Below are 124,687 nucleotides of genomic sequence, written 5' to 3' on the forward strand. Positions count from 1 at the left end.
TCTATTGTTAAAAGTGCTCCACAAATTAAATCGAATTCAATTGCAGGACACATTCTGGATAGTATAGTATTAAATAGGCAGTGACCCTGAAGAAATTCAAGTTAATTACCTTTCTGCAGTCAGGAATTGGGTATAACTCAACAGACAATGCAGAGTGACGAATAAATGGATCTGGATTGCAATGAATAGATTGTAACATTTATAAATCCGACAGAAGAGCTGATTAGAAAGCTATTTCTCATGTAAGGGCCATCTCGCCCTAACAAAGAATTGATGAGTGCTTGATAGCAAGTGTATTGACACATTTTTCAGATGCACTCATGTTTCTGTGCCCTCACCAAACAGAGATGAAGGACCATCATAAAAGTCAACACCATTATCTAATCACATAAATCAGATGCGGGCGAAAGGCGGGGTACACCCTGGACAAGTCGCCAGGTCATCACAGGGCTGACACATACACAGACAACCATCCACACTCACATTCACACCTACGGTCAATTTAGAGTCACCAGTTAACCTAACCTGCATGTCTTTGGACTGGGGAAACCGGAGCACCCGGAGGAAACCCACACGGACACGGGGAGAACATGCAAACTCCGCACAGAAAGGCCCTCACTGGCCACGGGGCTCGAACCCAGACCTTCTTGCTGTGAGGCAACAGTGCTAACCACTACACCACCGTGTCGCCCAGATGCATTCCATTCAAGTTTATTTGTATAGCACGGTTAGCAGTAGATATTTTTAAAAGCAGCTTTACAGACATGCAGATGGAGATTTAGTTCCCTAATAAGTAAAGCAGAGGCAACAGTGGCAGGTAAAAACTCACTGAGATGACATCAGTGCAACAAGACTCAAAAGGTCAGAAATGCCACTCTTGTAAATAACTGTATTCTATGGTCTGTCAACACGTGTTTAAGCTCATTCCATTTCTAGAAGGCAGCTCCAATCCTGGCATACAGGAAATGAGAGGCATCTATTTCATCGTTTGTAATTTCCCAAAACCCTCTTAACCCTAAGAGTGTCTTAACTAAGAGAGAGAGTGTTCATTGTGCTGCTCGCTCCACCATTTAATGATGATCTATGTGCTGCGATGCTTCTGGAAAACCCACCCAGTTTTGTTTAACATATGCTAACAACTATGTGCACTCCGTCTTTCCGGCTGTCACATCATAGTTTCTGGTGGAAAGAGCAGGTCCAGTCAACTCACCAAAACTTTGTAAAACCTGAATGAGTTGCACTTGAGTTAACTTATTTTCCCTATGAACAATCACTGAATGCCATTACTCCCAACAATCAGTCCCTGTTCAGCACTGTTCCCAATGACCAATCACCATTCATCATTGTTTGTCCCACCCGTGCACTATTTGTTCTTTATTTTAAACTCTCTTCTTGGCGATATTTACACACTGTAAACAGTTGCCATGGTGCCATGACCAAAGGCTTCTTCTTTCTATTCTATTCTGTCTTCAGAAAATCCTCCCTTTGATTTACAAATGATCATAATGATCAAATTAATATGGAAATTCGTCCATGACATCATGTGGAAGATTCTAGCCATATTTCAAGATGCTTTGGCTGCTTTCCACTGTTGGCAACACTGTCCACAAAGTATAGTCTTGTTCAGTGGTGGGGGAAAATGAGGTAAAAACAGTTTCTTCTGAAAAAGACTGAAAGAACATCCAGCTCACAATATGATGAGTCAAAAAATTAAACCTCCTAACTTTGTCACTATGTTGCCATATTTTATATTTGATTGCCAAGTCTGAGTTTGGATGGCACAAGGCCTGCAGCTAGCCTTAAAGCGCAATGGATTTGGGGCTGCCCAAGACAACACTTAATCTAAATGATGTATGGCTTAATGAAAAGCTTTGTGAGCAATCTTGCTTCAGGAAGCTGACGCACATTTAAACTGCTCTGATTTACACCAGAGGCCCTATGCCTTGAGCAGAGAAAACTGATGAGCTGAGTACAATCCTATGCAGTGTATATCTTTCAAGGTACTTTGTTTTGCTCTCTTTGTGGGGACCACATACCAAGTGAACATGGTTTCTGAACATCCTGGATCGCTATTGTCCTGTTGTGCCTCAAGCAATATTCTTTTTAATAGATCATTGCCCTCTAATTTTGTTTGTATGTACTTCTGAGTATTTCCACTACTGCGCTGTTTAAATTATTCAATTAAATGAAATAATTTAAATTTCGCTGAAATTATTGGCTTCAGACACACAGGTCAACTTTTAGACCATTCCAGAACAATTTTAAAATGTCCTCCAATATTTACGAGAACTTACATTGCATTAAATTACAGGCATTCAGCAGATTCTCTTATCCAGAGTGACATACAACATACCCAGTGCAGCCTGGGTTAGGTACTTTGCTCAGGGCCGTTTCAATCATTCCTGCTGGTCTAGGGAAATGAACCAGTGACCTTTTGATCTCAAAGCTGATTCTCTGACCATTAGGCCATCCATGACTTCCTCCTTGACTGTTCATTAAATCTAAACACAATCCTGAATTCATTAAAAATATTGACATAGCGGGCGGCATGGTGGTGTAGTGGTTAGCGCTGTCGCCTCACAGCAAGAAGGTCCAGGTTCGAGCCCCATGGCCGGCGAGGGCCTTTCTGTGTGGAGTTTGCATGTTCTCCCCGTGTCCATGTGGGTTTCCTCCGGGTGCTCCGGTTTCACCCACAGTCCAAAGACATGCAGGTTAGGTTAACTGGTGACTCTAAATTGACTGTAGGTGTGAATGGTTGTCTGTGTCTATGTGTCAGCCCTGTGATAACCTGGCCGCCTTTCGCCTGTAGTCAGCTGGGATAGGCTCCAGCTTGCCTGTGACCCTGTAGAACAGGATAAAGTGGCTAGAGATAATGAGAGAATGAGATGAGATATTCTTAATATTTTGTAGCCTTTTAATGGGGTGTAACACAAAGCCACAATATGTATCTGTAACTGTATCTGTATTTGGATTTGGGTGTAGCCAGGGGTGGCGCCAAATATTTTCTTTTGCTGGTGCTCTGGAGTTACTTGACTTTTCAATGATGGTGCTCTGAAATTTAGGGTTTCCCATTAATGTGGCTGTTGCCACAGTTTAATTAGCTCTGCCAAGGAGGTTATGCTTTCAGTTTGTTTGTTTGCCTGACTTTAAGCAGGATTACGCAAAAACTACTGGCCTGATTTTCATGAAACTTGGTGAAAAAGTGTAGCATGGGCCAAGGAAGAACCCACTGCAATTTTGAAGTGGCCCTGACTCACAGGGCGGCTTGACAAATTTACTTTTACTTTCACTAACATTGTGGCATTTGGCCCTGGCAGAGGTCTGCACTCTCCGAGTGCCCTTCTAATTTCTATTGCAACACCCCCAACCCACACACTCATGCGCACAAGTGCAGTACCTGCTCCATGACAGTTACAATGCCATTCTGTGTTAAACACAAGTCAAGATATTCAGCTCACAGGATATAGCTGTAAGGTTCACAATCCAGCCTCTGTAAACACACTTCTGAATGTAAAATTTTACACAATTATGCCATGGCCAGAGCTTACACACAAGCAGCAAGCACCAGACACAAGTCTGTGCACATTTCAGCCTCAAATTCAGATTCTCAGATTCTGAAATCACAAATTCATGCTGCCAGGTACCAACACCTCAATTAATAAATCAACAGTTTTCCATTCTCTAGACCTAATGTTATATGAATGAGCATCACATAGAGATAACTATAAGGACTCAAACCATCAAATATAACCTGTCTTTACTAAGTGAAAAATACAGGTAGTTTTGTACAACATTAGACTACATTCACTACCCATCAATGTTTTTGACCTGATCAAAGAGATACCTCACGGTCTCATCTTATGACGGCTCCAAAAGGAAATCCCTGGAGGGATTCCTGTGAAGAGTAGAGGTGCAGAGTTCTCCTCACCCTCTGTGTCCACCTGATGCAGAGCTGATGACCAGAATTAGTAGATGGGTGAGGCAAGGACTACCCACCACCTCTACTCTATGCTTTTGTCCCTGGAATTGAATCATGACAGGCACTAGGTACCTGTGCACATCCCCATACACACACCACACCTTCATCCAGCATGCTGTATCCGGTGCCTCCACTTGAACCAGGCTTTAGTGAATTGAGGTCTGGCTGCAACCTCAAACCTCTGGTTGCAAGAAAAACGCAAAAATTTTCAACCATTCTCGAAAAAACCTTGGTTAAGTAGTGGAATATTAAAATCAATACGCACAAAAAACAAACTTTATGCTAAGTATGTCAAGAACCCTACACCCCTTAACCACAGTGTCTACAAAAAGTACCGAAATCAGCTAAATCTGTGCCTTAGAACTGCAAAGAAAGAATACTATCACAGAAAGTTTGCTGAAGCCGCTTCTAATATAAAACAAACATGGAGAATGATAAATGACGTCTTAAATCGTGACAAAATAAAAACACCCGGTCCAAATAAAATTCAAATTGGAAATAAAACTATCGAAAATAAAGAACTATGTGATGAATTCAATTATTTTTTGTCAATATTGGGCCTTCACTAGAAAGCAAAATACAAAAAGGACCACAGGACCCTCTGAACTACATTACCTTACAAGTAGAATCTAATTTATCAACCTTTATACCACCAACTAATGCCGAAATCACAGACGTCGTCAAAAACCTAAAAGATTCAGCTGCTGGGCATGATGAAATAAGCGCTAAAGTTCTAAAACTTTCCCTGCCCTTTATCATTGCCCCTCTTACACACATTCTTACTCTTTCCTTGCAAAATGGAGTTGTTCCTCACTCACTAAAAGTTGCAAAGGTAACTCCCATCTTTAAAAGTAGTGATCCACTTAATATCAACAATTATCAACCCATATCTGTCCTCCCCTGTATATCTAAAGTTCTCGAAAAACTAATATATAACCGTCTTCTGAAACATTTAGATCATAATAATATCTTATACAAACACCAATATGGCTTCAGAAAGGGCTATTCCACCTCTATGGCACTGATTCAGTTAATGGACAAAATTTCCTCAGCTATAAACAACAAAGAGTACACCATTGGGATTTTTCTCGATTTATCTAAAGCATTCGACACAGTAAATCATTCTATTCTACGAAGCAAACTAAAACGATATGGCATAAATGACTCTGCATTAAAATGGTTCTCTTCTTATCTATCTGACAGACAACAATATGTAACAATTAACAACACTAAATCTACACTTAAAACAGTACAATGCGGAGTACCACAGGGATCAATTTTAGGACCTTTACTATTTCTAATTTACATCAATGGCCTTGCACAAGCTTCCACAATCATCTTCTTTATCTTATTTGCAGATGACTCCAATCTTTTCCTTTCACACTCAAACTTTAATACTCTAATAAAACTAACTAATCAAAAATTAGAAAAAGTTGTTATCTGGTTCGGGGCTAACAAATTATCTATCAATGCCAAAAAAACATACTTCCTTATGTTCTGTAATAAAAATAAAACCTACAATAGAAATAACGCAAAAATCTTACTAACAAGTATGCCCCTTTCTCAAGAGTGTCAAGCTAAATTCTTAGGCGTAATAATAGATGACAAACTGACCTGGAAACCACATATAGCCATGTTATGTAATAAAATATCTAAAACTATTGGACTTATGGGAAAAATCAAACATCTCACTCAACAAACCATTATCACCATATATAATAGCTTAATATACCCATATCTGACCTACGGAAATATTGTATGGGGATGTGCCTACAAAACTACACTACAGCCCCTAATACTACTATAAAAAAGATTTGTTCGTATGGCCACCGGATGCAGTTTTTATGCCCATTCTTTACGTCTATTTACAAAGCTTAAGATTTTAAATAATACTGATATCAATAGACTTCAGCTAAATATCTTCACTTTCCAATTTCTTAGAAATTCTCTTCCAGACACGTTTGATAGTTTTTTAAATCTTAATTCCCAATTTCATGCTTACCAAACTCGACAAAGCGACCAACTACATATCCCCCTAGTGCGAACATCCCTAGGTCAAAAGAGTGTTCAATACAAATGTGCAATTGAATGGAATAACCTCCCCCTCCACCTTAAAAGTTTTACATCCATGATTAGTTTTAAACGTAATCTCAAAAGCCACCTATTTTCATTCCCCAGCCACACTTGACCTTTATCTTTAAATATAGTTCAGTCTTGGCTCAAATTGTAAAATATTACACTACACCATGCACCAGGCTTCTGTTATTAGTACAATATTTATTCACCATTCGAAATCAATTATGTATTGATCCTAGGTTACATTTTATTCGTTTCTTATTTTCACTCGTTAGCTTATATTTTGTTATTTGCAATTGACATTGTTTATATTTATTTCAGTTATGATACCAGTTACAGTTTAATGTATAATTTTGTTACCAATTATTATATTATTATCTTTGTTATTATTTATTATTGCTAATATAGTTATTCTCTAATTTGTTAAATTTGTATTACTTGTTAATTTAAATGGGGGAAGACTTAGAACAAGCCATTGTGCTTTTTTCTTCCCCCAGCACGTTTTCTGTTTTTGTTCCATTTGTGTTTTCTTGTAAATCTATTTTATCATGTGCAAATAAATAAATAAAATAAAATAAATAAACCTGAATCCATCAATGCATGGTATGTATACCCTTGGATACTCACCAGTATACACTATGTTCCAGTTCAATCAGGGGTGGCCAGTGGCACCTTAGGGTCTGGACCAACCAGGTTTAATAGTGTGAATGAAAACTAAGACTAAAACTAAAACTAGCAGTGAAATAATTATTTAATTAACTGAAACTAAATAAAAACTACAACCCCAATTCCAAAAAGGTTGGGACACTGTGTAAAACATAAATAAAAACAGAATGTGATGATTTGCAAATCATGGAAACCCTATATTTCATTGAAAATATACAAAGACAACATACCAAATATTGAAACTGAGAAATTTTATTGTTTTTTGAAAAATATATGCTTGTTTTGAATTTGATATCAACAACACATTTCAGAAAAGTTGGGACGGGGCAACACAAGACAAAAAAAATGTTGTGTAATGTGAAAAAACTACTTTGGTTAATTGGCAACAGGTCAGTAACATGATTGGGTATAAAAAGAGCATCCCAGAGAGGCGGAGTCTCTCAGAAGTAAAGATGGGGAGGGGTTCACTGCTCTGCGAAAAACTGTGTGGGCAAACAGTTCAACAATTTAAGAGTAACAGTCCTCAATGTAAAATTGCAAAGAATTTGGGGATCACATTATCTATGGTACATAATATCATTAAAAGATTCAGAAAATCTGGAGAAATCTCTGTATGCAAGAGACAAGGCTGAACACTGACACTGGATGCCTGTGATCTTCAGGCCCTCAGGAGATACTGCATTAAAAGCAGACAGGTGTCTGTAGTGGAAATCACTGTATGGAATCAGGAACACTTCAGAAAACCATCTTCTGTGAAAACAGTTCATTACTGCATCCACAAATGCAAGTTAAAACCAGATATAAACAATATCCAGAAACACCGTGCCTTCTATGGGCCCGAGCTCTTTTACAATGGACTGAGGTGAAGTGGAAAATTGTCCAGAGGTCTGATGAATCAAAAGTAGAAATTCTTTTAGAAATCTTAGACATTAGGTCCTCCAGGCTAAAGAGGAGAGGGATCATCCAGCTTGTTATCAGTGCACAGTTCAAAAGCCAGCATCTATGATGGTATGAGGGTGCATTAGTGCACATGACATGGGTAGCTTGTACATCTGGGAAGGCATCATTAATGCTGAATGATATCTACACATTTCAGAGCAATATGCTGCCATCCAGACAACATATTTTTCAGGGAAGGCCTTCGTTCTTTCACCAAGACAATGCCAAACCGCTTTCTGCACATACAACCCCGATTCCAAAAAAGTTGGGACAAAGTACAAATTGTAAATAAAAACGGAATGCAATAATTTACAAATCTCAAAAACTGATATTGTATTCACAATAGAACATAGACAACATATGAAATGTCGAAAGTGACACATTTTGAAATTTCATGCCAAATATTGGCTCATTTGAAATTTCATGACAGCAACACATCTCAAAACAGTTGGGACAGGGGCAATAAGAGGCTGGAAAAGTTAAAGGTACAAAAAAGGAACAGCTGGAGGACGAAATTGCAACTCATTAGGTCAATTGGCAATAGGTCATTAACATGACTGGGCATAAATAGAGCATCTTGGAGTGGCAGCGGCTTTCAGAAGTAAAGATGGGAAGAGGATCACCAATCCCCCTAATTCTGCGCCGACAAATAGTGGAGCAATATCAGAAAGGAGTTCGACAGTGTAAAATTGCAAAGAGTTTGAACATATCATCTACAGTGCATAATATCATCAAAAGATTCAGAGAATCTGGAAGAATCTCTGTGCGTAAGGGTCAAGGCCGGAAAACCATACTGGGTGCCCGTGATCTTCGGGCCCTTAGACGGCACTGCATCACATACAGGCATGCTTCTGTATTGGAAATCATAAAATGGGCTCAGGAATATTTCCAGAGAACATTATCTGTGAACACAATTCACCGTGCCATCCGCCGTTGCCAGCTAAAACTCTATAGTTCAAAGAAGAAGCCGTATCTAAACACGATCCAGAAGCGCAGACGTCTTCTCTGGGCCAAGGCGCATTTAAAATGGACTGTGGCAAAATGGAAAACTGTTCTGTGGTCAGACGAATTAAAATGTGAAGTTCTTTATGGAAATCAGGGACGCCATGTCATTCGGACTAAAGAGGAGAAGGACGACCCAAGTTGTTATCAGCGCTCAGTTCAGAAGCCTGCATCTCTGATGGTATGGGGTTGCATTAGTGCGTGTGGCATGGGCAGCTTACACATCTGGAAAGACACCATCAATGCTGAAAGGTATATCCAGGTTCTAGAGCAACATATGCTCCCATCCAGATGATGTCTCTTTCAGGGAAGACCTTGCATTTTCCAACATGACAATGCTAAACCACATACTGCATCAATTACAGCATCATGGCTGGGTAGAAGAAGGGTCCGGGTACTGAACTGGCCAGCCTGCAGTCCAGATCTTTCACCCATAGAAAACATTTGGCGCATCATAAAACGGAAGATACGACAAACAATACCTAAGACAGTTGAGCAACTAGAATCCTACATTAGACAAGAATAGGTTAACATTCCTATCCCTAAACTTGAGCAACTTGTCTCCTCAGTCCCCAGACATTTACAGACTGTTGTAAAGAGAAAAGGGGATGTCTCACAGTGGTAAACATGGCCTTGTCCCAACTTTTTTGAGATGTGTTGTTGTCATGAAATTTAAAATCGCCTAATTTTTCTCTTTAAATGATACATTTTCTCAGTTAAACATTTGATATGTCATCTATGTTCTATTCTGAATAAAATATGGAATTTTGAAATTTCCACATCATTGCATTCCATTTTTATTTACAATTTGTACTTTGTCCCAACTTTTTGGGAATCAGGGTTGTATTAAAATAACCTGGCTCCATAGTAAAAGAGTCCAGGTGCTAAACTGTCCTGCCTGCAGTCCAGACCTGTTTCCTATTTATAACATTTGGTGCATTATGAGGGGTTGTACAATGAACAATGTTACAGAAACTAAAACAAAATGGTAAAATCAGCTTTGTTTTAATTTTATTTTCATTCTTCCCCTCAAGACATCAACAGACTAGTTCCAGTAGGTGGCAGTAATGCCAGCTGTCATAATACTCCAAAGATGAGAAGACATGCTTGCTGTGCAATAGGTGAAAACCAAAAACTAATACTAAAACTCAATTAAAACTAAACTAGTCAAATCTTCAAAAAACAATAAAAATAAAAATACTTATCCACCTGTAAAACTAAATTGAAATAAAAACAAACAAACTATAATAACCCTGGGACTAATGCCCCTACCATGACATTGTTCCTGGAAGTGCCCAACTTCCCTGTAGCATCAGCACACTGGCCAAGGTCTGCCTCCTATCCCTGAGGCGCTCGCCTGTGTGGGAGAAGCAACAGACACAAAAGGGGATGGAGGGGGAAAGGGACCCTGGGCTTAGGGAATGAGCTTTGGGGGAATTGGCCCCCATTTCCATGATGCAGGGATGGGGAGGGGGCGAGAAGAAGAAGAGGAGGGAGCATGAGATGGAGAAAGAGAGAGACGGGGCAGGGTGCACACAGATCCCAGGAAACACCACCAAGTGATCCTGTGGCAGTTTGATCACTTCATCCAGCGATGCTAACTGGTGGCACTGGACCCATTCTGCTGTCCCCTCTGGAACAAGGGCGAGGAACTGCTCCAGCAACTCCATGATGTAATGGTGCTGGACCAGTTCCTGGACCAGTTCAAACAAGTAAGTTGCAGGGCCTCCCCCAAAAGTAGCAGCAATAGGCGAACCCACACTTTCATGGCATGCTCAAAGAGATGGATAAATGCCTCAGGGTCATTCGGTGGATCCATCTTCGTCAACATGACACGGGGCATGCCCACGGTGATTGCTGGGGCTCCTGCTAGCATACTCACCAGGGTCCGGTTGTTCAAAACATGGTTATCTTTTAACCGATGGTTAAATCACTATTTAACATTATGTTAAATATAACCTACCGTTAAACTGTTGTTCAGAACTCTGTTAAAGTTACCCAAGTGGTTAAAGTTAACGCAACTCCCAGCCTCCGTTATCTTTTAACCAAGTGGTTATGTAAACATCAAAATGGTGTTCATCTTACAGGCAAACACTGCTGGCATGTTCCCAATTGTTAATGCATGCCGTCCAAAACAATTCAGACGAGGACCAAACGAGTTACTTCGATACAATGACACAGAACTTTGACATCGGTACCGATTTGGTGGAGAATCTCTCCATTATATAATAAGAAGATTTGGAACGCCCAACATCAAGAAGCCATGCATTGTCCGTTGAGGAGCAGCTGCTCATTGCCCTTAGATTTTATGCAAGCAGCAGTTTTTTCCAAGTCAGGAGATTTGGTGGGCGTGGCATTGTGGGATCGATTTTGACATGGTGTGATGTCATAACCAAATGGTTAGGGCTAAACCAATTGGTTTGCTAATGGTATTGTTAAATTAGCTTCAAGAAATGATTTTTTTAATGGCTGGTTAACTAACAGCAGGTTAAAATTTTAACGAATGGTTACAAGTTAACCTGGCATTAAAATAACCATGTATTGAACAACCGGACCCAGGCGGATTAGGCTCCGGTGCACCTGCCAATCTTCCTCTTTAGCTTGGAGCAGCGTCTGGAAGGATGATTCCTTCTCTGTGCGCAGGGTCATGAAGGCCTGATGTTGTGTCTGGTGAATGCTGGCGAGGGCATGGATGAGCTTGGGGAGGGGGCAAGGACTCCTTGACAGCATTTTATCTTCAATCCTGGGTTTTGGCACCAGTGTGATGTTTGGAGGTTCAGTCAAGAGGGTCAGGTTTATTTGGCTTTTCAGCAGTTTTTTCCCCTTTTTCTCAGATAGCTCACACATGCACACACAATTCTGTGGCTCTCAGTTCTCTCTGCTGCAGCGCTTATCTCCCCTCTTTATCCTCTCCTCGCCACTCACTGCAACACAGAATGCTCATTAGAACAAATTGTTCACACACGTACCGCATTACCACTCACCTTTCCCAGTTTCGTTCTGTATTCACAAACCTGTGCTCAACCACACCTTCAATTCCACAATCCCTACTTTCCAACGTTATGAGCTTGGTCATGTGGTGCTAACGTGCCAGCCCTAGTTAGTTATATACACAGAGTACTTTAAGATATGATGTTAACTTCAGCAACACAAAATATGACAACTGTTTATATCTGTCATGTGTAGTTACTGAGATTATGGTTGAATTATTTTTGGTTGTAGGCGTAGTAGCAGTATAAAATAGACCTACTGTCGATGAAGGGGGCCATGGATTTCTGGATCCCCTCCAGGGAAATATCTGACACCTAGTATCACAAATCATGGCCTGGGTTACTGATTGTGAACTTCACTTGCCAGGATGCACAAATTTATTCAAAAGCTCTGTCAGAAGAGAGCCCTGCCCAGTATCCACAGTGCAGTGATATAATGTTAATGGGCACATGTGTTGAGGAGATTTTGTAAGATAAGCAATAAAGAAGCCATCTCTTTAATGTTTGGTTTTATTTCCCAGGAGTTTATGTGAGTTGTGAGAAGCTGGTGCTTTTTATAACAGCACATATATCAAATAAGCTAATTCATGCTTAAAAATTTTTTTTTAAAAAACCAACCGTGTTTTGTCTCATTTCCTATTTTCAATAGCAACGGTAGTCTAAATAAAGTGTTGTCCAGGTTTATACAAATCATCGGGTTTTACTATTGTCAGACAAAATCTGGAAGTCATGGCCAAATGGATAGAGAAGAAGCTTTGGGACCAGAAGGTTGCCAGTTCGATTACCTGGACCAGGAGGAATGGCTGAAGTGCCCTTGAGCAAGGCATCCACTCCCCAGGTTGCTCTGGGTACGCTGTATGCCACTTTGAATAAGAGTGTCTGCTAAATGCCATTAATGTAAAGCTGAGTACTGCTAGAGCTAAATTTTAGATTAAATTTAATAATGGCATTAAAAATACAGAATTTTAATTTAAAAAACCCCAAAATGGAGTAGATAGTTTTGGTTCTACAATCTGATTGGCTGAGGTGTATTCAAAGCCATAATAAAATCCATAATATAGGCACAATTATGAATACTGTCATTTAATTCTGCATTAATGCTCCAGGTTTTACACCAATAAATCCACAACACCTAAACCATTGTTCCGTCCACAGAATACCCAGATCTTTTCTTGTTATGTTGCTTAGCAAACAAAGCTTGCAGAAACAGACTATACTGTGTGGCAGAATAGTCGTTTAATGTAAATATCATTAACAATAAATTGTATTATTTATTAAAACTTGGATTTTATTAAATTCATACTGTTTTTGTCACCATTTTATAAATCAAATAAGCCACAAGAGGGTGTGTTTCAGTGATTTAATTATGGGTAAAGGAGTTTTAGGCATGATGTAAACCCCAATTCCAAAGAAGTTGGGATACTATGTAAAACACAAATTAAAACAGAATGTGAATTTTGCAAATCCTGGAAACCCTATATTGCACTGAAAATAGTCCAAAGACAACATATCAAATGTTGAAACTGAGAAAGGTATTGTTTTTTGAAAAATATATGCTCATTTTGAATTTGATATCAGCAACACATTTAAAAAAAAGTTGGGACAGGGGCAACAAAAGACTAAAAAAAGTTGTGTAATGCTAAAAAAAACCCAACTAATTTGGTTAATTGGAAACAGGTCAGTAACATGATTGGGTATAAAAAGAGCATCCCAGAGAGGCGGAGTCTCTCAGAAGTAAAGATAGGGAGGGGTTCACTGGTCTTTGATAGACTGTGTGGGCAAACAGTGCAACAATTTAAGAATAACATTCCTCAATGTAAAATTGCAAAGAATTTTGAGTTCACATCATCTATGGTGCATAATATCATGAAAAGATTCAGAGAATCTGGGGAAATCTCTGTATGCAAGAGACAAGGCTGAAAACTGACACTGGATGCCTGTGATCTTCAGGCCCTCAGGCGACACTGCATTAAAAGCAGACACGTGTCTGTAGTGGAAATCATTGTATGGAATCAGGAACACTTCAGAAAACCATCTGTGAAAACAGTTCATTACTGCATCCACAAATGCAAGTTAAAACCAGATATAAACAATATCCAGAAACACTGCCACCTTCTCTGGGCCTGAGCTCTTTTACGATGGACTGAGGCGAAGTGGAAAATTTTCCCGAGGTCTGACGAATCAAAAGTAGAAATTATTTTTAGAAATCATGGACACTATGCCCTCCAGGCTAAAGAGGAGAGGGACCATCCGGCTTGTTATCAGTGCACAGTTCAAAAGCCAGCATCTGTGATGATATGAGGGTGCATTAGCGCACATGACATGGGTAGTTTGTACATCTGGGAAGGCATCATTAATACTGAATGATATCTACACATTTCAGAGCAATACGCTGCCATCCAGACAAAATATTTTTCAGGGAAGGCCTTCCTTCTTTCAGCAAGACAATGCCAAACCACTTTCGGCACATATTAAAACTGCATGGCTCTGTAGTAAAAGAGTCCGGGTGCTAAACTGGCCTGCCTGCAGTCCAGACCTGTCTCCCATTTAAAATATCATAAAGCGCAAAATACGACAAAGGAGACCCCGAACTACTGAGCAACTGAAATTGTATAATGGGACAACATTTCACTTTCAAAACTACAGCAATTGGTCTCCTCAGTTCCCAAACTTTCACAGTGTTGTTAAAAGTAGAGGTGATGCAACACAATGGTAAATATGCCTTGTCCCAACTTTTCTGAAGCATGTTGCTGACATCAAATTCAAAATGAGGATATATTTTTCAAAAAACAATAAAATTTCTCAGTTTCAACATTTGCTATATTGTCTTTGTACTATTTTCAATGAAATATAGCGTTTCCATGATTTGCAAATTATCACATTCTGTTTTTATTTACAGTTTACACAGCGTCCCAACTTTATTGGAATTAGGGTTGTATGATCAGTGTAACTCACTTTCAGAGTTACAGAACTGAGGGAGAGAAATAAGTGAATTATACAGATAAGAAGGCAAACTTTGGTACAGCAGTTTCCTGGAGGAAGAGAAACAGTCGATCAGTCAACATGCTCAGCAGGATGCTTGGATGCCAGTGCATAAGAATTACTGGTTAGGGAGTGGAAGGTCATAGATCAAGAATGCCTTAATGGACTTTAAATCTCCTATAAGAGTCAAATTCTTCTCTTTGCATCTCTGCCCACCACCCAAAAGAACATCTCTGCCATAGGAATTAATAACACTGTCCAATCGATTCTCATTCCAGAAACCTTCTTCATTGGCATCAACAATGTCATATCCCTGATCAAATGTACCTGAGCAACTGTCTCCTTCCAGCCAGGAGGAAATAAATTTTCAGTGAAAAATGTCTTCGTAAGTACTTGCACTGAAAAAAAAGAGAAAGAAACCTGATGACTCCCTGCAAGCAGCAGAGCTTCAAGCAAAGGCATTGCATTCAATGGTTCGTTATCAAGCCCTTAATGCAATAGCACCAAAAAGGAATCCAACTTTTTTTTTTGTAATTATAGTACAGTACCTAAGAATCAGTCCATGTATGCAGTCATGTTCCATGTGCCAGGCATGGTCTGAATATCATCCTTCTGTTGCAGATTTTTTTCTATGCATAAAATATTAGATAATTCATATTGCCAATTCCTGACAGAGCCATGTAAATAAATATTATTTCCGAGTACGATTAAGAATACTGTCCATTTAATTGCTGGTTCTCACAGCAGTATATGGATGTAATGGTAGTCATAAAAAAAAACCCAACAACTTAATACTACACTTTGAAAATTTGTATTTAATGATTTGATGTCTTAAAAGGATCTGGTACTATTTTGTACATCTGCATCATCATATAGTGATTAAGAGATAATTTCTGCAAAATACTAATTGATATAGGTACAGTGGTGCTTGAAAGTTTGTGAACCTTTCAGAATGTTCTATATTTCTGCATAAATATGACCTAAAACATCATCAGATTTTTACACAAGTCCTAAAAGTAGATCAAGAGAACCCAGTTAAACAAATGAGACAAAAATATTATACTTGGTCATTTATTTATTGAGGAAAATGATCCAATATTACATATCTGTGAGTGGCAAAAGTATGTGAACTTCGAGGATTAGCAGTTAATTTGAAGGTGAAATTAGAGTCAGGTGTTTTCAATCAGTGGGATGACAATCAGGTGTGAGTGGGCACCCTGTTTTATTTAAAGAACAGGGATCTATCAAAGTCTGATCTTCACAACACATGTTTGTGGAAGTGTATCATAGCACAAACAAAGGAGATTTCTGAGGACCTTAGAAAAAGCGTTGCTGATGCTCATCAGGCTGGAAAAGGTTACAAAACCATCTCTAAAAAGTTTGGACTCCACCAATCCACAGTCAGACAGATTGTGTACAAATGGAGGAAATTCAAGACCACTGTTACCCTCCCCAGGAGTGGTTGACCAACAAAGATCGCTCCAAGAGCAAGGCATGTAATAGTTGGCGAGGTCACAAAGGACCCCAGGGTCACTTCTAAGCAACTGAAGGCCTCTCTCACATTGGCTAATGTTAATGTCCATGAGTCCACCATCAGGAGAGCACTGAACAACAATGGTGTGCATAGCAGGATTGCAAGGAGAAAGCCACTGCACTCCAAAGAGCATTGCTGCTCGTCTGCAGTTTGCTAAATATCATGTGGACAAGCAAGAAGGCTATTGAAAAATCTTTTGTGGATGGATGAGACCAAAATAGAACTTTTTGGTTTAAACGAGAAGCATTATGTTTGGTGAAAGGAAAACACTGCATTCCAGCATAAGAACCTTATCCCATCTGTGAAACATGGTGGTGGTGGTATCATGGTTTGGGTCTGTCTTGCTGCATCTGGGCCAGGACAGCTTGCCATCATTGATGGAACAATGAATTCTGAATTATACCAGCGAATTCTAAAGGAAAATGTCAGGACATCTGTCCATGAACTGAATCTCAAGAGAAGGTGGGTCATGCAGCAAGACAATGACCCTAAGCACACAAGTCATTCTACCAAAGAATGGTTAAAGAAGAATAAAGTTCATGTTCTGGAATGGCCAAGTCAAAGTCCTGACCTTAATCCAATGGAAATGTTGTGGAAGGACCTGCAGCGAGCAGTTCATGTGAGGAAACCCACCAACATCCCAGAGTTGAAACTGTTCTGTACGGAGGAATGGGCTAAAATTCCTCCAAGCCGGTGTGCAGGACTGATCAACAGTTACCGGAAACGTTTAGTTGCAGTTATTGCTGCACAAGGGGGTCACACCAGATACTGAAAGCAAAGGTTCACATACTTTTGCCACTCACAGATATGTAATATTGGATCGTTTTCCTCAATAAATAAATGACCAAGTATGATATTTTTGTCTCATTTGTTTAACTGGGTTCTCTTTATCTACTTTTAGGACTTGTGTGAAAATCTGATGATGTTTTAGGTCATATTTATGCAGAAATATAGAAAATTCTAAAGGGTTCACAAACTTTCAAGCACCACTGTAGACATGGTTACTGAAAAATCCAAAATCCAACAAATCCAAACCTGAAAGAGTAAATGCAAACAAACACTGCAAGCAGGTAAATCTAATGAGGAAAGGACAATGAACATGGTGACATAATACTAGTACACAATGGGAACACACAAAGGAAAGTGAAGAGATAAGACCCAGTGTATTTCCTTGTAGAGGCCTCTCACAAAAAAATGAGCAGGCCTACCTGATGGAGGTGGCTGACCTAGCACTGTGGTGCCAGTCCAACAACTTGGCCCTGAATGTCAGCAAGACAAAGGAAATGGTGGTGGATTTCAGGAAGGTGCAGAGCAGGACATATACACCACTCACCATCAGCAGGGAGCCTGTGGAGAGGGTCCCCAGCTTCAAGTACCTGGGGGTACACCTGACTGAGGACCTCTCCTGGTCACTACAAACACAGCACCTCACAGCGAAATCCAGGCAGCGGCTGTACTTTCTCCGCCGACTGAGGAAGTTTAAGGTCTCCCCTTCCATCTTGACCACATTTTACTCCTCAGCGGTGGAGAGTGTCCTAACAGGCTGTATTACGGCCTGGTTTGGGAACTGTACAGAACGCGACCAGAAAGCACTGCAGAGAGTGGTGCGCTCTGCGGAACGGACAATCAGAGCCCCCCTACCGAGTCTGATGGACATATACAATTCTAAATTCTAATATACTTTCTCCAGCCAGAGCAGGTCATGATATATTTTACCATATTAACATGCCATTGTTGTGTGTTATGCCTGATGTAAAGACTCTCGTCTCTGCGAGCCTACCACACAGATTTAATACTTGTCATTTTTAGGGCATACCTAACAACGTGTTTTCTTTCTCTCTCTCCCCCCCCCCCAATCTGTCCCTCTGAGTTACATGTTGATCCTGGGATTGAGATGCTGGCCTCTTCTGCCCCTTGGACCTGTTTGATCCATCCTGGTGCCCTGTGTCTGGTCGTAGTTTTATCGCACCGCTCCTGTGAAGGACGGCCCCATGAGGACAGTTGAGGGTTATACCTGTTAAAACTGTTAATATATAGTCAGGCTGTCTGTTGTTGCCCAAATGAGGATGGGTTCCCTTTTGAGTCTGGTTCCTCTCGAGGTTTCTTCCTCATGTCGTCTGAGGGAGTTTTTCCTTGCCACCGTCGCCACAGGCTTGCTCATTTGGAATAGATTAGGGATAAAATTAGCTCATGTTTTAAGTCGTTCAAATTCTGTAAAGCTGCTTTGCGACGATGTTTATTGTTAAAAGCGCTATACAAATAAACTTGATTTGATTTGATTTGATATACACAAAGAGGGTGGGAGCTAGGGCCAGGAAAATCATGCGGGATGCCTCACACCCAAACTCTAACCTCTTCACCCTGCTGAATTCAGGCAGATGACTACGAAATCTCCATGCACGAACAGAGAGACTGAGGAAGAGTTTTTATCCACAGGCAGTTAGACTGCTAAACTCAGTACATTTTAAATAATCCCTTTTACTACAGTTTTTATATCAGTGTTAGAGGACTCATTTTCCTCTTTTTAACTGTGCACATTTCATTTTAATCTTGTTGTTATCCTCAGGCTATTTTAACTTACTCATTAGTATTTTAGACTTATTTTTTACATGTCATGCTTCAGGAGTCATCTTTTACTTTTCTAGTGCGTTTACTTATTTGCATATGTTGTTTTTATTCTTATATATATGCTGAGCTGATGACCCCTTCAACATTTCACTACATGTAAAATGTATGTGACAAATAAAAGCACTTGACTTGACTTGACTAGAGCAAATTTTTGTCCAATATGGGGGTAGGGCTTAGAAAATCAAGGAACACTTCCTCCACTGTTGATTAACCTTCAAGATTCCATGATTTCTTCCAGGTGATTTCTGTAGACTGTGACCAGTCACCACCCACCATCTGGAGCACTCCATGGTATCAGTGGCACTCCATGGGACATTAGGTAATGCCAATAGGGTAGGTGGCAGAATAGCACCCACAGACGTCACTGCCAGTAATAGCATGGTGAAGTTTGATGTGAAGCAGTGGTAGCGACTGAAGAGATCGCAGAGGCAAGGACCAGAAGACTTACATTAATGTTTTAAAATTAAACAAGAAACTAGAAGTGGCACTGATCCAGTACCAAGTATCAGTATAGAGCTGATACCAGTACAAAAAATATAGATATACAGTGGTGCTTGAAAGTTTATGAACCCTTTAGAATTTTCTATATTTCTGCATAAATATGACCTAAAACATCATCAGATTCTCACACAAGTCCTAAAAGTAGACAAAGAGAACCCAGTTAAACAAATGAGACCAAAATATTATACTTGGTCATTCATTTATTGAGGAAAATTATCCAATATTACATATCTGTGAGTGGTAAAAGTATGTCAACCTCTAGGATTAGCAGTTCATTTGAAGGTGAAATTAGTCAGGTGTTTTCAATCAATGGGATGACAATCAGGTGCAAGTGGGCACCCTGTTTTATTTAAAGAACAGGGATCTATCAAAGTCTGATCTTCACAACACGTTTGTGGAAGTGTATCATGGCACGAACAAAGGAGATTTCTGAGGATCTCAGAAGAAGTGTTTTTGATGCTCATCAGGCTGGGAAAGGTTACAAAACCATCTCTAGAGAGTTTGGACTCCACCAATCCACAGTCAGACAGATTGTGCACAAATGGAGGAAATTCAAGACCATTGTTACCCTCCCCAGGAGTGGTCAACCAACAAAGATCACTCCAAGAGCAAGGTGTGTAATAGTCAGCGAGGTCACAAAGGACCCCAGGGTAACTTCAAAGCAATTGAAGGCCTCTCTCACATTGGCTAATGCTAATGGTCATGAGTCCACCATCAAGAGAACACTGAACAACAATGGTGTGCATGGCAGGGTTGCAAGGAGAAAGCCACTGCTCTCCAGAAAGAACATTGCTGCTCATCTGCACTTTGCTAAAGATCATGTGGACAAGCCAGAAGGCTATTGGAAAATGTTTTGTGGATGGATGAGACCAAAATAGAACTTTTTGGTTTAAATGAGAAGCATTATGTTTGGAGAAAGGAAAAGACTGCATTCCAGCATAAAAACCTTATCCCATCTGTGAAACATGGTGGTGGTAGTATCATGGTTTGGGCCTGTTTTGCTGCATCTGGGCCAGGACGGCTTGCCATCATTGATGGAACAATGAATTCTGAATTATACCAGTGAATTCTAAAGGAAAATGCCAGGACATCTGTCCATGAGCTGAATCTCAAGAGAAGGTGGGTCATGCAGGAAGACAACGACCCTAAGCACACAAGTCATTCTACCAAAGAATGGTTAAAGAAGAATAAAGTTAATGCTTTGGAATGGCCAAGTCAAAGTCCTGGACTTAATCCAATGGAAATATTGTGGAAGGACCTGAAGCAAGCAGTTCATGTGAAGAAACCCACCAACATCCCAGAGTTGAAGCTATTCTGTACGTAAAATTCCTCCAAGCCGGTGTGCAGGACTGATCAACAGTTACCGGAAACGTTAGTTGCAGTTATTGCTGCACAAGGGGGTCACACCAGATACTGAAAGCAAAGGTTCACATACTTTTGCCACTCACAGATATGTAATATTGGATCATTTTCCTCAATAAATAAATGACCAAATATAATATTTTTTCTCATTTGTTTAAGTGGGTTCTTTTTATCTACTTTTAAGACTTGTGTGAAAATCTGATGGTGTTTTAGGTCATATTTATACAGAAATATAGAAAATTCTAAAAGGTTCACAAACTTTCAAGCACCACTGTAGATATATAGATATTGGATTGAATATCAGAGAAAACATTGGATATTAGATCCTGGAACAAATGGCAAAGATTGGAAAGATTGCATTTGGAAAAACTATTTTTTTTTGCACCTGGACTTGACTGTTTTTTCTTTTTGATAGGATTGCTTTTATTATATTTAGAGTGTGGGCGGCACGGTGGTGTAGTGGTTAGCGCTGTCGCCTCACAGCAAGAAGGTCCTGGGTTCGAACCCCGGGTCCGGCGAGGGCCTTTCTGTGTGGAGTTTGCATGTTCTCCCCGTGTCCGCGTGGGTTTCCTCCGGGTGCTCCGGTTTCCCCCACAGTCCAAAGACATGCAGGTTAGGTTAACTGGTGACTCTAAATTGACCGTAGGTGTGAATGTGAGTGTGAATGGTTGTCTGTGTCTATGTGTCAGCCCTGTGATGACCTGGCGACTTGTCCAGGGTGTACCCCGCCTTTCGCCCGTAGTCAGCTGGGATAGGCTCCAGCTTGCCTGCGACCCTGTAGAAGGATAAAGCAGCTAGAGATAATGAGATGAGATATTTAGAGTGTAAGTGATTTTTGTGTGAAAGAGTTTAACTGTGGAGTGCTTCAGGGGAAAAAGCAAAAGCTTAATAATTTTTAAAGAAAACAATATCATGAGTATCGGCTGATACCAGAAAAGCTAGAAGTAGGTTTTCTGATTACATATTAACTTTAGATGGCCTTTCTGTTTCTTCATGTGCAGTAGTAAAAGACCTCGGTGTGATCATTGACTCCAGTCTTTAGTTTGAAACTCATATCGATAATATTACCTGGATAGCTTTCTTTCATCTCAGAAATATTGCTAAGAAATATAATTTTTGGACGGCACGGTGGTGGAAGTGGTTAGCATGGTCGCCTCACAGCAAGAAGGTTCTGGGTTCAAACCCAGCAGCCGGCGAGGGCCTTTCTGTGTGGAGTTTGCATGTTCTCCCCGTGTCTGCGTGGGTTTCCTCCAGGTGCTCCAGTTTCCCCCACAGTCCAAAGACATGCGGTTAGGGTAATATGGGACAGCCTTGGGCTGAGGTGCCCTTGAGCGAGGCACCGAACTCCCAACTGCTCCCCGGGTGCTGTTAGCATGGCTGCCCACTGCTCTGGGTATGTGTGTGCTCATTGCTCGTGTGTGTGTGTGTGTGTGTGTGTGTTCGCTGCTTCAGATGGGTTAAATGCCGAGAGGAAATTTCACAAGTGTGTGATGAATAAAGTTGTGCTTTCTTTCTAATGTCACTACATGATGCAGAAAAACTAGTTCATGCTTTTGTTACCTTTGGCTGGATTATTGTAATGCCTTACTGTCTGAATGTTCCAATAAGTGCATAAACAAGCTCCAGTTAATTCAAAATGTGGCAGCAAGAGTCCTTACTAGAACTAGAAGATATGACCGCCTGTCATATCCACGCAGCATTGGCTTCCAATCAATTTTCGTATTGATTATAAAATACTACTATTGACCTTTAAAACGGCGGCACGGTGGTGTAGTGGTTAGCGCTGTCGCCTCACAGCAAGAAGGTCCTGGGTTCGAGCCCCGGGGCCGGCGAGGGCCTTTCTGTGTGGAGTTTGCATGTTCTCCCCGTGTCCGCGTGGGTTTCCTCCGGGTGCTCCGGTTTCCCCCACAGTCCAAAGACATGCAGGTTAGGTTAACTGGTGACTCTAAATTGACCGTAGGTGTGAATGTGAGTGTGAATGGTTGTCTGTGTCTATGTGTCAGCCCTGTGATGACCTGGCGACTTGTCCAGGGTGTACCCCGCCTTTCGCCCGTAGTCAGCTGGGATAGGCTCCAGCTTGCCTGCGACCCTGTAGAAGGATAAAGCGGCTAGAGATAATGAGATGAGATGAGATGAGACCTTTAAAACACTGAATGGTCTCGCGCCACAGTACCTGAGCGAGCTTCTGGTCCTTTATGACCCGCCACGTCTACTTAGATCAAAAGGTGCAGGCTATCTGCTGGTACCTCGTATAGTGAAGGCTACATCAGGGGGCAGAGCCTTTACTTACAAAGCCCCACAGTTATGGAACAGCCTTCCAAGTAGTGTTCGGGACTCAGACACAGTCTCAGTGTTTAAGCCTAGGCTGAAAACATATGTTTTTAGTCAAGTCTTTTGTTAATAGTTTTATTAGGTAAAGGAGTAGATCTGGAGGGTCCTCAGACATAGAGTGTTTTGGTAAACTGGGATGTATGGATGCTGTCACCCCCCGACTCTCACTCGAGTTTGTTGACGATGTAGTGGCTGGCTGCTTTATGTCCCAGGACTGTGTTACCTTCTGGCTCTCCCTTTTAGTTATGCTGTCATAGTCTTGCCGGAGTCCCTGCTTGCACTCAGTACAAAATGTATACTATTCTTACTCATTAGGTGACATTGGGCATACCTAACAACCTGTGTCCCCCCGTCCCCCCACTCTGTCTGTCCCTCTCTGTTGAGTTACATGTCGATCCTGAGACAGCAATGCTGACCTCTTCTGCTCCTCAGACCTTCCTGATCCATCCTGATGCCCTACATCTGGCTGGAGTCTCATCTCATCGCTCCTGTGGAGGATGGCCCCATATGGACAGTCGAAAATCGCACTTGGAAGATGGTTCTGGACCCTTACAGTAATGCATTTATGTCTGAGGACTACAGTTGACTTGCTAACTTTAGGACTGCAGTTGTCATGAACAGTTTTGCACTCAAGTTTCCATCAATGAACAGTTTATAACATCAACAAAACAGACTTCATGCTAAAACTATAATGATTTTCCTGGTTACACAGTTATACTTTGTGACTATATATGACACAGTTATAGAAGCAAATTATTTATCATGCTATCTATTATCACCCAAATGTGGATGGGTTCCCTTTTGAGTCTAGTTCCTTTCAAGGTTTCTTCCTCATGTTGTCTGAGGGAGTTTTTCCTTGCCACCGTCACCTCAGGTTTGCTCATTGGGGATAAATTAGAGATAAAATTAGCTCATGTTTAAGGTCTTTAATTTTCTGTAAAGCTGCTTTGCGACAGTGTCTGTTGTTAAAAGCGCGATATAAATAAACTTGACTTGATACTCAGTTTTGGTATTGATATCAGAAAAGAAAAAGTGGGATGAAAAAGGGTTTGAACCAATGCCTGCAGAAATAAATATTAAAATATTATCAGCAGTACGTTTTCCACATTTAGAGTCTTTCAAAGACAAAAACTAAATTAGCTGTTAATAAATGTGAGGTGTGAGGAGTTTTAAATATGCAGTAAATAATGAAACAGACAGCATCTTATGCCATAGACTTTTTAATGGCATTCAGATATTTTCAACAATTCATGTTAAACAAAAGTGCTTTTCAGTTCATACGTGACTATAGCAGCCTACAGGCGGAACTTGCATGGCAAAGCAAATGGAGATGGAGATACACGAAGAGAGAAGCCCTTGTTAAATAATAGAGGGATTTGTTTTCCAAAGATTAAGACTAGGTTTGGATGTTCTGCATCTTCAGGAATAACCTAATCTGTATGATCTTCTGGAAAACAGACCTTATTAGTGGCACCTAGCTGCAGCCCTGCAAACCAAGCCTTCATGAAGGGATAGAAATGATGCAACAATACCAATGCTCCTATTAATGTTGTCCTTCATAACGGTATAAAGCCTGTAATGACATTTTTTTTTTTTTAACTCATATACATAGTTAAATCATTATAAAACAACAAGTAGTAATTTGAAAGAGCAGTTCTAGTATTCACATTGTTGGCCAGCCGGGTTACAGTTACACACTACTGGTGATTACTTTACTGGTGTACAACAGGAGTAAATTATTCTAAACATAAAACATGCATTATGGCACCAAGAAGAGCAATGCCATTGCACATATGCTTAACCATTAAGCCTTTAGATATTACAAAATTTCCTTACTTTGAATTCATCGTAGTTAAAAAAAAAAGACAAAGTATTTTAAAGAGGAAGGAAAACAGCTGGTTCATTCATGTTCGGTGGTGTTAGTGTTCATGTCCAAATTCCTGAAATTGTCCGTGTGAATACGCACTCCAGGACCACGGTGTTGGAAATGTGTGCAAAACATCTTCATGGTCTTCAAGCAGAGGCTGTCATGGTGGGTGGGAGTCAATATTTGTGAAGCCAAAAATCTAACACATCAACAGAAATGTAGTTATTTTCTTTGTAAGCTGCAATGGATAATAGTAAAAACTATTACTTTGTAAAAGTACAGATATTACAGGCCTACTGCTTGCTGAATTTAGTTCATAGCTTTTTTTATTATTATTTCAAGCACTGAGAAGTGTATTTCCAAACTTAGGCCAAGTTTACATTAGACCGTATCTGTCTCGTTTTCTTCGCGGATGCACTGTCCGTTTACATTAAAACGCCTGGAAATGCCGGGAAACGGGAATCCGCCAGGGTCCACGTATTCAATCTAGATCGCGTCTGGTCCAGTGCTGTGTAAACATTGAGAATACGCGGATACGCTGTGCTGAGCTCTAGCTGGCGTCGTCATTGGACAACGTCACTGTGACATCCACCTTCCTGATTCGCTGGCGTTGGTCATGTGACGCGACTGCTGAAAAACGGCGCGGACTTCCGCCTTGTATCACCTTTCATTAAAGAGTATAAAAGTATGAAAATACTGCAAATACTGATGCAAATACTGCCCATTGTGTAGTTATGATTGTCTTTAGGCTTGCCATCCTTCCACTTGCAAGTGGTAAGTGACGCGCATGCCCAATATGCACTGGGGTCACACACACAGCGGCTCAGTCCCGAATCACTGCTCGTGCGCTTCACTCGCGCGCTCTGTGAGCTGCGCAGGGCCGGAGTGCACACCCTCCAGAGGGCACTCGCTGTTCAGGGCGGAGTGATTTGGAACGCAGCCGCTGAGGAGGAAGCGATGAGCCGCACTGACACTTACGTGCCGAATTAGTCATGTGATTAGCGTATCCGTGTATTGGCGTTGCTGTGTGCACGCGAATCGTGTATTGGCGTTGCTGTGTGCACGCTAATCGTTTTTAAAAACGTTAATCTGATGATCCGCTGATACGGTCTAATGTAAACCCCACCTTACATTACATCTAGCCAGCACTAGTGGTGGAGATTCTAAACATTTTTGTATATGACTAATCCTCTCACATTCCTCGGTGTCTGAAAAATCCTCTCAGAATTCATGATAGGTGCTCACATGTTAACTAGCTGCTTAGCATTAGCAGTGAAAATAATTACATGTAAGAACAATTTTTTGTCCTCTCATAAATTCAGGTTAGTCAAAATACCTAACTGGATAACATTACCATTGAAATGCATGAACATACAGTATATACAGTTGTGGTTAGAAGTTTACATGAATGTCATCTTGGATATGAATGTCATGGCAATATTTGGGCTTTCAGTAATTTCTTTGAACTGTTCTTTTTCTGTGGCAGAATGATTGTACAGCATACATCTTTAATTTAAAAAATAAAACACTAGAAATTGGTGCACAACTTTTAATTTTCTTTGGGTTTTCTGAAATCAATACAGGGTCAAAATTGTACATACAGGGTAAAAAAATGACATACGCTCACTTAGATTATTAATTCAGAAGTGCTGAAACTTCCAAAATGTCTCTTATCTTGCCAAGGCCGAGGTCTCTTAACTTCCTGTTAGTGATCATGACTGACTACAGCTGGTAGCTTCTCTGTGTCTTCATAAAAAGGGTTTGTTTACAGCACTCACTGGATTGACCAATACACAGTAAAATGGGAAAGTCCAAGGAGCTCAGTGCAGATCTGAGAATGAGGATCGCAGATATACACAACTCTGGAATGTCTCTTAGAGCCATTTCTAAACAACTGCAAATTCCAAGATCAGTTCAAACCATTGGATCCAAGTTACTGTGAGGTGTAGTCACTTTGCCAAGCCACTTTGCTTCAAGAAAACCCAAACTGTCACCCTCAGCTGAAAGGAAATTGGTTTGGATGGTCAGGAACAACCTGGGAACCACCATGGCACAGCCCTGCCATGAACTGGAAGCTGATGGATCACTGTCTACAGTTCAGATCACCATGGACTAAAAGGCTGCGATCCAAGAAATAACCCCCTGCTCCAAAATTGACACCTTCAAGCTTCACTAAAGTTTGAAGCTGACCATACGGACAAAGAAAAAGCCTTCTGGAGGATAGCTGTATGGTCAGATGAGACAAAGATTGAGTTGTTTGGCTACAATGACCACCATGTACAGAGGGACACTGTACCAGCTGGTGGTGGTGGTAGGATCATCATGCTCTGGGGCTGTTTTGCTGCTAGTGGAACTGGTTCATTGCACAAAGTAGATGGAATAATGAAGAAGGAGGACTACCTCAGAATTCTTCAGCATAAACCATCAGAAACTTGAACATGACTTGGGACTTGGGAATTACAACAGGACAATGGACCCAAACACGCATCAGAGCCAGTTGTGGAGGATAAAGCAGGCTAACATTAAGCTTAAAACAAGTCCTGACTTGAACCCTGTTGAAAATATATGGACCGTGCTTAAAAGTCAAGTCCATGCCAAGAAAAAAAAAACAAATTTCCTTGAACTCTACCAATTCTACCATGAAGAGTCATGAAATATCCAACCAGAATTCTGCCAGAAGCTTGTTCATGGTAAACAAAAAATGTTTGGTCAAAGTGAATCTTGTGAAGAGACGTTTTACCCAAATATTAGATGTGCTGTGTCTATATTTTTGACCCTTGTGTTGATTTCAGAAAACCCAAAGAAAATTAAAACTTGTGCACCAAATTCTAGTGTTTTTTTAAATTAAATATGTTTGCTGTACATTCTGCCACAGAAAAAGAACAGTTCAAAGAAATTACTGAAATCACAAATATTGCCATGACATTCATATCCAAGATGACATTCATGTCACTGTATGTAAACTTCTGACCACGACTGTAAATATGACTTGTAAAAAAATCCCCTCAGAAATTCTGTCAGGTTAATTCATGATGGCTAACATTAATAGTGAAGCCTGTGAGCATAAATAATTACAGCGGCACAGTGGTGTAGTGGTTAGCACTGTCGCCTCACAGCAAGAAGGTTCTGGGTTCGAGCCCAGCGGCTGACAGGGGTCTTCTGTGTGGAGTCTGCATGGGTTTCATCTGGGTGCTCCAGTTTCCCCCAAAGACATGCAGTTAGGTTAATATGGGATGGTCTTGGGCTGAAGTGCCCAAGAGTGGCGTCGCACGTACATAGCTCTCCTATGATAAATTACCGTAAATTTCATTGTGCAGTGACAATAAAGGCATTCTAATAAAAAAATCCTCTCAGAAATTTTATCAGGTTTAGTTCTGAATAACTGGAGGACTAGCATGAGAATGAATAAGCAAACTAGGATATGCACAATGTATTAAATTCCTGGGTTCCGAAAACCACTCGAGCAGTTGTTGCTCTTCTTCATGAGCGACTTGGCTTGCGTATTCGTCTGCCTCTTTCTCCGTGGCTATAGGTTCTAAATCGTCCTCAGACAACCAACCAAAGACTGAGAATGAATTTGAAGAGCTTTCGTCATCTTTTTCAAAAGAATCAGTCTTAAGAACGCACGCCACTACATAGAGAATAGCATCGAGTCTGTGTGAACACAAAAGAAGGCAGTGGCTCATATGACGTCATACATGCAGCACTGCTGATCTATAAATTACTGCAATCTAAAAATGGCGGACAAACTTTTAACGATTTTTGGAACAGAATTCAGACATAAAAAATGTATTTTCCGAACCAATTTTTTTACAACCTTTTTGAGTACATCACACACAGAAAACCCAGGATTTTATGATGTAATTTTCATTAGACTAGCACTTTAAAGTTATCACTTATAACGTGATACCAAATTATCACGTTATAATGCGATACTAAATTATCACGTTTTAACATGAAACGTTTCACGTAATAACGTGGAAATATATTGTTATAACAAACTTTTCACGTTATTACATGATACGGTGTGGCAGCAATATGCTCATCATCGTTCTCATTATCTCTAGCCGCTTTATCCTTCTACAGGGTCGCAGGCAAGCTGGAGCCTATCCCAGCTGACTACGGGCGAAAGGCGGGGTACACCCTGGACAAGTCGCCAGGTCATCACAGGGCTGACACATAGACACAGACAACCATTCACACTCACATTCACACCTACGGTCAATTTAGAGTCACCAGTTAACCTAACCTGCATGTCTTTGGACTGTGGGGGAAACCGGAGCACCCGGAGGAAACCCACGTGGACACGGGGAGAACATGCAAACTCCGCACAGAAAGGCCCTCGCCGGCCCTGGGGCTCGAACCCGGACCTTCTTGCTGTGAGACGACAGCGCTAACCACTACACCACCGTGCCGCCCGCAGTAATATGCTTCTGTACATATTAACATGCAGAAATATATCTTTATACAAATAAAATTCTCAGAAAGTTAATGATAACTAGCTAATTAAATATAGCAGTGAAGCCTATAAAAATACATGATACACATGAATTTTAAAAAAAAAGCACACGTTTGCTTGCTGGCTAACAAAATACAACAAAAAAAAAACATGCGTATAAATGCCAATTCATACTTGAATTCTATATATGGACTCAAAGACACGCCCGCATTACAGTCTATAGTCTAAAAATCAGATACGCTGAGAAATGAGAGCGTCTCTCATTTCCACCTCATTGCATTTATCTCATGCATAAAGAACATCTCTCTTTCAAACACAGGCTACAGCATTTTGATCAAATTGACCCTATTCCTCTATCTAGTGGTAAGAGTGCAGAACAACACATTCAGTACCTTAATTGTCCTGATCCTCTGTGTCCCATCCTCAGTCCTCAGCCTCTTCTTCCTCCTTCAGCACAAAACAGATCAGAATTGTCTTAATAAACAATACTAATATTAGAGCGGCGGCTACAATTATCGACAGTCCATAATTATCGACACCTTTTCAGATTTACCAATAAAAAACAATTTTACGAAGGTGCGTTTCAGTTACAACAGTTATTATTGGTTAATTAATCAACCAGAAGACCCGCCCCTCACTCTGTGAGCTTGTCGTCTGATGATGCAGCTCATTACCCAAGATGGAATATTTTTTAGCACGATCAGCAATTTGAAGAAAACCCGGACGTTATCATCGCAGGTAAGCATGGTGGAAAGATCATGGACATGTTTTTACTGATCAGATTCACCGATATTTCATGATCTCCTTGTCGAAACCTACTTTGTTTCTCATTTGACAGTCGCCATTTTGTATCTAAATGCGCGTTTGAGAAGTCACGTGAGGTGTCGATAATAGTGATCACTTTCACCGGTGTCCACCATTATCGACACGCTGTGGAATTAACCTCCTAAGGCCCAAGCTGTTTTTTTTACATGCATTTTTTATTTCTCTTTGCTATTTGGGCTTATTAGAACCTGATTAGAATAAAAACTAAGCATCATCTTTTGATAAGATGTACTTTTAGAGAAAAAGTATGTCCACATATGTGGATTCTTGTTCCGAATTTCCATAAAGTGCTGTCCACGCATGTGACCGCTAAGCCCTAGGAGGTTAAGTGACATTTACAACCGTTGTGGATCGATCTTTGTGTAACATTGTTGAAGCAGATGAAGTACTTTAAAAAAAATAAAAGTGCCGTGATTTTATAATAATTGCTTTTCTGATTCATAACAGAATGGAATGCTTATAGAGTATTTGGAATCCTATTGCAATAAATAGAATTAGACCAGAATTAAATTCCTAGCATACAGTGGGGCAAAAAAGTATTTAGTCAGCCACCAATTGTGCAAGTTCTCCCACTTAAAAAGATGAGAGAGGCCTGTCATTTTCATCATAGGTACACTTCAACTATGAGAGACAGAATGAGAAAAAAAATCCAGAAAATCACATTGTCTGATTTTTAAAGAATTTATTTGCAAATTATGGTGGAAAATAAGTATTTGGTCAATAACAAAAGTTCATCTCAATACTTTGTTATATACCCTTTGATGGCAATGACAGAGGTCAAACGTTTTCTGTAAGTCTTCACAAGGTTTTCACACAGTTGCTAGTATTTTGGCCCATTCCTCCATGCAGATCTCCTCTACTCGTAGAGCAGTGATGTTCTGGGGCTGTCACTGGGCAACACGGACTTTCAACTCCCTCCAAAGATTTTCTATGGGGTTGAGATCTGGAGACTGGCTAGGCCACTCCAGGACCTTGAAATGCTTCTTACGAAGCCACTCCTTCGTTGCCCGGGCGGTGTGTTTGGGATCATTGTCATGCTGAAAGACCCAGCCATGTTTCATCTGCAATGCCCTTGCTGATGGAAGGAGGTTTTCACTCAAAATCTCACGATACATGGCCCCATTCATTCTTTCCTTTACATGGATCAGTCGTCCTGGTCCCTTTGCAGAAAAACAGCCCCAAAGCATAATGTTTCCACCCCCATGCTTCACAGTAGCTATGGTGTTCTCTGGATGCAACTCAGCATTCTTTCTCCTCCAAACACAACAAGTTGAGCTTTTACCAAAAAGTTCTATTTTGGTTTCATCTGACCATATGACATTCTCCCAATCCTCTTCTGGATCATCCAAATGCTCTCTAGCAAACTTCAGACGGGCCTGGACATGTACTGGCTTAAGCAGGGGGACACGTCTGGCACTGCAGGATTTGAGTCCCTGGCGGCGTAGTGTGTTACTGATGGTAGCCTTTGTTACTTTGGTCCCAGCTCTCTGCAGGTCATTCACTAGGTCCCCCCGTGTGGTTCTGGGATTTTTGCTCACCGTTCTTGTGATCATTTTGACCCCACGGGGTGAGATCTTGCGTGGAGCCCCAGATCGAGGGAGATTATTAGTGGTCTTGTATGTCTTCCATTTTCTAATAATTGCTCCCACAGTTGATTTCTGCACACCAAGCTGCTTACCTATTACAGATTCAGTCTTCCCAGCCTGGTGCAGGTCTACAATTTTGTTTCTGGTGTCCTTTGACAGCTCTTTGGTCTTGGCCATAGTGGAATTTGGAGTGTGACTGTTTGAGGTTGTGGACAGGTGTCTTTTATACTGATAACGAGTTCAAACAGGTGCCATTAATACAGGTAACGAGTGGAGGACAGAGGAGCCTCTTAAAGAAGAAGTTACAGGTCTGTGAGAGCCAGAAATCTTGCTTGTTTGTAGGTGACCAAATACTTATTTTACCGAGGAATTTATCAATTAATTCATTAAAAATCCTACAATGTGATTTCCTGGATTCTTTCCCCCCATTCTGTCTTTCATAGTTGAAGTGTACCTATGATGAAAATTACAGGCCTCTCTCATCTTTTTAAGTGGGAGAACTTGCACAATTGGTGGCTGACTAAATACTTTTTTGCCCCACTGTATATAAAATTACATGCTTGAAATATTCAGATTTTTCTATTTCATTCAGATTTTTTTTTCAGTTTGTTGTAAATATCGACCACATATTACAATATCAGTAAACATTTTATATTTTGTTTCGAGGAATGACATGCGGCCTTTGACCTGGATTTTCATGCGGTTACATTGTCAATTGCCTGTTGATATTTAAAACTCCAAAACTAGAAATGAATACAAACAACAACGAATTATGAACAAAATATGATCTACGAAAATACTTGGAAAGTGGGTAGAAAGTGGAATAAAAATATTTTCTGACAGGTTAAACATTATCAGTTCATTTGTTTGCAAACAATAGAATTACTTCCTCATTTATGTAAGCACCGACATCGATATATTTATATAAAAGATATTTTGTACTAAATATAAAGTCTGTAAAACAAGTTTTAAATAAAAAGTATGTTTTGTTAATGTAATACCACATACCGATTTTTTTTTAATTTTTATTTTTTATCAATAATCATCTGGATGTCGATAATTGTGGACCGGTGTCAATAACTGTGGACAAAGACGTCAATACTTGTGGAACGGTGTCATGTGATCTGATACGCTAAGTAATTGGGAATCAACTCTTTTTTTTTTCCAGTGGAAGTTTGAGTAATTATTCATGCACAATTTACATATTGAAAGTCTTTTCTACTTTTGCAACGGCCGAAAGGTGTCGATAATTGTAGCCGCTGCTCTGTTTGATACCTGAAAAAAAGAGCTGTTTAGTTGAATTAATTAATCAGTTATCATGTTTTGAGAAAGGTACAACGACTGGAAATGTTAGTTTATTTATGAAATTATGTTCACACGTTATACTATTACTGAATTGACAAATATAATACAAGGGTATGGGTATTAATCTGAGATCACTCCCGTCATGTCACAGAAGGCAAACTGGGTATTTTTTCCAGTGACAAACAGAAGTGTGGGATTAATATCATTAACGAGGAATTACATGGAGGTGGCATGGTAGTGTATTGGTTAGCACTTTCACCTCACAGCAAGAAGGTTCTGGGTTTGAGCCCAATGGCCGACAGGGGCTTTTCTGTGTGGAGTTTGCATGTTCTCTCCGTGGGTTTCCTCCGGGTGCTCCAGTTTGCCCCACAAGCCAAAGACGTGCAGGTTAGGCTAACTGGTGGCTCTAAATTGACCGTAGGTGTGAATGTGAGTGTGAATAGTTGTTTGTCTCTATGTGTCAGTCCTGCGATGACCTGGTAACTTGTCCAGGGTGTACCCCGCCTCTCGCCCGTAGTCAGCTGGGATAGGCTCCAGCTTGCCCACGACCCTGTACAGGATAAGCAGCTACAGGTAATGGATGGATGGAATAAATTTGTAACTCCATGAGGTGAATTACACAGTCCCATTTTAAATAGGGGAAGTGTTCTCTACCCCTCCATCAGGAGAACATTTATATTTTCATTTTCAGTGTTGTATGGTAGACAGGTCAGATATTTTTTCTGCTTATCTTAGGTTGATTTTTTTTTCAATCTTTGTAAGTAACTACAAGAATCTGGTCAGCAGAAAAGAGGTGGGAATTTGTAGGACGTTAACTAGGACAATGGTAGCTCTTCAGGCATGGTGTTTATCCCAAACTTCTGTTATTTCATACGTAACTTCTGCGAGGTGTAAAGTGAATTAACGGCATGTGTAAATGGAAGAGTTTGTGAACTGGACAAGATAGGACAAATATTATGGAGGAAGTCATGTATATGTACAACCCTGATTCCAAAAAAAGTTGGGACAAAGTACAAATTGTAAATAAAAATGGAATGCAATGATGTGGAAGTTTCAAAATTCCATATTTTATTCAGAATAGAACATAGATGACATGTCAAATGTTTAAACTGAGAAAATTTATCATTTAAAGAGAAAAATTAGGTGATTTTAAATTTCATGACAACACCACATCTCAAAAAAGTTGGGGCAAGGCCATGTTTACCACTGTGAGACATCCCCTTTTCTCTTTACAACAGTCTGTAAACGTCTGGGGACTGAGGAGACAAGTTGCTCAAGTTTAGGGATAGGAATGTTAACCCATTCTTGTCTAATGTAGGATTCTAGTTGCTCAACTGTCTTAGGTCGTTTTTGTCGTATCTTCCGTTTTATGATGCGCCAAATGTTTTCTATGGGTGAAAGATCTGGACTGCAGGCTGGCCAGTTCAGTACCTGGACCCTTCTTCTACGCAGCCATGATGCTGTAATTGATGCAGCATGTGGTTTGGCATTGTCATGTTGGAAAATGCAAGGTCTTCCCTGAAAGAGACGTCGTCTGGATGGGAGCATATGCTGCTCTAGAACCTGGATATACCTTTCAGCATTGATGGTGTCTTTCCAGATGTGTAAGCTGCCCATGCCACACGCACTAATGCAAACCAATACCATCAGAGATGCAGGCTTCTGAACTGAGCGCTGATAACAACTTGGGTCGTCCTTCTCCTCTTTAGTCCGAATGACACGGCGTCCCTGATTTCCATAAAGAACTTCAAATTTTGATTCATCTGACCACAGAACAGTTTTCCACTTTGCCACAGTCCATTTTAAATGAGCCTTGGCCCAGAGAAGACGTCTGCGCTTCTGGATCATGTTTAGATACGGCTTCTTCTTTGAACTATAGAGTTTTAGCTGGCAACGGCGGATGGCACGGTGAATTGTGTTCACAGATAATGTTCTCTGGAAATATTCCTGAGCCCATTTTGTGATTTCCAATACAGAAGCATGCCTGTATGTGATGCAGTGCCGTCTAAGGGCCTGAAGATCACGGGCACCCAGTATGGTTTTCCGGCCTTGACCCTTACGCACAGAGATTCTTCCAGATTCTCTGAATCTTTTGATGATATTATGCACTGTAGATGATGATATGTTCAAACGCTTTGCAATTTTACACTGTCGAACTCCTTTCTGATATTGCTCCACTATTTGTCGGCGCAGAATTAGGGGGATCGGTGATCCTCTTCCCATCTTTACTTCTGAGAGCCGCTGCCACTCCAAGATGCTCTTTTTATGCACAGTCATGTTAATGACCTATTGCCAATTGACCTAATGAGTTGCAATTTGGTCCTCCAGCTGTTCCTTTTTTGTACCTTTAACTTTTCCAGCCTCTTATTGCCCCTGTCCCAACTTTTTTGAGATGTGTTGCTGTCATGAAATTTCAAAATGTCTCACTTTCGACATTTGATATGTTGTCTATCTTCTATTGTGAATACAATATCAGTTTTTGAGATTTGTAAATTATTGCATTCCGTTTTTATTTACAATTTGTACTTTGTCCCAACTTTTTTGGAATCGGGGTTGTAGGTTTCTCCAATGCTGTAAGGACCTTGTTTTGAAATAAAGCATATTCTAAATTATTGACTCATGGAGTCAAACGTATGGTATGTTATTGTGCATGCCTGTTTAAAGTAATATTGCACTGTGTTTCATCTCAAAGTTATACTGTTATCAAGACTTTTTTTTTTTTTTCCAGTGGATTTCACGCTAGTGTATAAAACACTACCAGCAGGGACTGGGCAAAATATATAAACAGAAAATGATTTTGACACAAATTAGATACCCATTTTTATGAGCATCAAATATGAATTACAAAAGAATATTTTGCATTTCAAATACGTATTTTGACTGTACACCTACATCAGAAATACTGGCCACTGCTTGTTATCGCTCTTATTTAGTCTGGGAAGCATCAACAATGATGTGAGAGCAAATTTGCGATTGTCCTTTCCATGCTGTCTGAATCTTGTTGAGATAAATTTTCCATCAATCATAGAGAAAACACCAACTCTAGGATGTAGATGTATATATCATAAAGCTTTGGATTAAAACACAGCACAAAAACCTGTTAAAACCTCTGCCCTCGAAAACCACTACACATGCAGTGCAGTGAGCCTTTATACCTCTGATGCCTGCACCTCTTCTTCTTCCTGAGTCACAGAAATAGCAGATTAAAACTTGCAAAAATGTGCCCTATGTTTTTATTTTAGACCACAAACAGTATAACAATAATGAGAGAAAGACAGAGAGAGCTACAGGCACTTGTGTGTTGTGTGTGTACTTAGGAAAAAATGGAGATCTGTTTCACAAGCTGGGAAAAAAGAAAGAAAGAAACCCAAAATGCAACACTCGATGCGTGTTTATGCGTGGAAAAGCAGAGAGCAGACGTTGTTGATGCTTTTTCCTGTGATACGATTGGACGGGGAAAAGGATCACGGTAAGAGAAAGCCTGGATTTCAGAGAGTGACAAGAAAAAATTTAGCAGAGAGGAAAGCAAAACAGTGATAGTGAATTCAAAAAGGAAGAGATTTTTTTAACTTAAAAGATCTGAGAGCGACAAAGAGAGAGGGGGGGTTGCAATAAATTCATTCATTCATTCATTCATTCAGCACTTTTTCTTCAGGTTGCAGTGAATCCAGAGTGTGTCCCAAGAACACTGGAAGGTGAGAATACACACTAAATTCCAGTCATCCACAGCACACCCCGTACACACACATTCACATGTGCATTAACTAAAGGCAATTTAGCAGAGCCAATCCACCTACCAATATATATTTGGGAAGAAACTGAAGAACCAAGCGTAAACCCACATGGACAAATGTTATATTAAGTACACTCCTAACACACAGTGTTAAGTGCTGCCTTAATGACGTAACACTTGATATCGGCTCAACTAGTGTGGTGTAGCGTAGCATGTGTAATAAAACATGATGGGGCATCAGAGACGGGGTGGTGTGATGTGGTCTGAAATGACCCCATGTGTCCCAGTGCGTTTTATTCCTCTTCTACTACAGCGATTTGCCAACAATTAAAATGTTTTATCTATTAAAGACAGACATATCACACTTTTAACCATGTATAGTTCCATTTAATGTTGTGGAACATCCCTGAAAGAAGTCAGTTCCTGTTATCACTTCCATTACAGCAGCTATATGAAAACAGTATTTCCCTCACTTCCTCTTGAAGTTAATAAGACTGAGAAACCACAAAGCACAACATCCTCTGCCCTGAAGGTTTTCCCATAGTGGAAAGTATAAAAGTGACAGCTTTACCTGCGACTTATATTAAAATTCTCCTTATAGAAAAGATACACTACCGTTCAAAAGTTTGGGGTGTGATGCTCCAGAAACTCAATCTGCTCAAAGGAAGGTCAGTTTTATAGCTTCTCTAAAGAGCTCAACTGTTTTCAGCTGTGCTAACATGATTGTACAAGGGTTTTCTAATCATCCATTAGCCTTCTGAGGCAATGAGCAAACACATTGTACCATTAGAACACTGGAGTGAGAGTTGCTGGAAATGGGCCTCTATACACCTATGGAGATATTGCACCAAAAACCAGACATTTGCAGCTAGAATAGTCATTTAGCACATTAGCAATGTATAGAGTGGATTTCTGATTAGTTTAAAGTGATCTTCATTGAAAAGAACAGTGCTTTTCTTTCAAAAATAAGGACATTTCAAAGTGACCCCAAACTTTTGAACGGTAGTGTAACTATAACAATGATTTGGTGGTTTTGCCTTGCTAAAAAATATGGTTTTAAATCTTAAATTACATGGCAGTCTGCCATACAAATCCTTGTGAATGAGTTATTATCGTATTAACAATAACATTAGAATGAGCAGGTTTCAGAATTCAGCAGCACTGTGGTATGAGCATTAAAAATATGTATATCCCTGTATCAGGGTTGGTCCACAACCATAACATTAGCATATTAGACAGGCAGATGGAACGATAGAAAGAGAGAGAGAGAGAGAGAGAGAGAGAGAGAGAGAGAGATGTGATCTACCTCAAGCTGTCGAAGTTCTTCCTCTTCCTAAGAAGAAACCGCAGTGGGTCAAGGGCAATGCTCGCATGATGGGCAAAAGAGAGAAAATAAATACACACACACACACACACATGCAGTAAAAGGAATAAAAGAGCTGTTTTGTGTATGAAGTGTATGGAAGGGAATCAAACCAGCAGGTGCAGGACTAGGGAAAGAGGCAGTTAGAGAGGAGAGAGGTAAGGCAAAGGAGGGTCTACCCGGTGGACAATGAGAAATAAACACAGATCACTGTGTTTACTGTGAAACAAACCCATCAAATTTTCAATAAAATAGGCCCGCACAAGTCAAGTTACCTCAGACATCAAGTCCTCTTCTCCCTGGAGAAGGCACATGGACAGAAGGGGCAAAAAGGGTTTAAAGATGTGGAAAGAGGTGGACCCATTCATTTTCTTAAAAGTTCATATAGTTTGATCCAGTTGGAGGACTGAACACGCCATGCTACACAGAGAACAGTAGGCATGTAACAGCACAACAACAACAACAAAAAAATGATTAAAAAATATATTCACCAAATTGGACCTGAAAAAGATATAGAAAGACAAACAGTTAATGTAGAAGACTCTTTGCAGCAAAGTGTTCTATGGTGAGGTATGAAGCTGTTGGTAAAAGAAGTGGGAAACAGTGGAGAGTGAATCAGAAAGCATATGCACATTGAGATTTCCTGCCGTGTTTAGACCACATGGCTCATTGGCACATGGCACATGCCATTACTTTATATGCTTGTTTATTAAGATCCCAAATAAAGTGTGTAAATCACCTGCGACACACACACCAGATATAACATTAAAACTACCTGCTTAATATTGTGTAGGTCCCCCTTGTTCTACCAAAACAGCTCTGAACCATCGAGGCATGGAAAGTGGAAAGTGTGCTGTGGTAACTGGCACCAAGATTTTAGCAGCAGATCCTTTAAGTCCTGTAAGTTGTGAGGTGGGGCCTTCATGGATTGGACTTCCACAGATGCTCAATCAGATTGAGATCTGGGAAATTTGGAGGCCAAGTCAACACCTTGAACTCTTTGTCATGTTCCTCAAACTGTTCCTGAACAACTTTTGCAGTGTGCAAGGGCACATCATCCTGCTGAAAGAGGCCACTGCTATGAAGGTGTGTACTTCATCTGTAACAATGTTTAAGAAGGTGGTACATGTCAAAGTAATATTCACATGAATGCCAGGACCCAATGTTGCCCAGCAGAACATTGCCCAGAGCATCACACTGCCTCCGCCGGCAAGCCTTCTTCCCATCATGCATCCTGATGCCATTTCTTTCCCAGGTAAGTGATGCAAACACACTCAGCCATCCACATGATGTAAAAGAAATCATGATTCATCAGACCTTCTTCCATTGCTCCATGGCCCAGGTCTGATATGCACATGCCCATTGTAGGTGCTTTTGGCAGTGGACAGGGGGCACTGTGGGCACTCAGACTGGTCTCCGGCTATGCAGCCCCATATGCAGCAAACTGTGATGCATTGTGTGTTCTATCACCTTTCTATCATAGCCAGCAATAACTTTTTAAGCAATTTGTACTACAGTAGCTCTTCTGTTGGATCAGGCCAGATGGGCTAGCCTTTGTTCCTTACATGCATCAGTGAGCCTTGGGTGCCCATGACCCTGTCACTGGTTCACCGGTTGTCCTTCCTTGGACCACTTCTGGTATGTACTAACCACTGCATACTAAGAACACCACACAAGAGCTGTCATCTGACCCAGTCAATTAGCCACCACAATTTGGTCCTGGTCAAAGTCACTCACATCCTTACGTTTGCCCATTTTTCCTGCTTCCAACACATCAACTTCAAGAACTGACTGTTCACTTGCTGCCTAATATATTCCACCCAATGACAGGTGCCACTGTGATGAAATAAATCAATGTTATTCACTTCACCTGTCAGTGGTTTTAATATTGTGGCTGATTGGTGTACATGCATAATGTGATGGTGGTTCAAGGAAATCCTCATCTAAATGGTGTGTTGGTGCTCACTCTACTGCCACTATGGTGCTGAAGGGACAGCTCTGCTTCAGCACCCGTGTTTTGAACCACAAGGGGCAGTGTGGCCACAGGGTCGAGCCAGCCATCTACACATAGCTGGAGTGGCTTAAGCGGCACCTCTCTTCACCCTGCACGAGCAGCCAAGAGAGTATAAGAAGGCGCCACCACACATACAGGCCAGTTATGGTACGTATATGCAATGAGGCCAATGTCTTCTGCAGAGTTGGCTGAGGCCTTGGAATGCACCCTTGCCATGGTGGAAATCACCCTGACTAAGGCTTCCAAGGTCACTCAGCTTCCTTGCAGAGTCCCTTGCTCCCTTGGCTGGGTAAATTGAGATGTTGTAAAGACACCAGCCTGACCAGCTCCTTTTCTTCAGGAGAAGCCCATGCCCACCGCTCCCGAGATACCATTGTCTGACTTGGCCCGGAAGCCTTGGCTCACTGGCTGCATGGTACACAATATCCAGGGCCTTCAGCTTCCGAGTGTCCCTGTGCAGGTGGAGGGACACCCAGTCTGGGCCCTGCCTGGCCCAGCCCCCTATCCTCCCTGAGGCTAAGGGACACAGCATCACCATCACGGTCACCTGTGTGCATGGAGATGCATGAGAGGTGGCTGCCACCAACATCCAGGTCTGCAATCAAAGAGGTGAGTGGATGGTGACTGTTGTTATTCCTGACCTCTCTGTCCCTCTCCTCCTAGGGTGAGATAGGAACAGCTTCCATAAGCTGCTGCCCCCATAAGCACAAGGCATCGACGGCTGTGCCGGAGGTCCAGAACTCACCCTATGCTGCCCCGCAATATATATCTAGCTGGCAAACACGAGGATGATGCCAACAGAGCCACCGAAGGTGAGTCAAACACCATCACTAACCCACTCTTGTGTGCGTATAAGCAGGTGACCAAAAAGTGGAACTTTGGGCAGAAGCAAAAACACAATGAGCAGCTTAAGCATTGGTAGGGGTAGGTGTGATTCACTAAGGGCAAGGACCAACAACTGGGGCTGCCTCTCCTGGGATCTTAGTTCCTTGTCTGCCAGGGGGTGTTACACTACCATGTGGTACATTGTGGCCAGCCCACCAAGCTACTTCTTGTCTCCCACTCAAAAGTGGACCTGGTAATTCATCTTGCCCATTTCCACCTCTTGTGCGGTCACCTGGTGGCACAGAACACCCTTGAAAAGATCTGGGATCGATTCCTCTGCCAGGGATGAATGCAGAGGTGAAAAACTTCTGCCATCATTGTCCCCAATACCAGAGCACTGCCCCAAAGAATCCCCCCCTAAGCACCACTCAATCCTCTGCCTATTATTGAAATCCCCTTTGAGAGAGTGGGCATGGATCTGTTGGGTCCCTTATCAAAGTCTTCCCAGGGCCATGGATATATCTTGATCATTGTGGATTATGCCACCCGCTACCCTGAGGCAGTCCCCCTTCAAAAGGCATCCTCCAAGAAAATCGCCAGAGAATTGGTCCTGCTCTTCTCACATGCAGGCCTCCCAAAGGACCTTCTCATGGACCAGGGCATGCCCTTTATGTCCAAACTGATGGCAGATGTCTGTTGGTTGTTGCAGATAATGTAGGTCTGCACGGTGGTGGAACACATTGGCCCAGTCACCTATGGCCTGCAACAACCACCTGGACCGACCACCTACACCACTTTAAAGCTGTCTTAGGGGACTTGAAAGAGGCTGGGCTCACCACCAACAGTGACAGGAAGTGCAGAAATGCCACCTGGGGCTGACTGAAGCACAATTCCTGGGATACAGCATTGCCTGGGGTTGCTGAAACTCCAGCAGAATAAAATTGAGGCAATTCGGGTGTACCCCTGGCCCGTGAACAAAAAAAATGTATGTGCATTCTTGGGGCTGGCTGATTATTGCCACCGATTCATGCCTAACGTCTCCTCTGCAGCCTCTACCCTCTCAGACCTGACAAGAAAGGGACATCCAGAGAAAGTGCAGTGGACTAGCAAAGTAGAATTTGCATCCCAGGCCTTGAAAAGGGCCCTCACCACCACCCCTGTCCTCCATAACCCAGACTTCAACAGGCCATTCATCCTCTGTAACCCAGACAGATGGTGGCTCAAGGATGGTATGTTGCTCCTTACTCTACCACCCAGATGGTGCTGAAGGGATAGCGCCACTTCAGTACCCATGTTCTGGACAACAAGAAGCAGTGCAGCCACAGGGCAGAGCCAGCCAACTAGATGCAGCTGGTGCGGCTTAAGCGGCATAAGGTCAGTTGTGCTCTGTATGTGTATCGATGCTGATTTCTCCTCTCCCCTCTGCTCTCAGGCTACCTTACTGCCACCAAGGACAATGAGGACAGCATCTCCTGACCTGTGAGAGCTCTCCCAGCCTCAGCCTTCAACTGGCAAGCACTGGAAATCTGACCCACTCACCTTACAGCCTGCCTGTGACCCATTGCCTGGCTGGCTCTGCCACGTCTCCCCTACACAAGTGAGCACCAGATTCCTGATGCCACCCTGGCACAGCTGTGCCTGAATTTTCATTCATTCTCTCTCTCCCCACAAACCTGCATACTCTAAATAAAAGAGCACTGGTCTTTTGCAGCCTGCTACAATAAATACACATCAGGTTTAAATGCGGTGCGGTGATGCATTGAAAAACATGGTTCAAAACATGATTTAAACACAGACTAAAAGAGGGTAAACATGACTGATGCCTCTTTGTAATGTATATGTAAAGAAAACCCACTTTTTAAGTGTCATCAGAAGCAATATTAGTTCCTATTTCTTGAGAAATTAGGACTTTAATTTTTTTAAACATTTTATGCAAATAATATAACAGTTGCTTTTTCCAAGTGACTTTCATGCTTACACAATTACATTTTGGCTGTTAAATTAATGCATTTGTCTTCACACCATCCCATAATTTGCATATTTAGGTAGAAACATACCAATTTGCATCGTCAAACAAAACAATGCTTATCCTCCAGGGATGCGGCTAGACTTTAGACAAAGCAACTTGTATTTTTTTCTAGTTCTTATCACATTTGTACATGTTTTTTTTAAACATACTACAACCTACAGCTATACCTTAGGCTGCCATACATTACATTCAAATTTGAGTAAATATTAAACTAGTGATTCTCAATTGGTGGAAAGTGCTGGAAAAATGCTCTAGGGCTCCAACAGCCAGAATGTTAGTTGAAACAACTAAAAAAATTAAAATTTAAGTAGTTGTATTAAGTTCATAAACTAAACCAAACCTGTACCGAGAGGCTCCCTGGAACCTTTACAGTTAATGGGGCCACTGGCTGCAAAACTGTTTGAGAACCTCTGTACTAGTCAACCTAGATCATAGAGTACATTGTGTTTCTAACAGAAAAATGAATTAATTAAACTTGTGGTCAATATGTACGGTACCAGGAAAAGTTTGCACATATCTTCTACATAATTCAATGTTTTTCTTTATTTTTATTAATTAAAAGACACTTCATGTCTTAAAGTAATGATGGACTGTCATTTCTCTTACTTAGTTGAGCAGTTCTTGAAATAATATGGGTTACTAAAGATGTGGAATAGGGCTATTTACTGTATTTTTATTATTTACTATTTACTGTTTGATCTCAAACACATTAAGAAGGCAAGAAAATCCACCAATTAACTTTTGACGAGGCATACCTGTTAATTGAAAGCATTCCAGGTGACTACCTCATGAGGCTGGTTAAGATAATGCCAATAGAGTGTAAAGCGTCACGAAGGTAAATGCTGGCTACTTTGAAGAATATAAAATATGAAATGTTTATTTTAACACACTTTTTTTGTTTACCACATAACTCCAGGGCGGCACAGTGGTGTAGTGGTTAGCGCTGTCACCTCACAGCAAGAAGGTCCGGGTTCGAGCCCCGTGGCCGGCGAGGGCCTTTCTTTGTGGAGTTTGCATGTTCTCCCCGTTTCCTCCGGGTGCTCCGGTTTCCCCCACAGTCCAAAGACATGCAGGTTAGGTTAACTGGTGACTCTAAATTGACCGTAGGTGTGAATGTGAGTGTGAATGGTTGTCTGTGTCTATGTGTCAGCCCTGTGATGACCTGGCGACTTGTCCAGGGTGTACCCCGCCTTTCGCCCATAGTCCAGCTTGCCTGCGACCCTGTAGAAGGATAAAGCGGCTAGAGATGATGAGATGAGACATAACTCCATATATGTTCCTTGTGTTAGCTCATAGTTTTGATGTCTTTGGTATTGTTCTACAATGTAGAAAATAGTCAAAATACAGAAAAACCTATGAATGAGTAGGGGTATCCAAACTTTTGACTGGTACTGCATGGTGTGCAAGACGTCATGCTGAACCAAAGTGTTTGCTGAAAAAGAGCACTTAAAAACCACTTCCCAGAACCTGTAATGAATTCATGTAACCTGTGGGTAAGCAGGATGGTAATAAAAGAAAGAAACTTGCAAATGAGGAGCTATGAGAGAGAGAGAGAGAGAGAGAGAGAGAGAGAGTAGGGATGAGTTAGCAGTCCAGACACAGGAACACACACACACATACCGTAGCTGGGGAAAAAAAAAACAAGCTAATGGACTGAAGGACTTTTCACAACTAGATGAGGTCAGAGGTACACTCTCGTGAGTAAAATGTTGCAAAGCACTAAAACACACTTTAAAATATTCATCAATGTCTGAAACTGTGGGTTCATCTTTTTCCTTAAACTGTTGATAAAAATTATTAGATTTTTGTTGTTTTCATTGTTCCTAGGGAGGAAGGAAGATTTGACACATTCAACTCATTCTCACACTAAACCCAGGCTTATTATAATACATATATGTTATTTACGAGCTGGGAGGTCCGTATCATGAAATACCGTGACCGAAGTCTTGAAAGTACTGAGCGAGGCCCTCTGGGCTGAGGTCAGTATTCAAGGCCGAGGTCACGGTATTTCACCATACGGACCGACCTTAAGCTGGTAAATAATATATTTATTTTTTTCTTTACCAAATTCTAACAGAAAACGAGAGCGCCTGAAAGGGAAAACCAAGCCGAGGCGAGCTGCCATTTTGAATCCTCATTCACGGCTGTAATGCAAATTGCTTCCTCCTCGGTATACAAGTGCACTTCCATGGCAGGAAAAAAACTAAATTTTGCCGCCTATGTAGTCCCCTATTTATACAAAATTGAGTCATTCAGGATTCAGCCATGTTTTTGCTCGGCGTTAGCAACAGTTACAGGTTTTTAGCTTTCTCCTGAAATGTTTTCTTTTATTTCTTCTTCCTCAGGGTAGTAAAACTCGCTTTCGCTGTGAACACTGCCGTTATCACTATCCATGCTGTAAAATTAAGGCTATTCTCCTGAGAAATGCGAAAATAAATGTTGACAAATATTGCGACTATGTTTGTTGTTGTTGTGAACGAGTGAGTCGCCAGAGGTCCGTAACCGAGGTCCGTAACTGGGGTCCGTATCGTAGGATACGGACCCGCTCGCCAGCCAATCAGAACGCAGGATTTGATGGAAACCGGACTGCGAAAAAAATAAACAATAATAAACAATAAAATAAGTATGTACTGTAAATTAAGCCAACTTCTGTGTCTCTACTGTCATGAACAAATCATTTTTACTAAAGATGTCAACACTGCAGTCTTCATTTATTATGCAGATACCAGATATTTTATTTGTTAAAAATATTATTAAAAACACATTACCTGTTCGTATTCTTCTTCAACTTCACCTTCCTGTCAGAGAGGCAGAAAAATACACTACTGTCAACAATAATAAGGAATTTAGTATAAAATTTAACACAATTCTCCTTTAAAAAAAACAACAACTAACAACAATCTCTTCCTATATGGACTGATGACTTAATTATATAATTCCTATGAATCTACTGAATATGTAAAAAAAATTCTCCAAAACCATCCAGCCTGACCTGTGCCTTCTATCCATCTTGCGTTTAATCAACACTCAACTTTGTCCAATTTATTACAGCGCTTCTTCTTGTATTCCTACATGCTTCTTCATTTATTCTTTCATGTGTGTGTTTTAAGGGACAAACCAACGTGACAGCTCACATCCAACTTCATGAGACAATTTATGTAATTTCTGGGGCTATAAAAACTCATTATTGTCTAGTCTTGTCCCTTGAGCCAATCAGTACTTTCACGTGCACATTAATATTCCGCTATTATTCCGAATTTGACAATATTCTGAATTTGATATGGGGCCAATAAACAACATATTCCATTTGGATGTTAATTTGGCCTTATTTTGAAATTAGGACATGTGGGACATGTAGGATATGCCCATATTATTTGCTTTTAGCAGCATTCTTTGGACATGTATACAGCACGCTCGGAATATGCGTCTCAATAGGGTTTTTTACAGCAGTTTGCGACACATGGCTTCTTGCGTCCTTGCTGTACACAAGCCAATTTGATAATCGGAGTATGCACAGCTGCATGTAAACGTGAATATTAGTGGAATATTCATTTTCATTAGCCATATAAACAGTGTAGTATGAATATGGTCTTATTGTGAATAAAGGCAAAAACCATATAAAAATATTTTTGCATAGAAGCATAACTATCCAAAAATTCCCTTTATGAACCCTGATTAAGAGTATACGGTATGACTAATAGGGGCGTAGCTTGGGGGGGGTCCTGGGGTGCCTGTGACCCCCCTTTGTCGGACCATACATTTTTTCAATAGCCGCATAAGAATATTAGAAAAGTGCCCACTGTAATTTTTCTAACATTTTTTTAAACTAGATTGTCACCTCAGCCTCATTAGGGTTTCTATAACCTTGACTTCCTGTGGTTTGGGCAGGAAAACCCAGTTTTTCAGAGTGTGTACGGGAGAGGCGGATGTAAGTGCAGATATGTTAAATAATACACAGTGCAATATGAACATAAAGTGCGTGAAACGCACACAGTAGGCAAACAGTCTGAAACAGCAAGCAAAGTCATAATCGAGGAAACAGGCAGGAGGTCAATCGAGGCGCGGACAGAATATCAGAGGCAAAACTATACTGTAGATAGTTTTCACATGATGTCACAGAGTTGGGGATTCCCTAGTGGCGGCCATCTTGCGGGTCAAGCTTACCGTACGGGTGACTGAGCACACATTGTAACGCGCGAGTACAAAGTCTTCAAAAGAACCCAAGCAGGCTATTTAAAGCTAGCAATGGTGCACACCTGTTGTATTCACGGCTGTCGTAATAGGTCAGATGATGACGTCAAACGGAGCTTTTATGGAATTCCCATTGTACGGGAGCACGAAGGCGAGCAAACAAAGAAACTCAGCATACAAAGGAGAAATCTATGGCTTGCGAGAATCAACCGCAAGGATTATCAGCCTTCCAAACACAGCAAAGTCTGCTCCGATCATTTTATAAGTGGTAAGTTGTTTAAATAAACAATCAATTGTGTTTAAGTTTGTTTTTGGAAACCAAAACATCATGTGAACAATCTCTGGAGAATGCCTAACTGGAACCGCTGAGTGTACGTTTACATTGTAATGTACACTTAATATCGCTCGTTTGTCACGTTTCTATTTGAAACTTGTCACTTCACTCACGCAAGGGTCATTTTTGAAAAACATTTTAGGTCTATTTTGTATGATTTGATTTGTGTTTGGGATGCAAACAGTGCGCCTTTTGGCGGATGCCGCCTGAATCGCGCAGATCCGATTTTTTTTTTTTAGGGGGGGCGTTGGAGTGTCTGATTATAATTTCAAAGTAAATTCTGTATTAAAATTACTAAATAAGCAAATCCGTTACAGTCCATGAAACAGGAAGTATAAGGATGAGAAAAAAACAGTTTAAATCGCAAAGCTGCGCACATTTGCGCAGTCCTGCACACCGCTCGGGCTGCGCAAATGTGCGCAGCTTTGCGATTTAAACTGTTTTTTTCTCATCCTTATACTTCCTGTTTCATGGACTGTAACGGATTTGCTTATTTAGTAATTTTAATACAGAATTTACTTTGAAATTATAATCAGACACTCCAATGCCCCCCCTAAAAAAAAAAAATCGGATCTGCGCGATTCAGCCGTGAAAAAGGCGGCATCCGACAAAAGGCGCGCTGTGAATATATAAAGTTGTATATATCAGACAGCCTTTAAAGTTTGATGAAGTCAGTTTCAGGCTTTGGAGCAGGCTTTGGCAGTTTCAGGCTTTGGCAGCCCTGCATAGTCACTTGAAAATACATCTTTGTCCACTTCGTAGGGGTCAATTCCCCCAATCAAGGCCAGTTTGGCTGCATACCGTTGTCGTGAAATGTCGTCTAATGTATCTATATACTTCTGTTTGCTTGATTTTGCCGACATTGATCTTTATTTTAGAAAACTGACTATATAACTTCATAAATTCGTCCGAGATAACGTAGCCGGTAATGGCGATGGTCCCTTTTGTTTGCCCCACAAGATGGCGGCTGGAGGGCGTTCCCCGGAATGCCGTGACGTCAGTGAAAACTATCTATACAAGGTCAAGGGATGAGAAACAGGAGTCGAAAAACCAGGAGGTCAACAAGGACAGGGAACAAGGCTCAGTAAGGCACAGTAGACGTGGCGTAATACTTCGCATCATCCTTGCATGGGCGCAGTCCTTAAAAAGCCCAAACATAGTTCACTGATTAAAGACAGGTGTTCTTTGTTAACGGCTCGCATGCCGGAGCTCAATAGGTGCGCGCCTAGCCCAAGGCATGCCTTCAGGTGCACGAGCCAAGGTGCGCGGGACTGACACAGTTCTGTGCAAGCGAAACACGATCGCACTAGAAAGCATGACCAGTGTAGCTGCAGTCTTTTTAGTTGCTAATTATGAGTATTTCCTCTTGTGTTAATAGTTCGCCATGTCAAAACAAGCGAAACTTTCCTCCTTCTTTCGATGTGAAGAGAGGTAAAGCCTCGGTCACAACCGGACGTACGATTTTTTGGCCGTGCGATTTTTGGCGTTTCCCAAATCGCTGCGTTTTTTTTTTTTGTTCGTGGAGAACGTAGTTGTGGTGATCATGAAGGAGTAAGATCACCGCGCACACAACGTACAACCCAGAAGTCGAATGTGCGTACCATGCACGAAATCTGAGGCTGCTCGGACGTACGGCTGTCACTTCATTCGTACAGCCAACGCACCTTCAAACGTGCACTAATCGTACTGACCATGCGTTCCATGCAGGCTTCATATGAAGGTTGCAAGAACTGCGCACGATCTGTACGTTGTGCGTACCGACGGCGTTTGTTTGTCGCACTGCGGCGATTGGAGAGGGTTATATATATTTCGGCATACTTTGGTTTCTCACTGTGAAAATGGCAATCCCTCCACAAAGACTTCGTCTCAAACTCCTGGCCTGCTGGCCACTGTCGTGGTTTTCATCCTCCTCCTCACTGCTCCTTGTCCTCTCTCTCTCCTCCCTCTCTGCCGCCATCTCTCTCTCCTCCCTCTCTGCCACCGTCTCTCTCTCCTCCATCTCCGACACCTTTTCTATCCTTCTCTTCCCTTTTGCCTTCAGCATATTGAATTGAAGCGATGCAATGAAATTAAATTAAATGAAATTGGGTTTTCTCTCAATCAAAGCCTACGTGTACAAATGGCCGTAGGCACCCCTGCAGCTTTATATACCCGAGTTTTCGTGCGATTGACGGCCTCTCGCCGTACGGCCAATGCACGGCCGACTTACTTGACACGCATGGATGACATACGAAATATCTGAACATGCGTTGACCGCACTAATTATGTATGTGGGGCGCATGACACACATACGGAGTCCGCAAGTGCGACGTACGAAAAAAATTGACATTTTGCCCAAACCTGACACCAGCAAATCGTACGAAAGACGCACGTCGGCTGTACGGAAGACACATGAGGCCGTAAGTTTGTCCTGCAACCTGAAAAAAACGTAAGCGCCCGTAGAGTTTGTTTGACATGACAAAGAACCTCTGCGGTCGGTCTACGGCTCGAAAATCAGCATGTCACACGCGCGCCCTCCGTGCGTTTCTTTGCATTTTTTGCACGTAGACCGGCCGTAGGAGCACGTACGGCCGGTTGTGACCGAGGCATAAGCAATTTATTATCTATTTTTTTTCCATCAGAGTTGCATTTTGTGGCTTCGAAGCTAAGTTTTAGTGTGACGTTTCTAGAACACAACATCAAGAAAATGTGGAAGGAACAGCAATAATGGAAGAGCCGGTTTCTCAGCTACCTAAAACTAGCAATGTTAATTATTTTTGTTACATAATGTACTCAGGCTGCCAGTCAGTGTGTGACACCCCCCCCCCCTTTGAAAAATCCTAGCTACACCCCGACTAAGGCCCACTTTACACGGGGACGGTATAAAACAAAAACGCAAAAGTCCGTTTTCGTTCTCACTTTTTTCCGCGTCTACACGACCGTTTTCAAGGAGGAAATCTGCGTCTATACGGTGACGCATAAATGTCTCCGCTATGTCTGCACGCATGCGCAACGTCTTCTGTCTTGTCTGATCTGCACATCTGTGCTGCTGTTCTGTCAAGTTATCCTACCAAGCCTACTACGCATGCGCGAAATCCAGGAGGGTAGGAAAATTCAACAGTAGTTTTGTCCCACCGATCAGCTGGGCTGATAGAAAATCGGTGAGAATTTCACGCATTTGCCGATTTTTATGTTTTGTGCGTATTGGTCGAGTCTTTGGCCGAGTCAAATAATTTGTAATGACTTGTTTTGAATAATAAAACAGTCTGTATGAGAACTTGCTAGGATAACTTTACAGAACACCGGTCCGGCTGAGGTACTGTAGTGCTCGAGGGAGGAGCAGGAGCAAACCGAAACTCTTTTAATCTGCCTTTATTAAGTAACACTCACTCTTGTTTCGGTGAAGAAGAGAAAAGGCAGTGTCCATCTCAGCAAAATAAACCCGTTCGGCTGCTAGTTTTGTTTTCAGTCTCGGGTTTATGGTTTCACGAGCAGCTTGAATAGGCGGCGCGCGCGCGCGTGCGTGTGTGTGTAACTTGGCGACACCAAACTGAGGAGCTCCAGCTGGGCGGGTGAGCAGGAAAACACATCTACTGCATTAAAACACAGAGCAGTTTGAAGGTCCGTTAGATCGATGTAATCAGACATGCTCTTACTTTTTTACTTACTTTCTTACTTCCCGGGCTGGCATGTACAGTATATGACATATGTATGACGTAAACGCGTACCCGACGTGAGCAGATCCGAGCAGAGTTTCGCGTATTGGGTAGTTTAGACGGATATGCAACGGGGGCCGTTTTTAACTTATCCACTCTGGAAGGCGTTTTCAATTTTATCCGTTTTTCAGCCTCGGAAACGCCGTCCTTGTGTAAACGAAAGGCACTTCTGATAAAATATTTAGTCGTTTTTACCCGACAGCGTCCTCGGGCCCTAAGCCTGTCAAAGGAAGAAAAACTGATTCACTACTTTACCTCGCCTTCTTCCTCTGCATATTCCATTTTCTGTTGGAAAGATAAAGGAAAATTCTCCATTAGTATGCAATCCCTGTCATGAAATTCAAAGTCATCCCCATTTTTCTAGACTCAAAACACAAAAACCTGCATTAAAAATACGTAGCTAATCATGCAATGAAAGCCGTTCAAGCGCTTAGATAAGAACAAGGGAAAATGAGGAAATGATTAAAATTGGAGTTGGTTGCATGTCCAACAGACCTGAAAACAACAAACTCAGAATTAACATGTTACAGGTAGGAGGTTAGGGGAGGAATGTGGAGGAGCCAAACCTTGGGAGATCAGGGTGACAAAAGAAAGCATTATTGAGGGAATGGATGAGAGGTAGAGGGAAGAAAACGGTGCACCAGGAAGAAAGTGTTTAACCAAAGATCTGAATTACACTGTCTTGTACTACTTCTGCTTCATTTGCATCTTCACCGTCTTCTTTTGCCTCCTCTTCCTCTTTAGGCTCTTCTGAAGACTCGTCCTGTGCCACCTGTGCTACGACCTCTTCCTTATTCTCTTCTCCTCCCCTCTCCCCTGGTGAAGTCACCGCAGGCGTATTTTCATTCTGTTCCTCTTCTGTGATTGCCTCTTTCTGAAGGTAAACAGATCAGCATTCCCCACAAAAAACAGGTAAAGCACATATGTAGCGGGATGTAAACATAATGACTGTGAACGTCGCGCTGGTCTTACTGCTGACACACAAGATCCAACTGATCAGCTAAATTTCATTTGTTGAATCAGATCTATCAACAGTAGGAAAACATCCGAAACAACAGCCATTTGGACACAGGATGCTGAAAAAAACCTGAGACTGAATATAAAAGAATAATTAAAGTTAATGGTATGAATATGAGTAGTTTATTTTTCTCCCATATCGTGCCTCCCATTTTGTTTTATTTTTGCATTTAAAAAAAATTATTTCTGCCGGTTTCTAGACTCAAAATGATGGAAGGGGGAAAAAAAGAAATAATAAATACACAAGTGTCCGTGCAAAAGAAAATGAGAGGATGGGGTAAATAGTTCAGTAAACAGCACAGTTCAGTTTGCAAATCAACTGAAATCTTGACTTCCTTGAGAGGGCTTGCTTGACAATATTAAATAAATACGCCAGTGTTTCCAGCTAAATCTATATGTTCCATGTCTGTGGCACATATACAATTACTAAAAATTCATTAACCCAAAAGAGAGAGAGAGAGAGAGAGAGAGAGAGAGAGAGAGAGAGAGAGAGAGAGAGAGTACATATTGGAAAATCCATGGCAATCAGGTATATGCTACAGTTGAGGTGGAGAAATGAGGATAGAAAACGATAGAGATTTTCAGGGATAATTTTGACATTAAAGGCTCATCATCAATGTATTTCTCAACAGTTTTGCTATCTGTACCAAAATATTCAAGTTAAACAGGACAGAATCATTTACATCACCCGTTAAGGTCTGGACAAAAGGAAAAAAAAAATATATTAGTGATCAGTGTTGGGAGTAACGCATTACACAAGTAACGAATTACTAATGCATTACTTTTTGCAGTAACGCGGTAATGTAAGGCATTACAGAAAAAAATTTGGTAATATTTTACTCGGTACAAATGTCAGTAACGCGCGTTACAATGCATTTTTAACCTGGAATGAAGTGGTGGGGCTTTTTTTTCCTTCATACAAATTCGCCAAAATCACCACGAGATCAGCAGAGGTGAAACATCAGCGCAAAATGTTTCACTTCCTTTTCCTTTATAGACTGGTACCAAAATCCAGAATTGTGACACCCAAAGGCATTTTTGAGACAAAGTCGGCAAACAGTCTTATTTTTGTCAATTTGGGTGTGCCGAATTCAAATCTGCAATATGCCGAGCTCTATCTGACCTCTGTTGACCTCTAGAGGTCATTGAACTTTGGGCCTGTAAACGTCTCAGCTGAACCCAGTTTCTCAGCTTTCTAAGGAATGAAATGTACTAAAATGATTAATGAAGTTAGCAAATGGCCTTGTTTGTTAAATGTTTGGGTGCTGAATTCATTTTTCATTTGTAAAACGACATATGACCTCTGATAACCTCAAGGTCATTAAACTTGGCCTATAGGCCTATGCATTTAACGGCATTTTTAAACTGACTTTACTCCCCCAAAAAGAATATGAACAGACAAAAAACAAATAGAAAGGAACAAATACAACATTGAATGCCAGTCCATGTACATGTGACTTACTTTTCACAATGAGAATGCCTAGGCGATCACCTTACATAACATTGCATTACATTTAGCGGTTATTGTTTATACAAAGCTACTGAAAAAAGGACAGATTCAGCAGCATACAAAATGTGGGGGCATACAGGGTATACAGGTTAATCAGGGTTAGTGTATATGAGAGTTTTTTTCTTTGTTTTTTGTTTTGTTTTAAACGGGGTAAAGCCTTTACAAAAAACAAACAACAAAGAAAAAAACTCTCATATATACTAACCCTGATTAACCTGTATACCCTGCACGCCCCCACATTTTGTATGCTGCTGAATCTGTCCTTTTTTCAGTAGCTTTGTATAAACAATAACCGCTAAATGTAATGCAATGTTATGCAAGGTGATCGCCTAGGCATTCTCATTGTGAAAAGTAAGTCACATGTACATGGACTGGCATTTAGTGTTGTATTTGTTCCTTTCTATTTGTTTTTTGTCTGTTCATATTCTTTTTGGGGGAGTAAAGTCAGTTTAAAAATGCCGTTAAATGCATAGGCCTATAGGCCAAGTTTAATGACCTTGAGGTTATCAGAGGTCATATGTCGTTTTACAAATGAAAAATGAATTCAGCACCCAAACATTTAACAAACAAGGCCATTTGCTAACTTCATTAATCATTTTAGTACATTTCATTCCTTAGAAAGCTGAGAAACTGGGTTCAGCTGAGACGTTTATAGGCCCAAAGTTCAATGACCTCTAGAGGTCAACAGCGGTCAGATAGAGCTCGGCATATTGCAGATTTGAATTCAGCACACCCAAATTGACAAAATAAGACTGTTTGCCGACTTTGTCTCAAAAATGCCTTTAACTCCTTAAATAAGCACTTTTTTGAATTTTGGTACCAGTCTATTAGGCTAGTCAGACAGGAGAGAGAGAGAGATGAGTGAACCTGCAGCTGATCTAACGTCGGATAGCACATTCTCCAGATGGGCACACGCCCATTACTTTAAGTTTGTGAAAAATAAGGATGTGAAGAACATCGTAGTCAAATGCACTTTGTGTGCTAAACCTAAAGAACTGTCCACTTCCTGAAATAGCACCAGTAATTTAACTAAGCATTTACAGAGGTGCCATAGTAACATGAAGTTAGCAAGGAAGCAAGCGGAGGATGAGACTGGCGATAAAATCACCAAGCAGCCAAAATTAACGTTCTGCCGCTCTGAGATGCTCCTTCAGCCTCAGGAGGTTAGGAGACTTGTGGCGGACTATGTTGTTGAAGATATGCGGACAGTTTGTTTACATTTTTGTCCTGTATAGAGTAGAGTGGGGTAATACGCCCCCGTGGGGTAATACGCCCCCGGCCTGTTTTACCCAAAATAACCACCAGATGGCGCAAAGTTACATTTCTATTGTTGCTATGGACTGGCTTGACAATGGGGATATACAAATATCCACTGTGGATCGCATATCAGCAACGCAGTGGAGAGAAATCAAATTTCATGGTAAGTGATGTAATTTTCAGATATCAATAAAACTGTATTTAGATAGCTGCTATTTCGTCAGATATCACAGCTGTGTATGTGGTATGAGTAGACAAGTCGGTACGTTAAAAAAATACATTAGGTATAAAAAGTTGAATCACATTTTGAAAGTAAGACCCTTTTTTGTAAAAATGTAGTCTGTGGGGTAAAACGCCCCCTTAATGGAGGGGTAAATGGCCCCCAGGGGGCATCATTTCCTTTTATCATAATTACTGTATTTCATACATTTCTGAATAGCAGATACATAGTTTTTAATAACATCTCGCTTACCTGGTTGAGTAAAGCAAGTAATTTGAACTTAATATTAAAAATAATTGAAATTTTTTAAAAAATTTGAAATTAAAATGCGAAATATAATAAAATCATGCATCTATTCATTAATTCAGGGATATTTTCTTGTTTCTTTCACATTATAGGCTTAAGTAAACACTTTTGCTATCCAAACAGCTTTTTTTGAGTGAGGGGGCCTATTGCCCCACCTCAGGGGGCCTTTTACCCCACTGGGGGGGTGAAAGGCCCCCTTGGCACAATGTTTGTTTTTATAAAAAAAAAAAAGTATTAACTTTAGGCAAACTTTAGGTGGCATTATTGTTCATGTCACTGTTGTCAAAAACTATGATTAAACACATGGTTCATTTCAACTCGGAGAAAAACTGAATTTTCCTTAAGGGGGGCTTTTTCCCCCACTCTACTCTAACTGAGTTTTTTTTCTGGTCGGAAGTCAGACTAAAGTGATTGAGCTGCCTTTCCTTCGAGGGCTAATATGCCTAAGCACTTCAATATCATTAAAAGCACTTTGATTTTGTTATTTCTAATTCCGTTTTTCGAAATGTGACTGGGTAGCCTCATATAGCTAATAGTCATTGTCTAGCTGTGATTTAAAAGGCTTGTGGGGTTTTTTCAGGCCAGTTTTATTGTAGGCTGCGATTTGCCATAATATGTTCATTTTTGTTAAATGTCTGAAATGGAGTCATATCCTTTAGGGCTAATCTTTTTTTTTTTTTTTTTTTTATGAAGCATAAACTATGCTTAATGCTGTAAACTTGAAAAAAATAAAGGCATAGAAATGCTAATTTTGTATCCTGTCATATCTTTAGACATTATAATACAATACAGTTCAATTAATGTTAATATGAATAGGCCTAAAGTTACAGTATTTCTATCACAATTTGCCAGACTTTCACCTTTTGTCTGTTCTTGCGATGATTGTTCCTTGTATTGTGCCATGAGCCGTCACTGTGGCTATTATATTCTAGTGTTTTTAACCATAAGCCTAGCTCAGTCAGATACCACATCACCTTCCACTGGATGTGTGATGAGCTTCTTGAGCTACATAAAGACTACGTTCAGACTGCACCCTGAAACGACCCATATCCGATTTTTTTGCCCATATGCGACCTGTATCCGATTTGTTATTGACAATCTGAACGACACAGATCCGATTTTTTCACATGCGACCCAGGCCGCTTGGATATGTGGTCCTAATTCTGATGCATATCCGATATTTTCACATGCGACTGCAGTCTGACCGGACAGGTCGCATTCATGCGACCTACACGTCATCAACAAGAGACAAACGTCACTATTCTGCGTTGGCTAATCCCGCCTCTTTGGTGAAAAACAACAACATTTATACAGTTTTCAGAATTTAAATAGACTTTTATAGAATTGATCAAGCTAATGGTGGATTTGGTAGGGACCTGGATGTTGATCTGTTAGCCTGATTAAATAAAACAGTTTCTATAACTGATTTATAACTTAAACCATCCTGTATTACAAGATTATAAGATTGTTCTGGAAATTTCCAGTAATTTGACACCTTCGGTCTCATTAGTCTGCTGCCCACATTAATCAGATTATTGTGTGAGTTCCGCCGCCGCCACAAAAACCACATCGCCAGGTCTCGCCTCATCTCCATAGCAAACTGCACTGGTGTTTCTGCACCTTGAGCCAGCGCTGAGAGAAGTTGCAGAATTCAGCTGGCTATAAACAATCTAAATAAATGTTTATAAAAATGTAGAAAAAGTTTATTAATATGACGAAATAAATATGTGCAAATTATTAAGCCTGAATTAAGAGTTTGGTAATACAGCGGCCGTATCCCAAATGACTGCCTACTGAAGCTCGAGTGCACTATATAGAGTTTAAAAATCTATTACTTCCTAGTAACATGTAGTGCACTTATATAGAAATTAGAGAGACATTTAGGAGTCAACCCTCGTTACCAGGCTACACGTTTTCATTTCAGTTCAGAAACAAAAACACACACGAGACCTCACACTTTAACACTAACCAGATAATTAAACAAACAAAAAAAAAGAACATTAAACTTGAAGAGTGCGCTTTTTTTTGTTTACGTATTACGTAGATGTGCTTATTACGTGTCAATTTGCGCATGCGGGACACTTTTGGGTCGTTTTCCGTTCATATTGGAGATCGCATACAAGTCTCATATAATTGGTAATGTGAACGGCCTAACAAAAAAATCGGATTTCAACAAATCGGATATGGGTCGTTTCAGGTTGCAGTCTGAACGTAGTGCTAGATTGCCAAATCCATACTTCCAGTTATTTTGGTGAGAGTAACTTAAAAGTAATGCAATAGTAGTGTAATGCCTTACATTTTAAATACAGTAATATTGTAATGTAACTAATTACTTTAAAATGACAGTAACAAGTAATAAATAATGCAAAACAGTTTTTAAGTAACTTGCCCAACACTGTTAGTGATTACAGGCTGCTTTTATAAGGCGGCGTGGTGGTGTAGTGGTTAGCACTGTCACCTCACAGCAAAACGGTTCTGGGTTTGAGCCCAGTGGCTGATGGGTTTTGCATGTTCTCTGCCTGGGTTTCCTCCGGGTGCTCCGGTTTCCCCCACAGTCCAAAGACATGCAGGTTAGGTTAGCTGGTGACTCTAAATTGACCATAGGTGTGAATGTGAGTGTGAATGGTTGTCTGTGTCTATGTGTCAGCCCTGCGATGACCTGGCGACTTGTCCAGGGTGTACCCCGCCTTTCGCCCGTAGTCAGCTGGGATAGGCTCCAGCTCACCCGTGACCCTGCACAGGATAAGCAGCTACAGATAATGGATGGATGGAAGATGCTTTTATATATATAGCTCTAAAACAAAGTCTGTGAATCATTTGGATTTACCAAGATGTCTGTATTATTCTTTACTATTTACTCATAAATTGTGGTTTGACCTTTATCCGCAACAATTATAGACAAAAGCAATCTGCTTAAAGTAATGTCAGAACAAATACTTGTTTTATCAGTACTAGGCACACCATTTTACCACGTCAGAATGTTTACTGGGGGCGGCACGGTAGTGTAGTGGTTAGCGCTGTCGCCTCACAGCAAGAAGGTTCTGGGTTCGAGCCCCATGGCCGGCGAGGGTCTTTCTGTGTGGAGTTTGCATGTTCTCCCCGTGTCCGCATGGGTTTCCTCCAGGTGCTCCGGTTTCCCCCACAGTCCAAAGACATGCAGGTTAGGTTAACTGGTGACTCTAAATTGACCGTAGGTGTGAATGTGAGTGTGAATGGTTGTCTGTGTCTATGTGTTACCCTGTGATGACCTGGCGACTTGTCCAGGGTGTACCCCGCCTTTCGCCCGTAGTCAGCTGGGATAGGCTCCAGCTTGCCTGCGACCCTGTAGAACAGGATAAAGCGGCTAGAGATAATGAGATGAGATGAGAGAATGTTTACTGGAAAAAAGAAGTCTAACATTTGGAAGAAATAGACAATTATGTTTGGAGGAAAAGATGCACTGTATACCAATACCAAAACTCATCCAAACTGTGAAGCATGGTGGACAGAGCATCATGGTTTAAGGCTGCTTTGCTGCCTCAGAGCCTGGAGAGACTGCAATCATTGAAGGAACAACAAATTCAACATTGCATCAAAAACTTTACTAGAGAAAGTTAGAGCAGCAGTCTGTAACCTGATACTCAAGAGGTTGGATGATGCAATGGCTATAACCATGGTTAAAAATAGCAAGAATGGTTTAAACAAAAATAATCCAGAGTCCAGACCTTCACCCAGTTGAGATGTTATGAGATGACCTGAAGAGAACAAGTCCTGCAAGCAATACAGTTTCCATAAATACTGTTACAGTTATAATTCCAAGTCCCAGAAACACAGGGAGAAATTAGCTCTTATTTGTAGGCATGAACATGGCATCTACAGGAAACATTTGGTGGAGGTTTTTGCTGGTTATTAAATATGATAAAAATGATTAAACCATGCGATCAATAAAGACTTGAAAAGTACAATTCTTTGTGTGTTATTAGGGCAGCACGGTGGTGTAGTGGTTAGCACTGTCGCTTCACAGCAAGAAGGTTCTGGGTTTGAGCCCAGTGGCTGATGGGGGCCTTTCTGTGTGGAGTTTGCATGTTCTCCCCGTGTCCGCGTGGGTTTCCTCCGGGTGCTCCAGTTTCCCCCACAGTCCAGAGACATGCAGGTTAGGTTAACTGGTGGCTCTAAATTGACCGTAGGTGTGAATGTGAATATGTGTCAGCCCTACGATGATTTGGCGACTTGTCCAGGGTGTACCCTAGCCTGGGAAATCCCATGCTGCTTTGCACAATCGTTCCGATCTGAAAAGACAGCATGGAAACTATGGTCAAAAGGCTCGCCTGAGTTAGGGAGCCAATCAGAGAGTGGGGAGGGGTGGAAAGACGGTGACGCGTACTACTCGACAAACGGAAGCTTGTAGTTTATTTGGGACTGTTTACGGATCACATTTAACATGGCGGCGAGCGATACGAACCAAACTTTCGATCAAGCTTTGTCTTGCACAAATGGCAGTAATCGTTCGGTGCCATTGTTTTCCTATTTTTGTTTTGCCTTCTCTTTCTCTTTCCTTCTCTTCTTCGCCTCTTCGTCTTCTTCGTCGCTCTAACTACGTCATCGGGTACAACTGCCATGATTGGCCATGGGCTACGTATACGCCAAATGATAGACATTCGCAACGTCCAATAAACGGCCGTTGACAATCGTAAACCACCCCTCCCCTACGAGAAATTCAATAGGCGGATTCCAGACCATATTTCACTTGTGATATGGTCTGGTGTTAACCAGACTAGGTGTACCCCGCGTCTCGCAGAGAGTCAGCTGGGATAGGCTCCAGCTTGCCCGCGACTCTGCACAGGATAAGCGGTTATGGATAATGGATGGATTATTAGTTTTGGCAGAAGCAGGGCCAATATTAAGAGTAAGCTAATTGATGCAGAAATGCAGGCAATTCTTAAAAGTTCAGAAACCTTCTGCAACTCCATGTCATGCGACACTAGAAAATACAGACTTCTACAAGTATAAGCATTTCATTTGAACCAAAAATCAAAATGTACCTCGATACATACCGTAAAACATGCAAAACGACGGAAAATACTGACCTTGAAGCCTGGTGGAGGGGTCAAACCCAGGAATTCATAAACTGAGTTGTCCTCTTTGGCGTCAAAGAATGTGTCATAGTCCTATAGCACAAGACATTGTTTCTGTTTGTGTCTTGTAGGCTAACAGAAATTATAGAACTTATCGGAATCATATCCTTCAAGAAAAACATCTCTTCAAATTCAAGCATTATCCTGATAGAGGTGGGTTTCTCTGGCCTTTTTCAGCACTAAAGTGGGTTACACCTCATGCCAGTATTAGGAAGAGAAGGAAATGGAACTGAAAAATAAAGCGCAATCAAGATTTTGTACTTCTCTTGATTGGGTTCTGCAAAAGCTTTTTACAACCCGATTCCAAAAAAGTTGGGACAAAGTACAAATTGTAAATAAAAACGGAATGCAATGATGTAGAAGTTTCAAAATTCCATATTTTATTCAGAATAGAACATAGATGACATATCAAATGTTTAAACTGAGAAAATGTATCATTTAAAGAGAAAAATTAGATGATTTTAAATTTCATGACAACAACACATCTCAAAAAAGTTGGGACAAGGCCATGTTTACCACTGTGAGACATCCCCTTTTCTCTTTACAACAGTCTGTAAACGTCTGGGGACTGAGGAGACAAGTTGCTCAAGTTTAGGGATAGGAATGTTAACCCATTCTTGTCTAATGTAGGATTCTAGTTGCTCAACTGTCTTAGGTCTTTTTTGTCGTAGCTTCTGTTTTATGATGCGCCAAATGTTTTCTATGGGTGAAAGATGTGGACTGCAGCCTGGCCAGTTCAGTACCCGGACCCTTCTTCTATGCAGCCATGATGCTGTAATTGATGCAGTATGTGGTTTGGCATTGTCATGTTGGAAAATGCAAGGTCTTCCCGGAAAGAGACGTCGTCTGGACAGGAGCATATGTTGCTCTAGAACCTGGATATACCTTTCAGCATTGATGGTGTCTTTCCAGATGTGTAAGCTGCCCATGCCACACATACTAATGCAACCCCATACCATCAGAGATGCAGGCTTCTGAACTGAGCGCTGATAACAACTTGGGTCGTCCTTCTCCTCTTTAGTCCGAATGACACGGCGTCCCTGATTTCCATAAAGAACTTCAAATTTTGATTCGTCAGGCCACAGAACAGTTTTCCACTTTGCCACAGTCCATTTTAAATGAGCCTTGGCCCAGAGAAGACGTTTCCGCTTCTGGATCGTGTTTAGATACGGCTTCTTCTTTGAACTATAGAGTTTTAGCTGGCAACGGCGGATGGCACGGTGAATTGTGTTCACAGATAATGTTCTCTGGAAATATTCCTGAGCCCATTTTGTGATTTCCAATACAGAAGCATGCCTGTATGTGATGCAGTGCCGTCTAAGGGCCCGAAGATCACGGGCACCCAGTATGGTTTTCCGGCCTTGACCCTTACGCACAGAGATTCTTCCAGATTGTCTGAATCTTTTGATGATATTATGCACTGTAGATGATGATATGTTCAAACTCTTTGCAATTTTACACTGTCGAACTCCTTTCTGATATTGCTCCACTATTTGTCGGTGCAGAATTAGGGGGATTGGTGATCCTCTTCCCATCTTTACTTCTGAGAGCCGCTGCCACTCCAAGATGCTCTTTTAATACCCAGTCATGTTAATGACCTATTGCCAATTGACCTAATGAGTTGCAATTTGGTCCTCCAGCTGTTCCTTTTTTGTACCTTTAACTTTTCCAGCCTCTTATTGCCCCGTCTCAACTTTTTTGAGATGTGTTGCTGTCATGAAATTTCAAAATGTCTCACTTTCAACATTTGATATGTTGTTTATGTTCTACTGTGAATACAATATCAGTTTTTGAGATTTGTAAATTACTGCATTCCGTTTTTATTTACAATTTGTACTTTGTCCCAACTTTTTTGGAATCGGGGTTGTACTTTGCTCACCCACTTGTTCCTATGTCACAGCCAGGTTCACTGAAGCTAACTGAATTAGAGGGTGTTCTACGAAGTTAACTACAAGAAAGATCTATTGAGTTGGTAAAGCTCAAATGAAGTCTTGATATGTACAGTTAATTCCTGGAGGTAAACCATGGCATCACTAACTTACTAACCCCGCAATAGTTATCCTCATTGAAGATCTGAGGTGGGAGTGGGATTCCATTGGAGGGCTTCTTTTCTCCAGGAACATTCTCCCTCATCCACATGCGATTTTCTTCATTTGAAGCAATGTCAAGCGGTGCATATTCAATTTTTAGAGCTTCCAGGAACCCAACCACATCCTGCTGCTTCTTTTTGATCTGTGGAAATGAATGAAATATATAGCCAACTGAATTTATTTTAGTTAACAGTACATTACATGAGAAGCACTAAAAAAGCTAAACTATTCTACGTAAATAGTAGTTGGGGTATTTTTGATTGAAATGCACTGATCCAGTTATTCCATTTTCAATATAATGCTGATATCAAAGCCATGAGTTTTGGCTGATACACAATACTGATCCAAATCTCATTCTATAAATGTTTCGCCAAGTTATGTGAAGCCATGCAGATAGTAATCTTTAAGATCTGGTGCTATCATACCTGAGCTATTGATCTGTCTCAATCAATATTACAAACATTAATGGCATAAAATATTGTCGCACTTTTAGAAAAACCGTCAAACAAATCCTGAGCTCTGTGAAATGTTATTTCTGGTCTTACCAGAATTGTAGATGTATAGTGGTCCATAAGTGAAAAACCAAAATTGTAACAACAAATTCAGAAACAAAAGCAAATTACTGTACTTATTCACTTTCAGTCGCAGCTTATTTTGGTCATTGTGACAGTGGACCCAGAGCTGATCCTGGGAACACTGGGTGTGAGGTGGGTACACCCTGGATGGGATGCAATTCCATCACAGGGCATCATGCAAATACACTTTCACACCTCTGGACAATTTATCTTGGCCAGTCTACCTACTAGCATGTGTTTGGGAGGTTGGAAGAAACAGAAGAAACTGGAAGAAGCAAAGGAACTCCACACAGAAAGATGTCCTTAATAAGGAAAGATGTTCTGATTGATGTCAGCCCTGTGATAACCTGGCGACTTGTCCAGGGTGTACCCCACCTCTCACCCATAGTCAGCTGGGATAGGCTCCAGCTTGCCTGCGACCCTGTAGAACAGGATAAGCGGCTACAGATAATGGATGGATGGATGGATGTTCTTATTGAACATCATATGCTCCTTGGTGATTGGAAATGGCGTATCACTATCAAAGGAGAAAGAATTGCATTTCAGTCTACTTAAGCAAGCGAAAACAATTTAATGTGAAGTTACTTGTGTTCTTATAGTGAGGATTTATTCTTCTCTCAGAATAACCCAGGTTTCTTTAGTTAGCTTTTGCAAACTCATTATTGCCATGCAATGTTGACAGCATATCTAAAAGGTCATATGCCCTTGATTTAAAAAAAAGCATGAATAAGCATCAGTACATTCATTTAGACTCCGTTTCCTCTTACTGCAAACAACATCCTCCAGATGTCTGTTTTTCACAGTCCCTCAAACTGAAAGTGTTACGCTTTCTGTTTTGAATTTTCTGTGGTCAGCTTAGTTTTGTTGTTTCCTGATTTGCTATATCGTTTTTGGGATGTTAAGGTCTTTGTAGTTGGTACATACAGACCACCATGTAGATGGACTTGTGTAGCTATGCTCCACATGTGTCCATGTCACATAACAATATTAGTATTAATCTGGGTGTTTTTACTCTACACTCCATTCTGTGTCAACTTTAGACTGTTGTGCATGAAAATCCCAGGAGATCAGCAGTTTCTGAAATACTCACACCAGGCCACCAGACACCAACACCGATGCCACTGCGATCACATTTTCCCCCATTCTGATGTTAGATGTGAACATTAACTGAAGCTATTTTGACCTGCATGATTTCGTGTATTACACTGCTGCCACATGATTGGCCGAATGGTTGTTTGAATGTGCAGGTGTACAGGTCACCTTAATAAACCAGATGGTGAGTGTGTATATGAACCATATACAATGGTATGAATATTTAATATTTAGATATTGACCCATATTGGCTCTCACACACACTCTCTCTTATACCAGTATATGCGCTGTCGCCTCACAGCAAGAAGGTCCGGGTTCGAGCCCCGTGGCCGGCGAGGGCCTTTCTGTGCGGAGTTTGCATGTTCTCCCCGTGTCCGTGTGGGTTTCCTCCGGGTGCTCCGGTTTCCCCCACAGTCCAAAGGCATGCAGGTTAGGTTAACTGGTGACTCTAAATTGACCGTATGTGAGTGTGAATGGTTGTCTGTGTCTATGTGTCAGCCCTGTGATGACCTGGCGACTTGTCCAGGGTGTACCCCGCCTTTTGCCCGTAGTCAGCTGGGATAGGCTCCAGCTTGCCTGCGACCCTGTAGAAGGATAAAGCGGCTAGAGATAATGAGATGAGATAAACATTTTTATCAATTTTGATTCTTGCAACGTGTTTTTTAAAATGTTTAGGCACAAAAAAAAACATTTGCTACTTTGTAATGTTGCCATTCCTTCTCCCAACACCTAAAAGATGTTTAGAGACTGAAGAGACCAAGTGATGAAGCGTTTCAGGTGTTATTTTGTCCCATTCTTCCTGCAAACAGGTCTTAAGGTGTGCAACATTATGGGGTCGTCATTGTCATATTTTTCATTTCAAAAATTCACCACACATTCTCTATTGGGGACAGAGGGGACAGGCACCCTCTTCTTCCACAGCCATACCTTTGTAATGTGTGTAGAATGTGGTTTTGTATTGTCTTCTTGAAATATCCCTGGAAAAGATGCCAGCTTGAAGGTAGCATATGTTCTCTAAAATGTCAATGTATTTTCTGCATTAATGCTGCCATCACAGAAGTCTAAGTTACCTTTGCCAAGGGCACCAACACAACCCCATACCATGACATACCCTGGCTTTTGGACTTGTTGCTGGTAACAGTCTGGATGGTCCTTTTCGTCTTTGGTCTGGAGCACATGGTGTCCATTTCTTCCAAGAAAAAGACCTGGACTTCTGATTCATCTGACCACAATACAGTGGTGCTTGAAAGTTTGTGAACCTTTTAGAATTTTCTATATTTCTGCATAAACATGACCTAAAACATCATCAGATTTTCACACAAGTCCTAAAAGTAGATAAAGAGAACCCAGTTAAACAAATTAGACAAAAATATTATACTTGGTCATTTATTTATTGAGGAAAATGATCCAATATTACATATCTGTGAGTGGCAAAAGTATGTGAACCTTTGCTTTCAGTACCTGGTGTGACCCCCTTGTGCAGCAATAACTGCAACTAAACGTTTCCGGTAACTGTTGATCAGTCCTGCACACCGGCTTGGAGGAATTTTAGCCCATTCCTCCATACAGAACAGCTTCAACTCTGGGATGTTGGTGGGTTTCCTCACATGAACTGCTCGCTGCAGGCCCTTCTGCAACATTTCGACTGGATTAAGGTCAGGACTTTGACTTGGCCATTCCAAAACATTAACTTTATTCTTCTTTAACCATTCTTTGGTAGAACGACTTGCGTGCTTAGGGTCGTTGTCTTGCTGCATGACCCACCTTCTCTTGAGATTCAGTTCATGGACAGATGTCCTGACATTTTCCTTTAGAATTTGCTGGTATAATTCAGAATTCATTGTTCCATCAATGATGACAAGCTGTCCTGGCCCAGATGCAGCAAAACAGGCCCAAACCATGATACTACCACCACCATGTTTCACAGATGGGATAAGGTTCTTATGCTGGAATGCAGTGTTTTCCTTTCTCAAAACATAACGCTTCTCATTTAAACCAAAAAGTTCTATTTTGGTCTCATCTGTCCACAAAACATTTTCCAATAGCCTTATGGCTTGTCCACGTGATCTTTAGCAAACTGCAGATGAGCAGCAATGTTCTTTTTGGAGAGCAGTGGTTTTCTCTTTGCAACCCTGCCATGCACACCATTGTTGTTCAGTGTTCTCCTGATGGTGGACTCATGAACATTAACGTTAGCCAATGTGAGAGAGGCCTTCAGTTGCTTAGAAGTTACCCTGAGGTCCTTTGTGACCTCACCGACTATTACACGCCTTGCTCTTGGAGTGATCTTTGTTGGTCGGCCACTCCTGGGGAGAGTAACAATGGTCTTGAATTTCCTCCATTTGTACACAATCTGTCTGACTGTGGATTGGCTGAGTCCAAACTCTTTAGAGATGATTTTGTAACCTTTTCCAGCCTGATGAGCATCAACAACGCTTTTTCTGAGGTCCTCAGAAATCTCTTTTGTTCGTGCCATGATACACTTCCACAAACATGTGTTGCGAAGATCAGACTTTGATAGATCCCTGTTCTTTAAATAAAACAGGGTGCCCACTCACACCTGATTGTCATCCCATTGATTGAAAACACCTGACTCTAATTTCACCTTCAAATGAACTGCTAATCCTAGAGGTTCACATACTTTTGCCACTCACAGATATGTAATATTGGATCATTTTCCTCAATAAATAAATGACCAAGTATAATATTTTTGTCTCATTTGTTTAACTGGGTTCTCTTTATCTACTTTTCGGACTTGTGTGAAAATCTGATGATGTTTTAGGTCATATTTAGGCAGAAATATAGAAAATTCTAAAGGGTTCACAAACTTTCAAGCACCACTGTATATGTTTTCACTGTGTGATGATCCATCCCAGATGCCTCCGAGCCCAGAGAAGTTGACCGCACTTCTGGACACAGTTAACATAAGGATTCCTTTTTGCACAATAAAGTTTTAACTGCCATTTGTGGATGTAACTCCGTATTGTAGAGCTTGACAAAGGTTTGCCAAAGTAATCCTGAGCCCATGTGGTTATATCAGCTATAGATGAATGACGGTTCTTGATGCAGTGCCATCTGAGGGATCAGAGATCACGGATGCTCAGCTTTGGCTTGCACCCTTGCCCTGTATACATCAAAATTCCTCCAGATTCCTTGAATGATATTATGCACTGTAGAGGGTGAAATCTGCAAATCCATTCCAATCTTTCTTTTAGGAACACTGTTTTTAAAAATTTCAATAATTTTCTCACACATTTGTTCACAAACTGGAGATCCTCAGCCCATCTTTGCTCCTCAGGGACTTGGCCTTTTCTGGATACTGATTTTGTATCAAATCATGATTACAGTCACCTGTTGACATCACCTGTTTCAAATCACATCATTATTTAATTGTTTTACCCCATTCCGAAATTACCACTGTCCCAACTTTTTTTGGAATGTGTTACAGGCCTGAAACACAGGAATGGATATATATTTTAATTAATGAAATGAAGTTGACCAGACAAAACATGAAATAGCTTGGGTTCATACTGTCTGCAATGAAATCAAAGTAAATTTAGAAATGATTGCATATTGCTTTCTTATTTGCATTTTCCATATCATCCCAAATGTGTGTGTGCATGTGTGTATGCCTAATACTGCATAGGTCCCTGTTGTGCTGCCAAAAAATGCTCTGACCTATCAAGGTATGGACTCCACAAGACCTCTGAAGGTGTGCTGTGGTATCTGGCACCAAGACGTTCACAGTAAATCCTTTAAATCCTGTAAGCTGTGAGGTGGGGCCTCCATAGATTGGACTTGTTTGTCCAATCTAGCACATCCCACAGATGCTTGATCTGATTGAGATCTGGGAAATTTAGATCTTCTTCTCCTTCTTTTGGCTGCTCCCGATTAGGGGTCGCCACAGCAGATCTTTTGCTCCGTCTTCCGCATCCTTCTCTACCACACCTGCCACTTTCATGTCCTCTCGCACCACATCCATGTATCTCCTCTTTGGCCTTCCTCGTTTTCATTTGCCTGGCAGCTCCATCCTCAACATTCTCCTTCCCACATGCTCTGCATCTCTTCTCAGGATGTGCCCATACCATCTCAGTCTCATCTCATCTCATCTCATCATCTCTAGCCGCTTTATCCTTCTACAGGGTCGCAGGCAAGCTGGAGCCTATCCCAGCTGACTATGGGCGAAAGGCAGGGTACACCCTGGACAAGTCGCCAGGTCATCACAGGGCTGACACATAGACACAGACAACCATTCACACTCACATTCACACCTACGGTCAATTTAGAGTCACCAGTTAACCTAACCTGCATGTCTTTGGACTGTGGGGGAAACCGGAGCACCTGGAGGAAACCCACGCGGACACGGGGAGAACATGCAAACTCCACACAGAAAGGCCCTCGCCGGCCCCGGGGCTCGAACCCAGGACCTTCTTGCTGTGAGGCGACAGCGCTAACCACTACACCACCGTGCTGCCCAGTCTCATCTCTCTTAGCTTAATTCCCAAGCTCACCACATGTAGTGTAGCAGATAACTGAAACAATCTTTCAAATGGTGATACAAGCACCAAACTTGGCACAAATACTCCTTAGACATTATTCTTTTGAAAAAGTACGCGGGCCACCTGAAATTCAAGATGGCTGCTTATTTTCAAGATGGCCACCGCTGCAGACTTGAAAATGGGATATAATCTGGCCACTTTGACCGATTTGAATGATCTTGGTGTCTAAAAGTAGGTTTCTGACTATGAGAAATCTAAAAATCCCACTCTTAACCTTCTAGGGAGCTCCTTTCTGCCATTTCTAGCAAAAATATGATGAAAAATATACATAGACCAGAACATATCCTACAAACTATTTTATTTATTTGTTATTTTTAAATGCACAACTGGAATGTTTAGTTATGGTCAATGTTTGTCACTGCAGAGTGCAATGAGTCAAATACAGAGCTCACAAATGCACTGTTCACCCCAGCAGTGAGCTGCATGATTTCACTTGTCCTCACATTTGCAGCTACATAGTCCGGTGCAGGTGAGACTGAATCGGTAGCATTTGCACCTTCCACGGCATTCAGATTTGCATCCACATTTGGTCAGCTGTTGGCAACTCTCGGCAATAGGTGGAAGTGTTGTCCAGAAGACCTTCCATGTGTCTCCACTCTTTGTCCATCCCCAGTCAGCAGGACTTTGTGTTTCTGGTTGGCGCAGTGTTGACTGACTCCATATACAGCCTGCTTGATAGGCAGCTCGCTTTGCATGCTGAAGTAGTGCTGCTTGAGTTGGAGGGATGGCTTCATATGGCCTCTGCTTTCGAGCAAACATATCCAGCCTGGCATCATCAACACGTGCAACTGTACTGGACCTGTCATACATTGTCACCACAAACTTCTCCAGGACCTCCAGATCATCATCATCTACTGTTGGTGGGTACTGGCTGAGCTTGGCAAAGACATCAGAAGCTCCAGCATACACATCCCAAGTTTGCCATGCAGACTTCTTCCCTTTGCTGTGGAAGCCTGATACAACATCGCAACCAGTGAAGGCATGGAAGAAGAGTATTCCTTTGCTCTTCTCCAGTCCTAAAGAGAGGTGCAGGTCATGTACAGGAATCCATCTCAGGTTCCGTCCTTGGCCAAAGGCCACCCACAACTGGTGCAGACCAATCCCTTGAAGGAGAGGCAGAACACTGATTGCTATGACGAGGACATCCTCTACCTCTACTGCTACACCCTACACCCCAAACTATAATTATTGCTACAGTCTATACAAACATGCATGCTAGCTATGTTAGCGGACTATTTTACAAAAGGCCAAGAATAAGGCAAAAGTAAGCTTCTGAGTGATTTTATTCTCCCAGATTTGGATTCTACATGGTCAAAAATGTATAATTTGATGCCAGAATCATCCATATCGGACAAGTCTGTGCATAGTTATGGCAAAACGATATATTTCTGTACTGGACATGGTGACTATCTTTAAAATGGGCAGCCATCTTGAATTTCAAGTGGCCCGTGTACTTTTTCAAAAGAATAATGTCTAAGGAGTATCTGTGCCGAATTTGGTGCTTGTATCACAATTTGAAAGATTCCTCTGAAATATTATGTTATCTGCTGCACTAATGTGCTGTCCCTCTGATGTGCTCGTTCCTTATCCAGTCCAACTTTGTCACTGCCATCGCAAACCTTAACATCCTCAACTCCGCCACCTCCAACTTTGCCTCCTGCCTCTTCATTAAGGGTACGGTCTCCAATCCATACATCACAGCTGGTCTCACTACTGTCTTATACATCTTACCTTTCACTTTTGCTGGGACTTTCCTCTCACAAATGACCCCCGAAATCCTTCTCCAACTGCTCCACCCTGCCTGCACTCTCTTTCTCACCTCACTATCGCAGCCCCCATTTTCCTGCACAGTTGACCCCAGGTACTTGAATTCACTGATCTGGGAAATTTAGATACCAAGTCAAAACCCTGAACCCTTTATCATGGTCCTCAAACAATTTCTGAACAATTTTTTGCAGTGTGCTAGGACACATTATCCTGCTGAAAGAGACCACTGCCATTAGAGAATACCGTTGCCATGAAGGAGTGTACTTGGTCTGCAACAATGTTTAGATAGGTGGTGCGTGTCAAAGTAATATCCACATGAATGCAGGTTTCCCAGCAGAATGCTGCCCAAAGCATATGCACACGCACCCGGCCATCCACATGATGTAAAAGAAAATGTGATTCATCAGACCAGGCCAACTTCTTCCATTGCTCCATGGTCCAGTTCTGATGCTCACATGTCCATTGTAGGAGCTTTTGGTGGTGGACAGGTCTACAGCTACACAGTGCCATATGTGGCAAGCTGTGATGTACTGTGTGCTCTGGCACCTTTCTCTCATAGCCAGCATGAATATTTAAAAACCCATTAGATATACGTTATACATGCCCAACTAGCAGGGCATAGGCCCTACTAGGATTACCTACAAAATGCAGAGTGTGAAAACGGCCTAATAGTTATTAACGTGTTTATTTTTGATGAAATAGTGAGTCTTGTGTGTTCTAGCAGGTTTTGCATGTTGCTACTAGTCCAAGTGTTTTCTGCAGGGTTGGTATGTGATCCGGCTCTGACTACACAGATATATAAGGAAGCTGGAGGAGGGCTAAGATCTACACTGTGGCCTCAACTCTTCAAATCATGAATATAGCCTAAAGCTTAATTTTATTCTCAATTTATACTCATAGCCACCAGTGAATTTATAAACTGCCCCTCTAAGTAATCTGATGTATCAGCAATAAACCATGTCTATATTAGTAAAACTAGCTCTATAGCTAAGAATTAAGCACAACATAGCTTACAAATAAAATTCACACTGACTTACCGCCGTCGATCCTGAGGAAGAGGCCAGAAACACTCTAATAACCATTATGAGGTTTTTGGGGAGAGGCTGGAGGCTGTTCTCTCGGTTCGAGCGCACAGAAGGCACTGAGGTCTATTTCTGTCCTCCAGCGCTTCATGATAGCAGCTCTGACTGAATGATTGGCAACTTCAGCTGTCTGTCTGTCAGCATTGAGGGGCACTGCAAACTCGCACATGGACAGAAATAGCAAGTTAGGCCAGCCGAGAAAGTTTGAAGGCCTCCAAAAAGGATTGGTAAAAAGGTGCTTCAACAAAATATTAGTTTAAGGGTGTGCACACTTATGCAATCAGCTCATTGTACGGTTTTTATTTTTTATGTTTATTTCCCCAAACAGATTTGTTTGTTTTTCAGTTGAATTGTACAGGTTATAGGTCACATTAAAGGTGAGAAAAGTTTTGAAATTATTTATCGTGGTCTTTTTTTTTTACATCAGAAAAAAACGATCATTTTAATGGGGTGTGGACACTTTTTATATCCACTGATCAGAAGCTTCATATTCTTATGAATCATGATTTATTTTCATACGTAAAAACATGTAAAGGTATTATTATCTTATCTCTAGCCGCTTTATCCTGTCCTACAGGGTTGCAGGCAAGCTGGAGCCCATCCAAGCTGATTACCGGTACGGGTGAAAGGCGGGGTACACCTTAGACAAGTCGCCAGGTCATCACAGGGCTGACACATAGACACAGACAACCATTCACACTCACATTCACACCTACGGTCAATTTAGAGTCACCAGTTAACCTAACCTGCATGCCTTTGGACTGTGGGGGAAACCGGAGCACCCGGAGGAAACCCACACGGACACGGGGAGAACATGCAAACTCCACACAGAAAGGCCCTCGTCGGCCACGGGGCTCGAACCCGGACCTTCTTGCTGTGAGGCGACAGCGCTAACCACTACACCACCATGCCGCCCTTATTATTATTATTATTATTAGAGCGGCGGCTACAATTATCGACAGTCCATAATTGTCAACACCTTTTCAGATTTACCAATAAAAAACAACTTTACAAAGGTGAGTTTCAGTTACAACAGTTATTATTGGTTAACTGTGGACAAAGATGTCGATAATTGTGGAAGGGTGTCACGTAATCTGTGGTTGGTAGAAGAGAGCAACTGGACTTGTTTTAAAACTCTTGAAGACGTTTCGCCTCTCATCTGAAAGGCATCCTCAGTTCTGTCTGTCTAATAGGGAGTATCCAGTATTTATCCTCTCATGGATCATCATAGAATCCGAATCAGAATGCCGATGGATGCATTGTAGGTGGCCGATGACACCCACCTCTGTTCAGTGATGGTCGTTCTAGGTTGACAAAAATGAACGATCCTCTCTGGCTAAGATGTCTGCCAGTTTTCTGGAAGTCCTCTCATACTCCCACACCAGTCGATAAATACTTAATACTCCCTATTAGACAGACAGAACTGAGGATGCCTTTCGGATGAGAGGCGAAACGTCTTCAAGACTTTTCAAGCAAGTCCAGTTGCTCTCTTCTACCAACCACAGATTACTATGTACCTGGATGACTGAGTATCTTCACAGATAAGGGTGTCACGTGATCTGATACGTTGAGTAATCAGGAATCACCTCATTTTTTTTCCAGTGGATGTTTGAGTAATTATTCATGCACAATTTACATACTGAAAGTCTTTTCTACTTTTGCAACGCCCAAAAGATCATTAAGGTGTCAATAACTGTAGCCACCGCTCTATTATTGTTGTTGTTGTTGTTGTAGAAGAAGAAGAATTTTCTTTTAATTTGTAATCTTATTTTATATTATTTAAATGTGTAATTTTGGATTACTTTTACATTATTTATTATTAATTATTTACCGCACTGAATTGTCGTGTCATTTCTATGGAAACTAAACATCTTTTCCAGCAACGCGAAGCGATCCATGAAAGACATCACCACCTCACGGCTACTTTGACCTGAAACAGATAAAATGGATTTAATGACCAATTAATGACCAAATGAGTGATAATTTAGCTTAACAGTGCTGCTTCGTTTGCGCCATGAATTATACAGTCGATAATTTATAATAAACAGCAACTCAGGAGTAGATAATCCTTTGCTAGCTAGTTAGCTACATGTGATTTAATCAACAGTATTTCGTTTGGTGGTGGTGCTTTACACACTTTCTTTTGGCTGGGATCTGCAAACAATTCTGTAGACAATGGTCATATCTAATAATGTACCTTTTTATGGGTTTTTTTTCACCATTTAGTAATGAGTAGCAGGTATTAGAGTTATACTGCTTATTAATCAAATAAATCAGCGTGGCCATAACTTTAATTTGTATTTTCTGTCATTTTAGTGAACCAGAAGAACTGAAAGTTAAAAGTTTACATCATTGTATTTGTAAAAGATAGTTTAATAAGAAGTGCATAATTTGTGCTGCATTTAGGAATTGTTAAAAAATGTATGTTCTGTTCTGTAATGGAGGAGTACAGGTAAAGATGGGTTACAGTTGTTAAAAATAATAATACAGTTGGACAAAGGGCCCCAAGAGGTCATATATACATTCCCATTCATTCTCATCTCATTATCTCTAGCTGCTTTATCCTGTTCTGCAGGGTCGCAGGCAAGCTGGAGCCTATCCCAGCTGACTACGGGCGAAAGGCGGGGTACACCCTGGACAAGTCGCCAGGTCATCACAGGGCTGACACATAGACACAGACAACCATTCACACTCACATTCACACCTACGGTCAATTTAGAGTCACCAGTTAACCTAACCTGCATGTCTTTGGACTGTGGGGGAAACCGGAGCACCCGGAGGAAACCCACGCGGACACGGGGAGGACATGCAAACTCCGCACAGAAGGGCCCTCGCCGGCCACGGGGCTCGAACCCGGACCTTCTTGCTGTGAGGCGACAGCGCTAACCACTACACCACCGTGCCGCCGTCATATATACATTTTTAAAGATTAATATGGATCTATACAGCCAGAGGTGATGCCTTTAAAAACATCACCCTCTCTCTCTCTCTCTCAGATACAGAGAGAGAGAGAGAGAGAGAGAGAGAGCGCACACATGCAGAGATTTTCCAATATGTCACAGATTTTGCCATAAAACTTGCTCTCATCCAGAAGTCATTCCATTTGTCTTTCTGACCTGCACCAGTGTCAGACGACATGAACATGGTATGGTATGGGGCTTTCTTTATCTCTATCGCCGCATGTGACTACAGTTCAAAGCAACAGGTGTCCAGTCCTGTAAATCTAGGGATGACCTCCTGTTTGTCCTTTTTATTTTATAAACGAACTTTTCTTACCATTATTGTATAGCTCTGATTCCAAAAAAGTTGGGATGTGAAATAAAAGTCAAACATCAATAAAAACAAAAGGCCTGTTTGCCTATTACTAGATAACAATTTCAATGACAATGAAAATGGCTCTGGTATACAGTGTCTTGCAAAAGTATTCATCCCCCTTGGTGTTTGTCCTGTTTTGTCACATTACAAGCTGGAACTAAAATGGATTTTTGGAGGGTTGGCACCATTTGATTTACACAACATGCCTACAACTTTAAAGGTGCACATTGTTTTATTGTGGCACAAACAATAATTAAGATGAAAAAACAGAAATCTGGAGTGTGCATAGGTATTCACGCCCTTTCGTATGAAACCCCTAAATAAGAGCTGGTCCAACCAATTCACTTCATAAGTCACATAATTAGTTGATTAAGGTCCATCTGTGTTCAATCAAAGTGTCGCATGATCTGTCACATGATGTCTGGACCAATCAACCTGTTCTGGAAGGACCCGGACTCTGCAACATGACTAAGCAAGCAACATGAGAACCAAGGAGCCTCCAAACAGATCAGAGACAAAGTTGTGGAGAAGTATAGATCAGGGTTGGGTTATAAAAAATATCGCAAACTTTGAATATCCCAGGGAGCACCATTAAATCCATTATAGCACAATGGAAAGAATATGGCACCACTACAAACCTGACGAGAGAAGGCCGCCCACCAAAACTCACAGATCGGGCAAGGAGGGCATTAATCAGAGATGCAACAAAGACACCAAACATAACACTGAAGGAGCTGCAAAGATCCACAGTGGAGATGGGAGTATCTGTCCATAGGACCACTTTAAGCCGTACATTCCACAGAGTGGGGCTTTATGGAAGAGTGGCCAGAAAAAAAGTAATTGCTTAAGAAAACACGTTTGGAGTTTGCCCAACAGCATGTGGCAGACTGCCCAAACACATGGAAGAAGATTCTCTGGTCAGAGACTAAAATTTATCTTTTTGGCCATCATGGGAAATGCCATGTGTGGTGCAAACCCAACACCCTGAGAACACCATGCCTACAGTGAAGCATGGTGGTGGCAGCATCATACTGTGGGGATATTTTTCATCCGCAGGGACAGGAAAGCTGGTCAGGACTGAAGGAAAGATGGATGGCACTAAATACAGGGCAATTCCGGAGCAAAACTTGTTTGAGTCAGCCAGAGGTTTGAGACTGGCATGAAGGTTCACGTTCCAGCAGGACAATAACCCTAAACCTTCTGCTAAAGCTACACTGGAGCGGTTTAAAAGGAAACATTTAAATGTCTTGTAATGGCCTAATCAAAGCCCAGACCTCAATCCAATTGAGAATCTGTGGCATAATTTGAAGATTGCTGTCCACCATCTAACTTGAAGGAGTCGAAGCAGTTTTGCCTTGACGAATGGGCAAAAATCCCAGTGGCTAGATATGCTAATAGAGACATACCCCAAGAGATTTGCAGCTGTAATTGCAGCAAAAGGTGGCTCTACAAAGTATTGACTTTGGAGGGGTGAATACTTATGCACACTCCAGATTTCTGTTTTTTCATCTTAATTATTGTTTGTGTTACAATAAACAACAATTTCCACCTTTAAAGTGGTCAGCATGTTGTGTAAATCAAATGATGCTAACCCCCCAAAAATCCATTTTAATTCCAACTTGTAATGCAACAAAGCAGGACAAACACCAAGGGGGTTGAGTACTTTGGCAAGACACTGTAGTTCCTGAAATGTGTGTAGAAACGTGACCTTAAGTTATGGGTAAGGACAGGACATATTTAGGAAAATACTTATAATCAGTGGCAGAATGGTGTTATTGTCCAGTAATAGCACATTTCAAAGTGAGTTATACTTTTCATCCATCCATTATCCATAACCGCTTATCTTGTGCAGGGTCGCGGGCAAGCTGGAGCCTATCCCAGCTGACTATAGGCAACGTACACCCTGGACAAGTCGTGAGATCATCGCAGGGCTGACACATAGAAACAAACAACTATTCACACTCACACCTATGGTCAATTTAATTAACCTAACCTGCATGTCTTTGGACTGTGGAGGAAACCGGACCACCCAGAGGAAACCCACACAGACAACATGCAAACTCCACACAGAAAGGCCCTCACCGGCCGCTGGGCTCGAACCCAGGACCTTCTTGCTGTGAGGCGACAGTGCTAACCACTACACCACCGTGCTTGAACCTCATCTCTGTAAAAATCAGCATACAGCAGTCCCTTTGAGATCTCCGTATGTTGTTACTAACTGACTGGACATTTTGTGAAAACACTTGGCAAAGAATAGAATAGAATAGAATAGAATAGAATAGAATAGAATAGAATAGAATAGAATCTTTATTGTCATTGCACATCAGGTATACAATGAAATTGCAGTGCTTCTCCGGCCGGTGCATAATAAATATAAAAAAGAAAAAAGACAGTAAAATATTAAAAGAAAACAGTAAAATAAGAATAAGAAAGGAGTAAAATAGAAATAAGAAAGGAATGCATATTTACATCATTTACACATTATACTAGCATACACTCTCTTATGAGTTCAGGGACCTGATGGCCCAGGGAAAGAAATTGTTTTTAAGTCTGTTTGTCCTGCTTTTGAGGCACCTGTATCTCCTGCCAGAGGGCATGAGGGTAAACAGGTGCTGTCCCGGGTGTGAGGGGTCAGCAGTGACTGCCCTCGCTCTCCTGAGACACCGTGTGCTAGCGATGTCTTCTAGCGAGGGTAGGGGACTGTCAGTGATGTGTTGTGCAGTTTTAATGACCCTCTGCAGGTTCTTTCTTTCTGCCACAGAGCAGTTGGCGTACCAAGCTGTAATGCAGTACATCGGACACTCTCGATGGTGCTGCGGTAAAAGGCCACTAAGAGTTTCTCCTCCAGATGGTTCCTTCTAAGTATCCTTAGGAAGTGGAGTCGCTGTCGGGCCTTTTTTACCACCACGGATGTGTTGGCAGTCCAGGAGAGGTCCTCGGCTATATGTGTCCCAAGAAACCTGAAGGAGGACACCCGCTGGACACAGTCCCCATTGATGCTCAGTGGGGCTGGATCTCCCCTGTGTTTCCTGAAGTCAATCACCATCTCCTTAGTTTTGCTGGTGTTGAGCAGCAGGTTGTGTGCAGAACACCAACCTGCCAGCATGTTGACCTCATCCCTGTATGCAGTCTCATCCCCTCCGCTGATAAGGCCGATGACCGTGGTGTCATCGAAGGAGGAGCACTTTGTAGCTTGGCCTGCACGCTGGGCGCCCTCGGTTTCTTCCATGGTGTCACCTTTGTTTCCTTCGCTAGTGTGGTGATCCATGGAGCTGCCAGTGCTCTGGCTGTCTTTATCGGGATGCCACCAACATTGCTAAAGTTGGCTAAAAACTTGTTCACAACTTGTTCACAACCAGTTCCTCGAAGCTATACGAATGATTCACGCTGTCCGCTCAATTTAGCATTAAGGTAATAATAATAATTAAGACTATAGCAAACAGACTCGGTGTGAAAACAGGCTTAGAAAGCAAAAAAGTTGCTCAGCATATGCACTGTAGTTAAATGTGAAAATGTAAATAATTTTGTATTTTTACGTCTCCCATTTTCAGGGACAAAATGGAGCAAATTTGTTCAAACAGAACCTTTGTCACCTCCTTTCCCACTGCATACAGAGTGTGCACAAAAAGACACCGAGACGAACCCTTGGGTAAAGTTGTTGCTGGTATGCTGCTTTAAGTCAGTTGATACTGTATTTATGGTAGCTTCACTTACAGGAGTTTGATGCCAATGAATCAGCAAAAGACAGGAGCAGTGAAGATGAACTGATGCAGAAAGAGAACGAGGAAACCTCTAATGAAATACCTCCTGGTAAGAGCTGCCAGACTGTCCAGATGGACTGGTATATAAAAAGCCTCTTCAGCAGCTTTACTGTCCAAGTCTATCTACATTTACATTTGCTCAATTAACTGTTATCCAAAGCAGCTTGGTGATGCTAAGATTTGAACTCATGACCTTCCAATCAGCAACCCAAAGCCACTGAGCCATGCTTCCCCGTCTAAGGCTCCTTATGTTCTTATTTACTCAATGATGATGCCTAGAAGTCAGCAGGTTCATTAACTGGCTTTAATCAGGATTTGAGAATTTGTTTATTAGCAAGGGCGGCATGGTGGTGTAGTGGTTAGCGCTGTCGCCTCACAGCAAGAAGATCCTGGGTTCAAGCCCCGGGGCCAGCGAGGGCCTTTCTGTGTGGAGTTTGCATGTTCTCCCCGTGTCCGCGTGGGTTTGCTCCGGTTTCCCCCACAGTCCAAAGACATGCAGGTTAGGTTAACTGGTGACTCTAAATTGACCGTAGGTGTGAATGTGAGTGTGAATGGTTGTCTGTGTCTATGTGTCAGCCCTGTGATGACCTGGCGACTTGTCCAGGGTGTACCCCGCCTTTCGCCCGTAGTCAGCTGGGATAGGCTCCAGCTTGCCTGCGACCCTGTAGAAGGATAAAGCGGCTAGAGATAATGAGATGAGATGAGATGGTTATTAGCATTGCTGAATTCTTGAATCTGACTTTTCTGTAACAGGAGTTCCATCATTAATTTAAATCACAGTTTATATTAATGCTCTCAAATATTCTATATTATTATTTCAAAAGTAACAACTCATTCAAATAAACTTGAATAAAATAAAATAAAGTACTTTGTTATTTAGTAAAACATATGGCAGCACGGTGGTGTAATGGTTAGCGCTGTCGCCTCACAGCAAGAAGGTCCGGGTTTGAGCCCCGTGGCTGGCGAGGGCCTTTCTGTGTGGAGTTTGCATGTTCTCCCCGTGTCCGCGTGGGTTTCCTCCAGGTGCTCCGGTTTCCCCCACAGTCCAAAGACATGCAGGTTAGGTTAACTGGTGACTCTAAATTGACCGTAGGTGTGAATGTGGGTGTGAATGGTTGTCTGTCTGTGTGTCAGCCCTGTGATGACCTGGCGACTTGTCCAGGGTGTACCCCGCCTTCCGCCCGTAGTCAGCTGGGATAGGCTCCAGCTTGCCTGCGACCCTGTAGAACAGGATAAAGCGGCTAGAGATAATGAGATGAGATGAGTAAAACATAACATTGAATAGGGTGAAGATTTCTGTAAAGAGACCTTTAACATTTATGCGTAAATGAGTCCTGGGTATCAGTGCTTTCAATTAGTTTTCTTCCATGAGAAAGTCTTCAAGACTTTGTGCTTTCTGGATTTTATGCAGCCTGGTAGGATGCCACTCCATCACAGACACACATTCACCCACTTACAGTATCAGCACCTTGGGGCAATTTAACATTTTCACTGGGCATCCCTGAAAAATGTACCATACGATGTTTCAGAAATTTGCGTCGAGTACAGACTCACAAAGCAAAAACAAAAAAGTCACTCGGCATACACTCACCAGCCACTTTAATCGGAATTTGTTCTTGATTCTAAGATTATTCTCGGCTGCAGGAGTGGAACCCAATGTGGTCTTCTGCTGTTGCATACCGAGATGCTTTTCTGCTCACCACAGCTGTAATGAGTTGCTATATCCTTCCTGGCAGCTCGAACCAATCTGGCCATTTTCCTCTGACCTCTCTTATCAACAAGGCATACATGTCAACCTATACGGAATGTCCGTATTTTATACGGATTTGATTCAATAAACGTAGTATACGGGCGTATAAATAAAGTTATACGGATTCTTTAAAAAAACTTCAATATTTATTTAGAGCTATAATCAATTCCCACGATGATAAAAGAGCGCATAACATTTACAAACGTACTGTACACCACAGACAGCCAGTAAAGAGTCTTATGAAATCGCGCGTTATCTTGTGGTAGCGAGACTTCGTTCCACTTTTGATCATGCGCACACCGCATTGCGAGAATCCTGGCAACCATGAAGTCATCGACATATAAACATAGACGCCGCCTTCTGCGTAGAATCATACGTCATCCTCGCCGCCATATTGGATGTGGCAAAGTGGAGATTCTTCAACCGTCTCTGGTATAGCGTCTAGACAGTAGCCAAGAATAAAGATGCCTCATTCATGTGCTGCGTTTAACTGTACCAACAGGTTTACCGTCCAAACGAGATCACATGGGATTACCTTTCACAGGTGAGACTGGAAAAATATTTTTCATTGTATTTGGTCATTATAACGTAATTTTACGAACAGATTTTCCTGACTTTGTGGCTAATATGAAGTCTCGTGCATAATAGCCGCTCGGTGAAACTTGTCTCCAAACAACGAAGTATTTCCTTCGTAACTACGCTGATAACACTTTGTGTTTTTGTCAAACATTGGAGCTTTGTATTCATTCTGAAGGTTTATTGTTATTAATATTGAATAAAAAGTAACTGGGATACATCATTGTTAATTATCATTCAAATTTTAGGTAAATTATTTTAATTTGCATCTTATACGGATTTTATAAGGGAAATACATATTTTGGAGGTTGGTTATACAGGTTTGATTGACCAAAGGTTGACATGTATGACCAGTGTTGGGTAAGTTACTTTAAAAATGTAATTCGTTACAGTTACAAGTTACCTTGTTTAAAATGTAATTGTAGTGTAACTTTTTCAATTACTTTTAAAAAGTAATGTAACTAGTTACTTTTGGATTACTTTTTAATTACTTTAAGGTTTTAATGAATATTGACCCATGTTCACCATTTAATTTTTGAAAACCGACAGTGTGAACCTTAAAGCAGTACTAAGCTGAGAGGGAATTGCTGACAAGCAATCACAGGAGGTCCATAAGAGATGCTTGCACCGTGCATGTGATTCTCAGACTCCTGTCATAGGGGCCATACTCTTCTGTTCCTCCCCTAGGCTCTACCGTTTTCACAGTTTGCAGACTACACAAGCAGGTTCAGAAACCACTTCTTTCCCACAGCGGTCACCTTATTGAACTCTTCCCAAAGACCAGTCTTTCGTTCCCCTCTATCCACACCTTACCATCCATATAGTGTTCCTCTTCAATTCACATCTGTATAGCCCTATCTACAGTGGTATAGGATTACCTGTATAATGATTCCATCTGTATTCATCACATTTATTTATACCATGCTATTTTTCATTGCCCTGTGCATTGTACTGCCATAACTACATTGTACATACTCTGCGCATACATGCTCTGCACATATAACCATCTTTACTTACACTAGCTGTAAATAACGGCATTTTGTCTCTAAATACTGCATTATGTGCAGTCTGCACGTGTTGCACTTGATTAGATGCCAAACTGCATTTCATTACTTCATACATGTGCAATGACAATGAAGTGTTCTACTTTAATCTAGTAATAAATAACCAAAGTGAGACTTTTACATCACATTTTATTTTGCTTGTTTTTCTCTTTGCTTGTAAAATGAAACATGGCACAATACAGTCCATCAAGAATTAAGACTGACGATGGGTAGTCAGTCATTGAACATTTAAGAGTCAATGGAATGTTGATTACAAAAAAATACAATAAACAATAAACACATTCAAGTGAATGGTAGTAGCCTAGCACGTACGGTAGCTAACTAGGGAAACGACGTGTGCTTAACCGTTGTTGTGATATATGACATTGAATCAATCGTACATCATTATATTATGTTGCCCACTGGGATTAATAACAACGATGGTATGTAGGTGGGTGTCAGTTGTTCTAGAGCTGGTAGTTCAACATATTTCGTCAGCATAGCCTACCTTGCTGTTAATGTGCTTACAACCTCAAAATGAATGCCTTCTGATCGGAAATAAACCAGTGAGTTGCACTTACCTCTAAATGTTTCCTTAGGTTTGACATAGACTGCTTCGACGTGGACAACTTCTTGATGGCCGGCAAACACTGCTTGCATTGGACAGTTAAATTTGAGCCATTTTCAGTGATGTAGATGAAATGCTTCTTAAATTTCCAATGCTTGAAGGCGTCTGACATGACTGCTGCTTGAGCTGAACTGAACCGAACCGCGCGCTTCTTGCTGCTGTAGTGCTCAAGCACAGAAACAGAGTGGCGCTGCTGTTGGCAAACATGATAGGAAAACCCAGGACAGACAAGGAGCCGTGGCGGGAAACGGCAAAATTATGCGCAAAGCAATAAAAATATCCTTGCTCATGTCGCAAAGGTTTTTGTTTTTCAAATGTAACTAAAATTGTAATTCTCAATATTTCCATAAGTAACTGTAACTGAATTACATATTTTCCTGTTGTAACTGTAACGAATTACAGTTACACTTTTTTTGTAATTAAATTACGTAACGTCGTTACATGTAATTCGTTACTCCCCAACACTGTGTATGACAAGGTGTTTATTTCCACCCACAGAACTGTCGGCTCACTCAGTGTTTTTTGTTTTTCGCACCATTCTGCGTAAACTCTAGAGACCGTTGTGTGTGAAAACCCCAGGAGATCAACAGTTTCTGACATACTCAAACCAGTCCATCTGGCTCAAACCAACAGTGAAAGTCCCACTTTGAGATCACAATTTTTCCTATTCTGATGTTTGAAGTGAACATTCACTGAAGCTCTTGATTTGTATCTGCATGAGTTTATGCACCGTGCTGCTCTCAGGGGATCAGCTGATTAGAGAACTGCATGAAACAACAGGTGTATGGGTGTACCTAATAAAGTGGCCGGTGAGTGTATGTGCATTGCAGTTAATTGTGAAAATGTGAATAACCTCTTTGTGAATTACAGATTCCATTTCCAGGGACAAACGAGACCAAATTAGTTCAAATGGAACCTTTGTCGTCTATAAAACCAGAAACAATTCCTCTCCCACTGCAGATAAGTGTACCCACAGAAAGACATTGAGAAGAACACTTGGGTAAAGTTAACGTCAAATTGCTTTGAGCCATTTAACTGAAATTGTCAACTCTATTTGTGTTTACGGTTTCACTTCAAGGAGTTTGATGAAAATGAACCAGCAAAGGACAGGAGCAACGAGGATGAACTGGTGCATAAGGACAATGAGGAAACCTCTAATGAGACACCTCCTGGTAAGAGCTGCCAGAGTGTCCAGGCTGCCACTGTAGGTGGATTGATGCATGATGCAATCCTTATATAGCTACAGTATAGTTGTATTGTCCAAGTCTACATTTACGTAGCTGGCGGACAGTGTAATCCAAAGCAGCTTGGTGATGCGGATTGGAACTCATGGCTGAACACTCACCGGCCCGAGGCCCCTGAGCCACCACTTCCCTGTCTAAGGCTCCTCACGTTCTGTTTTGATTCAGAGAATCAAAGATTCAGAGAATCTGGGGAAATCTCTGTATGCAAGAGACAAGGCTGAAAACTGATCCTGGATGCCTGTGATCTTCAGGCCCTCAGGAGACACTGCATTAAAAGCAGACATGTGTCTGTAGTGGAAATCACTGTATGGTCTCAAGAACACTTCAGAAAACCATCTGTGAAAACAATTCATTACTGCATCCAAAAATGTAAGTTAAAACCAGATATAAACAATATCCAGAAACACCTCTACCTTCTCTGGGCCAGAGCTCTTTTACGATGGACTGAGGTGAAGTGGAAAATTGTCCCGAGGTCTGACAAATCAAAAGTAAAAATTCTTTTTAGAAATCATGGACACCACATCCTCCAGGCTAAAGAGGAGAGGGACCATCCGGCTTATCATCAGTGCACAGTTCAAAAGCCGGCATCTGTGATGGTATGAGGGTGCATTAGTGCACATGACATGGGTAGCTTGTACATCTGGGAAGGCATCATTAATGCTGAATGACATCTACAAGTTTCAGAGCAAAATGCTGCCATCCAGACGAAATCTTTTTCAGGGAAGGCCTTCCTTCTTTCAGCAAGACAATGCCAAACCACTTTCTGCACATATTAAAACTGCATGGCTCCATAGTAAAAGAGTCTGGGTGCTAAACTGGCCTGCCTGCAGTCCAGACCTGTCTCCCATTTAAAACATTTGGCATATTATGAAGCACAAAATATGATAAAGGAGACCCCGAACTGTTGAGCAATTGAAATTGTATATCAGGCAAGAATGGGACAACATTTCTCTTTCCAAACTACAGCAACTGGTCTCCTCAGTTCCCAAACATTTACAGAGTGTTGTTAAAAGTAGAGGTGATGCAACACAGTGGTAAACATGCCCCTGTTCCAATTTTTTTGAAACGTGCTGCTGATATCAAATTCCAAATGAGCATACAGTATATTTTTCAAAAAACAATAACATTTCTAAGTTTCAACATTTGATATATTGTCTTTGTACTATTTTCAATGAAATATAGGGTTTCCATGATTTGCAAATTATCGCATTCTGCTTTTATTTACAGTTTACACAGCGTCCCAACTTTTTTGGAATTGGGGTTGAAATAGCTTTTTAGTAAGAACTCATTCACAAGGACTTCTATAACATATACACTACCGTTCAAAAGTTTGGGGTCACCCAGACAATTTTGTGTTTTCCATGAAAAGTCACACTTTTCTTTACTACCATAAGTTGTAAAATGAATAGAAAATATAGTCAAGACATTTTTCTGGCCATTTTGAGCATTTAATCGACCCCACAAATGTGATGCTCCAGAAACTCAATCTGCTCAAAGGAAGGTCAGTTTTATAGCTTCTCTAAAGAGCTCAACTGTTTTCAGCTGTGCTAACATGATTGTACAAGGGTTTTCTAATCATCCATTAGCCTTCTGAGGCAATGAGCAAACACATTGTACCATTAGAACACTGGAGTGAGAGTTGCTGGAAATGGGCCTCTATACACCTATGGAGATATTGCACCAAAAACCAGACATTTGCAGCTAGAATAGTCATTTACCATATTAGCAATGTATAGAGTGTATTTCTGATTAGTTTAAAGTGATCTTCATTGAAAAGAACAGTGCTTTTCTTTCAAAAATAAGGACATTTCAAAGTGACCCCCAACTTTTGAACGGTAGTGTAATAAAAGTCTAATAAAAAAAGAAAATTATTTAACAAAAGTAAAACCTATAATGGCAGCACGGTGGTGTAGTGGTTAGCGCTGTCGCCTCACAGCAAGAAGGTCCGGGTTCGAGCCCCGTGGCCGGCGAGGGCCTTTCTGTGCGGAGTTTGCATGTTCTCCCCGTGTCTGCGTGGGTTTCCTCCGGGTGCTCCGGTTTCCCCCACAGTCCAAAGACATGCAGGTTAGGTTAACTGGTGACTCTAAATTGACCGTAGGTGTGAATGTGAGTGTGAATGGTTGTCTGTGTCTATGTGTCAGCCCTGTGATGACCTGGTGACTTGTCCAGGGTGTACCCCACCTCTCGCCCATAGTCAGCTGGGATAGGCTCCAGCTTGCCTGCGACCCTGTAGGACAGGATAAAGCGGCTAGAGATAATGAGATGAGAAAACCTATAATCGCTGATAGTGTGAAGATTTCTGAAAGACATTTAACATTTGTAGTTAAATTAGTCCTGGGTTCCAGTTCTTTATAACATTCAGAATATTTTCCTTCGTGGGAAAGTCTTCAGTACTTTTCTGTTTCCAGTTTCTGTGTAACATGAGCCGTGGAGTTTTTCAGCCTTATTCATTTCAAGAAAGAAAAGAGCGATACTGGTGAGGGAACAGTTGTTCATAGCTGCTATAATTTGTCTCAAGGATGGACCACAACATTAAATGTAACTATAAATGAGTTAAAAAAAAAAAAAAAACTATGTCGTGATGTTAAAATCTGTAATCATTGGTAAATTGCTGTGGTATAAGAGGAATAAAAGATTTCAGGACATGCTCTTATAGGAAAATATTCTGATTATACTACACAGAAGGATCCCCACTGCTTGAATTTGGAACCTCGAAATCATGATGTGATGAATATGCGATTGATTGCTTGTTATTTCCTATTAGGTATTGGAAGGAATAGTGGCATTGATGGAATAAGCTGGAGTATAATGTAGAGCAGGAAGAAATGACAACCAGTCTCACTCAGGACTTAGCTTTTGAGGTGCCCAATTCAGAAGATAATAATGATCAGCAGCGGGTTTCCCAAAAGCCTCAACACTAAGAGCGTCTTAACTAGGAGAGATATAGTGTTCATTGTGCTGCTCGCTCGACCATTTAACGATGATCTTTGTGCTGTGATGCTTTTGGGGAAACCCACCCCAGTTAGGTTTCCAGAATTTAATCAATCACTCAATCACCATCAACAAACAAGGCCACCAAATCCCCAGTCAAGATCAAACAGCACGACGTAGTTAAAGAGACCATCCTGAACCTACACAATGGGATACCTGCTGATGGAAAAACTGTGAGATTTGAACCAAGCTTCCAATGAACCTTTAGCCAATCCCACCGTTCTTGACACTGGTACAGATCATCATCAGCCGCATCATCAATGAAGCAAGAGCCACAGCCAATAGTGAGGCCAAGCAATAGCAAAAAGAACAACTTGATGAAGAATCTGTTTGGTCAAGTAAAATTGATATTAAATTAGACGCTGGCACTAAAACCTCAAATCCAAATAAATTTTAACTAATAATTGTCATTCTACAGATCCCACAGTTTCATAAGTTAAGCCATGTGAAAGCTCCTAGCTTATTCTGATTAATCAATATACTGTTTATTTATAGAATTATTTTTTCTCCTCCCTCTCTAGCGTTCTGCCTGATGGCAGGTCTGCTCTGACTGCTTCAGCCATCACAGTTTCTTGGGAAGAATTACAGTAGTGGTTTCCCATTACTTTCTACTGGAATATTATAGAGGTTTTCTCCTCTCAACTACCCCCACACACACATTCACACCTATGGGCAATTTAGGCCCTGTCCACACGGCAACGGATTCAAGTGAATCTGATAAAATTGTTTATCGTTTCGGCCTGGCGTCCACACGGCACCGGCGTTTTGGGTGCCCCAAAACGAAATTTTTTGAGAACGGGTTCCAGAGTGGAAAAATCTGGCAACGGCGCCGTTGCGAAGTCGTCTGGATGAGTAGAACGGATTTGTTTACGATGACATCACAACCACATGACTAGAACAAGCAGCACTCTCGCTGTTTTGTATGAACCACTGCATTGCATTCACTTTTGTATACAGCTTTTCTTTTAAATAAACAAGTAATTGAACCATTTCTTGAATTTCTTTTTTTATTGGATAAGACTGCTTTTCAAAATGTTCACACACAATATAAAGTTATATGAATTATATAAAAATGTTTTTCAAAATGTTCACACACAATAAGAAAATTAAGTTATATAAAACTATGCACACTAATAAAACTAATTTGTACACACAGAAGGCACGATTTCCTCGCGTAGTCGCAGCCATCTTCTTCTTGTTGTTGTGTGTTTGTTCCTGAGTGCTTCACGCCGGGTAGAAGAAGGGGTTTATGCATAGATTTACATAGAAGACTAGATTCCTTACCGCGTATTCCAGAACGTCCGCACAGGGCGGCCATCTTACCACAGACAAGGGGTATGAAGACTTGCGCAAGCCCAGCACTCACATTATGATTTACAGGAAATCAAAGTACTGACTTTGATGACAAGCTGATGTGTGTGTCTGTGTGTGTTTTAATTGTAGATGTTTATATCAGTATGTTTAGTTTTATTTTAACTGCACATTGGAGCCTAGTCAAATGAAATTTCAATCTTCTGTGCTAACATATATTGACTTTGACATGATAATCAGCTTTGAATGTTCTTTTTGTAAATGTAAAGTTATCTTTTTATCCTTGGAAGTATAACCACATGTGATTAATTAAATGCTTTTTTTGTCACAAACTACCGTGAGTCGCTGTCACTGTTTTATACTATTACTTACTCGGGCAGTGCATTTGTTATTATGCTATGATGTGAGTTTACATTTGTTATTATGCTATGATGTGAGTGCATTAGGTTTTTGAGGTGGATGAAGTATTTCTGAAGTTTCAGAAGTGAGTAAGCTGTTTATTTAACTTTAGCTTCCCCTACAGCCCTATCACATGTAAAAATATTTTCACTAAAAATTGGAAATAAATTGTATGGTTATTAAGGCCGCAGTTATCCATAAGTATGCAGTGTTGGGCTTCTCACAGCATAGGAATTTCAGCATGCATCCTGTCTTACAGTCTGTAGTATACTGAAATATTTTCGCCGAGCTATGCGTATTTTTTTAAAACATAAAATGATTATTCATCATTAATATCATAAATACATACTTCTGTTTGGTTTTTTTATATAACAAACCAAACCGTTTGAATATCGATTGAAATTTGAGGAAGTTACGGTCATCTGAAAAGTACATATCGCTACCAACACAATGTAATGGGTAAGCCAGCTGTCTGAGGTAAGATGGCCGCCATGCGTGGACGTTCGACTTCGTTGACGGGCAACGGGGACGAGGCATCTAGTCTTCTATGTAAATCTATGGGTTTATGCGCATGCGTCCTACTTCTTCTATTGTTCTGGTGTCTCCGATGGGACCGTCTTACAGCGCACGTAGAGGTGTGGCATGTGTATTGCATCGTTTTCAGCAAGCGTTGCGTTGCCATATGTACCTGATATTTTACTGATCCGTTGCCCATGTGGACGCGATATTTTTTTTAATAAAATCTCGTTGCCGTTGTCGTGTGGATGTAGAGTAGCCAGTTAACCTAACTACATACCTTTGGGGGAAACCGGAGCACCCAGAGGAAACCCATGCAAACTCCACACAGAAAGGCCCCCATCGGCCACTAGGCTTGAACTCAGAACCTTCTTGCTGTGAGGCGACAGTGCTAACCACCACACCACCTAGACTGTGTAATTTATTTTATTTTTTATATAACCTTGTTTAAATTCATTTTTGTTGAACTGCATATTAATACGCAAATAATATGCAAAATAAAAATGCTCTTGATCAGACATTGTGTTTATTTACTGAATCTGAACATCATAAAGCACAAATGAGTATAATCATCATCATCAATATAGACATCCAAAAAGTCAAATAAATTCAAAACATCAAACCAGGGTGCAGTACGTTTTGTTTTCACAGTGCACTAACGCTACCCTTTCAAATAACTGAAAATACAGAACACTGTATGGATATCATCACAAATGATAAATGTATTTTCTCATTTAATTTCCTGATTTAAATTTCCTCAATTTAAATTAAAAAGAAAACCTTTTCCTCAAATTGAGTTTTGTACTTTTAATTAATTTAATTTAAATGCAAAAAAAAAAAAAAATCAAATCCAACCACAATTCGATCAATTTAAAGCAGGTTCTGTTTCACCCCTCTTGACCACCAGGGGTGCGGAATATCACTTGGATACCTTCTCGTGCCTGTATCTGTATGCGCACATGCCGAAATCTCCCAAGAAAGTCACAAAGTGACCACGTGACTCGTTCACCACCATTTTCATTCAACCAACAATTATCTTTCCTTCAGCCACAAGTCTGGGATGAGCATACACGTGGCCTGATCACCCTAATGACCGGAGGCATCAGGATACTGCCACATTTGAATGATGGGTTCCTGTGTGCCCTGACTTTGGGACTCTTGACACACACACACACTCGCTCTCTATCTCACACTGAACCCAGAAAAAAAGATGAAACATCCACACAATTCATTGGTGTGAAGCTAGAGTCGTTAAGATTGCTGTCATCTCAAACTGCCCCAGACTTGGCAATTCCTTGGCAATACCTCAATGTGGTGTGGTGTGGGACGATCTATAGCATTAAGGATGTTAGGATTGCTGACTGCAGCTCCAGCCATAGCTTCCAGAAGTCAGTCAGTTACCTGAAACCCCAAGCACCACAGACAGAGATGTGTCCTCATCTCTAGTACGCTGGAGACAAAAAGCATTCCTGGAGTCACCTGGGAAGGGTTGCCCCATTGAAGCCACCATGTACCCTTTCTCAATGGCTGCAGGCAGTGTGGGCAACCACACTGTGAGATTAGAAAGCAGTTCTCCTTTCTGGCTCTGAGACACTGCCATATGTTGGTCCATTTTAACATCAAGACAGCACAAGGCTAGATGGTGCTGTCTGCCTTGCACTAAAAAGGTCACAAGGTGGGTGCACCCACAGTGTGGCAGATATGCTGTTGAGGCATCTGCACCCAGGAGTGGTGTCCCAGACCTGGGAGAAGTTTGGCAGACCTCACTGGTGGATGTCTTCGCCAATGGCAAATTGACTCACTGTAGTTCACCCTGACTTCCAATGTTGCACAGAATTCAGCAAGTGGACCACATGAGTCCTGCTCATGACCCCAGAATGTCTCCTCTTCATGGATGCATGTCCAAGAAGTGTGTACATGTGCTACCTAAACTACCTTACCATGCACACAAGAAGGTTTCCACGTGACATTCACCATCCATGGCCATTATCCAGTGTTTATAGAACCATAGGTACAGTTGTGTTCAAAATAATAGCAGTCCAACATGACTAACCAGATCAATCACTGCTTTTGGTAGAAATTATATTACTACATGGCAAATAATTTACCAGTAGGTGTAGTAAAGTCGTAGAAAACCAACAGATCCAACATTCATGATATGCATGTTCCTGAGTCTGTGTAATTGAATAATTAAGTGAAAGGGGCGTGTTCAAAATAATAGCAGTGTGGAGTTCAATTAGTGAGATCATTCATTCTGTGAAAAAACAGGTGTCGGTCAGGTGGCACTAATTTAAGGATGAAGCCAGCACATGTTGTACATGCATTTCTCTCTGAAAACCTGAGAAACATGGGTCGTTCCAGACATTGTTCAGAAGAACAGCGTGTTTTGATTAAAACGTTCATTGAAGAGGGGAAAACGCATAAAGAAGTGCAGAAAATAATAGGCTGCTCCGGCTAAAATGATCTCCAATGCTTTAAAATGGACAGCAAAGCCAGAGAGACGTGGAAGAAAATGGAAGACTACCATTCGAATAGATCGAAGAATAGCCAGAATGGCAAAGACTCAGCCAATGATCAGCTCCAGGGTGATGAAAGACAGTCTGAAGTTACCTGTGAGTACTGTGACAATTAGAAGACGCCTGTGTGAAGCTAATCTATTGGCAAGAAGCCCCCGCAAAGTCCGACTGTTTAAAAAAAAAAGACGTGCTGAAGAGGATACAATTTGCCAAAGAACACATCGACTGGCCTAAAGAGAAACGGAGAAACATTTTGTGGACTGACGAAAGCAAGATTGTTCTTTTTGGGTCCAAGGGCCGCAGACAGTTTTTCAGACGACCCCCAGACAGTGAATTCAAGCCACAGTATACTCTGAAGACAGTGAAGCATGGTGGTGCAAGCATCATGATATGGGGATGTTTCTCTTACTATGGTGTCGGGCCTATTTATCGCATACAAGGGATCATGGATCAGTTTGTATATATCAAAATACTTCAAGAGGTCATGTTGCCTTATGCTGAAGAGGAAATGCCCTCGAAATGGGTGTTTCAACAAGACAACGACCCCAAACACACCAGTAAGCGAGCAGCATCTTGGTTCCAGACCAACAAAATTAAAGTCATGGAGTGGCCAGCCCAATCCCCGGACCTTAATCCGATAGAAAACTTGTGGGGTGACATCAAAAATGCTGTTTCTGAGGCAAAACCAAGAAATGCAGAGGAATTGTGGAATGTTTTCAAATCATCCTGGGCTGGAATACCTGTTCACAGGTGCCAGAAGTTGGTCGACTCCATGCAACACAGATGTGAAGCAGTTCTCAGAAACCGTGGTTATACAACGAAATATTAGTTTAGTGATTCACAGGAATGCTAAATCCTAAAGATTTTTTCAGTTTATACAGTCAATATTTGAGTTTGTAATGAAAAATGCAGACACTGCTATTTTTTTGAACAGCCCAAAATTCATTTTTCTTCATTTTCTGTAAAGTAATTAAAACATTGATACATTTTTCTTCATGTTTTGATGTAGAATATAATGTGCACTGTTCCCAATGCATGGAAATAAAAACTATTATAAGGATTTTGAGCTTTACTCACGTTTTTAAACACACTGCTATTATTTTGAACATGACTGTACATACGTCACTAGTATTTCCATTATCCAGTACTATTTTTTTTTTAACCATGTGTTCAGGAATGTTAATTCCATTAGCAGTAAATTATCGGGAATTATTTCTGAAATGCAATGATGGCAATCTATATACACACACATGTGCAATAAATAGGCACAGCTGTATTTACAGTTTACTGATTCAAAAACCCCTTACATTAAACAAAATTTTAAATAACTACTGATGGTATACGAAAGATGTGGAATGAGCCTCAAAAGCGATGTAGAATTTTATACTCAAACTGACAAAATTTACAACTTTGTTTGCTACACAACCGAAAGAAGGGACTGGATTCGTCGTCCTCAGATTCGACGAGGGAAAACTGGTAGCGTAAATGTCTTTAAAACACACTGCATAGTTTGGCTTTAATGAAATGAAATAATAGTTCTCATAATAACACGTTTTGCAAACATGATTGTGAGATCTTGTAAATAATTTCCACAGTTGAAGAACAGATGCCTTAAAATGGGAATTAGCTAAAAGCATGAATGCCAATGGCTACCACTTTGTTGCAGACCACCAACCAGCACGTTATTCCAACACCACCTAAAACGAGACAAAGAAATGCAATTTGTGTGAAACAAAAATATACTCACTGTTGGCAACAGATTCTTTTCACTTCAGGCATTAAAAAGAAAAAAAAAACCCACCAGTTTTGTTGTAGGCAAAAGTTTGTGCACCCCAGCTAAGTTACATAATTTCTTGATTGAACAGAAGCAAGCACAACCTCTTCAACAAACTATTCTTAAAATAACATTTTTCCCCTGCAAATAGTACTGCAGTTACTTTACATTAGATGACTTTAAAAAAGTAAACAAAAATTAATAATCGCTTAGTAACTAATTAGTACAAATACGGAGGTGATTACAGGAAATCACACGTGCCGATTGGACAAGAAATCCGGATTATTTCACGATAATCACCTCCAGCGACCCAATTAAATGGCGGCCGATCGTTTCGTCACTGTAAGTGAGGAAGAATTACAAATTTTGAAAGAAAATGCTGTTCCGAAAAGCACTAAAGATGTTACGAAGTTTGGTCTAAAACTATTCAAAGCCAAGGTGGAATTGTGATTTATTTTATCGATTTCAAAACAAAAGTATTTTATGTGACTCAGCATAGATAAGTGAGACAAGCCAGTGCTGCGCCTTTATTACATTTACATGCTGATTTTGAAGTTTGAAATAATTTTTTTTAAATAAATCACCTGTGTATTTATACTAAAACAATTATCCGCCTCATAAATTTATTTATTCTATCCACATCCAATGGAAGGGCGGCACGGTGGTGTAGTGGTTAGCGCTGTCGCCTCACAGCAAGAAGGTCCAGGTTTGAGCCCCGTGGCCGGCGAGGGCCTTTCTGTGCGGAGTTTGCATGTTCTCCCCGTGTCCGCGTGGGTTTCCTCCGGGTGCTCCGGTTTCCCCCACAGTCCAAAGACATGCAGGTTAGGTTAACTGGTGACTCTAAATTGACCGTAGGTGTGAATGTGAGTGTGAATGGTTGTCTGTGTCTGTGTGTCAGCCCTGTGATGACCTGGCGACTTGTCCAGGGTGCACCCCGCCTTTCGCCCGTAGTCAGCTGGGATAGGCTCCAGCTTGCCCGCGACCCTGTAGAACAGGATAAAGCAGCTACAGATAATGAGATGAGATGAGATATCCAATGGATATGAGCAATCGTGCAGTCTGATTGGCTACTCTACTACTAGGCCATCAGCTCATATACCGCGAGCAGAGAAAAACAAAATGACGGAGTGTGCTGCTGAACCAACCAAGGACTAAATTAAAAAAAAAAAAAAAACCCTCTCCTCGAAAACAACCCCCCCCCCCCCCCCAAAAAAGGCAACAAAATATGGAATACAAGTATTTGATCGTAAAAACATCTCTTTTATTTTTCAAGAATTATTATTATTATTATTATTATTATAGCATTTTCCACAAATTGCTCCTGTCATTTCACCGGTTTGTTTACGATCTAAGCGGAAATGATTTTGTTGGACGTTTTGTGTAAAGTTTTTATTTATCGAATTTGCAAAAAATGAAAAAAATGTTCCATTTCTCAAAATCCAGTGAATTTGGATAGAATAAAACAGTTATTCCACTCAATCTCGTCGTACATGGCTTATAGCCAACTCGGTGCCATCAGCTCATGTACGACTCGATTTCGTGGAATAATCGTTACATACAGTACTGTGCAAAAGTCTTAGGCACCCCTTTCCCCCCCACACACACACAAACTTTGTTATAGATTTCTATTTTATGACTTCCACATTACCGAGTCAGTACAAAAACATTTTAGAGTCCAAACGTTAGTTTTCCAGCACAAAATTAAATGTTACAGAAAAAAAAAAAAAGTTTGTATCTGAGCAGCATATTACATAAGAGAGCACTTTTCAGATTAAAAAAGAAAACATAATGGAGGCTGCTGGGTTTTGGTGCAAAATTAAGAAGCGAGTGCGACAGTCAAAGTGTCCAGAAGAACTGTGGCTTGGTTCTGGAAGATGCTCAGAAAAACCTACAGCTCATTTCCTTATAAAACTGCACTCACTGTTCCTGAAACCACCATTTTTTTTAAAGCAAAGGGTCGTATCACAGCAAATATTGACCGTTTAATTTATTATGGCTTACTGCTTATAATATTTTTTTAATGATGAAACATTTCGTTTGATTATTTTTTCAGCCGTTTTTTGGTCTACAACATTTCTATACATGTGCCTAAGGCCAAGTTTACATTAGACCGTATCTGTCTTGTTTTCTTCGCGGATGCACTGTCCGTTTACATTAAACCGCCTGGAAACGCCGGGAAACGGGAATCCGCCAGCGTCCACGTATTCAATCCAGATCGTGTCTGATCCGGTGCTGTGTAAACATTGAGAATACGCGGATACGCTGTGCTGAGCTCTAGCTGGCGTCGTCATTGGACAACGTCACTGTGACATCCACCTTCCTGATTCGCTGGCGTTGGTCATGTGACGCAACTGCTGAAAAACGGCGCGGACTTCCGCCTTGTATCACCTTTCATTAAAGAGTATAAAAGTATGAAAATACTACAAATACTGATGCAAATACTGCCCATTGTGTAGTTATGATTGTCTTTAGGCTTGCCATCCTTCCACTTGCAAGTGGTAAGTGATCTGCGCTGAGATCACACACACAGCAGCTCAGTCCCGAATCATTGCTCGTGCGCTTCACTCGCGTGCTCTGTGAGCTGCGCAGGGCCGGAGTGCGCACCCTCCAGAGGGCACTCGCTGTTCAGGGCGGAGTGATTTGGAGCGCAGGATGCCTGCGGAGCCGAGCGTATCCATGTATTGGCGTTGCTGTGTGCAGGCGAATCGTGTATTGGTGTTGCTGTGTGCAAGCTAATCGTTTTAAAAACGTTAATCTGATGATCCGCTGATACGGTCTAATGTAAACTTGGCCTAAGACTTTTGCAGAATACTGTATATAAAAATCAACCGTGTCCTTTACCTGCAACTCCAGATGGAAAAGCTACAAGTCTTTCCAGTGGTGAAATCCACTTGCTGGGAACCACAGTGACTGGGTCTGCATAATACTTCCAGATAAGGGAGATCATGAGCACACCCTGGGATCAAACAGCAAACAGTGTAGCAGCATTAAACTCGCACCCAATGAGGCAACACTGCAGCTACATTTACTACTACAATGTAATGACAAACCATCAGTGTTGTAGTTGAGTCACTAAACCTCGAGTCCGAGTCCAGTCTCGAGTCCCAATGTTCAAGTCATTAAAGAAAATTTCGAGTCGAGTCCACTATTGATCCGAGCTGAGTCCGAGAACAAGACTCCATCTGCACTATTTGACGGTGGCCGTTGCTGCCTTTATGTGAAAGCGTCTCTGCTGCTGTGTTGGACTAACGTTACTGCTTGACTGCGCCATTTTAGTTAATAGGCTACAGGTAAAAAGCTTCAGCAAACCCCGCCCACTATCAACAGGGCAAATAACATGAGAGAGGGTTAACACTAGCGAGTTCATTAGTCAGCAAGCCCTGCTATCAACAGAGCAATGAACATAGCGTGTCACTTCCTTCTCTGGGTGGAGTCTTGCCAAATGACGATTGAAGTTCGAGGTCGTCCCCGTCGTCTCCTCAATAGTTCTTCTACAACCCCGATTCCAAAAAAGTTGGGACAAAGTACAAATTGTAAATAAAAACGGAATGTAATGATGTGGAAGTTTCAAAATTCCACGTTTTATTCAGAATAGAACATAGATGACATATCAAATGTTTAAACTGAGAAAATGTATCATTTAAAGAGAAAAATTAGGTGATTTTAAATTTCATGACAACAACACATCTCAAAAAAGTTGGGACAAGGCCATGTTTACCACTGTGAGACATCCCCTTTTCTCTTTACAACAGTCTGTAAACGTCTGGGGACTGAGGAGACAAGTTGCTCAAGTTTAGAGATAGGAATGTTAACCCATTCTTGTCTAATGTAGGATTCTAGTTGCTCAACTGTCTTAGGTCTTTTTTGTCGTATCTTCCGTTTTATGATGCGCCAAATGTTTTCTGTGGGTGAAAGATCTGGACTGCAGGCTGGCCAGTTCAGTACCCGGACCCTTCTTCTACGCAGCCATGATGCTGTAATTGATGCAGTATGTGGTTTGGCATTGTCATGTTGGAAAATGCAAGGTCTTCCCTGAAAGAGACGTCGTCTGGATGGGAGCATATGTTGCTCTAGAACCTGGATATACCTTTCAGCATTGATGGTGTCTTTCCAGATGTGTAAGCTGCCCCTGCCACACGCACTAATGCAACCCCATACCATCAGAGATGCAGGCTTCTGAACTGAGCGCCGATAACAACTTGGGTCGTCCTTCTCCTCTTTATTCCAAATGACACGGCGTCCCTGATTTCCATAAAGAACTTCAAATTTTGATTCATCTGACCACAGAACAGTTTTCCACTTTGCCACAGTCCATTTTAAATGAGCCTTGGCCCAGAGAAGACGTCTGCGCGTCTGGATCATGTTTAGATACGGCTTCTTCTTTGAACTACAGAGTTTTAGCTGGCAACGGCAGATGGCACGGTGAATTGTGTTCACAGATAATGTTCTCTGGAAATATTCCTGAGCCCATTTTGTGATTTCCTATACAGAAGCATGCCTGTATGTGATGCAGTGCCGTCTAAGGGCCCGAAGATCACGGGCACCCGGTATAGTTTTCCGGCCTTGACCCTTACGCACAGAGATTCTTCCAGATTCTCTGAATCTTTTGATGATATTATGCACTGTAGATGATGATATGTTCAAACTCTTTGCAATTTTACACTGTCGAACTCCTTTCTGATATTGCTCCACTATTTGTCGGCGCAGAATTAGGGGGATTGGTGATCCTCTTCCCATCTTTACTTCTGAGAGCCACTGCCACTCCAAGATGCTCTTTTTATACCCAGTCATGTTAATGACCTATTGCCAGTTGACCTAATGAGTTGCAATTTGGTCCTCCAGCTGTTCCTTTTTTGTACCTTTAACTTTTCCAGCCTCTTATTGCCCCTGTCCCAACTTTGAGATGTGTTGCTGTCATGAAATTTCAAATGAGCCAATATTTGGCATGAAATTTCAAAATGTCTCACTTTCGACATTTGATATGTTGTCTATGTTCTGTTGTGAATACAATATCAGTTTTTGAGATTTGTAAATTATTGCATTCCGTTTTTATTTACAATTTGTATTTTGTCCCAACTTTTTTGGAATCGGGGTTGTACATATGGAACACATAGCAGTGCATTTTTTCCCCACTGCACAAGAAGTCTGTATAAGCAAAGCAGACAATCCTAGGGGCATTCTCTCCTGGCATTTTAGCACCATTAACATTAGTTTGCTCCTGAACATGACGTATGAACAGGTAAATATGCATTCTCTTGCACGAAGTTAGTATAACAAGAATGCTCTGACAGCACAATACCCCCTGCTGGCAACTATGCTATAACTCTGGTAAAATGCGACTGAATTGAACGAAATTGTAATATGCGTATTACGGATATATAACAAAGAATCCTGTCAAGTTTCGTGAAATTCCTCCAAAAATTGTGACAGGAGTTGATTTCAGAAACTTCCCAGGTCGGACATCGTCACAACATGATCTCCATTCGGGCCTTTCAGCCGGTGGGGGATAAAAATTAATGTAGATATAAATATCTTATGCCAAATTATCAGGGCATGTTACAGAAAATAAAGAAAAATTCCGAGTCCTCGTCTCCAATTTACGAGTCCAAATGCAGTTAATGCACAAGTTCGAATCCAAGTCATCAGCGCTCAAGTCCAAGTCAAGTCACAAGTCCTTAAAATTAGGGCACGAGTCCTGGACTCGAGTACTACAAGCCTGCAAACCACAGACGGATTTTTACATTCTGAAGCAAATTATACTCATTTCTCTGTGGCTTCAAGGGTCACCTTTCTGAGAGTTGTATCTTTTTAGCACAGTCTCAAATCATTTACTTATTTCATGCTGTAAACAAAGATGTGTGTGTTTTTACTGAAAACAGTTCATAACTATTTATATTTGCTTTTACATTTTTTGGTCTCTTTTTTGGACAAGCCAATTCGATCTTTAAAACTGAACATTCTGAATCCAATAATCATGTGTGGTTCGACAGAATCTGAGAGGACTCCCTAAAGTGAATGACGCATGAAATGGAATGACGAATGACAGGTAGTAAATTTGAACAATAAATGGTCCCTTGTCATTCAGATTCTTACAAATGGAATAACGATTGAAATCTTTCGTTTTAGACCTCCCTAGGATAAGATAAGTGGGTGCTTGGTGGGATATCAGCTTTTACAAATGGAATGACAGGGTTTCTATATGTATTGACTTACTTTGAGCTAATGTTGCCAGTGATATCACTTTTTACAAATGGAATGATAAGGTTTCTAGGTGGAATGACATACTTTGAGGCAATGTTATCAGTGATATCAAATTAACAAATGGAATGACATTGTTTCTAGGGTTAGGGTTAGGTTATAGGTGATATCACTGATAACATTGCCTCAAAGTATGTCATTCCACCTAAAAACACTGTCATTCCATTTGTAAAAGGGGATATCACTGATAACATTAGCTTAAAGTATGTCATTCCACCTGGAAACGCTGTCATTCCATTTGTAAAAGGTGATATCACTGACAACATAACCTAAAAGTATGTCATTCCACTTAGAAACAATGTCATTCCATTTCATGAGCTGAAAGCATGTCATTCCACCTACATTTCAATTGTTATTCCATTTATAAGAATCTGAATGACAAGGGACCATTTATTGTTCAAATCACTAGCTGTCATTCGTCATTCCATTTCATGCGTCATTCACTTTAGGGAGTCCCAATCTGAGCAACAAATCAGGAATAAAAGATGCCGATAACTTACTTGAAGAATGTAGAAAATGATGTTGACAATCCATTTCATTTTAGCCTGCTGAGCCGTTCTTGATTTCACTATATGACAAGGATAACAGGAAAAAAAAAAAGTGAAAAATCTAAGTACACAGAGATACAGTGGGATCCAAATACCTGAGAACACACTGAAAATTGTGGATATTTTTAAATTGGAAATAAAAGTTTTTAAATTTTTAAATATTTCAAACAAAAGAAAGTAAATTATCAAATGTCCTGAATATTTAACATTCAAGATTCTGCACTATTTCTAGGCCCCTATATAATAAGGTGACCAGATTTCTGAGAAGAAAGCCAGGGACATTTTTGGTTCGGTGGTGAAAATATTATTAAAACATCTAATGCTTTCATCTTTGTAATAAAAAAAAAAAAAAGGGGGGGGGGACATTCCTGGTTTTCATGCATTTTGATCATGCATTGCATAAAAAGTGGGATCTTCCTCACTGAGTGCACTGTAGGCCGATTCTGCAACTGCTTTAGGTTAACGTTAATTAAAGACAATGTGAAAATCTCTGGTATGGGTACATGATTTAGATGTATAGACTGTTAAATTGTAGGCTAGCTGAAATAGATGTTTTCAACCCGTGAAAGTAAACATATATATGTTATTTACCAGCTGGGAGGTCCGTATACTGTGAGCGAGGTCAGTATTCAAGGCCGAGGTCACGGTATTTCACCATACGGACCGACCTTAAGCTGGTAAATAATATATATATATTTTTTCTTTACCAAATTCTAATAGAAAACTAATTTTGTATTTATACAAAATTGAGTAATTCAGGATTCAGCCATGTTTTTGCTCAGCGTTAGCAACAGTTACAAGTTTTTAGCTTTCTCCTGAAATGTTTTCTTTTCAAAAAAATAAAAAATAAACGTTGACAAAAAATGCTACTATGTTTGTTGTTGTTGTGAACGAGCGAGTCGCCAGAGGTCCATAACCGGGGTCCGTATCATAGGATACGGGCCCGCTCGCCAGCCAATCAGAGCGCAGGATTTGATGGAAACCGGACCGCGAAAAAAAAAGTTAAATTAATTACCATCTATGCTACTAGTAATGGACAATGTATTTAAAAATATACAAAAAAACACACAACACTATTTAAATTAACAGTTTACTTCAATCCAAGCAATTTCAAGGTATGGCGAATTATTATTATTATTATTATTGAGGATACAAATGACTCTCGATCTCCAATAGCCTAAATTGTAGCATAGCTGTATTGACAACCTCACCTAAATGAGTAACCTTAATCAAAATGTGTAATCCGCTACACATCACAACAAATTATACAAATTACTGACACTTTGGTAACATTACAGTAAGCCTACAGCTTTACATAGCCAGCTACTCTGTGGGATAACACCGATTTGTGTGTAAGTTAGCTTATGCTGTTGAGCGGTTAGAATTTTACCTCAGCTGGATTTCTGTTACAGCAACACTACATCTAGCAAAAAAAAAAAAAAACACTTAAATAACTGAACGATAATATAATTTTTTTTTTCGCAGTCCGGTTTCGATCCAATCCTGCGCTCTGATTGGCTGGCGAGCGCGTCCGTATCCTACGGTACGGACCCCAGTTACGGACCTCTGGCGACTCGCTCGTTCACAACAACAACAAACATAGTAGCAATTTTTGTCAACATTTATTTTCGCATTTCTCAGGAGAATAGCATTAATTTTACATCATGGATAGTGATAACGGCAGTGTTCACAGCGAAAGTGAGTTTTACTACCCTGAGGAAGAAGAAATAAAAGAAAACATTTCAGGAGAAAGCTTGTAACTGTTGCTAACGCCGAGCAAAAACATGGCTGAATCCTGAATGACTCCTATTTGTATAAATAGGGGACTACATAGGCGACAAAATGTAGGGGTTTTTTTCCTGCCATGGAAGTGCACTTGTATACCGAGGAGGAAGCCATTTTCATTACAGCTGTGAATGAGGATTCAAAATGGCGGCTCGGCTCGGTTTTCCCTTTAGGGCGCTCTCGTTTTCTGTTAGAATTTGGTAAAGAAAAAAATAAATATATTATTTACCAGCTTAAGGTCGGTCCGTATGGTGAAATACCGTGACCTCGGCCTTGAATACTGACCTCAGCCCAGAGGGCCTCGCTCAGTACTTTCAAGACCTCGGTCACGGTATTTCACCATACGGACCTCCCAGCTGGTAAATAACATATTTATATATAATATTTAATATGGATCTTAGAAGAAATATGTTCGCTTATAGCGTTTTGGCAGTGCATAATGACTTCATAATAAACTGTGATCAATAGTTGCCATTTGTCATTTCAGGTAATATTAGAGGCAAAGCTGATTAATTTGGCGTTTTTACGTCGTGATTTCTTACAAGATGTTCTGCTTCCGAACAACCAGGAATGATGCCTATGAAAAAAAAAATTCTATCACCTTTGACAAATGATGTTCAAATTTGACAGATGAAGGACAAATGCTCGGTATGCTCTGATTGGTTGACCTCAAACACTACCTCAGGTAGCCTTTTCTGTCTGCGCTCTACCGTGCTGCGACTCCACCGTACATAACATGGCACGACGTTATGGTCATGTGATCTGCCAAATGAGCAGATGCAATTTGCACCGCCACAAATCCGACAACAAGTGTTTATTATAAAGGGCGATACTCTATTAAAATAAGATGGATGTAGTACGAGTAGAATTTTGAGTGTGACAATCATGCACTATGTCGTAAAGATAGTCATGTCTGTGATTTATTGATACAGAGATCGCTTATCCCATGTGAATCGATCAGAATTCCAGAATTCAAATTCGGGGATTTGAGCTCTGTTTTTGTGAGTACTGCCCACTGAGTTCTATATAAAATCTGAAGAGCTCATAGGCTTGTCAGAGTGACGCCAGCTGGCCGCCATCTTACCACTCCCATCACAGAGCGGAACTGTCATTTAGACTACCGGAAGCTACACAAAACTGGACAAAGTTATGTAGTTGGTGAGAAAAATTAGAAGAAAAATGCCTACATGTGCAGCAGTGAACTGTACAAATCGTCAGGTCAAAGGTTGTGGACGGACATTTCACCTGTGAGTATTGATATATATATAAAAAAAATACATAATATAAAATAAATATATTTTATTACATTATATGTAACCTTTCTTTTTCATACATTTCTTCTGCCTTTATATAAGGAAGAATTAATATATGAAAGAGAAAAACTGAAATAATCTCCGCTGAAATAATTATAGTTGTAAAAAAGAGCCATTCAAAAAAAAAATTATATATATGATCAGAGGAACTGGAAAAGGAAAAAAAAAAACAATGAAGGGCAGCGCTATAAAGATATGTAAGGCATGGGGATAGCGTTGAGAAAATAAGAGGAGGTACTGAAAGGGGGGAAAAAAAGTCAGGAGATACTTTTCTTGGGGCAAATTTGATCAGATACCACGATTTAACACACAAGCCAAATACGCGATGGGAGTGGTAATATGGCAGCCAGATGGCGTCACTCGTCTCTCCAGCAGGGAATAGGCTATGAGCTCTCCAGATTTTATATCGAGCTCAGTGGTACTGCCCCATTCCCAGGGTTATTGACGAACATAATTCATCAGTGACGAAGAGAAAATTACTAGCAGTCGTCACGGTGATTAACGTATTAATCATTCTAATCCGTCATCTTTGGATGGATGGATGGATGGATGGATGGATGGATGGATGGATGGATGGATGGACGGACGGACTTTATTCATCACACACTTGTGAAATTTCCTCTCTGCATTTAACCCATCTGAAGCAGTGAGCACACACACATACCCAGAGCAGTGGGCAGCCATGCTAACAGCGCCCGGGGAGCAGTTGGGAGTTAGGTGCCTCGCTCAAGGGCACCTCAGCCCAAGGCCGTGTCATATTACCTTAACCGCATGTCTTTGGACTGTGGGGGAAACCGGAGCACCCGGAGGAAACCCACGCAGACACGGGGAGAACATGCAGACTCCACACAGAAAGGCCCCCATTAGGCACTGGGCTCGAACCCAGAACCTTCTTGCCGGGAGGCGACAGTGCTAACCACTACACCACCGTGCCACCCTATTTCTGTATCTTTAAAAAAGGCCATTCTATGGCTGGAAAGTCATTTAATTTGAGGGGCTTCCCAAGCAAATAATGTGCATGAAATTGTGTGCATTACGCAGTCAAGCAGACAGAGGAAGTCTGTATGCGCATGCTTACCTTTGAGCGTGCACTGACAGTTCCATCATTCTGTCGCTAAACGAACAGCTGATCACCGATATTTATTAGTTTGGTCCTGCGTTTCCTTTCCTTGGTATATAACATAACGTCTTTTCTTCTCGCTTTCCGTTACTGTAGTCGGTCTTTCACGTTTTATTCATATCCTTCATTTTTCTCTCCAGTTTCAAATTTGTATCCCACAATGCCTTGCACGAACAGGGAAAGCCCACTACGTGATGCATGACGTAGTATCTTGTATTGGGTCATGATGAAGCAGGAAAAAATAGTGGAGATTCATTAATTGTTCTATTTTTAAAAAACTAATAAAACTGGAAGTCTGTGATTCGAATTCAGTAGCTTTCGGGCCACTAAATAAAAATAATTAGGTGTCGGGGAAAATTATTTTTATGACCTAGACTTGAAAAATCTGAAAGGCAGTCTAGCTTTAAGTCCACTTTGATTAGTCGGTACCTAAGGGAAAAAAAAAATACAGACTAAGTGAAGACAGAACAAAAAGTGAAGACTTCTTCGACTTGATTTTTGGAGAATATTTTTCAGAAACACTGCATCCTCCGTCCCAGGAACGTCCCCGACAGGGATTCAAAATTGAGGCATCTTGTGGCTGGTTGCAGCTCAATTTCTAACCCATTTCCATGTTAGTGAATGGGAAAGGTTCCAAACTCTCCACAATTTATTTTCAGAAAAAAGTATTCTCTTTTTTTTTTTAAACACTGAAGTTCAGTTGACCTTAATCATCATCATCCTCCTCCGGTTGTTCCCGTTAGAAGTCGCCACAAAGGATCTGTTCCGCATATTTGATTTGGAATAGGTTTTTACACCAGCTACCCTTCCTGACGCAACCCTCTCCAATCTATCCAGGCTTGGGACTGGCACTAAGCATGCACTAACTTGTGCAACCCCAGTGGCTGGGTATTTTCCTTAATCTGCATGTCTTCGGACTGTGAGGAAAACCAGCGTACCTGGAGGAAACCCACACAGACACGGGGAGAACATGCTAACGCTACCCAGAAACGCACCCAGAACCTTCGTACCATTAGGCGACAGTGCTAACCACTTCATCACCGTGCCGCCCTGAGTTGACCTTAATTTCCTTACAATAAAGTTTCACATTTTATAGGAATTCTTCTTTAGCTTTCTGCCTGATGGCAGGTGACGTCCATCGGAGTTTCTCGGGAACGTTACAGTCATGGTTTCCTGTTGCCTTCTACCGGATTATTATAGAGGCTTTCTCTTCTCAACCATTCACACACACACACACACACACACACACCTTTTATAGGAATTATCTAATGATAAATTAAAAGGCATGGTTGATGAAGTGATTGACAGTTCTGAACATTACACTTGAGTCTCATGAATGCACGAGACGTAGACTTTCTGATCACCAGTGCATACTGCGCATACAGTGGGGCAAAAAAGTATTTAGTCAGCCACCAATTGTGCAAGTTCTCCCACTTAAAAAGATGAGAGAGGCCTGTAATTTTCATCATAGGTACACTTCAACTATGAGAGACAGAATGGGGGGAAAGAATCCAGGAAATGACATTGTAGGATTTTTAATGAATTAATTGGTAAATTCCTCGGTAAAATAAGTATTTGGTCACCTACAAACAAGCAAGATTTCTGGCGCTCACAGACCTGTAACTTCAAGAGGCTCCTCTGTCCTCCACTCGTTACCTGTATTAATGGCACCTGTTTGAACTCGTTATCATTATAAAAGACACCTGTCCACAACCTCAAACAGTCACACTCCAAACTCCACTATGGCCAAGACCAAAGAGCTGTCAAAGGACACCAGAAACAAAATTGTAGACCTGCACCAGGCTGGGAAGACTGAATCTGCAATAGGTAAGCAGCTTGGTGTGAAGAAATCAACTGTGGGAGCAATTATTAGAAAATGGAAGACATACAAGACCACTGATAATCTCCCTCGATCTGGGGCTCCACGCAAGATCTCACCCCGTGGGGTCAAAATAATCACAAGAACGGTGAGCAAAAATCCCAGAACCACACGGGGGGACCTAGTGAATGACCTGCAGAGAGCTGGGACCAAAGTAACAAAGGCTACCATCAGTAACACACTACGCCGCCAGGGACTCAAATCCTGCAGTGCCAGACGTGTCCCCCTGCTTAAGCCAGTACATGTCCAGGCCCGTCTGAAGTTTGCTAGAGAGCATTTGGATGATCCAGAAGAGGACTGGGAGAATGTCATATGGTCAGATGAAACCAGAATAGAACCTTTTGGTAAAAACTCAACTTGTCGTGTCTGGAGGAAAAAGAATGCTGAGTTGCATCCAAAGAACACCATGCCTACTGTGAAGCACGGGGGTGGAAACATCATGCTTTGGGGCTGTTTTTCTGCAAAGGGACCAGGACGACTGATCCGTGTAAAGGAAAGAATGAATGGGGCCATGTATCGTGAGATTTTGAGTGAAAACCTCCTTCCATCAGCAAGGGCATTGAAGATGAAACGTGGCTGGGTCTTTCAGCATGACAATGATCCCAAACACACCACCCGGGCAACGAAGGAGTGGCTTCGTAAGAAGCATTTCAAGGTCCTGGAGTGGCCTAGCCAGTCTCCAGATCTCAACCCCATAGAAAATCTTTGGAGGGAGTTGAAAGTCCGTGTTGCCCAGCGACAGTCCCAAAACATCACTGCTCTAGAGGAGATCTGCATGGAGGAATGGGCCAAAATACCAGCAACAGTGTGTGAAAACCTTGTGAAGACTTACAGAAAACGTTTGACCTCTGTCACTGCCAACAAAGGGTATATAACAAAGTATTGAGATGAACTTTTGTTATTGACCAAATACTTATTTTCCACCATAATTTGCAAATAAATTCTTTAAAAATCAGACAATGTGATTTTCTGGATTTTTTTTCCTCATTCTGTCTCTCATAGTTGAAGTGTACCTATGATGAAAATTACAGGCCTCTCTCATCTTTTTAAGTGGGAGAACTTGCACAATTGGTGACTGACTAAATACTTTTTTGCCCCACTGTAGTTTGGCTCCGACGGCTCCACCGTGCAGACTCTGGCTCCAATTTTTTGCAAAATGACAACACCTACACTACGTCAACCTAGAAATGCTCCCGGACAATGGAAGTAAACGGTGTCCCGTTGTCCACTTGGATACAGTCACTGTTCCTGTCCAAATATCCAGCCAAGACTGTTGTATTCTTTCAGATTTCACATCTAGAGAGGGCTTTTCCCTGGTATTCAAACCAGAAAATCTCAATCTATCTCCCACTGATTCACTGCTCTAAAACATAAAACAGGCACGTTTACAAAAGATGCATCAATAGTTACTTTTTTCTGGCCATTTAATATTCAACAGCTGCTTGTGTGTAAATTTACCGTACGCGGCGAGTTAGATTCGTACCACGCCACTCGAAGAACCTTGATAACTTTAGCCACAATATCATAATTGCACTTTGCTACAAATAAAAATGATGCTACATGATGATACGTTCACATGACAGCTTTATCATAGTGCTGCGTGGCAGGTCGAGTGACGACAGTCATTTCTGTCTTCACCTCGTTTTATTAGCCTCTGCCTGATTCTCTTACCATGAGTTTTCAGCTTGTCTGTCATCTTGTTTATCTTCCGCTCCAGTCTCGCGTACCTGGCGAATTCATCCATCATGCTTATAGATGAAAGCTCTAACCGCATGTTCTGGATTTCTGTTCTCATCTCCATTTCCTGCTCAGCATCTTTCTGCAGGACCTTTGACAGCTTCACATGCAAACATAAAAGAAATTCTTAAAATGCACGCCAGTTTATAGAGTATTTTCACGTGATCACTGATTCATGATCAGTGGAACAGCAGTAATATTATTACGAACATTATCAGCCTTGTACAGAGATCATACGGTATGAAGGTACTTCAAACAGTTCTCAGCCTCACCCAGAAAACGTTCACAAATCAAAGTCCTTCTCACGCCATGTGGCGCATAGTGCGGCGCCGATCTCAGTTTCCGTAGCCCCTCGCCTATTACATAGCTAGGGTTACAGTGGGAGGGCTAGTCCTCTGGTAACCACGAGAGTTTGACTCCCTACAAGCATGCCTTGCCAGAAGGTACCATTTTTATAATGGTCTTTGGTCTTTCTGTCCCTCTGATGCCCCTTTTCCACCAAAGCAGTTCCAGGGCTGGTTCGGGGCCAGTGCTTAGTTTGGAACCGGGTTTTCTGTTTCCACTGACAAAGAACTGGCTCTGGGGCCAGAAAAACCGGTTCCAGGCTAGCACCAACTCTCTGCTGGGCCAGAGGAAAGAACCGCTTACGTCAGCGGGGGGCGGAGTTGTTAAGACCAACAACAATAACAAGACCACGAAAGATCGCCATTTTTAAGCGACGAGAAGCAGCAGCTGTACAAACGCGAAGTCAGACATTATTATTATTGTTGTTGCTGCTGCTTCTTCTGCGTTGTTTTTGCTTCGATATTCGCGCCAAGGTTTTTGCAAACGTAGCGACGTAACTGACGTATACAGCGACGTAATGACGTGGCTTCCCTTAGCACCCTGAGCTATGGAAAAGCAAACTGGTTCTCAGCTGGCTCGCAAGTTGAACGAGTTGTGAACCAGCACCGGCCCCGAACCAGCCCTGGAACTGATTTGGTGGAAAAGGGGTACGAGTTACATGTCGGTCCTGGGATCGAGATGCTGACCTCTTCTGCTCCTTGGACCTGCCTGATCCATCCTGGTGCCCTGTGTCTGGTTGGAGTCTCATCGCCCTGTGGAGGGTGGCCCCATGTCGACAGTTGGGGGTCATGCCTGGAGGACGCTCTGGACTCTTGCAGTTGACTTGCTGACTTGGGGGCTGCAGTTGTCGTGAACGGTTTTGCGCTCGGGTTTCCGTCGATAGGGGTTTATAGCATCAACGAAGCTGACTTTATGTTAGGACTGTTAATGTTATCTGTTGTTACCCAAATGAGGATGGGTTCCCTTTTGAGGTTTCTTCCTCATGTCGTCTGAGGGAGTTTTGCCTTGCCACCGTCGCCACAGGCTTGCTCATTGGGGATAGATTAGGGATAAAATTAGCTCATGTTTTAAGTCGTTCAAATTCTGGAAAGCTGCTTTGCGACAAGGTTTATTGTTAAAAGCGCTATACAAATAAACTTGACTTGACTATCCCGACACAGAAGAAGATCCGATTTTGAGCTTCCAGATACTCTTCAACAGCATGGATGACTTTATCATCACTCCGAAAATGGCGACCACGCAATTTGGGAAACAAAGAGAAGTCAGACGGTGCCAGGTCGGGTGAGTAAGGCGCATGAAGCAACAGTTCAAAGCCACGTTTGGCTGCTTCGGCCACTGCCACATGTGCTGTGTGGACGGGTGAATTATCCTGGAGCAACAGCCTGCCAGCTTGAAACATTCCTCTCTTTTTTTTGTTTGGTTGCTTCTTTCGTTTGAGTTTTTGTAGACACTGATATAAGGCCTTATAGTCTACAGTTATGCCCCTTGTTTCCAGGTGAGTCCGAGAACTTTTTGAAGTATCCTCATATACTGTACAGTGTTCTCCACTTTTCAAAAATAAAAGGTGGTGGCGGGGGCTTGGGGCCCACCTAGGCCCCAAATCATTGTTAAAATCATTTTACAAAAAATTAAACACGTTCTTACTGTACATATCTTTATTGTCAATGTGAGACTCATTTGACATTTCAGTTGAGACTGGTGCGCCTCCCTGAATTAATTATATTTTTTTCTGTGTGTGAAAAATAAATGAACTTCCATGCATAAACAAAATACCCAATTACAATAAATGCATACTTTTTTTTTTACAATACACATAATGTTAATTGGGTGAAACCACTCCAATCAATGCACGAGCTGGTGCGTGTGCCCGAGACTGGCACTACAAAGCCACCCCGGCCTCCGTAGTTCAGGTCCTTTGACGCAGGAACCCGGAAGTCCTGCAGTAAACAACCACAGGGAAGCAACGGGAAAATGCTGCTCTCACCTACACAATCACAGATACAGTGCCTTGAAAAAGTATTCATACCCCTTGAACTTTTTCACATTTTTCCACCTTACAACCACGAACTTAAAAGTTTTTTCTTGGAGATTTTATGTGATAGACCAACACAGAGTAGCACATAATTGTGAAGTGAAACGAAAATGATAAATGGTCTTCAAAATTTTAAACAAATAAAAATCTGAAAAATGTGGTGTGCATTAGTATTCAGCCCCCTGTCCTCTGATACCTCTAAATACAATCCAGTGCAATCAATTGCCTTCAGAAGTCATCTAATTAGTTAATAGAGTCCTACTGTGTGCAATTTAGGTGGGGTTTACATTAGACCGTATCAGCGGATCATCAGATTAACGTTTTTAAAACGATTAGTGTGCACACAGCAACGCCAATACACGATTCGCGCGCACATAGCAACGCCAATACACGGATACGCTTGGCTCCGCAGGCATCCTGCGCTCCAAATCACTCCGCCCTGAACAGCGAGTGCCCTCTGGAGGGTGCGCACTCCGGCCCTGCGCAGCTCACAGAGCGCGCGAGTGGAGCGCACGAGCAGTGATTTGGGACTGAGCCGCTGTGTGTGTGATCTCGGTGCATGTTGGGCATGCGCGTCACTTACCACTTGCAAGTGGAAGGATGGCAAGCCTAAAGACAATCATAACTACACAATGGGCAGTATTTGCATCAGTATTTGCAGTATTTTCATACTTTTATACTCTTTAACGAAAGGTGATACAAGGCGGAAGTCCGTGCCGTTTTTCAGCAGTCGCGTCACATGACCAATGCCAGCGAATCAGGAAGGTGGATGTCACAGTGACGTTGTCCAATGACGACGCCAGCTAGAGCTCAGCACAGCGTATCCGCATATTCTCAATGTTTACACAGTACCGGACCAGACACGATCTAGATTGAATACGTGGACCCTGGCAGATTCCCGTTTCCCGGCGTTTTAATGTAAACGGACAGTGCATCCGTGAAGAAAACGAGACAGATACGGTCTAATGTAAACTTGGCCTTACTCTCAGCATAAATACACTTGTTCTGTGAAGGCCTCAGTGGTTTGTTAGAGAACACTGAAGAACAAACAGCATCATGAAGACCAAAGAACTCACCAGACAGGTCAGGGATAAAGTTCTGGAGAAGTTTAAAGCAGGGTTAGGTTATAAAAAATATCCCAAGCTCTGAACATCTCAAGAAGCACTGTTCAACCCATCATTCAAAAATGGAAAAAGTATGGCACAACTGCAAACCTACCAAGACATGGCCGTCCACCTAAACTGACAGAGCGAGCAAGGAGAGCACTGGTCAGAGAAGCAGCCAAGAGGCCCATGATCACTCTGGAGGATCTGCAGAAATCCACAGCTCAGGTGGGAGAATCTGTGCACAGGACAACTATAAGTCGTACACTCCACAAATCTGGCCTTTTTAGAAGAGTGGCAAGAAGAAAGCCATTGTTGAAAGACAGGCATAAGAAGCCATGTAGGGGACACAGCAAACATGTGGAAGAACGTGCTTTGGTCAGATGAGACCAAAGTTGAACTTTTTGGCCTAAATGCAAAGCACTATGCGTGGCAGAAAACTAACACTGCTCATCACCCTGCACACACCATCCCCACTGTGAAACATGGTGGTGGCAGCATCATGCTATGGGGATGCTTTTCTTCAGCAGGGACAGGGAAGCTGGTCAGAGTTGATGGGAAGATGGATGGAGCTAAATACAGGGCAATCCTGGAAGAAAACCTGTTGGAGGCTGCAAAAGACTTGAGACTGGGAAGGAGATTCACCTTCCAGCAAGACAATGACCCTAAACATACAGCCAGAGCTACAATGGACTGGTTTAGATCAAAGAATATTCATGTGTTAGAATGGCCCAGTCAAAGTCCAGACCTAAATCCCATTGAGCATCTGTGGCAAGACTTGAAAACTGCTGTTCACAGATGCTCTCCATCCAATCTGGCTGAGCTTGAGCTATTTTGCAAAGAAGAACAGGCAAAAATTTCAGTGGCTAGATGTGCAAAGCTGGTAGAGACATACCACAAAAGACTTGCAGCTGTAATTGCAGCAAAAGGTGGCTCTACAGAGTATTGACACAGGGGGGCTGAATACTAATGCACACCACATTTTTCATATTTTTATTTGTTTAAAATTTTGAAGACCATTTATCATTTTCGTTTCACTTCACAATTATGTGCTACTCTGTGTTGGTCTATCACATAAAATCTCAATAAAAAACTTTTAAGTTTGTGGTTGTAAGGTGGAAAAAAGTTCAAGGGGTATGAATACTTTTGCAAGGCACTGTATGTAAAATAAAAGACCTGAACTTAACTAATGTGTGTGCGCTGTTATATGATTACTGTAACTGTGTATGGTCAGAAAAGACGATAGATAAGCGTAACTGTTGCACAGTAACGCTACAAGCGTGTGCACCTGCAAAGTTATTTAGCTGTTGCTAGCTGCAGCTTCCAGCGTTACTGTGTGTCAGTATAGTGTAACGTGGTGCGGTGTAGTGTAACGCAGGGATAGACCTCAATCTGCAGAGCTCTGGGTCACAATCTGTATGCAGCCGGCCGGATTGTTTTCGATTGCAATCGCGTGGCCACTTCAAGTTGCCCCGTATGCATTCGTTTAATGGTCTTCTGCGTGTTAAATAGTTACAAAATTATAATAAAGCGAATACTTTACGATTTACTTGGTGTATACTGATGAAGTTACGTTTTGTTTTTTTTTATTTGGCCAAGGCAAGGGTGGCGGGCCAGAATTATAACATGGCGGTGCGCCACTTTAAACACACCCGTGGAGAACACTGCTGTATAATGAGAAAAACCGTTTTACAAGCACGTACAGAAATGGTTGTGATAAAGATACATCAGAAAAGCTCTACTGTTGAGAGATTACAAGTAAAATTTGCAGTGAAATTCTCATTGACAGTTTAACGGTCACTCCGATACCGGATTACACACACCTGCTAGAAGGAGGTCCCCCAGATATAAGAAGGGGTTTTATATGTGTCTTAACTTTCCGCCCAAAAAAAAAAAGACATAAATGTATTCAAAAAAAATTTTGTAATTTCAAAAATTTATTTTTCTGTCTTAGCTGCACAAATTCAAAATATTCATATATTCAACAGCACATTTCTAGGCATAGAGCACACCGGTTAAACTGACCAGCCTCCACAAACAGAATGACATTTATATCAGATCAGGCGTGTTTCCCGAAAGCCTCTTAAAGTGCATATCACGGGTAAATTCAGGAGCGAGCAAGATCAATGTAATTCTCCTAGGCCATTATTAAAAAATGTTCTGTTTCTGGTCCACCGGCCGGGTGAGTGCCGTTTGTGCGGTTGAATTTTTTTTTTTAACGCCGGTTTTTCGACATTTTTTTCGGGTTTGTAAATCTAAAATCGAACTTGACATTTCCGCATTCCCAGGGCTTTCCACTAAGGCTCATACTAGCCAGCCATGACAAATAAGTAGCCGGGGGGGAGTAAACACAAAATAAACTCCTGTGCACGCAGTTCCCAGGGTTAAATGTATTTTCCACAGACCATTTATTTATTCACTTTACTCAAATACAAAGTAAAATGGCAGTAAATCTTCTTTCTTTTCTTGCGTATTGCATCATGAGGCGTTCCTGGCTTGTAAATCTCTTATTTTCGGTGCATGACACATTCACGCAACTGAGCATGCTATGAATTAACAACGACAATGCTCTGCAGTGGCGGCTACACAATTACACACTCGGCGAACATTTCTCCATTTGTGTATGAAAATACACTCCAACCACTCAGTTTGGTTTCATTTACAACCAACGGTGTCTTTTGATGCCAGCACGTAATTGAACGAGAGAAGACTGGTTTACCGGAGACAAAATAAGCGTCATCTCTGCTTCTGTTCCCTCCGACACACTACTGCCTCCGCCGAGTGCGCGCACACACACCGCATGTCGGGGCCACGGATGAGTTACTCTCCCTTGATCAACAAAGTCGGCAGGGAATTTGTGGTTATTATCGGTACAAACAGCGCGAATCACAACTTAAATGAGTGCGGCTCAGTTTGACATTATTGTCAGTCCGTTAGGTAAACATTTAATTTTATTAAAATCAAAAATTAATATTTAGAGCCTGTGGGCTACAAAAATAATAGTCATTAAAGTAGCCGGCTGGACTTGATTGTGTGGCCGGCAGCCGGCGCTTGTGGAAAGCCCTGCATTCCGCGCAGAATATAGAACTGAATCAGCTCTGCGCATGCGCCGTGCGGCGCAAAAAAATGGCAGCCACCATGAAGGAAGGAGATCCGGAGTTTTCAAACATTTGCTTAAGTGTGAAATCGCAAAATGGGATTCTAGCGAACAACAAAATAGTAAAGATTCAGAAAAACAAATCATTCAGTGATCATTTTAATAGTGTAATTTCATCCGAACTAGGTTTAACGGTCGGTTTAGAACTACAAAAAGTCCGTGTGTCGGACATTTTAAGTACCTTTGTAAAAGTTTTGCAAATGTTGCAGTCAACATTTAAAATGCTAACTTAAAGTTTTTGTACAAGTTTCAGTTGATTAAACAGTCATATTTTATTAAATGTGTCTGCTTTTGTAAGAAAAAAGTACTGAAAGAAAAAGCAAAACACAGCATTGCGATTTCTTATCCATCCATATAAAAAAAAAAAAAAATTCCTCCCTCCCGACTGAAAATTTTTTTGCTCACCCGGTGGACAGGAAACGGATTTTTTTTTAAAGGATGGCCCTATTTTATATTAAACTTTGGTCAAATATCTGTCACATTTTGCACAATACCAGAAAAATTCGGTTGAAATCGAGCCATTTGAGGCGAATTGGTCCGCCTCTGAAAAAACTTGGCATTTGGATTTCCCGGCAAACATTGATTTTCGTGACGTCGCGTGCGGGACGCCTCCTTCTGAATCCTACGTCAGCACTGGTTTGTTTATGAGAAAACGACCTGGTGGTTTTCTGCAAATTTCTTCAGCGTTATCGCGTAATTATTAAAATGGTTAACAGATGTATCATAGGAGGGTGTAGCAACACCAATGTTGATGGGATTAGTACTCATCGTTTTCCAAAAGACCGGACAAAGAGAGAAATGGGGGCGCTTCGTGTGAGGCACCTGGAAAAATTAGCTACATGCTACAGACTACAGCATTATTTGCGGTGCTCACTTCACAAGGCCCGACGACTTTGAGAAAATGGGCTTCGCGAGGCAACTTGATCTGAAAAAAGACGCAGTTCCATCTGTCAGAATGCCCAAAGCAACACCGTCCCCATCTGTGTCACCGTCACCAAAGGAGCCAGCCGTGCTCGTCTCCCGACAGAAGGCGAAGTGCTGCATCCACCGAGGCCCTCGAAGCCGAGGACCAAGCAGAGCCGAGAAAAAGACCAAGAAAATCGGCAATTCACAAGTTGACAGTTGCCAGGGTAAAAAATAATTCTGACATCTCATTATATTCTCCATCCAAAGGTGAAGTAACATTGCGCTCAGGTGACAATTCCATATTTCAATGCAAAATAGCTAGCTGCTAAACTTGGTCTACACAGGCTTTGCAAAGAAACTGTGCACGCTCTCGCAGGTGACGTCACGAATCTGGCTCCAGACTCCATTGGGATTTCTCCAGACGCGTTTTGTTATTTTATTTTTTTTCTGCTGTAGACAGATGGCCTTGTGCAAAATTACCCTTCTGGATGAGTGTGTAAAGGGACATACTTTCATATTAAAAAAAAACGAATTTGGTCCAGGATATGCACTTTAAGGTAACGTAACCAGACATCCCGGTTTGACCGGGACAGTCCCGATTTTGAGTCGCGTGTCCGCAGTCCTGACAAAGGTCCATCGGGACGCTGAAATGTCCCGGTTTACACCAAACACTAACAAACTGTCCCGGTTACAGCGATCATATATAACCAACGAGATGTCAATAAAGCTTCTAGCAATTTAGCATCAATGTGCGTGTGTGCGCAGTCAACCTTACAATGTATCTATTTGTACAATGTTGTAATATAGAGGCCGCGTTATAACGGTTTTTTCGCTAGCGGCTGTCAACTACTACGTGACAATGCCGAACGGATGAGCGCTGGGCGGAGATGTTCACGCACTTCAGGAGTAGGGAGATTCCTTACAGCAATGTCAGCCAGCTTTGCCATGTGCCTACCTGGCACCAATGCTCCAGTTGAGCGAATATTTTCACTCATGAGCAACACCTGGACTGATGAGAGGAATCGCATGACCGTGCCTACTCTCGAAGCCTTGCTCATTACCCGGGTCAATTTTGACGATACTTGCTCGCAGTTTCACAGCAGGCTCTCGGGCAATAAAGCGCTACTGGAGCAAATTCACTCATCATATGCAATAAAATGGCATCTTCTTTAGGGTGGGAGGCGGTGTTTCTGAAACATTTTTTGTTGCCTTTCATCTGTCTTTAATCTGTATCACAGATTGTCTTGACTTGTTTGATGCCGTTGTCAACTCAGGGTTCACGTTTTCAAAATAGTTAATAGCCGATACTGGTTAAGATTAAACTTTTGGGTAAAGGTTCAGAGGTGACAACGATTAGGCTCATGCGCTCATTCCTGTTACAATGCATAGCCTATTGTTTAAAAAAAAAAAGTTCATCGCATAAAAAGATGTTAATATGCAAGCAATGCATTTTCTTGACGTTTTCACAAAGGTGAAATAAATCAGTTGAAATTTAGGCTATTGGCCTGTTCCCCATCATCACATCTGTTGTCTGATTTTCTTACTTTAACTGAATTGTGATAGAAGTACATGTAGATAACAAGAAAATGCTTGATTATTCTCTGAAATGTTGATAAAAGTGAGCTTCTACAAAATGATAAAAGCACCTGTTTACATCAAAACGCGTGTGCGTGCACGAGTATCACGGTCACGCGCAAAGTGCTACTTTAAAGTGCTGATGACACGTTTTTGACATCTTTGGCGATGTTTTATAACATAAAAAGTAATTCCCGATGATCCATATATTAATTCACGAAGGCGCCTATTTTACAAGTTATGATAAAAAACGCGGCTATTTGGGCAAATTTGACGGGGTTGCAGCACCCAGGAGACGAAAGAGGAGGAGGAGCTATATGACGTCAGCGAAAGAACCTTCCTCCTAACTTACCAGTTTGTTGTTGATGCGACAGGTGTTCAGTTTATTTTATATATATATATATATATATATATATATATATATATATATATATATATGAGTGATTCCACGCTTATGGGTACTGAAATGGGGACATGAACTTATTTTTAAAAATTCACCTAAAACCATTTCTTTTTTTACCATCAGGTCACAAAACATGTAATCTTTAATGAAAGATATGTTAAAAGATAACTTTAATTTTCTGAGATGTAATAAAAACATATTTATATGCCAAAGTCAGAACGTAACAGAAGTGTTGTGGACATATATATTCTCAATTTTAACAATGTAGAATTACTTTTTGAAACATAGGAAGGTGATGTTTTAGCAAATATAATTAATAAACATGTGTAGTAGAATAAACATACACATTCTTTCAATAAGATTAACATGGTATAGAGCTAGATTGTAATTAATTTGTAACAGACGCGAGATGGACAATCGTAACAGAAGTAATGTAACAGACATCATTTTGGAACTCATAGGCTTGACTTTGGCATATAAATATGTTTTTATTACATCTCAGAAAATTAAAGTTATCTTTTAACATATCATTCATTAAAGATTACATGTTTTGTGACCTGATGGTAAAAAAAGAAATGGTTTTAGGTGAATAAGTTCATGTCCCCATTTCAGTACCCATAAGCGTGGAATCACTCATATATATATTAGTTATTATGCCTTCGCGTTGTGTTGTGTTGCCGGCTTTTGCTCCAAAACCCACAAGGATGGGGTAAGTTTATTCAAGTTTCCCAGAGATCCCGAGCTGCATGCGAAGTGGGTGAGGCAAGTCAGGCGCACTCGTGACAAGTGGGAGCCCTCACCAACATCCGTCCTGTGCTCTGAACACTTCGATTTGGATTGTTTTGACACCCTTCCCAGCTTAAAAGAATCTCTTGGGTGTTCAGTTCAGCACAAACGTGTGTTACTACCATCAGCAGTGCCTACACAGTGTTGCCAGATTGGGAGGTTTCCTGCCCAGTTGAGCGGTTTCAAGTGTATTTTGAACATATTTTGGGCTGGAAAACGTCAGCAGTATGTGTTGCCAGATACTGCTGAAGTTTTCCAGCCCAAAATATGTTCAAAACCCACCAAAATGCACTTGAAACTGCCCAACTGGGCAGGATTCCTCCCAATCCGGCAACACTGCCAGTATTCCGGAGGGGGTCTACTAGTAGCTATGCCGGATCCAAAGACAGTCAGAACATGTGTTGTGAAACGACATAAGATAAAGGTACGTAGAGCTATAGATTCTACATGATAATCATAAATGTAATCATAAAGTCGGCGTGCTATCAGTCATGTATTTGCTTGTGAAAGCTTGCGGCTTTCATGTAACTGCCGCCTAGCAACGAGAGGCAAAGGGTAAAGAGGGTAGATTATCATAGATTCTATTCGGAAGAGATCGACACAATTCTAGACTCCCAGAAGAGGAAGAGCTAGCACTAGAGAGTTCACCGGTGTTTTCATGCGCCATTTCCATTGAGTAGAACCAGAGTAGAACAGCCAGTGAACCGCAGCGTGTTCTTCCGCTGACGTCACAACATGGCTGCGGGACCCAGTTTTCTTGCACTGTGCAATTAAAAGTTGGATATTCGCGTAACAACAGCTTCTTTTCACGTAATTATAACAGAAATCTAACATGTTTGCCATGTTGTATAGTTTATTTAAGAAATTGCATAGAGTCATGTTCGTGTCATCAGCACTTTAAGGCTAAGAGCATCTTAACTAGGAGAGAGAGAGAGAGAGTGTATTGTGATGCTCGCTCTACCATTTAACAATGATCTTTGTGCTATGATGCTTTTGGGAAAGCCACCGCCAGGTCTGTAACTCTGTACTAGTCTAACTGTGAGTGTTAGAGATTGAACTAAGTAACCAAATTAAAAAAAAAACACCTATAACCACTATAATCAGACCTCATTATACAGATAAATGATGTGCAGATGATCAGTGATGGAGAACCACTGACATATAGGCTCATTCTAGCAATAAACAAACACCACGTCCATCTCAGGAAACTGTATTAGAAATCACTTTGCTACTTACAAGTGAGGAAATGGATGGTAACAATGTTTTGACGAGATTACACACAAACACCGAGGTCAGAACCAGCAGCCAGTTATACCCGACGTCAGCCATGTTCTTTGTTTATGAAGCGGTAAGGAATCCGGCGGCAACTAGGACCCAGAAAACGTGCCGGGCGACGTGAAGCCGGAAGTGTATGTGATACGATCCGTCCTTCAAAGTAAAAGGCAGGACTTTTATTATCATTATTATTCCACATAGCCAAAGAATCCATTGATAAAGAACAGATAGACATTCATATTCCACTGGGAAAAGGAGAAGCTAAAGCCTTAATTAAAACAGAGATTATGAAAAGATGGCAAAAAGAATGGGAAACAGAACCCAAAGGTAGACAATACTTTAATATGCAGAGTCAGGTATGGGGGAAAAGAATAACATCAATGGGATTTAACAGAAATGAGGAGGTAGTATATACAAGATTAAAGGCCAATTTATGCTGAACACCCAGTCCTCGCAGATAGCGTCGCAGACAGTGTCTGCGTAGCCCCCCCCCCCCCCCCCCCCCACCTTCGCAGACGCTCTGCGCGCACCTCCCAAAAATTGTGACCACCGCAGAAGCCTCGCAGACAGCGTCACAGACAAGAGGGCTCTGATTGGTCCACTCTACATCCGCTGTACACGCACTTCTGCTTCTCTACTTTCCCGGTTTGGTTTGTTTTCACGACCGGCATTTTTAAAAACACGAGCGAAGATGGAGCAGCACGAAGAGCGGTTGATCGAGGAAGTGAGGAAGTACGTACATCTATACGACTCCAGTTCTAGTCATTATAAGTAACCGGAGGATAAACACTCCACTAACCGCACCCACCAACTACTCCTAGCGACTTCGCGCCCCCTTGCGTTGTGCCGGTGAATAACATCGCGCACACCTATTACTCCCCGCTCAACGATAAATTACAACTGTCTGTGAAAAGCTATCTGCGAAAGCCTTGTCGCACGAGCATGCAGAGGCCTTAAGACTGGGACACACAGGTCTTAACGCAACATTACAGATATTAGGTAAAAGTGATGGTCTTTGTCAAGGATGTAGAGTTAAAGGAACAGTCCACCGTACTTCCATAATGAAATATGCTCTTATCTGAATTGAGACGAGCTGCTCCGTACCTCTCCGAGCTTTGCGCGACCTCCCAGTCAGTCAGACGCAGTCAGACGCGCTGTCACTCCTGTTAGCAATGTAGCTAGGCTCAGCATGGCCAATGGTATTTTTTGGGGCTGTAGTTAGATGCGACCAAACTCTTCCGCGTTTTTCCTGTTTACATAGGTTTATATGACCAGTGATATGAAACAAGTTCAGTTACACAAATTGAAACGTAGCGATTTTCTATGCTATGGAAAGTCCGCACTATAATGACAGGCATACTAACACCTTCTGCACACTTCGGCAGCGCACTGATACGGAGCTCAGATATCAATGCGCTGCCGAAGCGTGCAGAAGGTGTTAGTACTCCTGTCATTATAATGCGGACTTTCCATAGCATAGAAAATCGCCACGTTTCAATTTGTGTAACTGAACTTGTTTCATATAAACCTATGTAAACAGGAAAAACGCGGAAGAGTTTGGTCGCATCTAACTACAGCCCCAAAAAATACCATTGGCCATACTGAGCCTAGCTACATTGCTAACAGGAGTGACAGCGCATCTGACTGCGTCTGACTGACTGGGAGGTCGCGCAAAGCTCGGATAGGTACGGAGCAGCTCGTCTCAATTCAGATAAGAGCATATTTCATTATGGAAGTACGGTGGACTGTTCCTTTAAGGAAGATGTTGAGCATGTTTTATTCCATTGTAGTAAATACAGTTCTAAAAGACAGAAATGGTTGGAGCTTGAAGCAGGTTCAGACATTCACAACATACTAAAGGAAGAAGGAATACAGCGAAATAGAATTAAAGCACTAATCATTTATGTTAATGATACAGGTCTAATGAAAAGAATATAATTTTTTTTTTTTGTAGCCTAGTAATCTGACATAGAATCTGTCCAGTCCCTTCACACACTCCTGTACAGTAGGTGGCGGTATACACAGATTGTGTCAATCTGCCATTAAAAAGAAGAAGAAGAAGAATCATTATTATTCTCATCTCATCTCATTATCTCTAGCCGCTTTATCCTGTTCTACAGGGTCGCAGGCAAGCTGGAGCCTATCCCAGCTGACTACGGGCGAAAGGCGGGGTACACCCTGGACAAGTCGCCAGGTCATCACAGGGCTGACACATAGACACAGACAACCATTCACACCTACGGTCAATTTAGAGTCACCAGTTAACCTAACCTGCATGTCTTTGGACTGTGGGGGAAACCGGAGCACCCGGAGGAAACCCACGCGGACACGGGGAGAACATGCAAACTCCGCACAGAAAGGCCCTCGCCGGCCACGGGGCTCGAACCTGGACCTTCTTGCTGTGAGGCGACAGCGCTAACCACTACACCACCGTGCCACCATTATTATTATTATTATTATTATATGAAGGCGTACATTATTCACATACATTATTCAAACAAAAAAAGTGTTGACCCAAATCACTTCAGTTAGAAAGGTTGTATATCACAAAAGAAATGTTTTCGCAACATTTCATTTGCTAGATTTTTTTTTTTTGGTCCCCACAAAAATGCAAACGTCCATGACGCCATCTCTTGACAGTTTTCCAGCTTATCCATCCATCATCTGTAGCCGCTTATCCTGTTCTACAGGGTCACAGGATAATGGGGCGGCACGGTGGTGTCGTGGTTAGTATGGTCGCCTCACAGCAAGAAGGTTCCGGCGAGAGCTTTTCTGTGTGGAGTTTGCATGTTCTCCCCGTGTCTGCGTGGGTTTCCTCCGGGTGCTCCGGTTTCCCCTACAGTCCAAAGACATGCATGTGGGGCAGCCTTGGGCTGAAGTGTCCTTGAGCAAGGTACCGAACCCCTGACTGCTCCCCGGGTGCTTTAGTGTGGCTGCCCACTGCTCTGTGTGTGTGCGCGCGTGTTCACTGCTTCAGATGGGTTAAATGCAGAGGATGAATTTCATTGTGCTTGAAGTGTGCATGTGACAAATAAAGGTTTCTTCTTCTTCTTCACAGGCAAGCTGGAGCCTATCCCAGCTGACTATGGGTGAGAGGCGGGGTACACCCTGGACAAGTCGCCAGGTTATCGCAGGGCTGACACATAGAGATAAACAACCATTCACACTCACATTCACACCTACGGTCAATTTAGAGCCACCAATTAACCTAACCTGCATGTCTTTGGACTGTAGAGGAAACCCACGCAGACACGGGGAGGCCTTGGACTCAAACCCAGGACCTTCTTGGTGTGAGGCGACAGTGCTAACCACTACACCACCGTGCTGCCCCGTTTTCCAGCTTAAGCTCGAATTTAATTGAATTGAAAGGGTCAACAAAGATTTCCTCTAAAAACCCCAGCATTAAGTTGTAAATTTTGAAAATCTAATTCAAAATATAGTAAATGGGGCGGCACGGTGGTGTAGTGGTTAGTGCTGGCGCCTCACAGCAAGAAGTTCGAGCCCCGTGGCCGGCGAGGGCCTTTCTGTGCGGAGTTTGCATGTTCTCCCCGTGTCCACGTGGGTTTCCTCCGGGTGCTCCGGTTTCCCCCACAGTCCAAAGACATGCAGGTTAGGTTAACTGGTGACTCTAAATTGAGCGTAGGTGTGAATGTGAGTGTGAATGGTTGTCTGTGTCTATGTGTCAGCCCTGTGATGACCTGGCGACTTGTCCAGGGTGTACCCCGCCTTTCGCCCGTAGTCAGCTGGGATAGGCTCCAGCTTGCCTGCGAACCTGTAGAACAGGATAAAGCGGCTAGAGATGAGATGAGATGAGATGAGATGAGATGAGATGAGATGAGATGAGACATACATCCGCCTCCTACTTCGCCCCTGACAGAATACTTCACCAGCAATGGATGTAGCGGAAGTTATACAGTTTGCCATTCCACGCATCTACCGGGTTCCCTTATCTCAGCCCCTAGCTTCTTATTTCCAACAGTGTTTTGGAATGGACCTCCCGGCACCGTACTATGGAATATATCACCCTAGAGGATTCAGCCTGCAGTGTAATCTGTTCTATGAGGACCTTGAAGAACCCAAGCCACCAGAAACGATCTGGGTAAAATGCATGTTCACTTGGATAGCTGGACAAGCTCGCCGAAGGGATGGAGTGCCTCATTAGAGGAGAGCACTCGTGCTTTCGGAGCTCACAGACTTTCCTAAACATGCTCACGTTCATCTATGAATCAGTAGAAGAAGAGGACTCCCATGAAATATTTTGGGAGGTGGCTATCACGCCTGAGGCCGACGCAGTGGCAGCGGAGGAAGCTGTTGCTCCAGAGCCCCTCCTTGAGGCTGTTGTTCCACAGCCAGTCCCACAGCCTGTTCCACAGTCAGAGTCAGCACCTGAACCTGAGCTAGAACCAGAAGCAGAACCAGCACCTGAACCAGAACCAGCTTCTCAGCCTGCATCAGAGCTAGCATCTGAACCAGAGCACTAGCCAGTGTCACTGCCAACACCAGGGCCAGAAGAGATGGTTTCCTGATCTCTGTGCCTGTTCCTAGTTTACGTTTTGCTCTTTGCCTGTGACATCCTGTTTGTGCCTCGCCTGACCTTTTCCTTGTCTTTACATTTATGAGTTTGCCTGCCGATTTGGACTGTTTGCCTGTGTGTGTTTGCAATGTAATAATAAATGTAATTCTGCACATACTTCCGCCTCCTACCTCGCCCCGACACAGTGTAGTACACTGACAACAAAACACCTTATATGAGTAAATCATTACTAATTTAGCAACTGCAATCTGAGCTCCTGCTCAGGACATTCAATGTATATATAAAACAGTGAATATACCCAG

At 41.6% G+C, this 124,687-nt stretch overlaps 2 protein-coding genes across 3 annotated transcripts; both read right to left on the reverse strand.

Annotated features, from left to right (window-relative positions):
• Window positions 1-24,194: 24,194 nt before the first annotated feature.
• On the reverse strand, window positions 24,195-71,874 carry sh3bgr (SH3 domain binding glutamate-rich protein). 2 transcript variants are annotated; one of them, XM_060905740.1, is made up of 9 exons: window positions 71,761-71,874; window positions 62,687-62,872; window positions 60,593-60,673; window positions 51,893-52,090; window positions 51,472-51,501; window positions 45,765-45,794; window positions 36,188-36,214; window positions 29,709-29,763; window positions 24,195-25,056 (listed from the first exon to the last, which is right to left on the reverse strand). In XM_060905740.1, exons 1-8 carry the CDS (start codon window positions 71,803-71,805, stop codon window positions 29,740-29,742), a joined length of 621 nt encoding a protein of 206 aa, XP_060761723.1. In that variant the 5' UTR covers window positions 71,806-71,874; the 3' UTR covers window positions 24,195-25,056; window positions 29,709-29,739. The 2 variants fall into 2 exon arrangements, with proteins under 2 accessions (XP_060761723.1, XP_060761724.1); XM_060905741.1 differs by lacking the exon at window positions 51,893-52,090.
• Window positions 71,875-89,882: 18,008 nt separating this feature from the next.
• Window positions 89,883-119,912, reverse strand: get1 (guided entry of tail-anchored proteins factor 1). Its single transcript, XM_060905743.1, has 5 exons — window positions 119,813-119,912; window positions 108,204-108,369; window positions 100,388-100,455; window positions 96,471-96,585; window positions 89,883-93,552 (listed from the first exon to the last, which is right to left on the reverse strand). The coding sequence occupies exons 1-5, from the start codon at window positions 119,903-119,905 to the stop codon at window positions 93,479-93,481; spliced, it is 516 nt and encodes a 171-aa protein (XP_060761726.1). The 5' UTR covers window positions 119,906-119,912; the 3' UTR covers window positions 89,883-93,478.
• Window positions 119,913-124,687: the final 4,775 nt, after the last annotated feature.

This window comes from Neoarius graeffei, chromosome 23, assembly GCF_027579695.1.
Source record: "Neoarius graeffei isolate fNeoGra1 chromosome 23, fNeoGra1.pri, whole genome shotgun sequence".
Taxonomy (NCBI): Eukaryota; Metazoa; Chordata; class Actinopteri; order Siluriformes; family Ariidae; genus Neoarius; species Neoarius graeffei.

What these genes read in the sequence shown, in the direction of transcription:
- sh3bgr (XM_060905740.1), bottom strand. Translation starts at nt 71,805, where the DNA reads ATGGTTATTAGAGTGTTTCTGGCCTCTTCCTCAGGATCGACGGCG. An exon ending in CTTCCTCAGGATCGACGGCG is followed by an intron (nt 62,873 to 71,760) that starts GTAAGTCAGTGT and finishes TCATTTCCACAG; the next exon opens with ATCAAAAAGAAGCAGCAGGA. An exon ending in AAGAGGTGCAGGCATCAGAG is followed by an intron (nt 29,764 to 36,187) that starts GTATAAAGGCTC and finishes TTTGTGCTGAAG; the next exon opens with GAGGAAGAAGAGGCTGAGGA.
- get1 (XM_060905743.1), bottom strand. Translation starts at nt 119,905, where the DNA reads ATGGCTGACGTCGGGTATAACTGGCTGCTGGTTCTGACCTCGGTGTTT. An exon ending in TCATTTTCTACATTCTTCAA is followed by an intron (nt 96,586 to 100,387) that starts GTAAGTTATCGG and finishes GTTTGATCCCAG; the next exon opens with GGTGTGCTCATGATCTCCCT. An exon ending in TTTTCCATCTGGAGTTGCAG is followed by an intron (nt 93,553 to 96,470) that starts GTAAAGGACACG and finishes GTCTCGTTTTAG; the next exon opens with GTGGTGTTGGAATAACGTGC.